At 46.9% G+C, this 131,143-nt stretch overlaps 7 protein-coding genes and 1 pseudogene across 17 annotated transcripts; 3 read left to right on the forward strand and 5 right to left on the reverse strand.

The window, feature by feature from the left end:
* The first annotated feature begins 5,567 nt into the window (after positions 1 to 5,567).
* On the forward strand, positions 5,568 to 12,407 carry BTBD18 (BTB domain containing 18). The gene is made up of 2 exons (XM_033204456.1): positions 5,568 to 5,691; positions 9,789 to 12,407. The coding sequence occupies exons 1-2, from the start codon at positions 5,568 to 5,570 to the stop codon at positions 11,792 to 11,794; spliced, it is 2,130 nt and encodes a 709-aa protein (XP_033060347.1). The 3' UTR covers positions 11,795 to 12,407.
* Positions 12,408 to 12,884: 477 nt separating this feature from the next.
* SELENOH (selenoprotein H) lies at positions 12,885 to 14,882 on the reverse strand. The gene is made up of 4 exons (XM_033204455.1): positions 14,521 to 14,882; positions 14,286 to 14,431; positions 13,991 to 14,121; positions 12,885 to 13,062 (listed from the first exon to the last, which is right to left on the reverse strand). Exons 1-3 carry the CDS (start codon positions 14,640 to 14,642, stop codon positions 14,021 to 14,023), a joined length of 369 nt encoding a protein of 122 aa, XP_033060346.1. The 5' UTR covers positions 14,643 to 14,882; the 3' UTR covers positions 12,885 to 13,062; positions 13,991 to 14,020.
* Positions 14,883 to 15,225: 343 nt separating this feature from the next.
* On the reverse strand, positions 15,226 to 41,014 carry TMX2 (thioredoxin related transmembrane protein 2). Of its 4 annotated transcripts, XM_033204452.1 has the most exons (9): positions 40,726 to 40,862; positions 29,666 to 29,718; positions 18,564 to 18,624; positions 18,208 to 18,321; positions 17,799 to 17,875; positions 17,459 to 17,565; positions 17,190 to 17,255; positions 16,970 to 17,099; positions 15,232 to 16,093 (listed from the first exon to the last, which is right to left on the reverse strand). In XM_033204452.1, exons 3-9 carry the CDS (start codon positions 18,604 to 18,606, stop codon positions 15,947 to 15,949), a joined length of 684 nt encoding a protein of 227 aa, XP_033060343.1. In that variant the 5' UTR covers positions 18,607 to 18,624; positions 29,666 to 29,718; positions 40,726 to 40,862; the 3' UTR covers positions 15,232 to 15,946. The 4 variants fall into 4 exon arrangements, with proteins under 4 accessions (XP_033060341.1, XP_033060342.1, XP_033060343.1 ...); XM_033204450.1 differs by lacking the exon at positions 29,666 to 29,718 and having other exon boundaries at positions 15,226 to 16,093; positions 40,726 to 40,963; XM_033204451.1 differs by lacking the exons at positions 17,190 to 17,255; positions 29,666 to 29,718 and having other exon boundaries at positions 15,226 to 16,093; positions 40,726 to 41,010.
* A 199-nt stretch (positions 41,015 to 41,213) lies between these two features.
* MED19 (mediator complex subunit 19) lies at positions 41,214 to 49,889 on the forward strand. Its single transcript, XM_033204454.1, has 5 exons — positions 41,214 to 41,566; positions 48,391 to 48,647; positions 48,805 to 48,901; positions 49,210 to 49,304; positions 49,502 to 49,889. Exons 1-5 carry the CDS (start codon positions 41,299 to 41,301, stop codon positions 49,568 to 49,570), a joined length of 786 nt encoding a protein of 261 aa, XP_033060345.1. The 5' UTR covers positions 41,214 to 41,298; the 3' UTR covers positions 49,571 to 49,889.
* Positions 49,890 to 52,366: 2,477 nt separating this feature from the next.
* ZDHHC5 (zinc finger DHHC-type palmitoyltransferase 5) lies at positions 52,367 to 87,375 on the reverse strand. Of its 3 annotated transcripts, none has more exons than XM_033204457.1 (12): positions 87,084 to 87,375; positions 82,089 to 83,253; positions 72,786 to 72,907; positions 64,830 to 64,987; positions 63,598 to 63,770; positions 63,364 to 63,466; positions 61,297 to 61,388; positions 60,135 to 60,267; positions 57,369 to 57,492; positions 56,554 to 56,666; positions 54,128 to 54,987; positions 52,367 to 53,683 (listed from the first exon to the last, which is right to left on the reverse strand). In XM_033204457.1, exons 2-12 carry the CDS (start codon positions 82,190 to 82,192, stop codon positions 53,518 to 53,520), a joined length of 2,148 nt encoding a protein of 715 aa, XP_033060348.1. In that variant the 5' UTR covers positions 82,193 to 83,253; positions 87,084 to 87,375; the 3' UTR covers positions 52,367 to 53,517. The 3 variants fall into 3 exon arrangements, with proteins under 3 accessions (XP_033060348.1, XP_033060349.1, XP_033060350.1); XM_033204458.1 differs by lacking the exon at positions 87,084 to 87,375 and adding an exon at positions 87,031 to 87,049 and having other exon boundaries at positions 53,107 to 53,683; XM_033204459.1 differs by lacking the exon at positions 87,084 to 87,375 and adding an exon at positions 86,678 to 86,938 and having other exon boundaries at positions 53,107 to 53,683.
* A 3,318-nt stretch (positions 87,376 to 90,693) lies between these two features.
* Positions 90,694 to 92,020, reverse strand: LOC117080042 (annotated as a pseudogene).
* Positions 92,021 to 94,925: 2,905 nt separating this feature from the next.
* On the reverse strand, positions 94,926 to 99,672 carry CLP1 (cleavage factor polyribonucleotide kinase subunit 1). 2 transcript variants are annotated; one of them, XM_033204562.1, is made up of 3 exons: positions 98,877 to 99,672; positions 96,713 to 97,340; positions 94,926 to 96,023 (listed from the first exon to the last, which is right to left on the reverse strand). In XM_033204562.1, the coding sequence occupies exons 2-3, from the start codon at positions 97,316 to 97,318 to the stop codon at positions 95,352 to 95,354; spliced, it is 1,278 nt and encodes a 425-aa protein (XP_033060453.1). In that variant the 5' UTR covers positions 97,319 to 97,340; positions 98,877 to 99,672; the 3' UTR covers positions 94,926 to 95,351. The 2 variants fall into 2 exon arrangements, with proteins under 2 accessions (XP_033060453.1, XP_033060454.1); XM_033204563.1 differs by lacking the exon at positions 98,877 to 99,672 and adding an exon at positions 98,022 to 98,078 and having other exon boundaries at positions 95,352 to 96,023.
* Positions 99,673 to 105,742: 6,070 nt separating this feature from the next.
* YPEL4 (yippee like 4) lies at positions 105,743 to 111,647 on the forward strand. 5 transcript variants are annotated; one of them, XM_033204568.1, is made up of 6 exons: positions 105,743 to 107,049; positions 109,084 to 109,259; positions 109,442 to 109,766; positions 109,939 to 109,982; positions 110,328 to 110,436; positions 110,659 to 111,647. In XM_033204568.1, exons 3-6 carry the CDS (start codon positions 109,626 to 109,628, stop codon positions 110,746 to 110,748), a joined length of 384 nt encoding a protein of 127 aa, XP_033060459.1. In that variant the 5' UTR covers positions 105,743 to 107,049; positions 109,084 to 109,259; positions 109,442 to 109,625; the 3' UTR covers positions 110,749 to 111,647. The 5 variants fall into 5 exon arrangements, with proteins under 5 accessions (XP_033060459.1, XP_033060458.1, XP_033060456.1 ...); XM_033204567.1 differs by lacking the exon at positions 109,084 to 109,259; XM_033204565.1 differs by lacking the exons at positions 109,084 to 109,259; positions 109,442 to 109,766; positions 109,939 to 109,982.
* The last annotated feature ends 19,496 nt before the right edge of the window (positions 111,648 to 131,143 follow it).

Genomic DNA, 131,143 nt, shown 5'->3' on the forward strand with positions numbered 1-131,143 from the left:
AAAAAAAAAAAAAAAAAAAAAAATAAGAAGTCCTCTCCACTTCTTGAAAATTAATTTAATCCTCATGGCAATATATTAATGAGAAGATATACATTTATAATTTCCTTACACTTCCACACAATCATCTATACTGGTACTCTACCTGCCCAATCAAGTTCTGATTCTACATAACAGATGCCATAAACAAGGGTTGTTCTGCCTTCTCTTTTGTTTTCCTTGCTTGTTTACGTGTGTGTGTTATGCGATTGTTGCTGCTACTGACATCTAAAATCTGTCCTCCTTCTGCTAAGTTTTATGTCCTCTCACTAATTGCCTCTTCTTCAAAGTAAGACAATGGCAATCAAAAATGTTTTGTTCCTTGTTTTTTTTCCATCTCAACATCAGAGGCCTCAGCCTAGGGGAAATAGTACCTGACTTGGAAATGCACTCCCCACACCACCATTTCAACCAACCTCAAATCATTTTTGAAAAGGTGTTAGATATCAATTAAGACATTTGGGCACACTGTACCCTCACCCCTCTACGTTTTGTCCCTTTGCACGTTCCCCTTGTCTTAGGCATCTTTCTTCCTTTCTACCTCCAGTTGACCTCAGTAGGAGCTGGTTCGTTTCAGTGCACCCCACTTTGTCACCAGCAGCTTTGGACTCAGCCATTCTCACCCAGAGCTGGACATCACAGAGTATCTACTGACGGGCAATAACTGAAGCCAGGGCCCAGGTCCTAACCCACACAGGGGAAAGAACTGCTGTCCAGAATTATACCATGGGTTGGCATTCTCTGTATATATTTAATCTTGAGATAATTAGGCCAGGCACGGTGACTCACGCCTGTAATCCCAGCACTTTGGGAAGCCGAGGAACACGGATCACCTGAGGTCAGGAGTTTGAGACCAGCCTGGCCAACACGATGAGACCCTACCTCTACTAAAAATACAAAAATTAGCCAGGCGTGGTGGTGAGTGCCTATAATCCCAGCTACTTGGGAGGCTGAGGCTGGAGAATCACTTGAACCCAGGAGGCGGAGGTTGCAGTGAGCCAAGATCATGCCACTGCACTCCAGCCTGGGCAAGAGAGGGAGACTCAGTCTCAAAAAAAAAAAAAAAAAATCTTTAGATAATTTAATTTTAGTATCATCCCTGAAAACAGCTGATTCCAGTCAGGAACTGAGCTAAATAAATTGTCTCTGGGTCGGGCTCGGTGGCTAATGCCTGTAATGCCAGCACTTTGGGAGGCCAAGGTGGGAGGACTGATTGAGCCCAGGAGTTTGAGACCAGCCCGGGCAATGTAGGGAGACCCTGTCTTTATTTTATTTTATTTTATTTTATTTATTTATTCATTTATTTTGAGATGGAGTCTTGCTCTGTCACGCAGGCTGGAGTGCAGTGGCATGATCTTGGCTGACTCCAACCTCTTCCTCCTGGGTTCAAGCCATTCTCCTGGCTCAGCCGCCCTAGCAGCTGGGATTACAGGTGTGTGCCACCATGCCCAGCTAATTTTTGTATTTTTAGTAGAGACAGGGTTTCATCATGTTGCCCAGGCTTGTCTCAAACCCCTGACCTCGTGATCCACCCGCCTCAGCCTCCCAAAGTGTTGGGATTACAGGCGTGAGCCACCACGCCCGGCCGACCCTGTCTCTATTTTTAAAAAGAAAAGAACGAACGAAAAGAGTAAAAGAATGAAAGAATGAACGAAAGAAATAACATACTGAAGAAAGAAGAAAAAAAGAAAGGAGGAAAGAAGGAAGGAAGGAAGGGAGAGAGGGAAGGAAGGAAGGGAGGGAGGGAAAAGAAAAGAAAGAGAACAAGAGAAGGAAAGGAGGAAGGAAGGGAGAGAGGGAAGGGGAAAAAGAAAGAAAGAGAAAAGAAGAAAAAGAAAATCAGTCCAAGTGCGGTAGCTCACGCCTGTAATTCCAGCACTTTGGGAGGCCAAGGGAGGTGGATCACCTGAGGCCACGAGTTCGAAACCAGTCTGGCCAATATGGTGTAACCCTGTCTCTACTAAAAATACAAAACTTAGCTGGGCATGGTGGTGCATGCCTGTAATCCCAGCTACTCAGGAGGCTGAGGCAGGAGAATTGCTTGAACCGGAGGTGAAGGTTGCAGTGAGCCAAGATCATGCCTTGCATATCATCAGCCTGAACAAAAAGAGCGAAACTCTGTTTCCAAAAAAAAAGAAAGAAAGAAAAGAAAAACAATTAAATCAGCCAGGCGTGGTGGCACTCGCCAACAGCCTCAGCTACTTGGGAGGCTGAGGTGGAAGGATTGCTGGAGCTCCAGAGGTCGAGGCTGCAGTGAGCTGGGATCGCGTCACAGCCTGGGAAACATTAACTACTTTTTTTTTTTTTTTTTTTTTCCCGAGACTGAGTCTTACTCTGTCACCCAGGCTGGAGTGCAGTGGCGCAATCTCGGCTCACTGCAGCCTCTGCCTCCCGGGTTCAAACAATTTTCCTGCCTCAACCTCCCGAGTAGCTGAGATTACAGGCATGCGCCACCAGGCCCGGCTAATTTCTTGTATTTTTAGTAGAGACGGGGTTTCGCCATGTTGGCCAGGCTGGTCTCGAACTCCTGACCTCGTGATCCGCCCCACTCAGCCTCCCAAAGTCCTGGAATTACAGGCGTGAACAACAACAACCGGCCTAATTAACTTTTTTTTTTTTTTTTTTTTTTTTTTTTTTTTGAGACGGAGTCTTGCTCTGCCGCCCAGGCTGGAGTGCAGTGGCCGGCTCTCAGCTCACTGCAAGCTCCGCCTCCCGGGTTCACGCCATTCTCCTGTCTCAGCCTCCCGAGTAGCTGGGACTACAGGCGCCCGCCTCATCGCCCGGCTAGTTTTTTGTATTTTTTTAGTAGAGACGGGGTTTCACCGTATTAGCCAGGATGGTCTCGATCTCCTGACCTCGTGATCCGCCCGTCTCAGCCTCCCAAAGTGCTAGGATTACAGGCTTGAGCCACCGCGCCCGGCAACTTTTTTTTTTAATCGTCTCTCTAAGGATAATGGAGACCGTTCCGGGGGGCGTGATTTCTGCAAAATCCCTGGGTCATTAATTCTCCAAGATTTGGGGTTGGAGTGGAATCAGTAAAGAAACTGAATTCAGAAGCTGCCCAATGACCTCATTCCAGAACATCTCCGATCTTAAGGGATTTCTAAATTAGCGATATGGGGGACCCGGTGTTAGCAGAGCCATCCAGAGACCTCTTTCTTCCTCCACGAAGCCTAGAGCGCTCCTAGCAGAGCCAAGGGCATCTGCTGCCTCTTCAAGGGGAAGATGGACATGACTCTTAACCGCCTTGGCGCCCTCTCTACTACAGCATCCCTACCCTCTTTTTCGGTGTGTTTTCATCGAGTGCTGAGGAAGACGACGGCTTTCACAAGAATTCCTCCCCGGTGGGCCCATCCCCCTGCCTCTTGCAGCCCAGCCATCTTCCCTCAGCCCTCAAGTCCCTCGAGACTTAGCCTCCCGCCCAAAGCGCTCCTCCTGCTCTGATTGGTTCTCCCGGGAGCCTTCGGCCAATGGGGATGACGTATTCCACGGGACGTAGGCCCGAGGGCTCGGAAGGAGGAGGGGCGTAGGGTTCTGCGACGCGCAGCAGGCTAGGGCGGTGGCATGAGGTGTGTGGCGCTGGCCGCGTGGCCTCACAACCCTCGCTATCACCACCACCCAGTGCATGTGGGTGCCAAGGCCCGCAGAGATACAAGGGCCTTTGCAGCCAGGGGCTGCCTGCAATATCTGTGCTGGTGGGGGTGGCCGTGACGGGAAGTCCTTAATTTGGGCCTCCCGGATCCCCACGCTCCATTCCCAGAAACCCTCGCGCCTAGAAATCTTTCTTCAAAGGAGTTGGGCCAGGGCGCCCAAGCGTGCGGGGCACCCTGCTTTGCAGGGCTCTCCCTGAAGCCCCGCTTTTTCCGCCAACACCGATTCCCTTGCTTCTGGGCGGGGAGGTGAAGCACTCAGCCGTTGGCCCACCTGCGCTTCTTTGCTCAGCCTCCCGACTCAACGCTGGACAGTGAGAGGAAGCAAGGCAGGCTGGACAGAGGACAAGCACAGAGAGGCAACAGGAGCAAAGTCTACCGCAAAGCTATTCCAGGTTGGGTCTGGGGGCAAGGCCGGGCGCTCGTGGATTGGGAAGCTTCCCCAGGACCCTTGCAACAGCTGCCATCCTCCATCCACATCTCTCTTACTGGGATGGGAATTTTTTATTTATTTATTTTTTTTAAATTAATTAATTTATTTATTTTTTGAGACGGAGTCTCGCTTTGTCGCCCAGGCTGGAGTGCAGTGGCTCTATCTGCAACCTCCGCCTCCCAGGTTCAAGCGATTCTCCCACCTCAGCCTCCCGAGTAGCTGGGATTACAGGCGCCTGCCACCATGCCCGGCTAATTTTCTTATTTTTAGTAGAGATGGGAGTCACCATGTTGGCCAGACTGGCCTCGAACTCCTAACCTCAGGTGATCCACCTGCCTCGGCCTCCCAAAGTGCTGGGATAACAGGCGTGAGCCACCCCGCCCGGCCAAGCCTGCCTTCTCTTAATTTACCTTTTCACTCTTCTTTCCTGATAGTTTTGACGTGAACTGTTCGGACCCTCAGTGCTACCTGATAGAAAACTGCATTCCAGGAAAGGAACACAGCTGTGCAGTGAGTGGGGGGGTTTCAATGCTAAAAAGCTGGACATAAACCTTAAGTCAGAATACTCAGTTTGTTTGGGGAGGGGTAAAATGCTTAACTATCCTTGCTCCATTGTTAGCCTGGTAATTAACTATACAAACCTAAAGGCCAAATTCTTTGCCTACTGCCAGGGTCAGTCAGGCTCACTTTGGTCAAGTACACCCAGCCAAGGGTGGCTATGTCCTCGGTCCTGTGAGAGACCTTCCCGCAGTCAGAGGCTTCTCTTCTTTATTGTGCACCCTCTGCTGGTTAGTGTGATACAGTGAGCTCAGAGAAAAGGTGCATAGGACTTACTAGAGATAATTTTATACCCAGTAGTGTTTCCTTAAAAGTGTTAAATTGAAGATTATACCTATGGAGCTAGGATGTGGTGCTCAGGAAGAGTATGAGTAGTCAGCATTGTAGCAGTTGAGTCTCAGTGGTAATGGAAATGAGGAAGGTTGAAGGATAATAATAGCTACCATTTGGGGCATGGTAGTTATTTTGTGCCAGGCATTCACTGTGCTAAGCAACTTTACCTTCACTGACTCATTTAATCTTTAAAACAACCCTACAAGGTAAATACTATTATTCCATTTCATGAATAGGAAAGTGAGACTCAGAAGTTAGGTCACCTGTGTGAGATTATACAGCCAGGCTAATAAATAGAGCCGAGACCCAAACCTACGCTTATCTCTGAGCTCCCACATGTAACCACTATGATAATTTTCTTTCATGAGATATCCTTGGCACAATTTCTGGGCTGATGTTTCCTCAACTCATATACTATTATCTCTCACGTTCAAAATTTCCCTGCCATTTCAAAGACAAAAAACAAATTAGATATAACCATGCCTCTGAAATGTATTATCTCACCTACAGAAGTCTGATCTGTGAAAACCTAGAAGGTTTGTTAAGACTCTGCCAACATGTGCTCTCCTGCCAGTCCCAAAATCCTATACAAGAACCCCCGGTTCCTCAGGTTAGCTTTTCTGCAGCTTCATCACCAGCAGCAGAGTGATGTGTTCTGTGATGTCCTTCTGCAGGCAGAAGGTAAGAGACTGGTGGGAATTCAACTGAAAACTCACCATAGAATAAGATAAAACGAGTTCAGGGCCAGAGGGTAAAGGACAAAATCAGCAAAATGTTACTGCCTATGACCACTGTAAACTAGTTGGTAAAGGGCTGTTTGTGTCTAGGACAATTACTACTGTTTTCAAGAGTGAAATTGTTACTTTGCTTCTTTCTCTTAAATAATGAATCTAATTGTAAAGTTTTATAAGCAGATAAATTCTATATAACATAGATAATATTCCAATGGGATGGTTGTGAAGATTAAGAGTTAACGTGGGTAAGCACCTAGAATAGTGCTTTTAATGTACCAACCACAGTATGTGTTAGATGATACTATTATGTTTTCCTTTTTTTGAGTCTCACTCTCTTGCCCAGGCAGGAGTGTGATGGCACAGTCACAGCTCCCTGCAACCTCCACCTCCTGGGTTCAAGTGATTCTCATGCCTTAGCCTTCTCAAGTAGCTGGGATTACAGGCATGCACCACTAGGCCCAGCTAATTTTTGTATTTTTAGTAGAGATGAGGTTCTGCCATGATGGCCAGGCTGGTCTCAAACTCCTGGCCTCAAGTGATCCACCCGCCTCGGCCTCCCAAAGTGCTGGGATTACAGACGTGAGCCACCACGTCCAACCCCATTTTCCCTTCTTTTTTTTTTTTTTTTGAGACAGAGTCTCACTCTGTCACCCAGGCTGGAGTGCAATGGCTTGGTCTCGGCTCACTGCAACTTCCACCTCCCAGGTTCAAGCAGTTCTCCCGCCTCAGCCTCCCGAGTAGCTGGGACAACAGGTGCGTGCCACCACACCCGGCTAATTTTTTGTATTTTTAGTAGAGATGGGGTTTCACTGTGTTGGCCAGGCTGGTCTCAAACTCCTGACCTCATGATTTGCCCGCCTCAGCCTCCCAAAGTGCTGGGATTACAGGCGTGAGCCTCTGCGCCTGGCCTGCTTAATTTTTTAATCTTCAAATTGATGACTTTTGCTGTTTGTTGCTAAAACTAAAAATGTATAGCTTATTTCCACCCCTTCACTTCACACTGGAAATATTAATTCAGCATAAAGTAGACCCTGATATATAATGTACAAGGCCCAAGATTAGAAGACAGTTACTTAGTAACTGTCAAATGGGCAGGTAACTTCATCTCTCTGGGGCTCAATTTCTTCATTTATAAAAAGAATTATGATAACCAATATTGTATACCAGTCTACAGTTTGTGGAGTACATACAGTATAGTGTCTCATTTGATTCTAAGTCTTGTAAGAGAAGTCTTAGCTATGTAGTTCCAATTCTACATAGGAATGAGTTGAGGACTACAGTTAAGTGACTTGCTTGCTGCTTCTCTTAGTAAGTGCAGAGCTGAGATTGACTATTTAATTCCAAATAAAGAAAAAAACTATCAGTTGCCTGTTGTATGCTAAACACTGTTAGCGTGGTCATACAAAAGTTCCTCTTCTTAAGGAAATCTTGTAAGGGGAAGACATTCAAATATCCAGTGCATTCAAGTAACTGTACAATATATTAAAAATATAATTGGGTAAGTATAGGCAGACTTAGGATAAAAAAGGAACATCCTTCACAGACTTGAGGAGACTGGGAGACAAGGTTAGGGAACTTTTCTTGGAATAACCCCTTAGGTGAGATCTGAAGGACAAACAAGTGGGAGGAAGCAGGGAACAATTTTTCCTGGCAGAAAGCAGCATGTATACATTCAGAGATGTGACCAAGGGATTTGTTCATTATTACTAGAGCAGACTATAAAAGGTGTATTGACTAGAGAGGAAAAGAGAAATTAGTAAACATGTGAGGTCTGAAGTGTCATGCAAAGGAAGTAGGTATTTCAGGACACTGGGAAATGTACTGAACAGTTTTATGCAGGAGGTTATAATCTGATACCTGCTTTAGAAACAACATTCAGCCATTACTGGTTACTGAGCCTAGATAGGCAGCTGTTTCATAATCCAGGAGAGAAGGGACGGTGGTCTGAATTAAGGCATTGAGAAGATAAAAATATGAGCTATTAGAGTTTACAAAAATTGCTGAAGTGGTTAAGGGCATAGACTCTGTAGCCAGACTCTCTGGGCTCAGAATTTTTTTTTGCTTTTTAGAGACAGGGTCTCACTGTTTTGCCTAGGTTAGTCTCCAACTCCTGTGCTCAAGTGATCCTCCCACCTCAGCCTCCCAAAGTGCTGGGATTACAGGTGTAAGCCACCACACCCAGCCAGAGTTGTTTTGTTTTGTTTTTTGAGACAGGGTCTCGCTCTGCCAACCAGGCTGGAGCAGTGACACAATCATAGCTCACTGCAAACTCAACCTCCCAGGCTCTGGTGGTTATCCTACCTCAGCCTCCTGAGTAGCTGGGACTACAGGCATATACCACCCAGTCAGCTAATTGTTTGTATTTTTAATAGAAACAGGGTTTTGCCATATTGCCTAGGCTGGTCTCAAACTCCTGGGCTAAAGCAATCTGTCTGCCTTGGAGGCCGAGGCGGGTGGATCACCTTAGGTCAGGAGTTAAAGACCAGCCTGGCCAACATGGTGAAACCCCCTCTCTACTAAAAATACAAAAATTAGCCAGGCACGGTGGCAGACGGCTGTAATCCCAGCTACTCGGGAGGCTGAGGCAGGAGAATTGCTTGAACCCAGGAGGCAGAGGTTGCAGTGAGCTGAGATCGCTCCACTGCACTCCAGCCTGTGCCACAGAGTGAGACTCTGTCTCAAAACAAAACAAAACAAAACAAAACCCAACAACCCTGATACTTAAATTAGATGTGATGTGAAAGGGAGGGGAAATTAAAAATGACTTCTGGTTTTCAAGATCAGGCAGCTGGGTGAATATGATGCCTCACTTTGAAGTAGAAAATGAGAGGTTTTTGGGGTGGGGAATAAATTCATTTTCTGGAAAAGTTGCATTCAAGGTGCTGCTGAGGCATATATGTAGACATGCCAGCTGTGGTATGTTCACTCCCTCAGGAAAGGGATCTAGGCAGAGGTATGGATCTGGGAATCATCAGCAAGCCTTTTGTAACTAAAGCCATGGAAGAAACGAATTGAGATTACCTGGGAAGTGCCCATTAAATGAGAAGGGGGCTTAAAACAGACAGCTAGAGCACAGCAGATAGTCCACCTCCATAGCTCTTTCTGTTAGACCACAAGTTGCTTCTATAAAAGTTTTTGAAGTCTTGTGAGTCAATAAAATTAAATTTAGCAAGAACGATGATCCTCTATTTTGTGTCAGGCACTGAATATATCTCAGTGAGAAAGACAGATATGGTCCCTGTCCTCACAGAGTTACAGCCTAGTGAAGGAGATGGATAATTACAATACAGATAGCTAAGTGCCATGATAACTACAGAGTACCTCTGCCCAGGAACACCTAACTCAGACTTGTGGTGGGGTGAAGGAAGGCTTTTTTTTTTTTTTTTTTTTTGAGTCAAGGTATCACTGTGTTGCCCAGGCTAATCTCAAAGTCCTGGACTCAAGCAATCTTCCTGCCTCAGCCTCCCTAGTAATTGGGATTACAAGCATGTGGCACAGCCCCAGGAGGCTTTCTGAAGGAAGTGATGACAAAGGTAGATTTTGAGAATAAAGAAACAAGTTAGTGGGCTGGACACGGTGGTTCACAAGGCCTGTAATTCCAGCACTCTGGGAGGTCGAGGCTGGTGGATCACCTGAGGTCAGGAGTTCGAGACCAGCCTGACCAACAAGGTGAAACCCCGTCTCTACTAAAAATACAAAAATTAGCCGGGTGTGGCGGCGTGTGCCTGTAATCCCAGCTACTCGGGAGGCTGAGGCAGGAGAATTGCTTGAACCCGGGAGGCGGAGGTTGCAGTGAGCTGATATTGCACCACTGCACTCCAGCCTGGGTGACCGAGTGAGAGTATCCTAAAAAAAAAAAAAAGTTAGCTAGGCAAAAGGTAATGGCAGAAGCTTCCAGGCAGGCAGAAGAATCATTTTTTTACTTGAAGTCCCATGGAAGGAAGAGAAGAGAAGGGGCAGTACATTTGGGTAGTTATGTCTGTGCTTACCCCATGAACATGCCAGTCTACCTGAGATAACAAAAGTATTTGGGTTTCCCTTCAGGTGAGGCAGTTCCAGCTCACTGCTGCATCCTGTCAGCTTACAGCCCCTTCTTCACAGAGCGCCTGGAGCGAGAGAGGCCAGCTCAGGGTCGGAAGGTGGTGCTGGAGCTGGGCGGCCTGAAGATCAGCACACTTAGGAAGCTGGTGGACTTCCTGTATACCTCAGAAATGGAAGCATCTCAAGAAGAAGCCCAGGATGTGCTATCTGCTGCCCGTCAGCTCCGTGTGTCTGAGCTGGAATCCCTTCAGCTTGAGGGTGGAAAGTTGGTGAAGGCCCCACAGGGCCGAAGACTGAACCGGGAGTGCTTACAACCAATAAGTGCTGCACCAATCTCTGCCAGAGTGGTGACACCCAGCCACCACCCTCACACCCCAATGCCTGCTACTCGGACTCCTTGTCCTCTTGGGGCAATAAGTTTGGGGAAGAAAGAGGGGCCTCAGGAGAACAACCGACAGAATGCAGACAATTTGTCTGGCACTCTTCTGCTGAAGAGGAAGGCCAGAGCCTGCCCAACTCCACAAGAAAAAAGCTCTTCACCATCAAGCCATAGTCAAGGGCCTAGAGAGAACAAGAATGACACTGCCCTTCATCCTACAGTGCTCTCCCCACCCAGCTTGTACCCCTCTGTGGACAAACACCTGTTGCCCAGAAAGATCAGGCTCAGTCGCTCAAAGCCACCTCCTGATATCCGTACATCAAAGCCTTCCAGCATTTTAAGGGGATCTAGCTCAGTACCTGCAACCCCTGGCCGGCGTCTTTGGCGGCAGAGGAGTGTAAATAAAGAAGCACCAGAGGACAAGATAAAACCAGGGAGAGCTAGTCCTCTACAGACCACCGCAAGCCCATCTGGTCTGGGAAAGACAGGTGGGAGCAAGAAGCGGAGCCCTGAAGTCAGGGCACCTAACTCAAACTCTGCAGAGGAGGGGCAGGTTGGGAGAGTTAAACTTAGGAAGATTGTCAATGGAACTTGCTGGGAAGTGGTGCAAGAACCTCCCCTCAAAAACTCTCAAGATAGCCCCCAGATCCCAGATCCTGGAGACTTCCAAGAGCCTTCAGGAACTCAGCCATTCTCCAGTAATGAGCAGGAAATATCATCTAGTAGAATACAATTGTGTCAGGACTCCCCAGTGTGCACTAGGCTACAAGACATTCTGGTCTCTGCTAGCCACTCCCCAGACCACCCAGTGGTGAAGTCAGAGTTTGGGTCCAGTCCAGAACTGGTAGAGAAGGAACCTATGTTGGCTATTGACTGCAGAGAGCCCTATGCATTTGACACAGCCTTGCTGGAGCAACCCTGTGAGGCTGAGGAGTACCGAATCACAAGTGCTGCTGCCACCAGTGAGCTGGAGGAGATCCTGGACTTCATGCTCTGTGGCTCAGACGTTGAACCACCTATAGGGTCTCTGGAGAGTCCTGGGGCTGAGGGCTGCAGAACCCCTACCTACCATCTGACAGCAACAGGAAAGAACTGGATGGAAGGGGAAGAATGGTGTCTACCAGACATGGAACTCTGGCCCAGGGAGCTCACAGAATTGGAAAAGGAACCTGCTGGTGAGAACCAAGAGCCAGCTGAGCTCCTCAGCCCCCTTGTCATGCCCTCTGAGGTGAGTGGAGAAGTGCTTTCAGTAGAAGGCTCTTGGACACCAGACCTTGAAATTACCAGCTCCCAGCCCCTGGATGGTCAGGAAGACAAACTTCTCCATGTCAGCTCCCTTGATATTCCCCAGAGGTCTTATGGGGACCTCTCACCTCCCTGCTCAAACTGGGTGGAGACTGGGCTGGAAGTCTCCCTGACTACAGATGAGTTATTATACCCTTCTCCCAAGGCAGGCAAGGAGGTATTTGGTCACTCTGAACTACTAGGCTCACTTCCTGCGAGCTCTGAAGAGGAAGAGATTGATGTGGTGGACTGGACAGCAGAGGGGAGGCTGGTACCCACTAGTGTTCCCTCCGTATGGCCTGACCCTTCCTCAGAGTCAGAAACAGAGGTAGATATACTAACATAGTGGAGGGGGGAGGGCAGGTGAGGGGCCCTGGGAGGGTGGGAAGTGTTAGCTAGCAAAAAGCTTACTGACAGAGAAGCTGGCACATGCCCTCTCCTCTTGGCACAAGAGGCAGGTGTACCCCTGGCTCTTTGTAGGTCCCTTCCTCCCCTCCCTGCCTCGGAAGCCAGGCAGAAGCCAAGAGTAGCACACATAGAAAATTATGAATTTGAACCATCTTATTTCTTTGTAATCTATTTTCCAGTTAGTGACAACTTAACAAACTGTGTGCTCCCCAGTTCTAGTGGGTCATAGGTAATAGCCAAGGTCAGGTCTCTCAGGTCATAAAGCATCCAGTCACTAGTTATTTAGGAAAAGCTGGGAAAGAACACCGGTGTACTGTTTAAGAAAATGTTCCAGAGGAAGGTGTGAAACGGTGTTGGGTGGAATACTAAGTGGGTGGGAGTGATGGATGCTGTCCAGCACCTAACATGGGGCTTATTCACTGCCAGTATTAGGAAGTCTAGCTAAAACCTTTGCAGGGGACAAGAAGATGTACTTCCATCATTACTTCCAAAAAGTAAGTTGAAAAAGATAGTTGCTTTTTTTAAAAAAATAAATTATTTACTTTGCTGCCCTAATTTTTACAAGTATTTTTCATGTTTTACCAGAGACCCTAAAAGTTCCAGGTCAGGCCAGGTGTGGTGGCTCATCATGCCTGTTAACCCCAGCACTTTGGGAGGTCAAGGCAGGTGTATCACTTGAGGTCAGGAGTTTTGAGACCAGCCTGGCCAACATGGTGAACCCCGCCTTTCCTAAAAATAAAATAAAATAGATATTAGCCAGGCGTGGTGCTGTGCAACTGTGATCCCAGCTACTCAGGAGACTGAGGCAGGAGAATTGCTTGAACCTGGGAGACAGAGGTTGCAGAGAGCACCACTATACTCCAGCGTGGGTGACGAAGTAAGACTCTGGCTCTTAAAAAAAAAAATTTTTTTTTTTTTTAAAGTTCCAGGTCATATGGCTGTCTTGGGCTATGAAAAACACAAGGACTACCAACTCCACAAGGCTGGCTTTGTCCATCCCTTAAGATTAAGTTTTACTCTATTACTCAAATACTTTATTTCAACTTTTATTAAACCAAATCCAGTAACTTTCGCAATGCCTTACTAGAGGGTTGCCCCACAACTGAACCTTCATTTCTGGCGGGGAAGAAACCATGGCTTCAGGCACATGACTGAAGTTTGGCCATGTTCCATCATTAATGTTCCAACATCACCAGGGACACAAAGCTGCAAAAATGAGAAAGGAAATAAGGTTAGAGAAAGGATCCAGGCAATGATAAGGACTGAGGAAGTCACGTTCCCCAACCCTTAAACTCACAAACCCTGGAGCTCAAGGATTGCATCCTTCCTGCAAATCTCACTCAACGTAAGTGCAGAACATGCCAAAACGCTGTATGAAGCACTAGGGACAAAGACAAGGTCAAAATCCTTGTAACCAAATGTGATGGTATTGTAGTGCAGTGTTAACACAGGGGACAGTAACAGAACACCCTAGAACCAAACAGAAGAGTGTAGGGATAAACATAAATGAAGTAACATGAAATAAACTTCCAAATGGAAAACTTGTCCATACCCCCAGGGCAACAGTCAACTACAGTCTTCCAAAGGACATAAATTGCACTTAGGGCACACTAGATAGAAAACAATATTGTGGCCGGGCGCGGTGGCTCAAGCCTGTAATCCCAGTACTTTGGGAGGCCGAGACGGGCGGATCACGAGGTCAGGAGATCGAGACCATCCTGGCTAACACGGTGAAACCCCGTCTCTACTAAAAATACAAAAACTAGCCGGGCGAGGTGGCGGGCGCCTGTAGTCCCAGCTACTCGGGAGGCTGGGGCAGGAGAATGGCGTAAACCCGGGAGGCGGAGCTTGCAGTGAGCTGAGATCCGGCCACTGCACTCCAGTCCGGGCGACAGAGCGAGACTCCGCCTCAAAAAAAAAAAAAAAAAAAAAAAGAAAACAATATTGTGTCTTTTTTTTTTTCTCAAATAGACGGAGTCTCCCTATGTTGGCCATTCACTCCTGCCTCGACCTCCCAGAATGCTGGGACTGCAGGTGTGAGCTACCCACGCCAGGTGGGTACTTGTAGCCACACCAAGATTAATCCCTTCTCTTCCTCACCAGCGCCCGCGCCCCCCCACTTCCCATTTCAAACCTCAGCATGAGGACTTCTACCCAAATCTCCCTACGACAGGTACTTCTTCAACTCTTCCACCACCTCTTGAGGCTCAGGGAATTTCAGTTTACGTGGGGGCCCCTTCTTAATCCCAGTCCAGAGCTCCGCACCTGCGAAAGGACAAAATGAAGCGAAGTTACAATACTTCGGAACCCACCGGCATGTCTCTGAAGTCATGAGACTGCCGCGGTTTCTGAGAATAGCGCTTCCTCTCTTCGGAACCCAGGTCCCTCTCCCCTCCGCCTCCCTCCCCCACACCCACGTCCCCACTTACTGCTGCCGTCCGGGCGCAGCAGCGTCACCTCGAAGCTGCCCCTTCGGGGCTTGGTCGGGTTCACCTTTACTGGAAGCTCTGGGGCCTCCAGGCGCAGCGCCTGACTCAGGGCCGCAGCGTTGCGCCCATAGACGCGTCAGCTCGTGCTAGGGAGAGAAGGGGAGGTTAGAGACCGGGGCCCCTGGCCCCGCCGCGCCACTGTTCCCTCTCCCCCGTTACTCTCCGGGCCCCTCACCAATGCTCGATAACAACGGTTGCCTCCTCCATTCCCTCCCCGCTGTCTGCCAGCTTCTCTCGCTTCTCGGCTGCGGCGACCATCGCGGCCTCAGCCTTCCGCTTCCTACTGCGGGGAGCCATGGCGCCTAGAGCCCGGCCGAGAATGCAGTGGGCCTGGTGGGTGGGGTGCAAAGACCGCAGCCCGGAAGCTACCCTCCTACAGCGGAAACCTCTCCCCAAGGAACGGAAAGCGTGGTCCGCAGCGCCCACGTGGCCTGGAGGCGGACCTTGGGGCACAACCACTTTGCAAGCAGGGAGAGGGGAGGTGGGGGAAGCGCCAGACGGAACCACCCATCGCTTCGCGTCGACGAGACGGGACGCTGGGATGGTGAACACAGCAGGAAGGGGCGGAGACAAGATAGGTCCTATTGCAAGCCTCGCTTCACGCCGTCTTTTCTGTACTTTTGCGTCGCGCTACATGTTGTGTGCAACGATGCGCCGCCAAACTCTCCTCCCTGGCAACCAATCCCAAACTAAACCCACCACCTAACAACAGTGGCCCCTATTCTAGGCTTATGGAAACTAGCCTTCTGCAACTCTTGCCAATCCTGGGGATCAATGCCCGGCCTTTGGTAAAACCGAATAGGATGACCTTTGACGTCAAGATGGGCAATTCCTCTGCAGTTGCCAGGCTTTTCTAATACAGGAACACACAAAGGCGCAATCAAAAGGAAATCCCAATCTTTTTATTGTGGAAAACCATCAACTGGGTGTGGGGAGTAGGTCAGAGGGTTAGTGAAAGTCCAGGGGATTTCTCCTCCAAGTCCTATCACACAAAGGAAAGTCTCAAGCCTCTATTCACCCCTTTTCAATCCCCACAAAATAAGGGGTATTCAATATCGTCTTCAATGATAAAAACTTTGTGGTTAAAGGTTTCTCCTTAGGACTAGTGACAAAGTTAGGCTTATGCTTTTAGTAAAGACCATAAACCAAGCCAGAAGGGCTTAAGGAACCAAGAGTCCTTGAGGGAAAATTCTTAGCTTTCTATACCCCAGCATCTTAGCTTAGGGTTAAATCTAGGTCTAACCAGGCTGTGCAGGTCGAGTAAGAAGGAATAATGAAACCATAGATTCATAGAGAAACCATGGAGATGTCTGAAGAGTTGATAACACACTGACCCAAGCTTGGAGGAAAACCATTTCCCCCTCCATCATAGCAGATCTCTTTCTTTCTTGCTCCAGTGAAACAGTTGGCCACCGCATGGCAGGCCTTCTTGTAGGGTGCCTGACAATTCCCTAGATGCCTCTTTAAAATCAGAAGCAGCACCCTGCCCCACCCAGTCACAGCCAAATGGAAAACATAAATAAAAGGCTGTAGCCTCAGGCTTGTGGTTATGGAAGGAGCCTGGAATTGACAGGAGAGGAAGCACTGCCAAAGTGAGGATCTTATTTGTCCTTCTTGCTTTCCCCATCAGACACTCTGGTGGGGGTTGGAGCCACAGGCTGCTCCTCGGGAATATTGTCTCCAGCCTTTGATAGCTTCTTGGCCCGCTGGTATAGCTCATTTAAGTTAAATTCTCGGATCACATTCTCCTGCACAAAAGAGATGCACAAATCAGGATCTGGGTTGGAAGGGAGAGTAAAGAGCCTGGGAAGTAAGGTATTTTACACAGTCTGGGAAAGGAAGGAGTAAGCAAAGGACAAAAATCTTCCCTAACCTTCCTCTTTTTTAGGTACCCAGAAAAGTCAACTAATAGTTAAATACCCATTATGTGCCAATGGGTATTTAATTATTCAATGGGTATTTATTCACTATGCCAAGAATTATATATACCTAAATTATTTAATGTAATCTGCAAAGCAATCCTGTAAGCCAGGGGTTATTACCTCCAATTAACTGACAAGGAACCTAACACCTACAGACAATATGTTCAGGGGCCTTCGAGACCAAATCTTTGTTTTTTTTTTCCCTGATGGAGTTTCGCTCTTGTTGCCCAGGCTAGAGCACAATGGCACAATCTCAGCTCACTGCAACCTCCGCCTCCCAGGTTCAAGCGATTCTCCTGCCTCAGCTTCCTAAGTAGCTGGGATTACAGGCATAAGCCAGCACATTCGGCTAATTTTGTATTTTTAGTAGAGATGGGGTTTCTCCATGTTGGTCAGGCTGGTCTCGAACTCCTGACCTCAAGTGATCTGCCAGCCTCGGCCTCCCAAAGTGCTGGGATTACAGGCATGAGCCACCATACCTGGCCTGAGACCAAATCTTAAACTAATAATTGTTCCCCAGTACTAGCAGGTCTGGCACATAATATATATTTGCTAAGTGAATTAATACACGAGGTCTAGTAACTAGTCCACACCCTCAAAGCTAATGGGCAAGTGGCAGAACTGTGAATCAAAGCTGGGTAGGGCTCAAAAGCCCACCTACTGTTATACACCCTTCATGCACCTGCCCTTCCTTTCAGGTACCTCAGAGAAGGTCCATGAGACAGCCCGTCCTTTCTTGTCAATCTGTGGCCGCCGCATTACCTCCTTGCCACCTTGGAACAGGATCAGGGTAGGGAGCTGCTTGGTGAGGGGTGATGTGCTCACTTTGTACCTGCAGGGCCCAGAAAGTTCTCTAAATGCCCCTGTGTATAACACTCAAAGTGATTCCCTGCTCAGACCCTCTGCCCAGGTCTTTACATACCGCGTACTAACATCAGTATAGCATCCAACATCCACCTTCCCAAAATTTAACCCTGTACAGTTGTACCTGAAAAGAATATATTATTTAATATACTGAAAAAAAAAAACAATGGATCAAGGAAAGTGGAAGTATCGATATTTAAGAGGGGAGAGGGAGATGCCTTTGGTTGCCAAGTGTAAAAATCAAGGACAAAAGAAAAAAAAAAAACAACAGTGAGAGGGAAGGCACAGCATCTTCATTTCCACCATCTCTCCTTTTGCACTACTCACTTGAGGGAGAGGTCAGCATAGATAGGAGCAAATGATTGGCAGTCATTAGACCAGTTGGCAAAGAACTCCACAATCCAAGTGACCCTCTTGTCCCGTTCTAGTTCCTCCTGCCAAATACAGGGAAGAAAAGTGTGCTGGATCCACATAGCCTCCTGGGAAGTTTCACACCTTAGCATCTAATTCCTCATCCTGGCGTTCCCTCTCCCCCGGCTCTCATAATGAACCACAGTGCCCTTGATATCCATTTTGAAGCACTGTTGTTCCTCCTAGTGAATGCAGAGCACAACTACAAAATCACCCACAAGGGACCCAAGAAACAGAAAAGGGGAAGAGCACTCACATCAATGGTTTTATCATTGAAGTACTTGATATACTCAGGGCCCATATATAGGGGGGGTTTGCACGTCATCAGGAACACTAAACACAGAAAGAAGATGTCAGAGGAAACATAAAAAGCCTTACACAGGGAATTTACTTCCAAACCAACCCAAGGATTTCAGCCCCCAAAGAATACATACACACTTGTGGATGTATGTAGATGACCAACACATTCCCTACCTCGACAAATACAGTCTCTGTAAACTGTTATCATCTGAGCTACATATATAATTAATTAGGTACGAGATATGGAAGAAGGGTATGGAGAAACATGTTTGGGATTGCAACTGTTGGGACTGTGGTTTCCACAATCAAGTCTATCAACATAGTCTTACAAAAAAAAAAAAAAAAAACCAAGGTAGTCTCCTTACCTATGCAGAGTGTGATGTAAAGCAGGCCCATGCGAATATCCAAGCGGAAGAAAAGAATTGCGTTGGCCACTTTACTAAACATGAAAATGTTGCCTATATGTTGCTCCACAGTGACTGAAACACAGAGATGTCACAGGTCAGGCTGGGCTGTGCACTCCTATATCCCATTCTTTGTCCCTCTTCATGGGGCACTTTGATATAGGAGACGGGGAGGGAATAGGTCCAAGTTCAAATTCAGCCTTGGAATTAAATGTAGGGCAAATTTACCAAATGACTGCCACTCTCTTAACACGAAGGAAAGGACCTCCAAAGGGCATTAGATCTACCCTTATGACTGAGAAGTGGGCTAAACTTACTGGATCTGCGGTTCTTCATCATCACAATGGCACTGAGAAACATCAGGATCTCCACTTCTCTCTGGAACAGAATCAAAGTATTATAACAGGAATGCAGAGACTAGAGCTAATTTAGGTGGGAAAGGGAACTAAATATGTAATAAAAACCAATAGTGATCCAAACTGGGAATGGTAACAAGAACGAACGAACTGCAATTAGGTAAGGTGTACTGGGATAAACATCAGTCAGAAGACCTGGATTCAGGTTCTACTCCTGCCACAAACTTGCTGGTGCTTTTCTTTTTTCTTTTTGAGATGGAGTTTCACTCTTGTTGCCCAGGCTGGAGTACAATGGTGTAATCTTGGCTCACTGCAACCTCTGCCTCCCAGGTTAAAGTGTTTCTCCTGTCTCAGCCTCACAAGTAGTCGGGATTACAGGTGCCTGCCACCACACTCGGCTAATTTTTTGTATTTTTAGTAGAGACTGGGTTTCACCATATTGGCCAGGCTGGTCTCAAACTCCTGACCTCAGGTGATCCACCTGCCTTGGCCTCCCAAAGTGCTGGGATTACAGGCGTAAGCCACCGCACCCAGCCTGCTGGTGCTTTTCAACAAAGCACTTAATCCCTTAGCTTTGGCTTCCTCAACTGAACAGTATCGATTTCAAAATGCTACTGGGGAATTAAATAATAGATTAAAAAGAGTTGTATAAAGCATGATATGGTATAAAATCGTAAGATTAGGCCGGGCGCGGTGGCTCATTCCTGTAATCCCAGCACTTTGGGAGGCCGAGACGGGCAGATCACAAGGTCAGGAGATCGAGACCATCCTGACTAACATGGTGAAACCCCATCTCTACTAAAAAATACAAAAAAACTAGCCGGGCGAGGTGGCGGCCGCCTGTAGTCCCAGCTACTCGGGAGGCTGAGGCAGGAGAATGGCATAAAAAACCCGGGAGGCGGAGCTTGCAGTGAGCTGAGATCCGGCCACTGCAGTTCAGCCTGGGCGACAGAGCAAGACTCCGTCTCAAAAAAAAAAAAAAAAAAAAGTAAGATTATTAAGATCAACTCAGTGTGACTCCTGTAGAATAAAACTTTTCCAGGTAAGTTTTCTTGATAATAGCCCATTAATATAATATCTAGCTATTCCATGTGTTTAATTTTTTATTTTTGAGACAGTCTTGCTCCGTCGCCCAGGCTGGAGTGCAATGGTGCAATCTTGGCTCACTGAAATCTCCGCCACCTGGGCTCATGTTTCTCCTCAGTCGGCCTCCCAAGTAGCTGGGACTACAGGTGCACACTACTGCACCTGGCTATTTTTTGTAGAGAGCAGGTTTCCTCATGTTGTCCAGGCTGGTATGGAACTCCTGAGCTCAGATGATCCGCCTGCTTCGGTCTCCTAAAGTGCTGCGATTACAGTGTGTGCCATCGAACCCAGCGCCCATGTGTTTAATTTTACTTAATCATTCCTCCCCACCCAATATTCATGGTGATAATCCATGTACTTCTGATATAATTTGAGAGCTGAAAGGGGCTTTCAGAGCTCTCAAAAGCCCTTTTCAATACTCTTGTCTTACAGTTTTCTCACCTTCTAGAACAACCTTATGGTCCAACCTGTGGCTCACATGCAGCCCAGAATGGCTTCGAATGGGGTCCAACACAAATTCATGAACTTCCTTAAAACATTATGAGATGTTTTATATATATATATATATATATTTTTTTTTTTTTTTTTTAGCTCATCAGCTATCATTAGGTGTTAATTGTATTTTATGTGTGGCCCAAGACAATTCTTCCAGTGTGGCCTAGGGAAGCCAAAAGATTGGATAACCCTGTTCTAGAATGTAACCACCAAGTGAGCAAGTGAGACATAATAAACATGACAAAGACACTGAGAAGTAATAAAATTCTAAGCCTTGAAGTGACTAAACAGACTCCCTCTTGGCTAAGGGGACCCCAGAAAAACCTTGAAAACTGAGTTCTTGGCCGTGACAGGGTGTGAGGTCAGACACCTCTTTATACCCCCTCCTTACCACCACTAGGCTTTCTTAAACAGAAAGTTAAACAGAAACCAGCCCTTTGAAAAGACTTGCTCCACCTGACATCAACCAACTGCCTGACACTGCCCCTCCCTTTTGCAGTCAGGACAAAACAACTAACCAGCATTGCTTCCTGGTAAAAGACCAGTGACCATGCAGTGGATCTGGCCAGGCTAAGGAGAATGCAGTTTCTGTGTCCTCTGCTTCACCTTTTGACTTGAGAGGGCTGAAAACTCCACCTCAGATCACACTAACATTACCACTTTTGAACATGGGTCTTATGGACAGACATGAAGCTCAACTGAACATGCACGTTTCTCCTTTCATAAATATTCATGACTCTGCCAATAGATTATTAAATATGTGTATTTGACCACCCTGCTTAGCATAAATTCCTGTTTCCTTTTACCCCGCACTCCCAAGTGTCTGTTTTTGGCTTCTGAGCGGAGGCTCTGCTTCTCTGCCTGACAGGATAGCCTGCAAGCTGCAAACGTTTATGAGAAATAAAGCTCTTCTGGCCAGGCGCTTTGGCTCAAGCCTGTAATCTCAGCACTTTGGGAGGCCAAGGTGGGTGGATCACCTGAGATTAGTCAACATGGCAAAACTCCATCTCTACTAAAAATACAAAAAAAGTAGCCAGGCACGGTGGCATGTGCCTGTAATCCCAGCTACTTGGGAGGCTGAGGCAGGAGAATCGCCGAGGTTGCAGTGAGCCGATATCGTGCCACTACACTCCAGCCTGGGCAACAAAGAGTGAAACTTCGTCTCAAAAAAAAGGAAAATAGGGGTGAGGGAGTATGACAGACTTTAGTAAATATTATACCCAAGACAGAAATTAGGAAAGATTTTTTTTTTTGAGATGAGTCTTGCTCTGTCGCCCGGGCTGGAGTGCAGTGGCTAGTACTCAGCTCACTGCAAGCTCCGCCTCCCAGGTTTACGCCATTCTCCTGCCTCAGCCTCCGAGTAGCTGGGACTACAGGCGCCCGCCACCTCACCCGGCTAGTTTTTTGTATTTTTTGAGACGGGGTTTCACCGTGTTAGCCAAGATGGTCTCGATCTCCTGACCTCGTGATCCGCCCGTCTCGGCCTCCCAAAGTGCTGGGATTACAGGCTTGAGCCACCGCGCCCGGCCAAAAAGACTAATCTCTAGAAAGATATGTTTTCCTTTAATCATAGCCAACTGAATTATACAACCCCTTTAAAAATTCCTTCTTACTAACCTTTTTATGACTTACATAGACCATTCACAGTGGTTAGGCTGTTTTACCCTAAATCTCTTTCTCTAGCAACCCAGTTATTTTATTTGAGGGTAAAAATTCACTCTACAAGATTCTTGGTTTCTGTTTGTTTGGAGACGGAGTTTCATTCTGGTTTTTTTGTTTGTTTGTTTGCTTGTTTTTGAGATGGAGTCTCCCTCTGTCACCTAGGCTGAAGTGCAGTGGCTCAGTCTTTGGCTCACTGCCAGCTCTGCCTCCCGGGTTCAATTCTCCTGCCTCAGCCTCCTGAGTAGCTGGAACTACAGGCACCTGCCACCACACACGGCTAATGTTTTATATTTTTTAGTAGAGACAGGGTTTCACCATGTTAGCCAGGATGGTCTCGATCTCCTGACCTAGTGGTCCGCCCGCCTCGGCCTCCCAAAGTGCTGGGATTACAGTTGTGAGCTGTTACTGTGCCCAGCCTGAGACGCAGTTTCACTCTTGTTGCCCAGGCTGGAGTGCAATGGTGCGATCTCGGCTCACTGCAACCTCCGCCTTATGGGTTCAAGCGATTCTCCTGCGTCAGCCTCCCAAGTAGTTGGGATTACAGGCGCCCACCACCAATGCCTAGCTAATTTTTATATTTTTAGTAGAGACGGGGTTTCACCATGTTGGCCAGGCTGATCTCGAACTCCTGACCTCAGATGATCTGCCTGCCTTGGCCTCCCAAAGTGCTGGGATTACAGGCATGAGCCACCATGCCTGGGCTTTGTTGTTGTTGTTTTTGAGACGCAGTTTCACTCTTGTTGCCCAGCCTGGAGTGCAATGGGGTGATCTCAGCTCACTGCAACCTCCACCTCCCGGGTTCAAGCGATTCTCCTGCCTCAGCCTCCCAAGTACCTGGGATTATAGGCGCCCACCACCATGCCCGACTAATTTTTGTACTTTTAGTAGAGATGGGGTTTCACCATGTTGGCCAGGCTGGTCTGGAACTCCTGACAGGTGATCCACTGGCCTCGGCCTCCCAAAGTACTGGGATTATGTGAGGCACCATACCCGCTGCATGCATATATATATATATATGTGGCTTACCACAACCTCCATCTCCTGGGTTCAAACGACTCTCCTGCCTCAGTCTTAGTAGCTGGGACTACAGGTGCACGCCAACATGCCCAGCTAATTTTTGTATTTTTAGTAGAGACGGGGTTTCACCATGTTGGTGAGGCTGTTCTCGAACTCTTGACCTTGTGATCCAACCTGTCTCGGCTTCCCAAAAGTGCTGGGATTACAGGCATCAGCCACTGCGCCCTACCTGCTTTTATGTATTTTTAAGCCAATTAATTAGAGCTCTTTATATATTTTCAGTAGTGAAAATATTGTATAGACACACATAAATATACAGACTTATTAGGTATGCCGATAGAAGCACACGGCATAGACTCATAACGACCTCCTTTTTTTTCCATTTTTAAAAATCTTACACTAGGCAGCTGTCAGCTAAATGGCCTTAAATTTGCATATTAAAGGCAACTCAGGTGAACATCAGATAGCAAAATTTACATCATAAGGTAAGAAGAGAAAGTCTAGTGTGCTAGAGGGAGATTAAAAGGGTTTCAATTGCCAATTGAATGTAAAATTATATGTCTATTTTAAAGGCCTTTAAATATACACACACACACTTACACACTTCCCATAGCTATTAATTCAGTACTTTCGCCATGAGACAAATACAACTTCACCGACTTGCAAAAAAACAGAGAACAGTGGTTTTTAAGTTGAAAAGTAACAGCCGATTTAAAGCGGGCAGAAAAAAAAAACAGAACTTAGGACTCTAGTTTTCAGTTCGACCTTACGACTCTTTTTCTTTAATGCAAATGTGCACAAAGACCATATTACTTCCATTTTATATCAACTCTGGCAAGTAGAGATGCCATGAAACCTACGGAGGGCCCAAAAAGGGGACATCTCCTCATTTTCTCCTTATTCTTAGATTTGTTCCCTGCCCTTTTTTTTTTTCCTTAGAAAGAGGAGCTGAGCTGTAGCCTCGAGTTCTTGTGTGGTGGACTGATGCATGCTGCTTGTGGGCAGGACTCCACAGTGTCACCACTGAGTCGTTTCTGCCCTCTTATCTGTCTCTCTCCAGAGGTCTGTGACTGCCGAGAGGGCTCAAAATGCTGGGTGATCAGCCCTTACATGCATTTCCTGGATGAGCCATTTTTAAAATTGTTTTTGGGGGATTTCCCAAGTGCAGGGCCACTGTATGTCTTGGGGGCCAACCCCCTGGACACTCCCACGAGGCCCCCAGTCATCCAAGGGCACCTTTCGGCTGGGAAGAGCAAATGCCCTTTCTCTTCAGAGCTGGAAAACTCAGTCTCTATGAAAACAACAGTTCAGTTCCGCACACAAATGCACACAGAAGAACCGAATCAAGATAAATTTTAGGAGAAAAAGCAATAGAGAATTCCCTTCAGAATGCATATCCAAACTACAATTAGGATCCTTAAACAACAAGTTCCTAGGAGAAAACCAGCTCAGAATAAATCAAGGACCATCAGCCCTTGAAGGGGAAGGTCCAGGGCTCAGGACAACTTAACAGTTCCACCCGAGGAGAAGCTCGAACTCAGTGGGGCTTCAACGGGCTCCTGCTGGTACCTTACCTCCGGTTTCGGGCAACTCCTTCGGGGTTCTGAGTCTTCTCTGAGACCCACGTCGGGCACCATATTATTGTTGCCAAAAAGAGTCAAACTCACAGTGAAACCCCGTCTCTACTAAAAATACAAAAAATTAGCCGGGCGTGGTGGCGGGCGCCTGTCCTCCCAGCTACTCGGGAGGCTGAAGTAGAAGAATGACTGAACCCGGGAGACAGAGGTTGCAGTGAGGTTGCAGGGAGGCAGAGGTTGCAGTGAGATCATGCCACTGCACTCCAGCCTGGGCAACAGAGCCAGACACCGTCTCAAAAACAAAAAAAACAAACAAAAAAAACTCTGTAAAATATTTTAAGAGATTTATTCTGAGCCAAATATGAGTGACCATGCCCCATGACACAACCCTCAGGAGGTCCTGAGAACATGTGCCCAAGGTGGTCAGGGTACAGCTTGGTTTAATATTTTAGGGAGGCATGAGACATCAATCAAATACATTTAAGAAATACACTGGTTTCGGCCGGGCGCGGTGGCTCAAGCCTGTAATCCCAGCACTTTGGGAGGCCGAGACGGGCGGATCACGAGGTCAGGAGATCGAGACCATCCTGGCTAACACGGTGAAACCCCGTCTCTACTAAAAAATACAAAAAAACTAGCCGGGCGAGGTGGCGGGCGCCTGTAGTCCCAGCTACTCGGGAGGCTGAGGCAGGAGAATGGCGTGAACCCGGGAGGCGGAGCTTGCAGTGAGCTGAGATCCGGCCACTGCACTCCAGCCTGGGTGACAGAGCGAGACCCCGTCTAAAAAAAAAAAAAAAAAAAAAAAGAAATACACTGGTTTCGTTCAGAAGGGCAGGACAACTCAAAGCAGGGGCTTCCAGGCTACTGGTAAATTTAAACATTTTCTGGCAGACAATTGGTTGAGTCGTCTAAAGACGGGATTCACAGAAAGGAATGTTCAGGTTATGATAAAGGACTGTGGAGGCCAAGTTTTATTGTGCAGAGGAAGCTCTCAGCAGACTTCTTAGATAGCAGGTTGTAAATTGTCTCTTACTGGGCTTAAAAGGGTGCCCAGCTCTTAGTTGATTATCTCCTGGATCTGGAAAGGAAAGAAGGAAGGAAAACAAAGGGGAGAAGGGATTCTCTATACAATGTGGATTTTTCCCAGAAGAGACTTTGCAGGGCAATTTCAAGGTATGGGAAGGAAAGAGATTTTGGGGTAAAACATTTTTAGTCTTCCTTGTTATGCCAGAGTCAGATTGGAAAGTAAGTCACAATAGATATCCAGGGTTAAATAAAACCTGTCTGATGAGAATTTATGGTTTGTAGGGCATGACTCCCCAGACCCTTTAGAAAGGAATTTGGGCAAGATAAAAAAAAAAAAAAAAATTACAGCTTAGTCCTCAGTCCCCCCTCTTGGCCAAAAAGCATTCCATAGAATATATGTGTAGGCCAACAAACACCAGCAGGTCCCAACGCACTAGGAAACCTCATTCCTAGAGTTGTTTGATTTGGCCATCTGGCAGGGTCCCACAGGACTAGGAAGGCTTGTTTCTAGAGTCCTTTTGATTTGATGGTCATAGTTTTAAATATTAGCGATTTGGATAATGGAGGGAGGACATGGTATGACCTGATGTAATAACCAGTTGTTTAAGGGATGAAATGGGGTCAGGCTTAGTCTAAAAAAATCCCAGATCAGATCTATTTGCTGAGATATTACAATCTGGGTCTTTAACTGTGCATTTCCCTTTTGCTGTATCTGGCATAATATTTACAAGAAATATCTAATGCTAATAACAAATATCATAAAGACAGTGAAGATTTGGGCGTTCAGGGTTATAGGTAGAATCTGAGGGCAGTCAACAACCCAATCAGCCAGGAAAAATCCTGCATGCCTCATCATATTCTTTGAATAGACTTAAAATTTGTTTATACTCCTTATTAAGGGTTATTTGCACCCTGTGATAAATCTTACTTCAAAATTGTGATACCAACATTAAATTAGAATGTAATACATTTATTCTCGCTTCCGGCCAATTTATCTCCACAGGTATAGCATTCTGAGGGAGAATATAAATTAAATGGGAGAAATGCCTGGTCCTTGGTTTTTAAATTGTTATAGACTTATTAAAAGTAGACAAACCTATTTTTCCCACAACTTTTGTACTGCACCATATAAAGGTTTTGTCACAGAAGTCATATAATTCTACAGTGTTTTTTCCTCGGCAGGACTCCCTATGGCTGAGGCCCTTGAGAGTCAAAAGACTTATAGTCAATTAATTGTCTTAGGCCATATAGGAATGGATGTGGACAGGCATTCATTACTTCTTATTATTTTTAAGTTAAAAAAAAAAAGCCGACAATAAACCCAAAAAACAAAGTTACAAGACTTTTTATTTTTTTAAGTTAAAAAATTTTTTAATTTTGTATTATTTTAAAATTATTATTTAAAATTTTTTATTTTCTTAAAATTATTTTAAGTTTTAAAAAAAAAAGCCGACAATAAACCCAAAAAACAAAGTTACAAGACTGACTTCTTTTTATTTATTTTTTTTATTTTTTTTTTTTTTTGAGACGGAGTCTCGCTCCGCCGCCCAGGCTGGAGTGCAGCGGCCGGATCTCAGCTCACTGCAAGCTCCGCCTCCCGGGTTCACGCCATTCTCCTGCCTCAGCCTCCGGAGTAGCTGGGACTACAGGCGCCCGCCACATCGCCCGGCTAGTTTTTTGTATTTTTTAGTAGAGACGGGGTTTCACCGTGTTAGCCAGGATGGACTCGATCTCCTGACCTCGTGATCTGCCCGTCTCGGCCTCCCAAAGTGCTGGGATTACGGGCTTGAGCCACCGCGTCCGGCCCTTTTTATTTTTTTATTTTATTTTTTATGGAAACGGAGTCTGGCTCTGTCGCCCAGGCTGAAGTGCAGTGGCGTGATCTCAGCTCACTGCAACCTCCACCTCCTGGCTTCAAGCAATTCTCCTACCTCAGCCTCCCGAGTAGCTGGGACTACAGGCTCACACCACCACGCCTGGCTAATTTTTTGTTTTTTTGTAGAGATGGGGTTTCACCATGTTGCCCAGGCTGGTCTCGAACTCCTGAGCTCAGGCAATCCACCCACCTTGGCCTACCAAAGTGCTAGGATTACAGGAGTGAGCCACCACACCCAGCAGACTGACTTATGTTTAACTTTTATGTGTTGAGCTACTGTAAGCTTGGTTTCTGTTACAGACTTATAGCAATTAGCTATACAAAACATAAGCATCATTCTGAAAAATAATTTAAAATATGTATATATACATATCTATATCTGTAGATATATTTATCTTCACAACTTATAATTCAGAGTATTATACCCAGGAGGCTTTGTCCACGGTATTTTATCATGTTAGTAAATATTTTTCCTTAATTTTATAGTAAGCAGAAAATTTTTATGGTTAGGTTGGATGCAAAAGTGACACATAATAGTTTAGAAGGCAACCAATTTTGTTTTACCAGCTGTTTGGGCATTTTTAGTACCCCCTTCTTGATTTGGAGGGTTTAATCTTGACCTTTTTTTTTTTTCTTTGAGACAGAGCCTCGCTCTGTCAACCAGCTTGGAGTGCAATGGCACAATCTCCGTTCACTGCAACCTCCACCTCCTGGGTTCAAGTGATTCTCCTGCCTCAGCCTCCCAAGTAGCTGGGATTACAGGCATGCGCCACCACACCCGGCTAATTTTTGTAATTTTAGTAGACACAAGGTTTCGTTCTGTCAGCCAGGCTGGTCTCAAACTCCTGACTGCAAGTGATCCACCCCCCTCGGTCTCCCAAAGTGCTGGGATTACAGGCATGAGCCACCTCAACCAGCCAATCTTGACCTAATTTTATCCCTCAAAACCATCCCTTATAACCTTATGCGCGCACCTCTTCCAAGATAGTCCTTGGGCCTAGAGGGAGGCAGCTCGTATAGTTTTAGCAGCAGAGCATTAGCAGTGAAACAGATCCAGGGTCAGTGGGATACCAAATAAGGGAGATTCATGTTTCTACTTTTCAGAATACCATGATTTTGGTTTCCTTCAAAGTAAAACAAGGAGAGATAAATAATGGCTTAATCTGCACTTAAAAAGTTAGGGCTGAGGCTGGACACGGTGGCTCACGCCTGTAATCCCGGCACTTTGGGAGGCAGAAGTGGGCGGATCACCTGAGGTCAGGAGTTCGAGACCAGCCTGGCCAACATGGTGAAACCAGTCTCTACTAAAAATCCAAAAATCAGCCAGGCATGGTAGAGGGCGCCTGTAATCCCAGCTATTTGGTAGGCAGAGGCAGGAGAATTGCTTGAACCTGGGAGGCAGAGGTTGCAGTGAGCTGAGACTTGCCATTGCACTCCAGCCTGGGCAAAAAGAGTGTCTGAGAATCCATCCCAAAAAACAACAAAACAAAACAAAACAGGGCTGAAATCTAGTATTAAGTATCACACTTTTCCCTTAAAACAATTATTTTTTAACTATTATTGAACTTATGCAGACAACTATACTGTTATAAAATTACAGTTCTAAGTTTGGAGACCTTGGGCAAGGTAAATTTGCTTACAAGTACATACTTTACCCAAATAACTTAAAAGAAAAAGATTCTTCCGGACCCTCCTTTTTTTTTTTTTTTTTGAGACAGCGTTAAAAAAAAAAAAATTGAAAAGTACTTAGTTTTTGCTATCAGCCTCAATAAATGCTCCACACAAAAGACTATGCAATGGAGGATTTACATGATCTGATTTACGTCTTCAGTTTTATAGTACTAGAAAGGGGAAAACATCCCCCAATTAGATATAGTACACTTTTTTTTTTTGAGACAGAGTCTCACTCTATTGCCCAGGTTGGAGTGCAGTGGTGCGATCTCAGCTCACTGCAACCTCTGCCACCCAGGTTTAAGTGATTCTTCTGCCTCAGCCTCCCAAGTAACTGGGATTACAGGCGTCTGCCACCACGCCTGGCTAATTTTTTTATTTTTAGTAGAGACAGGGTTTCACCATCTTGGCCAGGCTCCTGACCTTGTGATCCACCCGCCTTGGCCTCCCAAAGTGCTGGGATTACAGGTGTGAGCCACCGTGCCCGACCTTATAGTACCCATTTTCATAAGACATTGAGGTAAAAGGAATTACAACTACCTTACATAAAGCTTGTTTAAACATCTTACATTTTACAGTTCTATTAACCTGAATGTTTTTATGTTTTGGTCCCAGGAAGCTTTTTTTTTTTTTTAATCCCCAAACCATTTTACCTTTTCTGGTGCAAAGGGCTTGGGTTCTCAGCAGGGGGTTGCATCTATAAGACCTATGAAGGATAAAATATTTGATAAGGCTTCTTAAACAGACCTATGATTCTGTGGGACGGGCACCCATGTAAAACAGGCCCTCTTAACCTACAAATTTACCATGACCTGGGTAACAGACATAGTTGGTGGGAGGATATCCCAGTTATCATAAAGCTAGTCCAACATGGCTTGTATATGAAACATACTAACTGCTTCATCTCGGGTACTTCACTTGGTATTTCAAAGGGAGAGTTGGGCAATTCCCTTCTCAGGGCAAACAGACCTTATAATGGCATTATCTGGCCCACTAGCTGATTGCTTTTTTCAGGAATAAACCTCCTGTGCGTTTGGATCATGTATACTCAGTGACTGTTCAGTAATGAGCTGTGGGTCCTGCATTAATCCAAACAAGCTCTTAAATTCTGTAGCATTTAAAATTAAGAATTTTGTCCTTAAAGTGGTTATTTTTACAATTCACTATAATAAAGTTTTTTTAAAAAAAAAAAGAAGCTGAATGATACTAATCTACAAGATGGAACAATTCCTTTACATTACACCCTTTGGTTTTAAATAGTTACTTGGTTTTGCCCTTCCCCTATATCGACTATTTTCTTGGTAATCTGTTACCCTGGCTTGTTTTGTTTCGCTTTTTTTTTTTTTTTAATCCATTTAGTTTTATCTGTATATTTTTCTTCATTATAAAGCAACTCTTAGCTTATTTTATTTTATTTTTATTTTTTTTGAGGCAGAGTCTTGCTCTGTCGCCCAGGCTGGGGTGCAGTGGCATGATCACAGCTCACTGCAACCTCCACCTCCCGGGTTCAAGCAATTCTCCTGTCTCAGCCTCCCGAGTAGCTGGAATTACAGGCACACGGCACCATGCCCGGCTAATTTTTGTATTTTTTTAGTAGAGATGGGGTTTCACCAGGTTGGCCGGGCTGGTCTTGAACTCCTGACCTAGTGATCCTCCTGCCTCAGCCTCCCAAAGTGCTGGGATTACAGGCATGAGCCACTTAGTTTCTTTCTTTTTTTTTTTTTTTTTTTTTGTGATGGAGTTTCGCCCTTGTTGCCCAGGCTGGAGTGCAATGGCACAATCCCAGCTCACTGCAACCTCTGCCTCCCGGGTTCAAGTGATTCTCCTGTCTCAGCCTCCCGAGTAGCTGGGATTACAGGCGCCCGCCACCATACCCAGCTAATTTTTTTTTGTATTTTTAGTAGAGATGGGGTTTTATCATATTGGTCAGGCTGGTCTCCAACTCCTGACCTCAGGTGATCCACCTGCCCCAGCCTCCCAAAGTGCTGGGATTACAGGCGTGAGCCACTGCACCCAGCCCAAGCCACTTAGTTTCTTAACAAAAAAGAAACTTACATTTTTTTGAGAACTGACATCTTGCGTTTATTTATTTATTTGTTTGTTTGTTTTTGAGTCGCCCGGGCTGGAGTGCAGTGGCCGGATCTCAGCTTACTGCAAGCTCCGCCTCCCGGGGTTACGCCATTCTCCTGCCTCAGCCTCCCGAGTAGCTGGGACTACAGGCGCCCGCCACCTCGCCCGGCTAGTTTTTTGTATTTTTTAGTAGAGACGGGGTTTCACCATGTTAGCCAGGATGGTCTCGATCTCCTGACCTCGTGATCCACCCGTCTCGGCCTCCCAAAGTGCTGGGATTACAGGCTTGAGCCACCGCGCCCGGCCTGACATCTTGTGTTTATAATTTTTTTTTTTTTTTTTTTTGAGACAGAGTCTCGCTCTGTTCCCCAGGCTGGAGTGCAGTGGCCGGATCTCAGGTCACTGCAAGCTCCGCCTCCCGGGTTTACGCCATTCTCCTGCCTCAGCCTCCAGAGTAGCTGGAACTACAGGCCCCTGCCACCACGCCCCGCTATTTTTTTTTTTTTTTTTTGTATTTTTTAATAGAGACGGAGTTTCACCCGGTTAGCCAGGATGGTCTCGATCTCCTGACCTCGTGACCTCCTGATCTCGTGATCCGCCCGTCTCGGCCTCTCAAAGTGCTGGGATTACAGGTTTGAGCCACCGCGCCCGGCCTTTTTACTTTTTTTTTTTTTTTTTTTTGAGACGGAGTCTTGCTCTATCCTCCAGGGTGGAGTGCATTGGCGCAATCATGGCTCACTGCAACCTCCGCCTTCCGGGTTCAAGGGATTCTCCTGCCTCAGCCTCCCAAGTAGCTGGGATTACAGGTGCACACCACCACACCTGGCTAATTTTGTATTTTTGTACAGACGGGGTTTTGCCATGTTGACCAGGCTGGTCCCAAACTCCTGATCTCAGGTGATCTGCCCACCTCAGCCTCCCAAAGTGCTGGGATTACAGGCTTGAGCCACTGCGCCCAGCTGATAAAATTTTAATAAAAGCGTATTTTATGTTTCTACTGTCTTAACTTCTAGTAACCCAGATTTCCAGTGGGGAAAAAAAACTTGAGGGTTTAAACATGACTTTAAGATTTTTAAATTACTGGAGAGTTTTACCAAGGTTATGTAAATTAAAAGGCATCTGAGCTAGCTTTTACCAATCTGATAAGCACTTACATTTTTTAAATTACTTGATTAGAGCTCTTTCATGTAGTTTGGTAGTGAAATATCACTTCTATATGACATATATAAAGATACAGATGTTAACAGGCATGCAGAATAAAAGCCATGTTCAAAAAATACTTTATTTGCCTGTTTTCAAAAACAATTTTTCTCCCTTACTTTAGATAATTAGTAAAAGTTACAGGACACAACAAAAGATGAAGGAGAGAGCCATCTTGAGGCCTTTTCAAAAAGAAAGAGGGCCGGGTGTTCATGCCTGATTTTATTGTCTCAACTTTTTTATCTTTTTCTTTTCCTTTTTTTTTGAGACAGAATCTCGCTCTGTCACCCAGGCTGGAGTGCAGTAGCCGGATCTCAGTTCAATGCAAGCTCCGTCTCCTGGGTTTACACCATTCTTCTGCCTCAGCCTCACGAGTAGCTGGGACTACAGGTGCCCACCACCTCGCCCAGCTAGTTTTTTTTTTTTTTTTTGGTATTTTTTAGTAGAGACGGGGTTTCACCGTGTTAGCCAGGATGGTCTCGATCTCCTGAACTCGTGATCCGCCCGTCTCGGCCTCCCAAAGTGCCGGGATTACAGGCTTGAGCCACCGCGCCCGGCCTTTCTTTTCCTTTTTAAAAAATTCCTTCACTGAAGCTGGGCGCAGTAGCTCACACCCGTAATCCTAGCACTTTGGGAGGATCACTTCAGCTCAGGAGTTCCAGACCAGTCTAGGCAACAAAGTGAGAACTCCTCTCCACAAATTATTTTTAAAAATTAGCTGGCATGTATGTTGGCACGTGCCTGTAGTCCCATCTGCTTGACAGGCTGAGGCGCGAAGATGGCTTAAGCGCAGCAGGTTGAGGCTGTAGTGAGCTGTGATCATGCCACTGCACTGTAGCGTGGGTAAGACAGGGAGACCCTGTCTGCCCCCTCAATTTTTTAAATTTAATTTAAAAAATAAATGAAATTACTTCACTGAGAAGGAAGAAGTCTCAACTCTTATTGCCTGGTTAGTCCTGGGCGAGTCCAATCCAAGGAGGGCCTCCCTGGTGTCTATTGATGGGTCTATGATTGGCAGCCCCCACATATTGGTGGGATACTACAGGAACCACACACATAAACACCATCCTTAACTGTCTATGACAACAAGAGTCTTTCGCTATCTTAGCCTATTTTTGAAAGTGAATGTTTTGGGGGAATGTGAGGGTTATATCATCTGGTATTCTGAACCTAGAAAGTTACCTCTGAGACTTACCATGAAAAAAGCTTATTGGCTTAAGTCGCTAATTGGCTTTATTTAAAAAACATTTGAGGCCAGGCATGGTGGCTCACACCTGTAATCCCAGCACTTTGGGAGGCCAAGGCTGGTGGATCACCTGAGGTTGGGAGTTCGAGAATAGCCTGATCAACATGGAAAACTCCATGTCTACTAAAAATACAAAATTAGCCAGGCATGGTGGCGCATGCCTGTAATCCTAGCTACTCAGGAGGCTGAGACAGGAGAATCGCTTGAACCTGGCAGGTGGAGGTTGCAGTGAGCCGAGACTGAGCCACTGCACTCCAGCCTGGGCAACAAGAGCAAAACTCCATCTCAAAAAAAAAAAAAAATCTTTATTTATTTATTTATTTATTTATTTAAATAAAACGATTGATTGATTGATTGATTGATTGACTGACTGATTGGAGATGGAGTCTCACTCTGTCACCCAGGCTGGATCTCGGCTCACTGCAACCTCCGCCTCCCAGTTCAAGTAATTCTCCTGCCTCAACCTCCCAGGTAGCTGAGATTGCAGGCACACACCACCACACCCAGCTAATATTTTGTATTTTAGTAGAGACAGGGTTTCATCATGTTGCCCAGGCTGGTCTCGAACTCCTGAGCTCAGGCAATCCACTAGCCTCGGCCTCCCAAAGTGTTAGGATTACAGGCATAAGCCACTGTAATAGGCCTGAAAAAAAAAATTTAGATAGCTCTTATCTTAAACAGCTATCTTTCTGGAACCTATAAAAAGATACAGAAAGAACACAGCCTTGGAAACTCCCTTGGCAAGATTTTTAAAAGACAGAAATCAGATTCAAAACACAAGTTAAAATTCTTTGTACACTCAAACTGCTTGTTTTGGATCCCTTGAAGGGCCTGCAAAAAGGCACTGTGATCTGTGCTCTAGTGGCTGGCAATAAAATGGTTCACTGCTGCAGTCTGGGTTCAATTCCTCATAAGGTAACAGTCCACTGCAGATACAAGTCTTTTAACTCAGGGGAAAAAAAAGAAACACTTACAAAAATTAGTTTGAGGCCAGGCATGATGGCTCACGCCTGTAATCCCAGCACTGTGGGAGGCCAAAGCGGGCGGATGGCTTGAAGCCAGGAGTTCGAGACCAGCCTGACCAACGTGGCGAAACTGTCTCCGCTAAAATACAAAAATTAGCCATGTGTGATGGTGTACACCTGTGATCCCAGCTACTCAGGAGGCTGAGGTATAAGAATTGCTTGAATCTGGAGGCAGAGGTTGCATGCTAAAGGACTCCAGCCTGGGTGATAGAGCAAGACTCTATTTAAAAAAAAAAAAAAAAAAATTGTTTTAAATTTCCATTGTGACTCCTGACTTTTGGGGGTACTCATTCGTTATTGGTACCATATAGACAATATATAATAAACACATGTATAGACACGTACATATGTATATAGGCACATGTATCTATACAAAAGCCAAAGACTAGAGAGTTTAATTCAAAAGAGAAGAGTTTTAAACTTGACATGAACCCATTAGTGACTTTTGGAGCTCTATGAGGAAAACAAGAGGCCCCAAAAGAGAGAGTCAGTGGCACCTTTTTCCTTTTTTTTTTTTTTTTTTTTTTTTTTTGTATTTTAGTAGAGATGGGGTTCACCTCGTTGGCCAGGCTAGTTTTGAACTTCTGACCTCAGGTAATCCACCCACCTCAGCCGCCCAAAGTGCTGGGATTATAGGCATGAGCCACCACACCCTGCCAGTGGCACCTTTTTTTGTCTTCCTCAAGGGGTCTCAGGGTTGTCAGAAGTCCCATCTAGACCCCTTCAAGGGTTATCAAAAGTGGCAAAAGGAAGAAGTAAAAGTATATGGAAGAACAAGTTTTGGAGAAGTCAATTTGAGGAGATTTTAAGCTTCCCAAAAAGGCTAATGACATTTTACATTTTCAAGGCAGGGTGCAGTAGTTCATGCCTGTAGTCCCAGCACTTTGGGAAGCTGAGGGAAATGTACCACTTGAGCCCAGGAGTTCAAGATCAGCCTGGGCAACATAGTGAAACCCCATCTCTACAAAAAATACAAAAACTAGCCAGGCGCGGTGGTATGTGCCTGTAATCCCAGCTACTCAGAAGGCTGAGGTGGAACCCGGGAGGTGTCAAGGTTGCTGTAAGGTGAGATCTCACCACTGTACTCCAGCCTGGGCAACAGAATGAGACCCTGTCTCAAAAAACAAACAAACAAAAAAGAAATTTTACATTTTTCTCGGCAAAGATCATGCCAACAAGAAAGGAAGTGAACACAAGGACTAAACATAATTTTTTTCTTTTTTAAAGGGGGTTTCAGTCAACTGAAAAAATTTCCAGGGCATGAGATCCAAAAGATCCAAAAGAGAAAAAGCAGAAAACCTTCAAAAAATAAAAAAACTGGCCAGGCGCAATGGCTCACGCCTGTTATCCCAGCACTTTGGGAGGCTGAGGCAGCAGGATCACGAGGTCAGGAGAGGGAGACCATCCTGGCCAACATGGTGAAAACCTGTCTCTATTAAAAATATAAAAAATTAGCCGGGCATGGTGGCGTGTGCCTGTAGCTCCAGCTACTCAGGAGGCTGAGGCAGGAGAATCGCTTGAACCTGGGAGGCGGAGGTTGCAGTGAGCCGAGATTGCACCACTGCACTCCAGCCTGGGAGACAGAGCGAGACTCTGTATCAAAAAAAAAAAAAAAAATTATAGCCTGAATAACAGCTTTTAGTTAAGCCAACTTCTGACCAGAAAGCTCTTTTTAAAAATCCTTTATGGCTGGGCGCAGTGGCTCACACCTGTAATCCCACCACTTTGGGAGGCCAAGGCAGGCAGATCATGAGGTCAGGAGTTAAGAGACCAGCCTGGCCAACATGGTGAAACCCCGTCTCTACTAAAAATACAAAATTTAGCCAGACGTGGTGGTGGGCACCTGTAGTCCCACCTTCTCAGGAGGCTGAGGCAGGAAAATCGCTTGAACCCAGGAGGTGGAGGTGGTTGCAGTGAGCCAAGATCATGCCACTGCACTCCAGCCTGGGCGACAGAGTGAGACTCCATCTTATGACAAAAAAAAAAAAAAAATCCTTTTTTTTTTTTTTTCTTTGTTTGTTTGAGATAGGGTCCTACTCTTCACCCAGGTTGCAGTGAAGTAGAGGGATCTCAGCGCACTGTAACCTAGGCCTCCTGGGCTCAAGGGATCCTTCCTCCTCAGCCTCCTGAGTTGCTGGGACTACAGTCGTGCACTACAATGCCTGCCTAGTTTTTAATTTTTTGTAGAGATGGGGTCTCGCCACGTTGCTCAGGCTGTTTTAAATCTTTTATTATCAGGCCAGGCATGGTGGCTCAAGCCTGTAATCTCATCACTTTGGGAGGCCAAGGTGGGTGGATCACTTGAGGTCACGAGTTTGAGACCAACTTGGCCAACATGGCAAAACACTGTCTTTATTAAAAACACAAAAATTAGCTGAGCATGGTAGCGGGTACCTGAAATTCCAGCTATTTGGGAGACTGAGGCAGGAGAATCACTTGAACCTAGAAGGTGGACGTTGCAGTGAGCCAAGATCATGCCACTGAACTCCAGCCTGGGCAACAGAGCGAGACTCCATCTCAAAAAGGGGGGGTTGTTTCAGAATAAATGAATGGAGGAAAACAATGATATAGATAAAACTAAATCGATATAAAAAGTTGAGCAAAGAGGCTTTGCCGCCACCACTGGGAGCCCTGTACTATCAGCCTTGGTCAACCCCACCATGTTCTTCGACATCACCGTAGATGGTGAGCCCCTGGGCCGTGTCTCCTTCGAGCTGTTTGCAGACAAGGTTCCAAGGACAACAGAAAACTTTTGTGCTCTGAGCACTGGACAAAAAGGATTTGATTATAAGAGTTCCTACTTTCAAAGAATTATTCCAGGGTTTATGTGTCAGGGTGGTGACTTCACACGCCATAATGGCACTGGTGGCAAGTCCATCTACAGAGAGAAATTTGAAGATGAGAACTTCATCCCATAGCATACAGGTCCTGGCATCTTGTCCATGGAAAATGATGGATCCAACACAAACGGTCCAGTTTTTCATCTACACTGCCAAGACTGAGTGGTTGGATGGCAAGCATGTGGTCTTTGGCAAGATGAAAGAAGGCATGAATATTGTAGAGGCCATGGAGCGCTTTGGGTCCAGGAATGGCAAGACCAGCAAGAAGATCACCATTGCTGACTGTGGATAACTCTAGTAAGTTTGACTTGTGTTTTAGCTTAACCACCAGACCATTCCTTCTGTGCTCTCCTCTCAGGAGAGCACCCCTCCACCCCATTTGCTAGCAGTATCCTAGAATCTTTGTGCTCTCGCTGCAGTTCCCTTTGGATTCCACGTTTTCCTTGTTCCCTTCCATGCCTAGCTGGATTGCAGAGTTAAGTTTATGATTATGAAATAAAAACTAAATAACAACAACAAAAAGCTGGGGAAAGAAAAGAAAGAATGAAAACAAATTCTAAGAGGTTACAAAAGGTTGATGGAAATTTTATCTTGTGTAGTCAAAGCTGATCAAGATTAGACAGATTTGTTTGTAAAGTTTATTAAAATTAGCATTAGTATTAAAAGCACATTAATATATAGCATATATTATATATATGTATTTTTTATTTTATTGATTGATTGATTTTGAGACAGAATTTTGCTCTTGTTGCCCAGGCTTGAGTGCAATGGCACGATCCTGGCTCACTGCAACCTCTGCCTCTCAGGTTCAAGTGATTCTCCTGCCTCAGCCTCCGAAGTAGCTGGGATTACAGGCACCCGCCACCACACCCAGCTAATTTTTTGTATTTTTAGTAGAGACGGGGTTACACCATGTTGGCCAGGCTGGTCTCCAACTCTTGAGCTCAGGAAATCCACCTGCCTCAGCCTCCCAAAGTGCTGGGATTACAGATGTCAGCCACCACGCCTGGCCGAGTGTCTTATTTTCAAGGAGGCTCTTGGAAAGCATGGGAAGAATTCTGACAAATACAGGTTTCTGATAACTTCGAAACTGCATCATTGGACTGGGTAAAAATTTCCAAAGTCTAAGGAAAATAAAAGAAAACTGGACTCATAAAATTGCTAACCTCCAGACTAATGTTTCCCATTTTTCACCCACTCTTCTGACTTAGAATCACTAAAAATTAAAACAGCCTTTTTTTTGACTTGGTGCAGTGGCTCATGCCTGTAAATCCCAGCTCCTTAGGAAGCCAAGTCAGGAGGATCCCTCGAGCTCAGGAGTTCAAGACCAGCCTGGGCAACATAAAGAGACCCTACCTCGAAAAAAATTTTTAAAAATTAGCCAGGTGTGTAGTGCATGCCTTTGGTTCCAGCTACCTGGGAGGCTGAGGTGGCAGGATGGCTTTGCCCAGGAGGTTAAGAATACAGTGAGCCATGATCACACCACTGCACTCCAGCTTGCATAACAGAGCAAGATCTTGTCTCAAAAAAACCCGAAAAAACTAAAAACCCTGCCTTTTTCCTAAGGCCTTACCAGCTAAAGCTAGTCATCTTGTCTTTGGAAAAAAAAAAAAAAACTCACCATAACAGCTTATATTTGGACAAACTTTACACACAACCTACAATCTAGGAAAATAGATTGCTATTAATCTTCCCAACTGACTGCCCTCCAGACTCTAAAGAAACTAGTTTATACACTATACCAGATATTAAGCTTTGCCTTGTTCCATAGAAATGTCTCTCTTATTAAATCTGTTTGCCTACATCACGTATAGAGGCCTAGCTTTGAGAACTCATCTACAATGCCATCTCCTGAAAGGAGACACAGCAATTTAACTGAACTGGCCTATCCCCCAAAATGAGAGACTGGTTTAATGGGATCCTTTGCCGCTCAATTACTAGCCCGATTTCTCTCTCCACAGACACCAACTCAGCTTTTATAGGGAAACTTCTAGGGAAGTTTCAGACAAAGGAAATAAAGGAGACCAGGGACTCACAGCCCAAAATATGGCATCCTGTATGCTAATTATTTTAAATTAAAGGTCCCTGGATGCCAGCAGATACTGGAAGCAGCTTTACTCTGATAACTACCTTATCTGCCTAAAGTCCAGACCTGTCAAAGAAGAAAACAATTACTTCTGGTCTCTTCCCTGAGTTTTCATTAACTTAACTCATAGTACAGGAAGAAAGACTGAAGCCTGTCAACACACCCGGACAGATTTTTGTCAGAAACCACTGTCTGCTTTGCAGGCCCAACAGTCATTGTCCCACGCCACTGTATGTTCTCCAGGCCACTGAATCACCCTAAAAATCATTTACGATCCACCTTAAAATCACCCACATTTCCCTATCTCCCATATTCCTATGAAGAAGGGTATATAAGCCTCTGTACCCCACTGGGTCATTCTCCTTCAATTCCCTCATGCTGTGCACGTTAAAATAAAATTTCTGTGCCTTTCTCCTATTAACGTGCCCTTTGTCGGCTGATTTTTCAACAAACCCTCAGAGAGCAAAGGGGAAGCTTTTCCTTGGCCCTTACATGCTGTATGGCAGAGGGCAAAGTGCTTTAAGTTCATGTTCTGAGCAGTCCTTCCACCCATTCCAAGGAAGCACAGCAAGGAGCTTGGGACACTTCTCAAAGAAATCCCAAAGATTTCTTTACAACTTATTTTTTACAACTGCTTTACAGTAGCCCCAAAATTTTATCCACTTTCGCATTCTCAGGATCAAGCAGAGTGCCTAGAGTGTACACTCTAGAAATGTTGATTGAATTAAGAAACGGCTAACAGTATGTGCAGGTAGTGTGGCCAGAAGAATAGTTTCAAGTCCCAGGCACTCATTAGTTGTATGACCTGGGGCAAGTCGCCTAAATATACCAAGATCCATTTCTTCACCAATGAAACAGGAATACTACTACTTGCCTTCCCTACCTTACTGGCTCCTCAGGAGGCTTTACATAATGAGCCGCACTGTAAAATGCTATACACGTGTATGTAAGTTTTGACAGGGCTGTTTCTTAGTCTAAATGGTGAAATGGAAAGAAACCTGGACTCAACAGTCAGAAGCTGTTGGGCCGTTGTACAGGCCTACGACTAACAGGTTCCGTTTTCCCATATTAAACACAAAGTTTAGTCTCGACGATGGTTCGGACTCTGCACTTTATAGTCTGTATAAGTCCGCTACAGGCTCAGAACCTCAGGTGTCCTCAGAAAGGTAAACCCCAGGGTTCCCAGATGCACCTGCAAGGGCAGGGACAGTCAAGGTCGCGGGGTACTAAGACGCGGGACGCTCACCCAGTCAAAGTCACACGGGTTACCGTCTTCGCGTTGGGTGGGCAGACCGTGGCAGAGTGGCGGCAGTTTCCTCACGAGTAGGAAGGCAGCAGAGAGCAGGACCGACAGAAGGTAGTAAGGTTGGGCAAGCCATCGTGAAAGTCGCGGCACCGAATACACCAGAGCAATTAGAGGAGCCAAGACCGCCATCTTTCCGGCCGCAACGCCTACTGCTCACTGGCGTCGTAGGTCCGGCCCCGCCTCCCCCACCATAGAGACTGCTATTGGGCTACATCTCAAACGTACGGCCTCTAAACCCGGATGTAGTTCTCTCAACGCTGTGGTATGTCAGAACCCAAAAAAGAACTTAATATTTTATTGGTTGGTCTAGCTGTCGCTTTATCAGCCTAAGTCATTTTATTGACTGTAGCTAGCGTAGCTAGCAGAAAACTCTAATAAGGTTAAATAGCACTTCCTGAACGTTCACAGAGGGCGACGGAAGTAGTTGCTGAAACAAGGTAGGCGGTGCCTGAGGTATCCAATGACAAGCGGTTCCTTGAGAAGGAGGGGGCTACTCCTTAAAAGCGTTGTCCAATGAAAATTACCAACGCCAGACACCGAGACAGCGCCGGGGCGGAGGGGACGATGGAGAATTTCACGGCACTGTTTGGGGCTCAGGCTGACCCACCACCGCCCCCAACCGCACTCGGCTTCGGACCAGGAAAGCCTCCACCACCGCCACCGCCTCCTCCGGGCGGGGGACCCGGCACGGCTCCGCCTCCCACCGCGGCCCCGGCCCCTCCCGGCGCAGACAAGTCAGGAGCTGGCTGTGGCCCTTTTTACCTCATGAGGGAACTGCCAGGTGAGTACTCGGCCTTGCCAAAGCCAGCCAATCAAATCTTAAAGAGGAGGTGTTGGGCGTGGCTCTCAGCCGGCTAACGGAGGCGCGAGGTAACCTAGGCAACGCATACCCGGACTGTGGAGCCCTAAGTCGAAAGGGCTGTTAGGATTCACAAGCAGAGAGATGACTTGAATTCAACCAGGATGAGTTGAATTCAACCAAAGGGATGAATGGCGGGGAGGGGGGTAGTGCATCTCCGTGACTGTCTTTTGCACCATGTCCAGGTTCTGTTCCTGACACTGGTTTATGTCGCCCTAAAAAATGATCTAGGGCTGGGCGCAGTGGCTCACGCCTGTAATCCCAACACTCTGGGAGGCGGAGGCGGGTTAATCACCTAAGGTCAGGAGTTCGAGACCAGCCTGGCCAACATGATGCAACTCTGTCTCTACTAAAAATACAAAAATTACTTGGGCGTGGTGGCGTATACCTTTAATTCCAGCTGTCGGAACCCGGGAGGCTGAGGTTGCAGTGAGCCGGGATTGCTCCACTGCACTCCAGCCTGGGCTATAGAACGAGACTCCGTCTCAAAACAAAAACAAACAAAAAACCAACAGTTTGAGTTGGGAACTTGAGGCGCCTGATTTAATATCTTTGGGGACCCAAAGTTTTAGTTACAAGTCTTCCACAGACTTGCTGTGGGTTTGGGGCAAGTGCCACTCTTCCTTCTAAGGTTTCCGCGTTTCCTGGTCTCATCAAAGAAGGGGTAAGAATCGAACCAAACTCTTTTCATTCAAAAAATTATTTTGTTGAGTACCTATGTACCAAGCACTTTTCTAAATGCTGGAGATACAGTTGTGAACAAGACTGACAAGATGCTTGCCTTTTTTGGAATGTACATTTCAGTGTAGGAGGCATTGTAAACAAGATAATGTCAGAGAGTGGTTAATGCTAGGAAGAGAAAACATGATAAAGAATTGAAGGTGGCCAGGCGCGTTGCTCACGCCTGTAATCCCAGCGCTTTGGGAGGCCGAGGCAGGAGGATCCCTTGAGCCCAGGAGTTTGAGACCAGCCTGGGCAACATGGCGAGACCCAGTCTCTACAAAACATAGAAGATTAGCCGGCCGTGGTAGTGCTTGCCTGTAGTCCCAGCTACTCAGGAGACTAAGGGAGGAGAATTGCTTGAACACAGGAGGTCGAGGCTGCAGTGAACCAAGATTGTGCCACTGCACTCCAGCCTAGGCAACAGATGAGACCCTGTCTCTTAAAAGAAAAAAAAAAATTGAGGGGCAGAACTACTTTAGTTAGAGTGGCCAGAGATGCTCTCTCCACATAGCTAACATTTGAACTAAAATGTAAGCATAGACAAAGGGCCAGCCAGCTATGGACAGGAGGGAGAGATAATTCTAGATACAGGAAATGAGGTCAGAAACCCTGATGTGAGAAAAAGCTTAGAATATCTGAGGGACAGAAAATCAGTTGGACTCCAGTGAAGTGAACAAAAGGAAAGAATGTTAGGAGAGAGATGAAGCTGGGAGAGTTAGGCAGAGGCTTTTATAAAGCAATAAAGGCATTTAGATTGTAAATACAAAAGGAAGCCATTTAAAACGATTTTTTATAGAGACAAGGTCTCATTGTGTCACCCAGGCTGGACTGCAGTGGTACAGTCATAGCTCACTGTAACCTCCAATTCCTAGGCTCATGCTGTCCTCCCACCTCAGCCTCCCAAGTAGCTAGGACTACAGGCATGCGCCACCACAGTTGGCTAACTTAAAAATTTTTTGTAGAGACTGGGTCTTACTGTGTTGCCCAAGCTGGTCTTTTTTTTTTTTTTTTTTTTTTTTGTGAGACGGAGTCTTGCTGTGTCACCCAGGCTGGAGTGCAGTGGCCGGATCTCAGCTCACTGCAAGCTCCGCCTCCCGGGTTCACGCCATTCTCCTGCCTCAGCCTCCCGAGTAGCTGGGACTACAGGCGCCCGCCACCTCGCCCGGCTAGTTTTTCGTATTTTTTTTTCAGTAGAGACGGGGTTTCACCGTATTAGCCAGGATGGTCTCGATCTGACCTCGTGATCCGCCTGTCTCGACCTCCCAAAGTGCTGGGATTACAGACTTGAGCCACCGCGCCCGGCCCCCAAGCTGGTCTTGAACTCCTGGCCAATGACAGTCCTCCTGCCTTGGCCACCCAAAGTGCTAGGATTATAGGCCTGAGCCACTGTGCCTAGCCAAGGAAAGCCATTTTAACATAGGAACTTGGTCAAATGTACTTATTTAGAGAAGTAAATGGATACAGGGTGTTAGACGTAGAGCTGAAAAGCTAAATATAGGGCCAGGCACTGTGGCTAACGCCAGTAATCCCAGCACTTTGGGAGGCTGAGGTGGGAGGACTACTTGAGCCCAAAAGTTTGAGACCAGCCTGGGCAATATAATGAGACCCCATCTCTACAAAAAATAAAAGTAAATTAGCTAGGGATAGCAGCGTACACCTGTAGTCTCAGCTACTTAGGAAGCTGAGGTGGTAGAATCACTTGAGCCCAGGAAGTTGAGGCTGCAGTTGAGTGGAGTACAGTGCCACTGTGCTCCAGCTTAGATGATAGAGGAAGAAGCTGTCTCAGTTAAAAATATATATTGTATATAGAAGTGAAGGAGATAAAGGAATTGATGCCTTTTTAAGTTTTCAGCTTGAATAATTGGGTGTATGGGTACGGAGACTTGGAAGATGAGGAAGGAACAAGTTTGAAGAGGTGGAAATCAAGAGTTGTTTTGGACATGTTTGGTCTCCAAGATGCTGCCTTTCTCTCTCTCTTTTTTTTTTTTTTTCCTGAGACAGAGTTTTGCTCTTGTTGCGCAGGCTGGAGTGCAGTGGCGCAATCTCGGCTCACTGAAACCTCTGCCTCCCAGGTTCAGGCGATTCTCCTGCCTCAGCCTCCCGAGTAGCTGGGATTACAGGCATGCGCCCCCACACCCAGCTAATTTTTTATTTTTAGTAGAGACGGGGTTTCTCCCTGTTGGTCAGGCTGATCTCAAACTCCCAACCTCAGGTGATCCACCCACCTTGGCCTTCCAAAGTGCCAGGATTACAGGTGTGAGCCACCACTGCCTGGCCTCCCAGATGCCTTTCATTGTCTCAAGTCTTATTTCTGCATCATGACTTGAGGGAAGTAGCGACAAATATTGGTATGGTACTTCAAAGTTCACAACACACTTATATGAAGTAGTATTTAATACTTAGAATAGCTCTTTGAGGTAGCATTATTATCTACATTTTATAATTGAAAAAACTGAAACATGGAGAAGTTGACATCCCTTTGATTAGTTAGTGATTGATGTCCACCAGCAGTTTCTTTTAATCTTTCTTTTGCCTTCCCTATTCTGATTGTAGCTATTTGTATCAGTCAGTTGACAGATTGAATATCTGTTCTGGGCAAATGCTGGGTGTATGAGGAGGGTGAAATGGAGAGAGAGATTAGTAATGCTGGTCATTGCTTTTCAAGGAGTTTAGTTAGGAATGTAAAATTTGTGGTTTAAGGATAGTGACTATATTTCCTGTCAACTCCATCTCATTTTGTGCTCATACCTCACAACAGCAATTAACAATATCTTAGCCATCAATATTAAGAACTATCTAATGGTTTTCAAAGTGTGTTGCTATCCAAAATGACAGTAAGAATAAAATGTCACTTGAGCTAGACCTTGAATAATTCATGTTGGTGAAGAAAAATTAGGAAGAATTTTCCTAAAATGAAATAATGTGAGCGGTGTATTTTTGAGGTGATAGGGAGATTCATTTGGACAGATCAGAAATTTTGCATAGAGGAGTAGTGGTTAATGAGGCCCCAAAGCTAAGTTGGAGTAAGATGTAATTAGCCTTGAGTGCCAGTCAAAAGGAATTTGAGCATTCTCCTGAGGGCAAAAAGAAACCATTAAGATTTGTGAACCGAGGAGTACTGCTTTCCAAAAATATCTGGAACATGTGGGTGCCATGGATTGAAATAGAGAAGCCATGAGTGATGTTGGCAAGGTTTGGAATTTCAAAACAGAAAAAAAAATTTTTTTTTTTAATCTTGTTGGGCAGGGTGGTTCATGCCTGTAATCCTAGCACTTTGGGAGGCTGAGGCAGGCAGATTGTTTGAGTCTAGGAGTTCAAGACCAGTCTGGGCAACATAGGGAGACCCCTGTCTCTACAAAAAGTATAAAAATTAGCCCAGCATGGCAGTGTATACATGTAGTTCCAGCTACTTGGGAGGCTGAGGCAGGAAAACAGTTTGAGCCCAGGATGCAGAGATTACAGTGAGCCAAGATCATGCCATTGCACTCCAGCCTGGGTGACAGAGCGATACCATCTCAAAAAATAAATAAATAAAAATTAAAAATAATGCTTGTAGAATAGTTGAAACTGGAATTTAAACTCTCAAGTTTAGAAAAAACCCAGACTGCCTTCTTACCTGGGTCTTAAGGATAACCATCTGGACAGAGGAGAGCTGGCGGAGCAGGGGAAATTCAGAAGATTGTAATGGCAAGAGGCAGTCCCCAGAGTTATGAGGAGAGATACTGTGACATTGGGTCTCCTGCCATTACCCTCGCTCAGTCTGCTGAGTTGTTTGGTAGTAAAGGGAAGGAAAAGGGTGAAATAAGGCCTAGCGGTATAGAGGGAAAGTGTCTTGTTTATTTAATAAGTATTTATTAAGCACCTAATGTGTGTACTGTACTAAGCACTAGCGATACATGAATGAACACGACATTGTCTGTGCCTCCAAGGAGCTTACAGTTCAGTACCTGTTTTCCCGAGTGAATGATTATAAACAAGCCATTTTTGTCATTTGTACCCTCTATGTCTATCATAATTACAAATGAAGTTGTAGTTAGCCATTTCTTCCTTATTAAGTTACTAATAATGTATATATTTTTTAAAAAGTCAGCCATGCAATATTTACATAGATAGTGCCTTGCATATATATAATACTTTTTTTTTTTTTTTTTTTGAGATGGAATCTGACTCTCCCACCCAGGCTAGAGTGCAGTGGTGCAAACTCAGCTCACTACAACTTCCGCCTCCCGGGTTCAAGCAGTTCTCCTGCCTCAGCCTCCCAAGTAGCTGTGACTACAGGCACATGCCACCACACCCAGCTAATTTTTGTATTTTTAGTAGAGATGGGGTCTCACCATGTTGGCTAAGCTACTCTGGAACTCCTGACCTCAAATGATCCGGCTGCCTCGGCCTCCCAAAGTGCTGGGATTACAGGCATGAACCACTGTGCCAGGCCTGATACTTTATGCTTTTTAGTATATTTTCATTTGCACCTTGGGATAAAATGATGTGTATGTAAGATAGCTATTATTCCATTCCGCAGATAAGAGGAAACTGAGGCATGGAAGACAGCCAGAATAATTCTAGTTGCCTGACTTGTTTTTTTTGTTTTTTGAGACAGGGTCTCACTCTCACACCCAGACTGGAGTGCAGTAGCCTGATCTCAGCTCACTGCAACCTCCGTCTCGCAGGGATTACAGGTGTGCGCCACTATTGCCCAGGCTGGTCTTGAACTCCTGACCGCCTTGGTTTCCCAAAGTGCTGGGATTACAGGCGTGAGCCACCTCACCTGGTCATTAGTTGACTGACTTCTAATAAAACATTTCTTCCTGGATGTGCATGGTGGCTCACACCTGTAATCCCAGCACTTTGGGAAGTCGAGGCGGGTGGATCACTTGAGGTCAGGAGTTCAAGACCAGCCTAGCCAACATGATGAAACTCCATCTCTACTAAAAAATAAAAAATACAAAAATTAGCCAGGCATGGTGGTGCGTGCATGTAATCCCAGCTACTTGGGAGGCTGAGGTGGGAGAATCATTTGAACCCGGGAGGTGGAGGTTGCAGTGAGCCAAGATCGTACCCCGCTGCACTCCAGCCTAGGCAACAGAGCAAAACTCCCGTCTCAAAAACAAAAAACATTTATTCCTTTTAGGCAAGGCATCATACTCAGTATCATGAGGAAGAATAAAGATGTTGGTAACAATTTAGGCAGTGGTAGCTAGAAAAATCTCCCGGTTCTTTTCTTATGTAAAGGTGATTAGTGTTTCTTGCTAGTACAAAAATATGTCCTTGACAAGACCCTTAAGTCACTGGGGCATATTTAGCCCCTTAGCATGGTTGTAGCTAAGCTGTGAGGTAGTATTTTCCTGGCTGTGTCAGAGAATATTATTTTTCACTAGTACATTTTATGAGAAGCACTCAGAACAGCATTTACCATGAAGCAAGCATCATGTAAATCAACTCTAGTTAATCTAAGAGAGTCGAGTGTCTCCTTCATTGGGCTAGAGCAGTTCCTGTCTCTGCCCTGTTGGATTTTTGCCTGTTTTTCCCCTTCCCATTGGAAGCTACCATTGTGTTGTATTATATTTTTCATGTTATTTACTTTTGCTGTGTTTTTCTTTTTTTTTTCTGAGACAAGAGTCTCACTGTCGCCCAGGCTGGAGTGCAGTGGCGCAATCTCAGCTCACTGCAACCTCCACCTCCCAGGTTCAAGTGATTCTCCTGCCTCAGCCTACTAAATAGCTGGGTACAGGTACATGCTACCACACCCAGCTAATTTTTTATATGTTTAGTAGAGACAAGGTTTCACCGTGTTAGCCAGGATGGTCTCAATCTCCGGACCTCATGATCCGCCCACCTCGGCCTCCCAAAGTTCTGAGATTACAGGCAAGAGCCACCGTGACTGGCCTGCTCTGTTTCTTTAAAAATAAATTTTAAATTTTAAAATCTGCACTTAAAAATTCCTTATTTAGGTTAATATATAGTCCTCCACTCCCTGGGTCTACTTGAAGACTGATCTTTTATTTTTATTCTGCATTGTCTAGGTAGCACAGAGCTGACGGGCAGCACGAATCTGATCACACACTACAACTTGGAACAAGCCTATAATAAATTCTGTGGGAAGAAGGTGAAGGAGAAGCTAAGTAACTTCCTGCCTGACCTGCCAGGGATGATTGATTTGCCTGGTTCCCATGATAATAGCAGCCTCCGCTCTCTCATTGAGAAGCCCCCTATTCTCAGTAGCTCTTTTAATCCTATCACAGGGACCATGCTGGCCGGCTTCCGCCTCCACACTGGCCCGGTGAGTCCTGTTGGAGGAAGAAGGCAAATGGGGAGGCCTAAACATGGAGATGGTTTTTCTGTCCAAGTCTGTTCCTTCATAATGGAGCAGAACGGATGATAGGAGCAGGAGAGATTTCCTCCCTCTACTCACCTGGACCTTCCTTTGGTTCCTTCAGTTGCCAGAGCAGTGTCGTCTGATGCATATTCAGCCTCCCAAGAAGAAGAATAAGCACAAGCATAAACAGAGCCGTACCCAGGATCCTGTCCCCCCAGGTAAGAAGCAGTTCTATTCAAACCAAAAAAAAAAAACCTGACCTGAATCTGGTTTGAACTTCCATAGGTAAACCCAGTTCAGTTCAGTATGGAGCTCTGGACTCCTAAATTCCCCTGAAGAAGAAACCAATGTACTGTGGTCTCTTGGGACTTGGGACAGGGACTGTAGCAGCACCTCTGTATCCCTTCTGGCCATTTGGACAAAAGCAGTTGCCCCTGACTTGGGATTTTCCTGTAGTTTTTCAGTGGTTCATAACAGCAGAGGATTTTGAGCTTTATAGGTGATAGGTACCTAATGTCTCCTACAGAAACACCATCTGATTCAGATCACAAGAAGAAGAAAAAGAAAAAAGAAGAGGATCCTGAACGGAAAAGGAAGAAGAAAGAGAAGAAGAAAAAGAAGGTAGAGTAGAGGCCTATTGCCACAACCCAGTGAGTTTCCCTAGATCTCACCCCTGTCCTAAATACCTAAAGAGTTCTTTGCCTCAGGTTGGACCCAAGATTGAAAACCCAAGGCAGGTTGCAGGTTTCTCCTGTACAGCCTGATCAAAGCCAAGGCTAGTTCCTAATTGTTCTTACCCCTCCTCCTTTCTGTCCCAGAACCGGCATAGTCCAGACCACCCAGGTATGGGCAGCTCCCAAGCCAGCAGCAGCAGCAGCCTACGCTAACAGGACCACTGGACTCTTTGCCAGGATGGCTTTTCCTGCTGTACTGAACCTGCTGACAAAAGCTGCCTTCCAGGCTCCTGGACACTGCCTGGGAGCATCCTGCAGCTGGGACAGAGACCAGCTCCTGTTGGGCTCAGTTGAGACTAAGTACATTAGGAGAGAGAGGGACATGCTTTTGTAGGCTTATCCCAGTTGGTTTTCTCATGGACCTCTCCCAGGAAGCTTACAATTTTCTTCTCTCTCTCTTGTGCAAGTTGTCTGATTTAGGACTTGTTCTGTTTTTTCTTAAAAAAAAAAAAAAATTACATTTATCAAACTGGCTGAAGTGTGACTGCTGTTAAGAGGTATGTGCCTTTCTGTGAGTCAGGATTTAAGACAAGGCATTGCTAAGACTTGAGGGGATTTGGGTTTTGTCGTTACATTATGCAGGGAACCAACCAACATGAAAAATGACCCAAGCTTACTAATACTCCACAGCAGACACAGAACACTCTGCCCGTTATGTTGAGAACCAGGCGCCTGGGTGATCTCAGGCTCCATCTGAAGAGCTGATCCAGGTAGGGCTCAATGGTATATTCTAGGTTAATTATGTGTTGAAACAGAATAGCCAACTGAAAACACATGGAGTCACCCATGTATTTCAACAAGATTGGTTCTTAGGTCAGAAGCCTGTGATCTTTTGAAATGAACTTCTGGCAAGCAAAGGTAAATGCTTCTCTTCTCTTTACAATAACTTTTGACCTGCTTCACTCCTTAGTTAAAACAATAAAGTTACTTAGCTGATGTGAAAACATTTCTAAAACAGCAACAAAATGTAACCTAACCTATCAAAATGTTAGAAAAAAAGAAAAACCTTTAGTTTTTCCAGCTGGTTAGGTAACTGAAAACATTCATGAGAAAACTTGAATTAATGTAACCTGACTTTAAATTTAACACACAGTTAAAATCTGTTGCTGTGAAAGCCAAGGTTGTTCCTGAATCAGTGGGTGGAAAACCACTCATTCAACTGGTGTAAACCCAGATTTCAGAATAAGAGTTTGCTGGGGTTTTTTTGTTTGTTTGTTTGTTTTTTGACAGAGTCTCACTCTGTTACGCAGGAATGCAGTGGCGTGATCTCGGCTCACTGCAACCTCTACCTCCTGGGTTCAAGTGATTCTTGTACCTCAGCCTCCCAAGTGGCTGGGACTACAAGTGCGTGCCATCATGCCTGGCTAATTTTTGTTTATATATATATATATATATTTTTTTTTTTTTTTTTTTAATTAATTTTGGAGACAGAGTCTTGCTCTGTCACCCACGCTGGAGTGCAGTAGTGCAATCTCAGCTCACTGCAACCTGTGCCTCCTGGGTTCAAGTGATTCTCTCACCTCAGCCTCCCAAATAACCAGGATTATAGGTACCCATGACCAATACCCAGCTCATTTTTGCATTTTTAGTACAGATGGGGTTTCACCATGTTGTCCAGGCTGGTCTTGAACTCCTGACCTCAAGTGATCTACCCACCTCAGCCTCCCAAAGTGCTGGGATTACAGGCGTGAGCCACCACACCCAAATAAGAGTTTATATTCTTACATTTTGAGTAATCAAAGGGTTCTGGCCAACTGCTTGAGATTTAGTGTCTAAGGATACCTACTGAAAATTAAGAGCACAGCTTTTGTCCAATAGAAGACAAGTCTATCTAATTGAACTGACACCAGTATCTAGTTAACCTGCTTTCAACAGGCTTTCATATCTATCTCACCTTTGGCTGTTTCCAAAATTAGCTTTACTTTCCAGAGACTAAATCCTGTATTAAAAAAACAACTGTAGGCTGGGCGCGGTGGCTCACACCTGTAATCCCAGCACTTTGGGAGGCCGAGGCGGGTGGATCACGAGATCAGGAGAGCGAGACCATCCTGGCTAACACGGTGAAACCCCGTCTCTACCAAAAATGCAAAAAATTAGGCAGGCATAGCGGCGGGCGCCTGTAGTCCCAGCTGCTTGGTAGGCTGAGGCAGAATGGCGTGAACCGGGAGGTGGAGCTTGCAGTGAGCCAAGATCACGCCACTGTACTCCAGCCTGGGCGATGAGCGAGACTCCGTCTCAAAAAAAAAAAAAAAAACAGCTGTAGCTGGGCATGGTGGCTCATGCCTGTAATCCCAACGCTTTGGGAGGCCAAGGCAGGATGATTGCTCAAGGCCAGAAGTTCGAGACCAGCCTGGGCAAAATTGGTCGAGAGCCCATCTCTACTGAAAAAAAAAATAGCTAAGCATGGTGGCATGCCGCTGTAAGTCCTAGCTTCTCAGAAGGTTGAGGTGGGAAGAACCTTGAGGCCAGGAGTTTGAGGGTATAGTGATCTGATTGTGCCACTGCCCTCCAGCATAGGCAACCAGAATGAGGCCCTGTCTCTTAAAAGAAACAACTTTTAAGAGTTCTCTAAGCTTTCAAATAACAGCTTTCGTGGTTTCAAGAGACTTTTTTTCCAGGTATTTTTTAATTACATTACCCAAATAAAAACAGGACCTGTTGTTTTTAGAAATTGAGTCTCTATGTTGCCAAGGTTGGCCTGGAACTCCTGGGTTCATGTGATCCTCCTGCCTCAGCCTCCCTCAGTGCTGGGATTACAGGCGTGAGCCACCGCACTCGGTCTCTATTTTTTTAGTAGTAGTTGTTTTAAGTGGCTAATTTCATTATAGTCTTGCCTAAAGAAGGGCTGGGACCAGAGAAGCTTATGAGGTTGTCACTGTGGTAACTTCCCACCAGAAATTGTTCACCTTGTCTCAACCAGACAAAATAACACAAGTCAGGGGGCGCTGGTTAGATCAGGATTTCTTTTTATTCCTCGCTGGTTTAAAATGGCTAATCAGAATAAAAAATAAAAGGGCCTCTTTGTGGAGGCTGGGATCTCCCCTATTTAGAGGTTAGAACCCAGGTATCCCCTCTACCCAGCACCATAGTGAGGTGGGCTGAGGGGTAACCCCCAAGGGACAATTGGAGGGGCCTAGGCCTACCACTCCTTCTCTCTATCCCCTGTTTTTGGCATGTGATGAAAAATATTGCTTTTTGGATTCTTCTCTCCTGGCCTTGGATTTTAAAATCAAGTTAACTGTGTAAGCTAGGGGAGGCTCCAAGGGGCTAGTAGACGGAGCCCACTCGAATCCCTCTCCCACAAGGAGGGGATTATCCAATATTGTTTGAGCTAGGCCAAGTTATTTTCCTGATCTCCCCCCACCACCAGTGTCTTGAAGTTTTGACCCCTTTCCTAGGGAAACTAAATGCCAATGAACCTAGAAAACTAATTCTCCTCTCCAAGTCCCTCCCTCTTGTGACCAAAATCCCAGACTCGCCTCTCCCCAGGCTTCTTCCTAATCACACTTAGCACCAACAGAGGATGCTATTTCCTTAGTAACTGGAACAAATGAGAGGGAACCACAGGGAAAAGACTGACGTCTCCCCTCTTTTCCTGCTGGTCTGAGGAATGGGAAGAGTAAGATCCCCCTCTATATATGTATCCCTCCTCATTTTCCCATCCCAGGATAGATATATAATTTCTTTGATATTTATAATATATATATATATATATTATATGTACACACACACCTGGTAATGCAGAAGAGGAAAAAAATAGAATCCGTAACAATAATAAAAAAAATTATTTCTGGTTTAAAAATGATCTGGTTCCCTCCAGGGCGAAGCAATTGCACAAATGTCCACTGAGTCTGGTCCAGGGATCAAGGAAGGGAAGGTCTTAAAAGATAAGAGGAGGGGGTTGCTACCCCAGTCTCAGGGCCCCAACTCTCCGACTCCCCAAGCCCACTGCATTTTAGAAAACACTCCTCATCCTCTTGGAATTGGTGGTTTAAAAAATGCCCATGCAGGGGAGGGGAGCCCCTTGAGGGAAGGAAGGTGGCCACCTGGGGCCCTTTGGTGTAGGCGCAGAGGCGTTGGGGAGGGGAGGCGCCGAAGGCTCACACCGAAATTTCATAGGTGGTACCACCAACCCCTGACACCTTCTTGACTCCTCCCCTCGTGGGGCTACTGAGAGATGGCTGGCCTGGGCCAGGGGAGGCTGAGCCTAAGCTCTTGGGCTGCCCGTTGGATTTGCTGTAGGCGGTCTTCAGCTGTACTTCATCTCTGGAAAGAAGAGACGAGACAGGTGTTAGGAAATGGGACACAAACATCGCAAAGGGAGACAGTTTCAAAGGTTCAGAGAAAAAAATGATGTTCTTTTCTATATCCATACTTTCTTACCCAAACGTTCCCCTTTATTGCCCTGCTTAAAATAAGCCTGATTCTCAATCTCTCCTATTTACTACTACTCTCTAGTAACAGCTATAATATGTACTTACTCCCAGGCAAATACTTTTAGGAAGATAGGATTGTGGAAAAAGTATTAATCTTCAGTCTCTTAACAGCAATTGCCCATGAAGGCAGGTGGAGTCAAAGTGAAAATAAAGAGCTACCAGGATACCCATGGGTCCACCTACATTAGGATGTACAACAGAAGCCCTAATGGCTTTTGCAGAGCAGTATGCCAATTTGAAATTGGCTAAGGGTCAGGATAGTACTAATACTTACTTGGGTGTCAGTAATGGCTGCAAGGCCACTTCTTCTGTCTCAGAAACACCAGGTTGGGCTTTTTGGCTGCTGTAAGACATCGATCGGCCCAGGTATGAGGCTGTTGGGCCTGGTTCAGGGGACCCTACTCCCCGGCCCCTTAGCCCATCTGGCTTGCCAAAACGGGGGGCAGCTGGGCGTCCCAGTGGAGTCTTGCCCAAAGGTGATCTCTTTGAATCATCTGAGGAGGAACTAGTACGAGGGGCATGGCCTGAGCCTGGTGTTGACTGAATGCCTGAGTCCCCCAAGCCTGGTTCTTCCTCACGGCCTGGGAGTGGGGGTGACTGGCGCAGCAACTTCTCTCGTTCCTGGAGGGAGGCCACAATGTGGCGCGACAGATTGTCGTAACGGACTGGTGAGGGCTCTCGGTGTGTTGGGCCAGTTGGCACCAAACGTGGGTGTCTCTCAGCTTCCCGTTGCTGGGCCAGCCTGGCTGACAGGAAGGGAGAGGTATAGCCTAAAGGTGGGTCTGGCTCAGGCCCTGCCTGCACTGACTCAAAATCAGGGCTGTCTGAAGGTGTGAGCAAGCTGTCATAAGATAGGCTTCCATTGCGTGTCTGGTTGGCCAGGCTCTTATAGGAGGTGGAGGTGGTGCCCTCTGAACGAATGGATTGCAACTGGCCCAGCTCAAAGCCTGTGCCCTGGGCTGACTTGAGGCTGGAGGAGCGTGAGCCACTGGATAGTGGATCGAAGTGAAAACTTTTGCCAAAGGTAGGAGAACGGAAGCTCTCTGGTTCCAAGCTGGGCTCTGAGCGGTAGCTGGGATGACGGCTGCTCTCTGCAATTGAGGTTGGCTCCTTCAAGCTGTCCCCACGACTCAACTAAGGAAGAAAGTAAAGCAGGCTCTTAGTGCTCCTCTTGTGACAGAAGCTAGATCCCAGAGCCCAAGGAGTTGGTCAAAAAGAGTATTATGTGCTATATGCTTAGAACTCTTACATGCATTATGTGGGCTAATCCCTCAAGAAAAACTGAATTCAAACAAATATCATCTCATTTTCAGATACAGAAACCAAGGCGTACAAAGGTTAAGTATCTCGCCCGTGGGCAGAACTGGGTTATAAACTCAGATCAAGCACTAATCTATTATGCTATATTGCCCAGTCTGATGAAGGACACAGTATCAAGGAGATTCAGTTCCACGAATGCCAACAATTAGTGAAATGTCCTTTGTTTTCTTCTCTTCCCTTCCCCTAATCTTTTTTTCCCAGAACAGTTGGCATGTATTTTGTGTGTATGTGTGTGTGTTTTTGAGGCACAGTCTCACCCTGTCGCCCAGTCTGGAGTGTGATGGCACAATCTTGGCTCACTTCAACCTCAGCCTCCCAGGTTCAAACGATTCTCCTGCCTCAGCTTCCAGAGTAGCTGGGATTACAGGCGCCTGCCACCACACCCAGCTAATTTTTGTATTTTTAGTAGAGATAGGGTTTCACCATGTTGGCCAGGCTGGTCTCAAACTCCTGACCTCAGGTGGTCTGCCCACCTCGGCCTCCCAAGGTGCTGGGATTACAGGCTTGAGCCACCATGCTCAACCTTTTTTAAATTTTTTTTTTTTGAGGTGGAGTCTCACTCTGTCACCAGACTGGAATCCAGCGGTGGGATCTCGGCTCACTGCAGCCTCCCGAGTAGCTGGGACTACAGGTGCATACCACCACGTCCAGCTAACTTTTTATTTTTGTTTGAGACAGAGTCTCACTCTGTCGCCCAGACTGGAGTGCAGTGGCGCAATCTTGGCTCACTGCAACCTCTACCTCCCAGATTCAAGCGATTCTCCTGCCTCAGCCTCCTGAGTAGCTGGGATTACAGGTGCTCCACCACCACCACGCCCAGCTAATTTCTGTATTTATTTTTTTTTTTGAGACAAGGTCTCAGGCTGGAGTGCAGTGGCGCAATCTCAGCTAACTGCAAGCTCTGCCTCCCGGGTTCACGCCATTCTCCTGGCTCAGCCTCCCGAGTAGCTGGGACTACAGGCACCAGCCACCACGCCCGACTAATTTTTTTGTATTTTTAGTAGAGACAGGGTTTCACTGTGTTAGCCAGGATCGTCTTGATCTCCTGACCTCGTGATTCGCCTGCCTTGGCCTCCCAAAGTGCTGGGATTACAGGCGTGAGCCACTGCATCCCGCAATTTTTGTATTTTTAGTAGAGATGGGGTTTCACCATATTGGCCAGGCTGGTCTCGAACTCCTGACCTTGTGGTCTACCATGCCTGGCCTAATTTTTGTATTTTCAGTAGAGACGGAGTTTCACCACATTGGCCAGGATGGTCTCAATCTCTTGACCTTGTGATCCGCCCACCTTGGCCTCCCAAAGTGCTGGGATTATAGGTATGAGCCACTGTGTCCAGTCAGTTGGCATGTTATTACCCCACCTCTTAGAGTACTCAGTACCTTGGCGCTGGAGGAATGCGGCATGGCAGCTGATGTACTGCTGCTACTGTAACCCGGCCGATACTTGTACATGGTAGGTGTCGGGGGGCTGTCCTTGCCCAGTAAGCTGCTATCTGCAAGAAAAAAGGCCAAGGGGGCACTACTTTACAAGCGGTGTTTTGGTTTAAGAGACAGGGTCATTCTGCTGTCCACGCTGGAGTGCAGTGGCACGATTATAGCTCACTGGAGCCTTGAACTCCTGGGCTCCCACCTCAGCCTCCTGAGTAGCTGGATTGCAGACATATGCCACTATGCCCAGCTAATTTTTTTTTTATTTTTTGTAGAGACAGTCTTGCTATGTTGTCCAGGGTGGTCTTGAACTCCTGGGCTCAAGCAATCCTCCTGCATTGGCCTCCCAAAGTGCTGGGATCACAGGTGTGAGCCACTGTGTCTAGCCTATGAGTGGTTCACTTTATCTGCCTAGGGTTCCTTAAGTACAGGGAGAGGACAAGGTAGGGATATACCCTTCGCTGAAATCAAGACTAAAGACTTAAACCAGCCCAGAACTCAGGGTGGATAAATGCACCAAAAAGGTCCTATGATGTTCTCTGGTCTGCCTAGAGGCTGACCATTTTCCCGGCAAAAGTCCCATTCACTGCCAATAGCTAAATGGCATCTCTTCTCTTCCAGTTGCAAAGTGGCACAAGTACCACCTGTTGGGTATTTAAAGTCACAACACAAGTAATATCTCCCAGCCCTTGCATGTCCTCTAAAGCTCATAACCTTCTCAATCCTGCCCCTAGTTCTAGTATCTTACAAATCAAGGCAGCCCTTACCCTCATTAGTAGCCAGGCCGAGGTGTGTTCGCAGCCCCGTATAACGGCTCAGGTCTGGCTTAGGAGGAGGTGGAGGTTCAGCATCTGCAGACTGGCTCTCTGTTATCTCCAGGCTTCCCTTAGACTGGATTGATGAGGTGAGGGAAAAGTCAGATTCGGAAATTGAGCATTACGGCAACTCAAAGTATTAAATTGGTATAAGAGAGAGGTATTTGGGAGTCAATTCTCATGCATTTCTTTTTTTTTTTTTTCTTTTGAGACAAGGTCTCACTCTTGCCCAGGCTGGAGTACAGTGGCACACACGATCATGGCTCACTGCAGCCTGCAACTCTTAGGCTCAAGTGCTCCCTTGAGCCTTGAGCCTTGAGCCTTCAACCTCAGCCTCCCAAGTAGCTGGGATTACAGGTACATGTCACCTCACCCAGTTAATTTATTTTACTTTATTTTGTAGAGACGGGGGTCTCGCCATGTTGCCCAAGCTGGTCTTGAACCCCTAACCTCAAGCAATACCACCCCACTTTGGCCACCCAAAGTGTTGAGATTATAGACATGAGCCACTGCCTATCATATATTTCTAAACCAGACTGGAAGACAAGGCACAAGAATCAGTTTGGGTATAGTATTAGATGAAGAAAATTTTTTTGTTTTTTTGTTTTTTTTTTTGAGACGGAGTCTCGCTCTGTCGCCCGGGCTGGAGTGCAGTGGCCGGATCTCAGCTCACTGCAAGCTCCGCCTCCCGGGTTCACGCCATTCTCCTGCCTCAGCCTCCGGAGTAGCTGGGACTCCAGGCGCCCGCCACCTCGCCCGGCTAGTTTTTTGTATTTTTAGTAGAGACGGGGTTTCACCGTGTTAGCCAGGATGGTCTCGATCTCCTGACCTCGTGATCCGCCCGTCTCGGCCTCCCAAAGTGCTGGGATTACAGGCTTGAGCCACCGCGCCCAGCCTTGTTTTTTTTTTTTAAATGGAGTCTTGCTCAGTCACCCAGGCTGGAGTGCAGTGGCGTGATCTTGGCTCACTGCAACCTCTGGCTTGCAGGTTCAAGCAGTTCTCATGCCTCAGCCTCCCAAGCAGATAGGATTACAGGCATGTGCCACCACGCCTGGCTAATTTTTTTTTTTTTTTTTGAGATGGAGTTTTGCTCTTGTTGCCCATGCTGGAGTGCAACAGGCATGATCTCGGCTCACTGCAACCTCCACCTCCCGGCTTCAAGCAATTCTCCTGCCTCAGCCTCCCAAGTATCTGGGATTACAGGCAAGGGCCACCACACCCGACTAATTTTATATTTTTAATAGAGATGGGGTTTCTCCATGTTGGTCAGGCTGGTCTTGAGCTCCTGACCTCAGGTGATCCACCCACCTCAGCCTCCCAAAGTGCTGGGATTACAGACGTGAGCCACTGTGCTCAGCCAGAAAAGTTTTCTATTTTTTATTTTAGTCTGTTTTAGAGATGGAGTCTCGCTATGTTGTCCAGGCTGAGCTGAACTCAAGCGATCTTCCCACCTCAGCCTCGCAAAGTGCTGGGATTATAGGCATGAGTTACTGTACCCGGCAGAAGAAAGGTTTAAAAAAGGTTTTAGGCCGGGTGCGGTGGCTCAAGCCTGTAATCCCAGCACTTTGGGAGGCCGAGACGGGCGGATCACGAGGTCAGGAGATAGAGACCATCCTGGCTAACACGGTGAAACCCCGTCTCTACTAAAAATACAAAAAACTAGCCGGGCGAGGTGGCGGTGCCTGTAGTCCCAGCTACTCGGGAGGCTGAGGCAGGAGAATGGTGTGAACCCGGGAGGCGGAGCTTGCAGTGAGCTGAGATCTGGCCACTGCACTCCAGCCTGGGTGACAGAGCGAGACTCCGTCTCAAAAAAAAAAGGTTTTAACTCTGTCACTTATTTGCCCATTTAAACCAACCACTACTTGTTTAGCTCCTACCATCTAGCTGTAAGCTGCTAAGTCCTATGAAGACATGGAAATTAATGAATTCATTTTTTATTGTTAATGAACTTAAAGTCTAATATAGGGCCAGGTGCAGTGGCTCACGCCTGTAATTCCAGCACTTTGGGAGGCTGAGGGAGGTGGATCAATTCAGGTCAGGAGTTCGAGACCAGCCTGGCCAACATAGGAAAACCCTGCCTCTACCAAAAATACAAAAATTAGCAGGGCGTGGTGGCATGCGCCTGTAGTACCAGCTACTTGGGTGGCTGAGGCATGAGAATCGCTTGAACCTGGGAGGAAGAGGCTGCAGTGAGCTGAGATCATACCACAGGAGTCCAGCCTGAGTAACAGACCAAGACTTCCTCTCAAAAAAAGAAAAAATCCAATGTAGAAAACAAGATTTATATTGAAGTAATTTTAACACAAATCAGTAAGTGATAAACACTGTAAGAAATATGGGCCAGGCACAGTGGCTCATGACTGTAATCCCAGTACTTTGGGAGGCCAAGGTGGGCGGATCACCTGAGGTCAGGGGGTTGAGACCAGCCTGGCCAACATGGCAAAACCCCATCTCTACTAAAAATACAAAAATTAGCCAGGTAAGGTGGCAGGCACCTGTAATCCCAGCTACTCTGGAGGCTGAGGCAGGAGAATTGCTTGAACACAGGAGGCAGAGTTTGCAGTGAGCCGAGATCGCACCACTGTACTCCAGCCTGGGCAACAGAGCAAGACTCTGTCTCAAAAGGAAAAACAAAAAAGCAAATTAAAGCAAGCTTCCATCCCTTTGCCTTGAGTTAGATTTCCACGTTATCTAGCTTGACTTCCCTAAATTCCTCACCTTTGTTCTCCTCAGCTCTCCCTGGATGCCATTATCCATGATCTTCACAGTTATCTGCCCATCTGAAACTTCTGGTCGAAGGAAGGGAGGTCTGATTACAATTGTCTTCTCTTTCTTTGGTCTCCCCAAATACCTAAGTGTCAAGAGAGAGAGCTTTCATTCATTTATTTTCAAGTATCTACAGTTTGCATAAAGCATTTTTATTAGGTTGGTGCAAAAGTAATTGCAGTTTTGGTCATCACTTACTTAGCAATAAACAGATTTCTTTGATTCTGTGAAGGACTGAAGCAAGACTAGGCCTTTCTGAGCAGATACCTAGCTCAAGGAAAGCACTTTGGAGTGTATCTTATTCACTCTCAATTTTCAAAGGAGATTTACCTTAATACCTGAAGAATATCAATGGAATTCACAGTGTCCACTAAAGCAGGGGTCCCCAACCCCTGGGCCGCAGACCAGTACCGGTTCGTGGCCTGTTAGGAACTGGGCCACACAGCAGGAGGTGAGCAGTGGGCCAGCGAGCATTACCACCTAAGCTCCACCTCCTGTCAGATCAGTGAAGGCATGAGATTCTCCTAGGAGCGCAAACCCTAGAACCCTGTTGTAAACTACACATGCAAGGGATCTAGGTTGTATGTGTGTGATCTCAGCTCACTGCAACCTCTCCCTCCCAGGTTCAGGCTATTCTCCTGCCTCAGCCTCCCAAGTAGCTGGGATTACAGGTGCCTGCCACCTTGCCCGGCTAATTTTTGTATTTTTAGTAGAGATGGGGTTTCACTATATTGGCCAGGCTGCACTCAAACTTCTGACCTCAAGTGATTCTCTCACCTTGGCCTCCCAAAGTGCTGGGATTACAGGTGTAAGCCGCCACACCCAGCCATGAGAATCTAATGCCTCATGATCTGAGGTGGAACAGTTTCATCCTGAAACCACCCCGCCCTAGCCCCCATCTCTGGAAAAACCGTCTCCCATGAAACTGGTCCCTGCTGCCAAAAAGGTTAGGGACCACTGCACTAAAGGATGGTCATGTAGGTACTTACCATTCTAAGATAGAGAACCCTTCCTAAAGGCTGTCTCCCACAAGATCCCTCCTTTACCAGAACAAGCCCAAAGAAGATAAAAGTTCTGACCAATGGTAAACACTAGACCAAAGGGATAGGTATACCTGGGTGCTGGAGAACTGCAGAGAACACGGCTGACATTGTTACAGCAGCCATTGGTGAAGGGGTTCACACCTCCCCGGAATTTACCCGTAACCTAGAGGGAGGAAAAAAATACCAGGTTAGAAGATGAGACCTTGACTTCCAAAGGCCAAAATACAAATCTATTACAAATTATTGTGCACTCACTATCTGAGGGATACGCAAATGAGTAAAACACAAGAAATTTATATATGTTATGGTTAAGAGCAGGGAATCTACAGTCAGAGTCCTTAGTTCAAATCCTACGTCTACCTCATGGTTGCTGACCCAAAACCTCAGTTTCCTCATATAAAATGGGATAGCTTTCTAAATATTGAAAACTAAGATAAAGAATAAGCAATTAAGGGCTGGCATGGTGGCTCACACCTGTAATCCCAGCACTTTGGGAGGCTGAGGCAAGTGGATCACCTGAGGTCAGGAATTCGAGACCAACCTGGCCACCATGGCAAAGCCCGTCTCTACTATAAAAAGATATAAAAATTAGCCGGGCGTGCTGTCAGGCACCTGCAATCCCAGCTACTTGGGTAGCGGAGGCAGGAGAATTGCTTGAAGCCAGGAGGCAGAGGTTGCAGTGAGCCGAGATCCTGCCACTGCGCCCCAGCCACTGGGCTCCCGCCTGGGTGACAGAGCGATACTCCGTCTCAAAAAAGAAAAAAAAAGCAATTAAGGTTAGCTACTATTACATGCACAAAAATCATTGCTTTCCTGTAAGCAGCACTATAAGTTTCTTGAGGGCTAGCCCAACTCTTTTGTTGTTTCTCTAAACTGAGAGCCTAAATTCTCCAGTATCCAGTGGGCATACAGTAAATGTCTGTTAACTACGAAATGGCTCTTTTTTTTTTTTTTTTTTGCAGGAAGATCTTAAATACATGCATATGATGAGCATATATATATATATATACATATATGTCTTGCCACACTTTAAACTATTAATATAATTTTTGACAAACTAAAGAATACTATTATTTGGATACCAAGTTCTATGGTGAGTATTGTTTAAAAAACTATCATCTTATTCTTTATGCTATATTGTCTAATTTCAGTTTGGTTTGGATCTCTCAATTGATATTTCAGGTGATGATGCCAAACCATCCAAGAGTTTCTTTGGAGATAGACATTATTTTGTTACAAAAGATATTTTAGCACTTTCGGAGGCCGAGGTGGGTGGATCATCTGAGGTCAGGAATTCGAGACCAGCCTGGCCAACATGGTGAAACCCTGTCTCTACTAAAAATACAAAAATTAGCTGGGCGTGGTGATGCACACCTGTAATCTCAGCTACTGGGGAGCCTGAGGCAGAAGAATCACTTGAACCCAGGAGGCGGAGATTGCAGTGAGCCAAGATCACGCCACTGGACACCAGCCTGGGCGACAGAGTGAGACTCTGTCTCAAAAAAAAAGATATTTTAGGGCAAAATTCAGCCTTTATCTCTATTGTCTTAGCATCTCTTTGAGAATTTATTTTCTTTTTTTTTATTATTATACTTTAAGTTCTAGGGTACATGTGCACAACATGCAGGTTTGTTACATATGTATACCTGTGCCATGTTGGTGTGCTGTACCCATTAACTCGTCATTTACATTAGGTATATCTCCTAATGCTATCCCTCCCCCACCCCACAACAGGCCCCAGTGTGTGATGTTCCCCACCATGTGTCCAAGTGTTTTCATTGTTCAATTCCCACCTATAAGTGAGAACATGCGGTGTTTGGTTTTCTGTCCTTGAAACAGTTTGCCCAGAATGATGGTTTCCAGCTTCATCCATGTCCCTACAAAGGACATGAACTCATCCTTTTTTATGGCTTCATAGTATTCCATGGTGTATATGTGAGAAATGGCCTCTATTCTTACATGGCCTCTATGCTTACATGAGGAATTAGGACTACCTCACTCCCTACCATTAATCTCTACATAATCATGAAAAGTATTCACTAAGCATCTCTTTGTGGAAGCACTACACTGCACACTAATCAGAGGGCTAAAGACACATGCCCTGCTCTTCAGGGGTCTCTCGTCACTTCTCTCCATACCTGTTCATTGGTTGTGCGTCCCCTGGCCACCAGCACCACGTGAAATCCCGTGAGGCCAGCTACAGGGATGAAGAATAAGCCAGCCACACACATTACTGCCATTCTGATGCCAAACAATCAAGGAGAACAGAGCAACATGATCTCACTTTCCCCAGCCCCTACTGCAGCCATTTTCCCTTTAGCCCTCATTCCTCCCCCTTCCAATCCCACAACCTAAAAGGCCTTGAAGGATACGTGACAGCCGTGCGGACCCCTGAGAGTTCCTCTATGTGGTAGAGGACATAAAGGAGGCCAAAGCCAAACACACCCATAATATGGGCTGTCAGGGAAAGGAGGAAGAGGAAGAAATAACGGTAGTTCCGGCGACCAATACAGTTGTTCACCCAGGGGCAGTGATGATCAAATTCCTAGGGACAAAAAGAGACAGATGAGAGGCATCCCTGGACCATAGCATTAAATTACTTCTGTCAAGAAAAGAAACAAATGGCAGCTAAGTTTTGGTTTTAGTAATTTATGATCATGGTCACCAATTAGTTCAAAATTAAATCCAGTTTATTTTGCTCTATAAATCTGCAAGGAAGACCTTCCAGAGGTTGGTCAAAGGCCAAGGCCAAACCAGGCGTCGTGGTGCACACTTGTAGTCCCAGCTACTTGGGAGGCTGGGGCTTGAGCCCAGGAGTTCAAGGCTGTAGTGAACTATGATGACTGCCTGTGAATAGCCACTATACTGGGCAACATAGAAGACCCCACCTCTAAAAAAAAAAAAAAAAAAAATGAAAAGGCCAAGGCCAGTTCTCAAAGTTTATCCTATGTGACCAAAGAACTCTAAAAGTGATGAATATCAGCGGCTTTGCAAAAACATCAAGATTCATGAGAAAAGAGGATTGGATGGAGAATTTGGCAGGTAACTGCTTACAGCCAAATGAAAATGGAATGGAAAAAGGACAAGGGATACAGAAGGACAGGCAGGAAAAGAACTACAACAAATCGAAACACAATGGCATGATTTTCTGGAAGAGAAAACTCAAAGCCAGGATAAATAACCAAAGATGAGCCAACAGCTAGAAGGCTAGAACTATAAATCTTGGTGTCAAGAAAGCCTACACCCTGCTGGTGCAATGGCTCATGCCTGTAATCCCAGCACTCTGGGAGGCCAGGGCATGAGAATCACTTGAAGCCAGGAATTTGAGACAGTCCAAGCAACACAGGGAGACCTCATCACTACAAAAAGTATAAGTAAATAAAAAAGAAAGTCTATGCCCATACTGAGTTAAAGCTTCCCTCCTACAATAATATTTATGCTCTGCCTCTCATGTTATGTCATTACTAACACCATGTGACAGAGCTGGACCATGTGGCCAACGTAGACAGGACTATACCACATCCAAAGCTAAGAATCTATTATATGGTTAGGATGAAGACAATGAAGGTTAAGCATGAAGTCTTACCCCACCTAGGGTGCTTACCTCCACACAGTTGTCACAGACACTGCAGTGGGAACATCGAGGGGGACGGTAGAAGCGGCAGGTGGCACACCATTTCATGCGCACCTGGATGCCCTTGATCTCCACTGTTTTGTAAAGGGGAGCTCGGAAATCATCTTCCTTGTCCTCATCCTCCTCAGCTGTAGAGAGGAAAAGTCAATTAAAAACAACTATGCCAGAACTGTAGTAAGTGCTAGGGATCCAATGATGTTTAAAATATAGCTTCTGCCTTTGAGGAATTCACATTCTAATGAGTGAGACTAGGAACTAGGAACTATGAGACTGTGAGGTCAGGTTTTTATACAACACTATGGGAACACGGATGAGGAAGCAATTTATTCTGCATTGGGAAGTGAGGTTCAAGATAAAATGATTCAAGAGGTAGCTCTTGTATGCATCTGCTGGTGTTATTTGGCTTAAGTATATGAATATATTTTAAACAAATAGTTTACATATCCAAAGCACATACATAATGAGTTTACATAAGAGTTCAGTATCTATATTTATATGAGTGAACTATAGCAATTCAAGAGAGGAACTAACATCAACCTTTTTTTCCAGGCACAAATCCTTTGCCCAGCCAACCGTGGTGGCTCATGCCTGTAACCCCAGCACTTTGGGAGGCCGAGAAGGGCAGACTGCCTGAACTCAGGAGTTCAAAACCAGCATGGCCAACATGGTGAAACCCCGTCTCTACTAAAAATACAAAAGTTAGCCGGGTGTGGTGGCATGCGCCTGTAGTCCCAGCTACTCAGGAGGCTGAGGCAGGAGAATCGCTTGAACCCAGGAGCCGGAGGTTGCAGTGAGCTGAGATCACGCCACTGCACTCCAGCCTGGGCAACAGAGCAAGGCTTCATCTTAAAAAAAAAAAAGAAAAAAACCAAATCCCTTCCCAAAATGTCTTCCCCTACTCTATGAATTTTCTATATATACACATATTTCAGTATTATTTGTTGCACAAGCATAAATGCCCTTTCTCTCCATTTTCAGCTATCAGAAACCCACCATCCCATTTCAAAACTTAAAAGACATTATTTGCCTTCTCATATACAATTAGCAATTTTTTTTGTTGTTGTTGTTGTTTTGTTTTTTGAGATGGAGTCTTGCTCTGTTGCCCAGGCTGGAGTGCAAGGACGTGATCTTGGCTCACTGCAACCTCCCCCTCCCGGGTTCAAGTGATACTTCTGTCTCAGCCTCCCAATAGCTGGGATTACAGACACATGCCACCTCGGCGGCTAATTTTTTGTATTTTTAGTAGAGACAGGGTTTTACCGTGTTCCCAGGCTGGTCTCAAACTCCTGAGCTCAGGCAATCCACCCGCCTCAGCCTCCCAAAGTGCTAGGATTACAGGCATGGGCCACCGCACCCAGAGCAATTTTTATTTTTTATTAACCTAGGAAAAAAAATGTGGGAAGGAAAAATTAAATAAATGATAGTGTAGGATTAAAAATTAAGTTTTCAAATTTTACTGATTTCTTTTCATAGCATTTTTTCATATTTACATGGCAACAAATGCTAGCTAAAGAACTGTACAGCTGAGTGTGGTGGCTCATGCCTATAATCCCAGCACTTTGGGAGGCCAAGGAGGGCAGATCACATGAGGCCAGGAGTTCAAGACCAGCCTGGCCAAAATGGTGAAACCCAATCTCTACAAAAACACATAAAAATTAACCAGGGGTGGTGGCACACGCCTGTAATCCCAGCTACTTGGGAGGCTGAGGCAGGAGAATGGCTTGAATCTGGGAGGCAAAGGTTGCAGTAAGCCAAGATCATGCCACTGCACTCCAGCCTGGGTGACAGAGTAAGACACTGTCTAAAAAAAAAAACCACACACATAAATATATACTGCAGATACAGATATATGGTATACATAAATATACACACATATTTTTTAAGTCTTCAAAATATTGCGAGGATATATACCACAAGAGTAGTTAGCTCTGGTCTGTGAAATTATAGGTAATGTTTTGTCTTTTTTATACTTTGTACGTAATGAATGTGCACTACTTATTAAAATCTTTAAATAAAAGATTTTTTCTTTTGGTCAGGCACAGTGGCTCATGCCTGTAATTCCAGCACTTTGGGAGGCCGAGGCAGCTGGGTCATTTGAGGTCAGGAGTTCCAGAGTAGCTTAGCCAACATGGTGAGACCCCATCTCTACTAAAAATACAAAAATTAGCTGGGCCTAGTGGCACGCTCCTGTAATTCCAGCAACTCGGGAGGCTGAGGTAGAGTAATTGCTTGAACCCGAAAGGCAGAGGTTGCAGTGAGCCAAGATAGCGCCACTGCACTTTAGCCTGGGCAACAGAGAGAGACTGCGTCTCAAAAAAATATTTTTTTCTTTTAAAGGGAAAAAATTCAAATGCTATTTTTCTTTTAAGAGAATCTTGCTCTATCACCCATGTTGGAGTGCTGTGCTGCAACCACAGCTCACTGCAGCCCTGAACTCCTGGGCTCAACTGATCCTCCAACCTCAGCCTCCCAAGTAGCTAGAACTGCAGATGGGTGCCAGCATGCCCAGTTGACATGCTCCTTACTTTGAAATGTCTGATCGTTCTACATTATCATCTACCAGAAGTGATCTCTTTGATTACTCTTACAACTTATCACAATGTATTTTTTGTTTGTTTTGAAACATAGTCTCGCACTATTGCTGGAGTGCAGTGGCGCAATCTCGGCTCACGGTAACCTCTGCCTCCTGGCTTCAAGCGATTCTCCTGCCTCAGCCTCCCAAGCCTCAGCCTCCCAAGTAGCTGGGATTACAGGCATGCGCCACCACGCCTAGCTAATTTTGTATTTTTAGTAGAGACAGGGTTTCTCCATGTTGGTCAGGCTTGTCTCAAACTCCCAACCTCAGGTGATCCACTCACCTGGGCCTCCCAAAGAGCTGGGATTACAAGCGTGAGACACCGCACCTGGCCCACAGTGTATTTGTTTATAGAGGTGTCTTCCTATCTTCCTTTCTAGTCTGAGCTATTTGAAAGGAATGACCTTTTTATTTTTTATTTATTTTTCTTGAGATGGAGTTTTGCTCGTCGCCCAGGCTGGAGTGCAATGGGGCGATCTCAGCTTACCACAACTTCCACCTCCCAGATTCAAGCAATTCTCCTGCCTCAGCCTCCCAAGGAGCTAGGGTTATAGGCATGTGCACCACCATACCTGGCTAATTTCTGTATTTTTAGTAGAGGTGGGGTTTCGCCATGTTGGCCAGACTGGTCTCGAACTCCTGACCTCAAGTGATCCGCCCCGGCCTCCCAAAGTGCTGAGATTACAAGTGTAAGCCATTGCACCTGGCCAGCAATGACCTTCTTAAAAACATCACCCCAAATGACCATCATAGTGCCTTCCATATTACATCAATAAATATTTGATGAATGAATATTAAAGGCTCATTAAAATAGCCTTCCTTGGCTTTAGGGACACAAAGTTCCTTTCCCTCACCCTCACTTCAATCTTTGAAGGGAAGTCACAAATGAAGCACAATGATGTAGGCTTTGGGAGCACAATGAGTTTCTTTTTTTCTTTCTTTTTGAGACAGAGTCTTGCTCTGTTGCCCAGGCTGGAGTGCAATGGTGCAATCTCGGCTCACTGCAACCTCCTCCTCCCCCGTTCAAGCGATTCTCCTGCCTCAGCCTCCCGAGTAGCTGGGAACACAGAAACCGGCCACCACGCCGGGCTAATTTTTGTGTTTTTCAGTGGAAACGGGGTTTTACCATGTTGGCCAGGCTGGTCTTGAACTCCTGACCTCAGGTGATCTGCCCACCTTGGCCTCCCAAAGTGCTGGGATTAAGATATAAGCCACCACGCCCAGCCCACAGTGAATTTCAGAAACACTTCATCTCACCAGAGTTGCTAGCCTGAAACTACTTATCTCACTCTTGCAAAATAACCTCACCTTTGAGAGGAAAACTACATGTCATCAGTGACAACCTTTGTCAACTTATCTTCTTTCCACCTTTTAGTCCACTGATGATAGTTCTCTCCCCTCCTATTCCAGAGACAGCCTACTTCTTCTGCAAGCATAACCTTCAGATATGTACTGGAAAGCATCTCCTTCCTCTAAAAGTCCAATTTCAATTATCACCTTTCTTCAATCTCAGCTTCTCTCTCCTCTGGTTCCATCTCTTCACGCCACAAACAAGTTAAATTCTGTATCCTAAAAAACCCTCTCCTTCTCCCATACGGTATTACTCCAACTTCTGCCTTCATGGCTTTTGTTTTGTTTTGTTTTGTTTTTGAGACAGAGTTTTGCTCTTGTTGCCTAGGCTCGAGTGCAATGGCGAGATCTCAGCTCCCTGCAACCTCTGCCTCCTGGGTTCAAGCAATTCTCCTGCCTCAGCCTCCCGAGTAACTGGGATTACAGGCATATGCCACCATGCCCGGCTAATTTTTTGTATTTTTAGTAGAGATGGATTTTCTCCATGTTTGTCAGGCTGGTCTCAAACTCCCGACCTCGGGTTATCTGCCCACCTCAGCCTCCCAAAGTGCTAGGATTATAGGCATGAGCCACTGTGCCTAGCCAGCTTACTTTTTTTTTTTTTTTTTTGAGACGGAGTCTCGCTCTGTCGCCCAGGCTGGAGTGCAGTGGCCGGACCTCAGCTCACTGCAAGCTCCGCCTCCCAGGTTTACGCCATTCTCCTGCCTCAGCCTCCCGAGTAGCTGGGACTATAGGCGCCTGCCACCTTGCCCGGCTAGTTTTTTGTATTTTTTAGTAGAGACGGGGTTTCACCGTGTTAGCCAGGATGGTCTCGATCTCCTGACCTCGTGATCCGCCCATCTCGGCCTCCCAAAGTGCTGGGATTACAGGCTTGAGCCACCGCGCCCGGCCAGCTTACTTCTTAAGACAGTAATTTTGGGCCAGGCGCAGTGGCTCATGCCTATAATCGCAGCACATTGGGAGGTTGAGGCAGGCGGATCACAAGGTCAGGAGTTCGATACCAGCCTGGCCAATATGGAAACCCCATCTCTACTAAAAATACAAAAATTAGCTGGGCGTGCTGGTGGGACTCTATAGTCCCAGCTATTCGGGAGGCTGAGGCAGGAGAATTGCTTGAATCCAGGAAGCAGAGGTTATAGTGAGCCGAGATTGCGCCATGGCACTCCAGCCTAGGCAACAGAGCGAGACCCTGTCTCAAAAAAAAAAGAAAAAGAGAGTAATTTTGATAGTCATTGCCTGTTTTCTCATTTCTCACTCACTGCCTTCCAAACCTATACAACTTAGATATTTAGCAGTATCTCTTCCTCATACACACATATATCTATTTTTGTTATAATTAATTATTTCAGGCCAGGTGTGGTGGCTCATGCCCATAATCCTAGCACTTTGGGAGGCTGAGGCGAGTGGACTGTTTGTGCCTGGGAGTTTGACACCAGCCTGGGCCACATGGCGAAACCCCATCTCTACCAAAAATAGGTATAGAAAAATTAGCTGGGTGTGGTGGCCGGTGCCTGTAGTCCCAGCAATTCCAGAGGCTGAAGTGGGAGGATCACCTGAGCCCAGGGGGTCAAGGCTGCAGTGAGCCGTGAGGACGCCACTGCACTCCACTCCACTCACTGGGCAACCGAGTGAGACCCTGTCTCAAAAAAAAAAAAAAAAAAAACAGGCCGGGCACAGTGGCTCACGCCTGCAATCCTAGCACTTTGGGAGGCCGAGGCAGGTGGATCACAAGGTCAGGAGATCGACACTATCCTGGCGAACACGGTGAAACCCCGTTTCTACTAAAAATACAAAAACTTAGCCAGGCGTGGTGGCGGGCGCCTATAGTCCCAGCTACTCGAGAGGCTGAGGCAGGAGAACGGTGTGAACCCGGGAGGCGGAGGTTGCAGTGAGCCGAGATCGCGTCACTGCACTCCAGCCTGGGCGACAGTCAGACTTTGTCCCAAAAAAAAAAAAAATTATTTCTTAGTTACCAAAAGAAATGGGAAATTTGAGTTTCCATACTACTGGAGCTCTCTAATTTCAATACTGCCAACCATCAGCTACCTGATGAATTTTCCTTAGTTCCCACTTTGTTCTATTTCTCCTCCTACTAACTCTTCTCACTCAAACCTTCCTCTTCCTCCTCCTCTGATCGTTACAGAAATGTCAGTGCTGATCAGGTCTAACCTCAGTTCTTTCATAATCTCACAGTATTTTCTCTGGACAATCTTACTCCTGTTGCTTGAAATATCACATGGATGAAGATTATTAAATCAAGGTCTTCAACACTGACTATTCAATTGCCCACTGGGTAACTCTACCTGGCTGATTCAAGTATATCAAATTCAACACGTCTAAGAGTATTTATTCTCTGTCTTCCCTCCAAACCCGTTTGACATTCTTGTATCTCATATTCTGGCTTATAAAAATCAGTATTCAACTTATCTCCCAGTTATGAACCTTGAAACTACTCTAGATAATTCCTCCACTTTCTCTCTCTTGCCAAATAAAATCATGAAAAGTCATGAAAAACTGTTGAGTCTACTACTAAAAAATCTGTAAATCCAGCCTTGAATTCAAGTGCTCATCTGGTTTATTTCCACAGCCTCCCAAAAGGCAGCTCTTTTTTTTTTTTTTGAGACGGAGTCTTGCTCTGTCCCCCACACTGGAATGCAATGGCGCGATTATGGCTCACTGCCACCTCTGCCTCCTGGGTTCAAGCGATTCTCCTGCCTCAGCCTCCTGAGTAGCTGAGATTATAGGCATCCACCACCATGCCCAGCTAATTTTTGTAATTTTAGTAGAGACAGGGTTTCACCATGTTGGTCAGACTGGTCTCAAACTCCTGACCTCAGGTGATCCGCCCGCCTCGGCCTCCCAAAGTGCTGGGATTACAGGCGTAAGCCACTGCGCCTGGCCTGTAATTCTTATAAGAATTATTTTTGTGTGGCCGGGCGCGGTGGCTCAAGCCTGTAATCCCAGCACTTTGGGAGGCCGAGACAGGCGGATCACGAGGTCAGGAGATCGAGACCATCCTGGCTAACATGGTGAAACCCTGTCTCTACTAAAAAAAATACAAAAAACTAGCCAGGTGAGGTGGCGGCGCCTGTAGTCACAGCTACTCGGGAGGCTGAGGCAGGAGAATGGCATAAACCCGGGAGGCAGAGTTTGCAGTGAGCTGAGCTCTGGCCACTGCACTCCAGCCTGGGCGACAGAGCAAGACTCCGTCTCAAAAAAAAAAAAAAAAAAAAAAAATTATTTTTCTAAAAGGAATACTGATGTTAAATCCTCCAATTAAAGACCTCTTCCTATCCAAAGGAAAAAGTATGATCTATTTAACTTAGTATATAAAGTCCTTGACAATTTGGCTCTGGGTTTACTTCCCATCCCTCTGGTCGCACCATGCATAACATCTTCTAGCCCCACTAAGTTTGCCATTTCATGGCTATAAGCTTCTGCATGTGCTGTTTCCTCTGCCTAAAAATGCCCTTCCCTCCTATATTCTACTTGTTAAAGTCCTTCCCACCTATTTTCAGCAGCATTTCCCCAATTTATTTGGACAAAATATGTTCTCATATTTCTTTGTTCTCAATGCTTTATATTCTCACAGAACCTTGCTCATGCCTCCACTATAGTCTGCATCACACTGTTATAAGTGTCTTAATTCACTGTGGGTATTACTGTACCTAAAAATAGCATCCAACTCATATGCTTTAAATAAATTTCTGCTGAACAAATAACTAAAACTCAAAGATTTGACCCAAAGTGAATCATAGGACTAGAAGTTATGACATATATTCCTGAAGGCCCTGACCTGATTTTCATCATCAGAGAAGGATAAAAGTATCCCAAAATCCCCGGACTTTAAGGCCCAAGATCAACAGCGTATGCCCAAATCATTATTTTTCATATCCCAAAATCTCAGGACTCTTAAGGCCCAAGATCAACTGCGTAGGGCCAAATCATTGTTTTTCAAAGGTGCTTTTCAAAGGTGCTTCTAAGACAGAAGCAGATCTTACCTCGAGGGAAAATCCCTGGGTCCATGAAGGTGGCCATGCTGAAGTTGGCCAACACAAAGAGAAACATAATTGCATTGTAGATGGGCACTGCAGGTGACACATACAGGCTTAGTCCTGGACACCTGCACAGACAATAAAGAAAATGAGGGGTTGCCTCTAATATTTTGGACACGAACCATCCATACAAAAATCAGTAAAGACTTAGCCCCCTACCTATAGATAAATCTTGTATGGTTTACCCTTGCCACCCCAAATTATTATCTTTATCTTTCCCACCAAGTGAGTCTAGTTTTCTATGAGAACTGCTCACTTTAGATAAAAGCACAAGACTCAGAATCTCTCCCATCTTAACCCCTTGCACTAAGGTCTTTGTGCTTCCAATTCATTCTTACCCTGTGGATCTTCCCACGTTTTGAGATCTGTCCTTATCGCCTTTCTAACCAGACATGAGAACTAGGTACTAACTATGTAACTGATACCAGCTACACTCCCTTCTCTGGAGCAGCCTGAGGTTTCACGATCCCAGCCACGTCCCACTGACCTGCACATTGGCCCAAAGCATGGGATACCACCTACCTCTCTAGCCCCCGCTCCCCCTTGCCAGGTGACTCTGAACCACTCAAGTGCCTAAAGTTTCTTCATTGCATTGGATATGCCTGAGAGTTTATTCAACCAGAGGCCAGTTCCTAAGGTCGGGAAATTCTTTTAAAACACACAGATGGGAATGGATATCAAGACACAGAAGTCAACTCTTTGATGTCTAAAAATGAAGCAGGAATGGGGGAGGATAGAGACTAACAGACCAAAGAAGTCCTCAATTTTGTAGGAAAAAGAAACTACCCAAACATACCCAGTATTCCACAGCAATCAACTCAAGAGACATGCTTCAAGGTAACTTTTCTTGACCAATAAACAATTCTCTAGTCCAGAATTAAACTCAGTTTCTTTCAGGATATGAATCTACATAGGAATGCTTCCAGAGCTCTTCCTTTCTCTGCTGATTTCCTGGGAGCTAGAAGTTTTGGAAGAACATGATGTGCTGCTTGTTTTGTCAGTAGTATCAAACACTCTTGTCACAGCTCAAGGAGAACTTCCCACTACCAAGACAGTGGCTAAATACTCTAATCTACTTTGTGGCTGAGAACTTAATCTCCAGAATGAGGACAGCATCTGTCCTTGTCCCCTTTATCTGGACCAGTCAAAGGAAGGAAGAACTCACTGAAGGAAAGGAAGAAGAGGACAGGAGGACAAGACAGCATATGATTCTAGAGAATTAATCCACAGCAGTCCTGGATTCTGTGAAGAAAAGATATCTGCACCCACCAAAACAAAAAGCACAGCCCTGACACTGACTCAGAGCAGTTTGGAGGAACTCAGTTCCTTAACGAGATATAAGTAAACCAAAGATAAGAGACAAAACTGTCACAAAGCATCTCACAAATCTTTACCACCACCATCTATTTATTCAAATTCCATTCAGCTATTCATTTAAAAAAGTTTTTAATATTTATTATATGCCAGGCTTTTTAGATAGTAAATATCAATTAGCTGTTTGGTTCTCTTGATATGTCAGTACACAGTTAGAAGACAAAATAATGAAGCTGGAGCGAGGGCCTCAATTATAGGGACTAAAGAGACCTTCAGTCACAGTTCTATACTATCCTCAAAGAAAGCCCCCCATAGAAGCTTCTTCCTCTATGAGTTCTTTGGTTCAGAAAAGATGTCTCCATACATTGGCAGGGTTTGGAGTGGAATATAAGCAAAAAGAAGAGTTCCTGTACTGCCTCACCCCAAAGCCTGATCTCCTAGGTTCCTTAAGAGGGAGGGAGAGAAACTGAAAACCAGTCATCCAGGTCAGAGCCCCTCCCTAGTACTAAGTTGTCACTTCAATTTCCACCTGGGGAAGAAGAGAAAGGGTGACTCACTTGACTCCTACTGCCTGGGAAGATAATTAGAAGGGAAAAAGAAATTAAATCCTTAGAACACTGAGGTGCCCATGATTTAAAAGTCTCATTCCTACAACTGGCCACTGTGGCCTCTTGAGCTTCTGAAAGAAATATTCACTTTAGTCTCCATCCCTGAGGGAAACTAACGAGAATAAGAACAAGATATGAAACCTCTTGCAGGCTCATGTCAATCTTTCCGACTCTTTCTTCAGTTTTGTTTTTTGAGACAGGGTCTCGCTCTCTTGCCCAGGCTGCAGTGCAGTGGCAAGATCACAGCCCACTGCAGCCTCAAACTCCTGAGCTCAAGTGATCCTCGACACCAGCCTCCTGAGGAGCTGGGACTACAGATGCACATCACCACGCCCGGCTAATTTTTTGTAGAAACAGGGTTTCACCATGTTGCCCAGGCTGGACTCAACCACTGAGCTCAAAGCGATTTGCCTGCCTCGGCCTCCCAAAGTGCTGGGATTACAGACATGAGCCACCATGCCCAGCCAGTTTTATTTTTAAGCAAAGCAACTCAATTTCTTGAGGATCCTGCTAACCTAACCCTGGATGATGAACTTGACCCCTACAACCTTCTGGATATCAACTTGTTCCAGATAAAGTGTGTAATCCTGGAATGGAATTCCAGTATCTGTTGCCAAAATGAAGTCTGCCCCTACAGTGCCAGAATCTAGAAATGATGCAAATAACAACTTCATGGGCAATATTTGCTCCTAGATTCACAGAACCATTGCTTCCAATCAGCACTGTAAGGAACACCCCACCAAGGAGAGGCATGTGTGAGCAGAGCCTGTTCTTGCCATATCCCAAATTCTGCTTGATTTAAGGAGAGGTTTTCCGTTGCTATGGTACTTTGCCAGATTCCTAGGTGACCACCCCAAGTGGCCTGTCTGAATCTGTTGCCTTTGATGGAAGATGAGGCCAGAGCTCAGGAGTTGTTGGGGCTTGTCCTTAGACTATGGCAATAATCATAAAGCTCTAAAGCCTAGGGAGTGGCCACAGCCCAGAAGGCTGGCTGACTCATTGACAGGACTACCAGACCTATACCATCTCAGGTAGAACAGGTTCTTCTGCCCATCCATTCAGCACTCCTGTTTTCAAGGCCAAACAAAATTGGGAGAATGGGGCCAGGCACAGTGGCTCACGCCTGTAACCCTGGCACTTTGGGATGCCAAGGCAGGTGGATCACCTGAGGTCAGGAGTTCGAGACCAGCCTGGCCAACATGGTAAAACCCCGTCTCTACTAAAAATACAAAAATTATCTGGGCATGGTGGTGAGCACCAGTAATCCCAGCTACTCAGGAGGCTGAGGCAAGAGGATCGCTTGAACCCGGGGGGCAGAAGTTGCAGTGAGCCAAGATTGCACCACTTCACTCCAGCCTGGGCGTACGAGTGAAACTCCATCTCAAAATAAATATATAAAACAAAATAAAAATAAAATTGGGAGAATGGATTCCAATATCCACACTCCTGAAACCCTGTTTCCTAGCACTCCCTAACGCATCCTATCACAAAAAAATGGTTAAGTTCTTAGAAAGAAACACAAAGTAGGAGTCAAGAATCTTTAGATTTTAATCCTGCCTCAATTAATACTTTGCTATGCAAGGCCTTAGGTAATCCACATGAAACTCTCCACCTTGTTACTTCAGCAACATAGTACAAATATGAGAACGAAGGCGAAAGATCTTCATTCAAAATACATTAGAATTCATTTTTTTGGAGACAGGGTCTTGCTGTCACCCACGCTGGAGTGCAGTGGTGTGATCTTGGCTCACTGAAATCACCCCCCAGACTCAAGCAACCCTCCTGCCTCACCCTCCCAAGTAGCTGGGACTACAGGTGCATGCCACATGCCACCATGACCAGCTGACTTTGCTTGTTTTTTGTAGAGACAGGTCTCACTATGTTGGCCAGGCTGGTCTCAAACTCCTGGGCTCAGCAATCCTCCCACCCCTGCCTCCCAAAGTACTGGGATTACAGGTGTAAGCCACTTGTAAGCCACTGCTCCCAGCCTCTAGCATTCTTTTTTTTTTTTTTTTTTTTTTGAGAAGGAGTCTCACTCTGTCACCCAGACTGGAGTGCAGCAGCACAGTCTTGGCTCACTGCAAGTTCCGCCTCCTGGGTTCACGCCATTCTCCAGTCTCAGCCTCCCGATTAGCTGGAACTACAGGTGCCCACCACCACGTCCGGCTAATTTTTTTGTATTTTTAGTAGAGATGGGGTTTCACTGTGTTAGCCAGAATGGTCTTGATCTCCTGACCTCGTGATTCACCCGTCTCGGCCTCCCAAAGTGCTAGAATTCTTTTTAAACTAGCTGGCTTGATACTGAGCATTCAGTGGACAGAAGACAAAAGAAAACATTATTAACTATCACCATCATTATCATCATCATCAATTATCCCAGCTCTACCTTCCCCTATCTGAAATACTAGGGATTCAAGGACACTTAAAACAGAGACACTAAGCTCCTAAAGAATAGGTCTATGCATTCCACTCATGCCCAGCATATTGCTTGAGCATATGACTAGTGTTCCCTGTTGATGAGAGAAGGCTGAAATGAATGTTCCACTTCCTGCCCAGGGGGATCCTCATTTAGAAATGCTTTCCTCAAAATTCTATGAGAAAACAATTTCTCCCTTTACAGGTAGGCAACCCAGTTTCTCTGAAAACACCTGATTTGTGGTACCTCTGTAACCCAGACTTTCAACCAGCTGAATGTGAGACGTAGGACCTGGGCACTTATTCCTGAATAAGAAAACAATGTGAGAAGGAAAAGGAACAACCACTGCTCCATTAATGTGCTAAATCACAAGGCTGCTCCCACTCAAATCAAGTGCTAATACCTCTGCAGGTTGGGGGGCGGGCAGAGAGAAATCCATGGAGGTTGGCCAACTTCCTGTGGGTAAAAGGGTTGGAAGAGGACTGAGGCAGAAACTGAAAAGCCACAAGCTATATCATAGATGGGAGCCTGAGAAGACCATCATGGATTTCCAGACAACTCTGACTTTATCCTTCCCTTAGAAGATCACATGAAGTGGCCAGGCGCAGTGGATCACGACTGTAATCCCAGCACTCTGAGAGGCCGAGGTTGGTGGATAACCTGAAGTCAGGAGTTTGAGGCCAGCCTGGTCATTATGGTGAAACCCCATCTCTACTAAAAATACAAAAATTAGCTGGGCGTAGTGGCAGGCGCCTGTAATTCCAGCTACTCAGGAGGTTGAGGTAGGAGAATCGCTTGAACCCAGGAGGCAGAGGTTGCAGTGAGCCAAGATCACACTACCATACTCCAGCCTGGGTGACAAAGTAAGACTCAATCTCAAAAAAAAAAAAATCACATGAAGCAAAGATCTTATCCCTGCCCCCTCCCCACCAGCTTTAGAAATGGATAAAATAAGACCTTAAATGGACTAGTTCACAGTTTGATGAGACTTTAAACAAGATACAATTCAAAGTGATTCCAAATGGTGTTACCAGGAGCACTAGAAGGTCTCAGGGGATCCTACAGGGTAAAGAGGCAATACCAACGGGCTGGGCCTCTACATGCCAGCCTCACTTGAACCAGAGCAGCCCTACTTTTTATGTTTTTCTTTTTGTATATAAGATTTAATTTGAAAAAGGGTCATGTTGCTTATGCAAACTGCTGTAGGTCAACGTTCTCCTTATGGACAGGAAGAACTTAGGTCCACAAAGGTTAACAGACTTTACCAGAATCAATCTCCTAAACTCCCCCAAAGAGTGCTTATCCCACTTACATAGCACTGCCCCTCTGCCAGTCAAAAAAGGAGATTAAACTAAGATAGATAAGCATCGAAGTAGTTATCCTAAACGAAGTCTAGCAACTAACTGGGAGGTAGAAGGTTACTTCAGCAGACACTCTGCCTCTCAAATAGTGAAAACGGAAAAGAATTAAGACAGGATCCGCGCCATTCCTTAGTTTTAGTGCTGGACAAATTCAGGGAATGAGAGGGATTAGGGTTCCGGGAGGAAGGTTTCAATTGTTCTGTTCAAGATTCTCTAGGGCAAAAGATCACTATTTCTTTGATGCAAACTCAACTGGTAATTTCTGCTCATAGCTTTCCCTAACTTAAAGAAACATGGAAGGTAAATTGTTCCTAATTAGTTAAAGCCTACATGCCTCCACTAATTATGTCTGTTACCTGAAAGGGACTCTCCCTCCTACTCACAGTCCTCTAGATCCCAAAGTAATTCTCACCTGGGGCTTCTAATAATGTAGCTAGTTGTAGCCTAGTGAAAAGAATAAGAGGATGATAGAGTAGTTACAGATTTACAGCCCCACATAGGAGCTAGTTCAGAGAGCTTTCCTCTTGCCTCTCCATTTGAAACCCTGAACTCTTTTTTAGGTTGTGTATGGTTTTAAACAGGGGATTCTCCAAGGGACTGAACCTCAAAAGAGGTAGAATACATGATAGGATAGCTTTTAAGAACAGTGGTGCCTCGGCCCGTTTTAAGAACGCTTATAGAGGAAATACTCTAGTCAGATGGAGAAGAGATGAGAATTTCAGAATTACCAGAGCTAGGTGCTCGAGTAAGATAAACACGGTGTTTATGCCCCCAACAAGGTGAACAGGGGAGATGCATAGGAAAAGAGGGAGCCCAGAAATTGGTTCTGTGAAAACTAACGCCAGGGGGAAGGAACTCCAGCTATGACTTGGGGTTCTTCTAACTTTGGATGAGAGGCAATAATTCCAAATAAGGTCAATATTGTCCTCCAAAATCTTCTTTCCTAGAGTTAAGAGACCATGGAATAAGGAGAGTTCCTACTTTACTGGCACCAGGGAATGGGAAAGTAGGTTAAACAGCTTCAACTATCAGCTGAGAAAATGCCTATGTCAGGACAACTCTTTGTAGGCAAACTGGTATAACCAGTCAAACACTTCAATGGTTCCAGATTAGCAAATTAAAAACAAGGATTCTGCTTGCCCTATCTCAAAAAGAGGGAGTTTGAAAGACAGAATCACTTAGTCCCCTCAATTTCCTTCTCCGAAGGCTTTGTCTCTTAAAGGAAAATAGACCCTCCCCAGTTGAGCAGCGCTAAGGGTGTCAAACTGGTCTTGTACATCCCCTTCTTGACCCAGAATCAAAATTGCTACAAGGATACTAAGATATAATATAAATGTCCCTGTGTTAAAATTTTGCTTCTACTTACTGGCCATATTAGCAAAAACCAAAACAAGTTCTAACACCAAAGACTCACCCCTGTTTCTGGTAGTAAATACATGAAGGAGGACAGAACACTGAACATGTTGAGTTTAAGCAAGAGAAAAAGATTATGAAGAAAATATTAAGTCAGAGAAGAGCAGCACTGTCTCTAGATCCTTGAGAGCCTCCAGCAGGTATGCTCAGGCTCAGAGCTGGGGGTCAAAAAATCTACAATTTCTCCGCTTCAGAGGAGGTGAGAAGCAGGATGGTGTTCATGCCTTAGATAGTGATTCTTTCCCTCCTTGTTTAAAAACTAGAAAAATATATCAGTATTACTTTGCTGACTCTTTAGACAATGTGACCCAAATTTTTCAGAATATCTTTTGGCTTCTAAAGCTCAATATGGGGGGTTTTCCTTCCCTCCTACCTCAGATTTAACTTCTGTGTATAACTGCCTCCACCCCAACAATCTCTACTTCAATGAGCCCAAGTGTTTTTATTCCCTACCACTTCAATTCACTTTCTTCCTCTTTCCAGCAACCTCATGTTGCCCTAAATGGCACTTCTCAACTATGTTTGAGCCTGAACCATGACAAAGTAACTTCCCAGAAGATCCAGCATGCTCTGACGATTCCAAGAGCTGCAACTAGAGCGCTAAATCAATGACTCAACAGTATAAAGCCCAGAAGCCTGGTACATGTTAATTTATAAACAGGTAACAGCAAGGATGCTTTCCAGATGGTCAAGAGCTTAAAAAAAAAAAAAACTGAGGAAAAAGGGAAGGGTAAATCACTCAGTCTCTTCCAATAACAAGTAAATGAACAAAGTCTGAAGATCAAAGTGAGAATGATGCAGATCCTAGATCCTAAATGGGAAATTTTTTCATACCAACTGCTTTTCCCAACAGAACCAAGTAATGGGAGAATTACTGTCATTCCCTCAGCAGAAACTAACATAAAGGAACTCTTTTAGGACTCTCTTCCCAAATACAACTTACCCTTTCCTTTCTCAGTGCCCTTCACTTCTCCAGGCTTCTGCTCTTAAGAGTACAAAAGTCGGCCGGGCGCGGTGGCTCAAGCCTGTAATCCCAGCACTTTGGGAGGCTGAGGCGGGCGGATCACGAGGTCAGGAGATCGAGACCATCCTGGCTAACACGGTGAAACCCCGTCTCTACTAAAACATAAAAAAAACTAGCCGGGCGAGGTGGCGGGTGCCTGTAGTCCCAGCTACTTGGGAGGCTGAGGCAGGAGAATGGCGTGAACCCAGGAGACGGAGCTTGCAGTGAGCCAGGATCCAGCTACTACACTCCAGCCTGGGCGACAGAGCGAGACTCCGTCTCAAAAAAAAAAAAAAAAAAAGAGTACAAAGAAAATCATCTGGGTAACACTAAAAGCCAAAACTGTCTCATTGGTATATCTTATAAATCAATTCTGAAATTTTCTAGTACTCTCAGTTTCCACAATCTCAAACCTAAGCTTCAGACATCCTGGAAAAAAGCCATTAGCATTTAAAAAGCCTTTAGTCAACCCAGCAAGGTGGTTCACACCGAGGGGTGACAGATCACTTGAGGTCAGGAGTTTGAAACCAGCCTGGCTAATATAGTGAAACCCCATCTCTACTGAAAATACAAAAATTAGCCCAGCGTGGTGGTGGGCACTTTTAATCCCAGGTATTCAGGAGGCTGAGGCAGGAGAATCGCTCGAACTTGGGAGGCGGAGGTTGCAGTGAGCTGAGACCACGCCACTGCACTCCAGCCTGAGTGACAAAGTGATGCTGTCTCAAAAAAAAAAAAAAAAAAAAAAAGCCTTTAGTCTAGTCTAGTTCTCTTTCTCATAGAATTGACTGCTTAAACTGCTTTAAGCCTCTCTGGTGGTTTCCTCCCACTTCCTTCCTAGTTTAGGATCATCTAATGATGGAGCTGGGTAGAAAAATATGAAGACATCTATGATTCCAAAATAAAGGAGGAAAGGGTAGGTAGAAGATTCAGCAGAATTTCAGTAAAATGTATAACAAGGCTGAAAGGACAGGCTTTTTCTCACTTTTCTTACATATCTCTGGGATTTGGATTTACCTGTACCAGACACTGAGCCCTCTCAGTCACTTGGCTTTGCAAAACTCAAGAGAAAGCATACCTCCTCACTTCCCATGGAGTATCCACCCACCCAAACATCCCTGCTGGGAGAAAACTCACGTAAAGGCAAAGAAGAGTGTCGTAGCTCCCACTAGGAAGATGGCGGCTGCAGAGACCGGGACATACTTGCTGGGTTTGAATCTCTTTCCAGACTCTGCGGGCATGTTGGAGCTCTGATGGGAAATCTGCCCTGCCGCATAGCCCAGGCCCACACAGCGGCAGAACAGACAAGAAAATGGGAGGAGGGAAGCAACAGAAAGGAGTACAAAAGGAAACCAGGGAAACAGAAAACTTTATCACCCTTCCCCCTCCCAAATAAAGCCAAAGGTCAAAAGATCTCAAATGAAGGAAAGCACATGGGAGGGGGAAAGGTGATTCCAAATGATGAATAACCACCTCTCCAGAACAAGGCAGAAGGGAAGATTAAGAAACACAACTTGTACAGTTTAAAAATTGGAGACAAACAGTAGGCTGTACAAATGCAAATGGTTGCAGGCGGAAAACATGGACAGTCAGACAGATCAAGATACAGCTCATGGATGGAGGCAGGTCTTCAAAAGAAGGGGAGAATATCAGGGTATGGCAAAAAAAACTTTGGGCAAAGAAAAATTCTTCTGAGGAGATACTATAGTACCTCCACAACTACAGTTCCATAAAATGTGAGCTGCACCTAAAAGAGGTGTGCCCTGTGTTTCTATTTCAATCCAAGAAGGAACCTGAGGCCCCTTCCAACTTTTAAAGAAGAGTTGTGTTTACTGCAGTCTTTGTCTCTTTTAGGTAGTCTTCTCAATGCCACCACTCCCACACCCTGACTTCACCAGGGCTTGTAGTCTGGCAACGGTGGTTTATTTCTCTCTTAATGGCTAAAGCTGGACAACAACTGTCGTAAGTTTGAGTTGTAAATCCTTTTCTTTGAAGGGGCAAGGAAAACAGGGCAAGCTTGTCTGTCTTCAATCTCTTGTTATTCCCAAGCCCTTTAAGGGCTCTGTTTCCTACAGAGTTCATGTAAAACTAAAGGGAAACTTAAAATCCTTGAAGCCATGTTCTTCCCAATAGGCAGAATAAGATGAAGAAATCAATTCCACTTGATGACACTTAAAAAGTTTACTGTGGATGAAAACGAAGTTCCAAAGACGTCCCTGTTTCCAGACTAGTCAATGTCTCTTATCTTTCTTCAGTCTTCAGCTTTCCAGATGCAGAGTTCAACCGGGTTATTGTGCCTCACCTGGAGAAAAACAAGTATCTTTATCAGAGAATTCTTTCGGGGTATTTCTTAGACATCAAGGCTAAAATTCCACAGGCTGCTGTTAAAAAGTACTTTCTGAAAGAAAGACTGTTTTCCATTTCACTTACAAGTATGTAGGTAAGAAAGGACTCTGAATTGGGAGGAAAACTGATTCAGAATCCTTTGCTCTGTTCAGACTGGAAGGAGAACATGGCTTAATCTGGTCAAAAGTCATCAAAGGACTAGTTCTTGTAATGGGCCCATCTCACCTGACAGAGATGGTAGTAACAAATACCAAGAATATCAAAACCACAAACAAGGGCACGGCAGTGAAGGGCAGTCCTAGAACAAAGATTTCTCTTTGGACAAGAAAAATGTTTATTGTTTTGGTGAAAAAAGAAAAAATTAACCTCAAAATTAGGAAAGCAAGTCTCATTTTCTTTCTCTGTGTGTTTCTCTTGCTCCTCTATGCTTTTTAGTTACAATCCTGAAGAGGCAGAGGCTGAATTTTTGGTCTTCTGGAATCACCCATTAGAACACTGGGTAAGAAATGTTCTTGCATAGAAAGGCATGATGCCCTCTATGAGAAACTGAATAAAGCATAGGGTTGGTCCTTTTTTCCCAATTCAACAGTTTATTATTCCTATATTGGCCTAAGGTAATTGAGCCCCACCTGCCCAATATGATTAAGAATAACAATGACTTCTGTTGATGACAGTAACAAACTAACACCAGCATCTTGGGATTTTATAAGATGCTTTTCATCTGGTGATCTCAAAGCACTTTACTCACATTATCTGGTGACGCAGTCCCTTATCCACTCTTTAAAATTGAAGGCTACAGAATGCCTGAGGACATTCCACTGAATCACTTGAGGTTCAGAACCCAAGAGGTCACATGCCCCTTTGGTGACACAAACCCTTTCTACCTTTTCATCCACTACCTGCCCAGAGATGATAACTTGGAATCTGCAAGCCAAAAATTTTAAGTTAGAACTTTAAAAGTAGTTTTATTCCCTTCTCTACTAAAAATACAAAAATTAGCCAGGCGGGCGCCTGTAGTCCCAGCTTACTCAGGAGGCTGAGGCAGGAGAATCACCTGAACCCAGGAGGCAGAGGTTCCAGTGAGCCACTGCACTCCAGCCTGGGCGACACAGCAAGACTCTGTCTCAAAAAAAAAAAAAAAAATTCAGAAGATTAAGATAACAAAATATAAATATGCCCTATAATTTACCGCTTCCTCTCTCACCTGTGGCATGGAAAGCAAAGGTGCCTTCCCTTATGATTCATTTCTTTCTTTAAAATGTGAGTTTCAGAGGGCCAAACAGCAGTATTAGAATACAGTGAGCGCCCAGAAATTCTAAGACATTGTTATAGTCCTAGAAAACATAAATCCTCTCTAGTCTCTGATTTAATGATTATTTAACTCTCAGTTTCCTACAGGAATCAAAGCCTAACATTCGGAATGTAGCCCTCAGTAACTTTGTTAACAAAAGCAAATTCTTGGTTTGTAGACAATCTGTACTTTTTGTTTTTTTTAAACACAGTTTCCCTCTGTCACCCAGGCTGAAGTGCATGGTGTGATCTCAGCTCACTGCAAACTCCACTTCCCCGATTCAAGCAATTCTCCTGCCTTAGCCTCCTGAGCGGTTGGGATTACAGGAGGGCACCACCACACCCAGCTAATTTTGTATCTTTAGTAGAGATGGGGTTTCACCATGTTGCCCAGGCTGGTCTCAAACTCCTGACCTCCAGGTGATCTGCCCACTCACCCAAAGTGCTGGGATTACAGGTGTGAGCCACCCTGCCTGGCCAACATGTACTATTAAAGCAAACTTTTCCCTCAAAATCCCAAAGACTAGAAAAGATGGAAAATTACACTACTTAAATTTTATCTAGAGTAGAATATCATTTAGATACTATATATTATTTCATATATTTTCCACAGGAAAAAAGTCACATGGACTAATACTGACATAGCAATACAGAGTCATGAAAGGCCATGCAATTTTGGGAGTATAATACTGGGAATACAAAAGAGATCCACACCTGAGATGCTTGGGGGGGCTACACAATAGAAGAGAAACCATAAAACCTAAGAATTTACTGGGTATAAATAAAGATGAACCAATTCTTAGCAGAAGGATATGCTGCAGATAGTAGGATGAAACCACAAGGGTGAGCGTGGTTCATCAGAGTCAAGAGTCCGAATCCATACTAGTATCAAAAAAGTAAACAAGAATATGTATGCCGGCCAGGCGCGGTGGCTCATGCCTGTAATCCCAGCACTTTGGGAGGCTGAGGCGGGCGGATCATTTGAGGTCAGGAGTTCGAGACCAGCCTGGCCAACATGCCAAAACCCTGTCTCTACTAAAAATACAAACAAATGAGAAGGGCGTGATGGCCCACGCCTGAAATCCCAGCTACTAGGGAGGCTGAGGCGCAAGAATCGCTTGAACCCGGGAGGTGGAGGTTGCAGTGAGCCAAGAACGCAGCCACTGCACTCCAGCCTGGGTGACAGAGCCAGACTCCGTCTCAAAAAATAATAATAATAATAATAATAATATGTATGCCATATTGAGGCACAGAGTAAACTATGAAATGGAAATATGTATATGTAAAACAATACAGGATATGTGGTTTGAAGGCTTTAATAAGGTTTAATATAGGTATTTCCTTAAACAGGTGGATACCAGCAGTACCAAGGACAACACAACTATTTTTTGTTGAAATAAGTGGTGTAACAGTACAATAGAGTAAATCTAAATACACAGTAATAAAGGTACCATGGAATAATTCACATGTCAAGGTATGGGAGAAAGAACCAAGAAGTTTAATGTGGGTGTTATCATTGTATACCGAGATCGTAAAATACATGGCAATATAATTTTGTAAACATTAAGTTTATAGAAAGGGTGATAATGAGCATTCTGAAGATATTTGATCCAGGACAGAGGGATACTGAGATAAAAGGATGATACGAAAATGTTAGATCAACTTGCTCAAGATGGCATTAACCAGGAAGTGAAGAATCCAAGGCAGAAAAATAGTCTAGAGTATAACATATATGTGACCCTACAACTGTCTTCATAACTTTCAGCAACTTTCTTACTTATTTCAGTGTTTCATTTGGCCAAGTGGGTAAAACACTTTCCAGCTCCCTGCCTCAAAAAGAAATGTACATAGGTAAAATATTGACAAACGCATTCGAGTTCCACTTTAAAAAGTACAAAGTACTAAAAGCATGGAGCACTCGGCTGTTGGCGGTAGGAGGTGGAAGCGGACGGGTGAGAGAGAACAGGTAACAGAATGAAGCTTGAGCCAAAATAAGTATCAGCAGAGTGGAGCAAGGGAATCGAACCGCAGAGCGGTAAAAGGGAAACAGCACGCGGTCCCCACCACCGGACGGGGGCAAAGAGAATCACCCGTTAGGGCAGGACTGACGACCGCTGAAACCGAGAAGGAATCCACGGCGGCCAGGCCCACCGAGGTTAAGAGAGCGGGCAGCGGGGACCGCAGAGCCCGAGGGCGCAGGGCCGGGGGCGGAAGGGGCGGCGGCTGGGCGCCAGGCACCGGGGACTGTGGTCTCGAGCTGAGTGGCCGGCTCTAACCCGTTCCGAACCGTGGTGGCCGTGGATCCCCGGCCTCTACTCGTCGTCCGTTTCCAGGGCCCACGGGTCCCGCCGCGGTTGGAAGACCCGGCCCGAAGGAGAAATGGGGCCTTAACCCCCTCCCCGTCGTCGGTCCCCCTTCCCTAGAGGTCACCCTCCCCTCCCACCTCACTGGTCCGGCACTTCCGGTTCCGCAGGGACCGGTGTCCTCGGCACTCACCCCCGAGCCCGGTGCCCGTCACCACCACCGTCGTTGTCACCGCCGCCTCCCGGCAGTGCCGTCCTGCCTCAGAGAAGCAGTGCGCGGCCCCCGCACGCTCCACGCCCGCCCCGCTGCCGCGCGCTCCCGCCAGGCGACGCTCGACTCGGGGCCGGCGCGCGGCCGTTGCCCTCAGTGCCGGGTCTCGAACCCTTCCAGCGTTCCCATTGGTTCCCTGGTCCGGGCTCGCGCGACGTCTCGCGCGGCGCACGTTTGTCTCATTCATGCGGCTCGCGCTGCCGCGCCCACCCCCGCTCACTCTCCCATTCACCCATAGCCCCCACCCCGACTCCGATCTGGGGCGTGCGCGCGAACCCTGGCGACCGGGGCGACCTCGCGGTCTGATTGGCTGCAGCAACACAGCGTCGTACGCACTCGAGGAGACGAGAGCGCGCACGTAAGGCCGTGGGGTTGCGGAGACGACTAAGAGACAAGGATTGGCCTAATGCACAGGAGTCAGGAATGAGGAAATGGCCAGGCGAGTCTTCCCTTCTCCTGCGTCCTGTTGTATTCCCACTGAATCCAAGCAAAAACCCTCGGAAAGAAGAAAAGAATTATGTGTGTGTACTGGAAGTACTCAAAAGCAAGCAGCTACCTTCTCGAATTCAGCAACCCCTCTCCCAGTGAGGTGGTACAGTCCAGACAGGCTTCCAGTGCAGCCAATTACTGACGGAGTTTTGCCGCTTCCTGCTTCAGCCCCTTCGCGGCGGATTGGCCAACCATTTAGTGATTAGGCCTCCCTTTTCTCCTTCCCACCTCCTTTTTTTTTTTTTTTTTTTTTTTCAGACGGCGAAAACTTTATTTAAAACAATCTTGCTGGAGAAATCTTCAGTCCGGCGAGGTCGCTGGTCCAGGCAGAATCCAGGGTGATGGAATGCTCTGGGCTGTGGCTCCCACATGAAGGGGACGCCTGGACTTGAAGAGCCATTGTAGGGCGAGTCTCCTGCCAAGGGCCGGGGAGGGAGATGAAGAAGAGCAGGCGCCAGCCTTGGAGCCGTAGCGCTAACCGTGAGAGGGAAGCCTAAAGAGCGCGCGACCTGAGGCGGTGGCAGCACGCTCCCGCACCCGGCGTGCGAGCCGGGAGGTGAACTCCCTGAATTCCATTAGTTTCCCACTGCCACAGGTGGAGTGGGCGCCCGCATCCCTCACCTCACCCAATCCGAGAATAGAAAGCTGGAAGCAAAAGGTTCTCTAGGTCCCTGGCGAGCTCATTCTGCATAGGTCACGGTGCTACGCTTTGCCCTGATTAGCCCAAGACAGCTGTGAACCCAATAGCAATGCCACGTGTTCTCTCCCCGTTCAGTTCGAGGCTGTTTCTTTTTTGGAAAGCAACTCTGGCTATTACATAATGGCCCCTCAAAAAGGTGTTTCACGAGCCACTTCCCTGAAGCCGAGGCCCCTTACCTGTCTGTAAAATCCTAAGGCCTGTCCTCGGGTTTGGTCTCAAATGTTGCTGGCTTTACTGTGGTTCTGACACTTTAGTATCAGGCAGCAAAGTAAAGGAGAACTACCTTCTCCTGTTTTCTGGAGTCTAGTTCCTTCTCTGACATGGAGTTCTAGTTTATTCTTGTTAACAGCGTCAATCCAGCATTTATTGCAACACACTTGAGAGTTCTTTATAACGACTTTGTATTTTTAAAACTCTTTAGACCTGGCCTGGCGTGGTGGTTCACGCCTGTAATCCCAGCACTTTGGGAGGCCAAGGCGGGCGGATCACGAGGTCAGGAGTTCGAGACCACCCTGGCCAACATAGTGAAACTCCGTCTCTACTAAAAATACAAAAATTAGTCAGGCATGGTGGGGGGCGCCTGTAATCCCAGCTACTCGGTAGGCTGAGGCAAGAGAATTGCTTGAACCCAGGAGGCAGAGGTTGCAGTGAACCGACATCACACAACTTCACTCCAGCCTGGGACACAGCAAGACTCCGTCTTAAAACAAAACAAAAACCTCTTTAGATCATATGAAAGGTAAATTTAAGGCATTATTGAAGATACAATACTGGTATTTCATTTTTGATTTTGTGAGAGGGAGTCTCACGCCGTCACCCAGGTTAGAGTGCAGTGGCACGATCTCAGCTCATGGCAACCTCCTCCTCCTCCCTGGTTCAAGCAATTCTCATGCCTCAGCCTCCCGAGTAGCTGGGATCACAGGCATGTGCCACCACACCCGGCTAATTTTTGTATTTTTAGTAGAAATGGGGTTTCACCATGTTGGCCAGACTGGTCCAGAACTCCTGACCTCAAATAATCCTCCCACCTCGGCCTCCCAAGGCGTTGGGATTACAGGTGTGAGCCACGGTGCCTAACCTGATACTGGTATTTTCTACCTGTAAGCCATGTTTCTTTAAGATTAAGTCAGCTTTCATTTTTCTGTTGCATATTTTTCTTGGATTTTTAGACTTCCTGATTTCCTCCACTTCACAAATTAGGCATTTTTACTTTCCTTTCAGCTCTCTAAGAACTTGTAAATAGTGGTGTCTCTTGGCTAGACAGTGCTAAACGGAAAAAAAAAAAAATCAGTCTTCCACCATCCAACCAAACTCAACTCCCCTGGGATACTAGCTTGGCTTGGCAAGCTTTCTTAGGTGGATGAGCACTAACAGAGGAATAATCACTGTCTCAAAGTTGAAAGACAAGAGATTCCACTTGTCCAGTTTTCCTTGGGATCACTCAAGGTATTTCTTGGAAAGAACGTTTAATAGAAGAACATAAAGTTGAAAGTGCCAGCTACTTCTGAAAAGTATCCAGAGTAAAATCTAGGCTAAAACAGTGGGATATCCAGACCACTCAAACTTCAAATTACTTTAATATGTTTATCGATTAATACCTTATAGGTTTTTGTTTTCTTTTTTGAGACAGGGTCTGGCTCTGTCACCCAGCTGGAGTATAGTGGAGCTATCTCAGCGGACAACAACCTCCCCCTTCCATTCTCAAGCAATCCTCCCACCTCAGCTTCCTGAGTAGCTGTGCCACCATGCTTGGCTAATTTTTTAAGATTTTTGTATAGATGAGGTCTCACTAAATATTACCCAGGCTGGTCTCGAACTCCTAGACTCAAGATCCTCCTACCTCAGCCCCCCAAAGTGCTGAGATTACAGGCATAAGCCACTGCACCCGGCCCTTTAGTTTTTCTAGCGTAGCTTATCTACACTTTTCCAAATTGTCTTCAGTTGCATTTTCTCATTCCTATAGATGGCAAACCACTGGGTCATTTTTAGTTCAACTCACTAGTAAATAAATATGCAAATAAGGACAAAATGCTGCCCTGGGGTTTAGAAGCAATCAGACAGGAATGCCCTGCCTTTCAGCACCAAACAAACCAACAACCTCTTTATGTATGTTTGTTTGTTTGTTTTTGTTGAGACAGGGTTTCACTCCTGTCACCCAGGCTGGAGTACAGTGGTGTGATCTAGAATCACTGCAACCTCCATCTCGCAGGCTCAAGTGATTCTCATGCCTCAGCCTCCAGAGTAGCTGGGACTACAGGCACATGCCACCCCACCCAGCTAATTTTTATGTTTTTTTTTAATTCATGAACTATTTATTAAAATAACACATTTAGGGGAAAAAATCAATACAATGTGTACCTCATCAGTGAAAACTATACCATCATACAAAAAAAGATTTTATTTGGAGAAACTGTTTTCTAATTTATGGCAAGTTTTACTTTCAGAAATAAAACCACAGAACAACACAATCTAATTCAATCTTAAAGGCTGGCATGCTGAGCAAGGAATGTTCTTATTCTTTCTAGGAGCTCCTTTACACTGTCAGGTACCAGGGTTCTGCCTTTTGGAGTGATTTCAACCACCAAGTCATCAACAGTATCGTGTTCTAGTCCTTTTTCTTTAATTACCTCTTTACAGTGTGCCTTCAACTGATCCTTCCAGCCTCATTCAATTAATTTAGCTCTCAGCAACTCTTTGAAGCGTTCTTTCTCCAGTTTCTATCAACTTTTGGTTAATCGCTCCTCTCATCTGCGCATCTTTGTTCATCTTGCTAACCACACTCTGGCTGCCCAGACTTAGACCCTCAGTAGCTTGGGCACCTAAGCACACAGAAAGCTAGAACACGCATTTCCCAGTTTTTGTGTTTTTAGTAAAGATGGGGTTTCACCATGTTGGCCAGGGTAGTCTCCAGCTGAGGGTAGTCTCCAGCTGCTGAGCTCAAGTGATCTATCTGCCTGCCTCAGCCTCCCAAAGTGCTGGGATTACAGGTGTGAGTCAGTGCTCCTGGTCAACCTCTTTGTGTTTAAATACTGCTATCTTTCTTCCTGTCCTTGTGAAATGTCTATGTGTTAAAAAGTAGTTCTTACCTTTGTGCTGTGGATCCTACCTCCTTCGCTCCTGCATTTTTTTTGGCGGGGGAGAAGGGGATGGAGTCTCGCTCTGTCACCCAGGCTGGAGTGCAGTGGCACGATCTCGGCTCACTGCAACCTCCGCCTCCCATGGACAATTAATAGCTCAAATTTAACACTGCCAAAAAACTTGACATTTCCTTCCCCCCTCCCTAAGTTTCCCTTGTCCCTCAGGGGACAACTCCCTGAGTTTCCCCAATCTCATGTCTAACCTAGTGTCTCTTGTTAAAAAAAATCTAGGATGCATCCTTGATTCCATCGTTTTCCTCACCACTCCATTAGGAAGTCCAACCTTCAGAATATCCTCTCACCAGCTCTACCTGTACTGCTCTAGTATTTCATCCCCCACCAGTTCTCACATTCACACTCTTACAAAACTCTCCTACTTACTGTCCTTGCTTCTACACTTGCCCTATAACCCACTCTCTCCCAAACAGTGATCTTTTCAAAATTTAAAGTAATCAGCCAGGCTAATCCCAGCAGTTTGGGAGGCCAAGGTGGATGGATCACTTGAGGTCAGGAGGTTGAGACCAGCCTGGCCAACATGGCGAAACCCTATCTCTACTAAAAATACAAAAATTCGCCAAGCATGGTGGCACATGCTACTCAGCTACTCAGGAGGCTGAGGCAGGAGGATAACTTGAACCCGGCAGGCAGAGGTTGCAGTGCACCAAGATCATGCCACTGCACTCCAGCCTGGGTGACATAGCAAAACTCAGAAGGAGGGAAGGAAGGTGGGGGAGGGAAAGGGAGGAGAGAGGAGGGGAGGTGAGGGAAGGAAAGGAAGGAATAGGAAGGAAGGGGAAGGAATGAAAAGAAAGAAAAAAGAAGGAAAGAAGAAAAAGAGAAAGAAAGAAAAAGCAGGAAGGAGGGAGAAAGGAAAGGAAAGAAAAAGAGAGAAGGAAGGAAGGAAAGAAAGAGGGAAGGGAAGGAGGAGATCAGCCAGGCGCGCTGACTCACGCCTGTAATCCCAGCACTTTGGGAGGCCAAGGCAGGCGGGTCACCCAAGGTCAGGAGTTCGAGACAAGCCTGACCAACACGGAGAAACCCCATCTCTACTAAAAATACAAAATTAGCCGGGCATGGTAGCGTATGCCTCTAATCCCAGTTACTTGGGAGGCTGAGGCAGGAGATTCGCTTGAACCTGGGAGGCGGAGGTTGCGGTGAGCCCGATTGCACCGTTGCACTCCAGCCTGGGCAACAAGAGTGAAACTCCATCTCCCCCACCCCACCCCCAAAAAAAAGAGAAGATCAAATAATTACTCTACTTAACTACCCCTCCCCACTGGTTCCCATTGCTCTTAAGAGTAAAATCCATTCTTAAACCATGGGCTGTGGCATGAGCCTGTAGTGCCAGCTACTCAGGAGATTAAGATGGGCGGATCACTTAAGCCCAGAAGTTCAAAGCCAGCTTGGGCAACATAGTGAGACGCCCCCCCATCTCTCTCTTTTTTTTTTTTTTTGGAGATGGAGTTTCGCTCTTGCTGCCTAGGCTGGAGTGCCGTGGCGTGATCTTGGCTCACAGCAACCTCCGCCTTCCAGGTTCAAGCGATTCTCCTGCCTCAGCCTCCCAAGTAGCTGGGATTACAGGCATGCACCACCACGCTAGGCTAATTTTTTGCTTTTTTTTTTTTTTTTTTTTTTGTATTTTTAGTAGAGACGGGGTTCCACCATGTTGGTTAGGCTGGTCTCAAACTCCTGACCTCAAGTGATCCACCCACCTCAGCCTCCCAAAGTGCTGGGATTACAGACATGAACCCCCACGCCTGGCTGAGATCCCTATCTCCTAAAAAGAAAAAAAAAAAAAAATCCCTATTCTTTTTGAGACAGTGTCATTCTGTCACCCAGGCTGGAATGCAGTGATGCAATCTCAGCTTACTGCAACCTCCACCTCTCCGGTTCAAGGAATTCTCAGCCTCCTGAGTGGCTGGGGTTAAAGGCGTGGCCACCACCCAGAGCACCTGGGCCAAAAAATCCATTCTTCACCCCATTTTACAAAAGTCCTACATTATCTGGTCTTTCCTGCCCCCTCCAGCCTCATCCTGTACAGTCTCTCTTGGTTCCACGCTTCAACCACACTGGTTTTTCTCTTCACCAAGCTCACCAAGCTTGTTCCTTTATTCGGGTTTTGCAGGTTTTTTTCACCAGGAAGGTTTTGCCCCAGACTTCACACAGCCATTTGAGTCTTAGTCCAAAATGTATGCTCAGGAAGGGCCTTACCTGACCACCCAGTCAAAAGTAGCCTCTAGTCACTCTGTCTCATATCCCCCAAATTTAAGTCTCTGCATAGCACTTGCCTTTTTAAATGTGTTTATTCTATAATGTAAGCTCCATAAAACTTTTGTCTATCTTGTTCCCCATCTAGAGTGGCTCCTGACAAACAGTAAGTCCTCAGCAAACATTTATGGAAAGAAGGAATGGATGAATGGCATCAGATAAGTAATCCAAGTCCAAACCAGGGACACCAAACAATCATTTGCAAGAGATCGAAAAGAATGGGCTTTCCCAGCTTCTTACCACCTGAAAGCTCAAGTTATACTTTGACTTAGGGTCTAGTTCCAATCAAATAGACAAGAAGGATAGCTGTATTGGAAGGAAAATGAGCTATCTCTGGAAAATGATTAGATATGATGAAATCTCATTCCAAGATTATCACCAGCCTCTAACTCCCCACAGTAAATCCAGCACTGACAGCAGATTTACCATCTATTTACCTAAGCACAGAGGAAAGGGGAACTATCATAAGAACTCACGGCCAGGGCCAGGCGTGGTGGCTCACGCCTGTAATCCCAGCACTTTGGGGGGTCGAGGTGGGTGGATCACGAGGTCAGGAGATCGAGACCATCCTGGCTAACATGGTGAAACCCCCTCTCTACTAAAAATACAAAACAAAACAAAAAAATTAGCCGGGCGCGGTGGCGGGCACTTGTGGTCCCAGCTACTCAGGAGGCTGAGGCAGAATTGCGTGAACCCGGGAGGCGAAGCTTGCAGTGAGCCGACATTGCGCCACTGCACTCCAGCCTGGGCAACAGAGGGAGCACAGAGTCTCACACCTGTAATCCCAGCACTTTGGGAGGCCAAGGTGGGCAGATCATGAGGTCAGGAGCTTAAGACCAGCCTGGCCAACATAGTGAAACCCTGTCTCTACTAAAAAAAATACAAAAAATTAGCTGGGCGTGGTAGCAGGCACCTGTAACCCCAGCTACTTGGGAGGCTGAGACAGGAGAATTGCTAGAACCCGGGAGGCAGAGGTTGTGAGCTGAGATCACGCCACTGCACTCCAGCCTGGGTGACAGTGCGAGACTCTGTCACAAAAAAAAAAAAAAAACTCACTTGGCTCACAGGTAGGTTTCTTGGTTTTCCCCTCCTCTAAGCATTTTAGCAATAAATCATTCCAATGATATTTCTATAACACTTAGAGGAAAAAAAATAAATTATACCAACTTCTATGACATGGCAAAAATATTTATTAAAATGATTTTTAAGTTTGAACTTTATTGGAAAGAGTCCCTCTAATTCACACTTTCATCCTAGATAAATGGGTAAGAACCCTATATGGAATATAAAGCATTGATTTTTAAAAACCACAAAGTAGCACAGTGAAAGAAATGCAATTCTCCAGGGTCTTAGAGAATTCAAAGTGGCATCTTAGGTAGTCTAAGCAACCAATTAGAGTCTCATGGTTTTCCTTTTGGTTCAAGATTAGAAGAGTCAGGTTACCACTACCTGTTTTTAGAGGTAGAATATGAACTTCTACTAGTCCACAGTTTACTGGTCAAGTGGCCCCAACAGAGTCTCTTATCTCAGCCCATCTGCCTCTAGGGGTGGCCAGAAGATCTCTATGTCCCAGGCAGCGAGGCTTCCTGCTGATCTCTACTTCAGATCCATGAACCGGATGTCCATGATGAGAAGGAAGTTCTTAGGCAGTGGGCGGGGGGCTGGAGACAGAACAGTAAACACCTGATGCTCCAGGTCCACACTGGTCACCACAATGAAGCCAGCTACACTCGTCTCGGACAGGTTCTCCTCTGTGCCCTCGGCAGTGCTGACACTCAGTAGGTGGTGCACCATATCTCGCCCAGGAGTGACGGGTACTAGCTTGAGCTGATTATCCTCTTGAGACATGCCCAAAGGTAAACAGGAGTCTGGGATGGTGGGTGCCCCAACTTTGTAGATTTTCACATCTGAAAATTTGACATTGAAGGCATGGGGATAGAAACAGCCTCGGAATCCATAAAAATACTCACGGATACGCTCATCCCTACATTCCCGCCGGAAGTCCTTGGAGCGCTCCACCACACCCCCAGATTTAGGGAGCAGCACGGTGCGTACAAAGTGGGGGAGGTCCCGTTTCAGTTCATTGTACAGTCGTTCTTGATCCAGAACCACAACGACATCCACCTCAAAAGCTGAGGCTGCATGCACCAGAGCCTGGTAACCAGAGCCCTTGACCCAGCCACAGGTGTTAATGACACAGCCACTCACAGATGCTCTTCGATTCACCTCACACCTTTGGTTGAACACATCTGCTAAACGAGATGTAATCTGCAAAAGAGAGGATCCAGGTAAGAACAAAAATACCCAGACAAACCCATGGCTACTTTGTTCCCCTTTAGAATAAGTGCTTTTAGATATAAGAAAAATGACTTTTTTTTTTTTGAAATGGAGTCTCACTCTCTTGCCCAGGCTGGAGTGCAGTGGTGCGATCTCAGCTCACTGCAACCTCCACCTCCAGGGTTCAAGTGATTCTCCTGCCTCAGCCTCCCGAACAGCTGGGATTACAGGCATCGGCCACCACGCCCGGCTAATTTTTGTATTTTCAGTAGAGACGAGGTTTCACCATGTTGGCCAGGCTGCTCTCCAACTCCTGACCTCAGGTGATCCACCTGCCTCAGCTTCCCAGGTTGTGGGATTACAGGCATGAACCACTGCACCCAGCCTGAAAAAATGACACTTTTAATGGCTGTAGTTTTGACAACATAACATGGATTTCATTTTTATGTTGCTGCTTCTACCTCCTGTTTTATGCCATAAGTAAAAATCTAACAAATTACTAAGAATAGATCCACAGAAATGTTTAACAATCTGAGACTGACTTATATTTGGAACTGCCTTTTCTTAAGTAATGCAGCAGAAATACCAGCTGAGAAAATGCAGTGTTAACTAGTAAACTTCCCCAGTTTCCTACCCTGATAGCAACCCTTCCCTCCACTTCACCTTTCTCTGGCTCTGACCTTATTATAAAGCTTGATGTTGGTGCCAGGAGTGGTGGAACCAAAATGATACACCAGAGGGGCCTGGATAGAGAAACCCTCTTCCACGTCTGCAGGCCGCTCAATGTAGAGGGCCCCCATGGTACCAGGGATGGACACAGAACCCTGGCCCACATCCAGCTCCACATAAGTGGGACGGCGGCCCAAACGCACTGCATAGTTGAGCAGAAGGCGACACACTGTAGACTTGCCCACATCAGTGGGGCCCACTACCATCACACGGGGACCTCGCTCTTCTTCCTTTTCCGCTTGCCTCCGCATCTGTTCCAAGGCTGTGTGAGTGTTGAGGTAAAGCAACATAGGAGTGTCCTTGGAGACATAAGCCACCTCAGTGCGGCCGCTCAGTTGCACAGAACAGCCATGCCAAGTGAAAACAGCCACCTTGGCACCAGCATCAAAGGTGAATTTCTTGTTTCGGGTCAGCTCTGTGCCAAAGATCTCTGCCATGCCAGTCAACAACTCCAACTGAACTGACTGAGATGCCTCCACCTCAAAGCGAAGTTCTGTTTCTCGCTCTAGTTCAAATTTAGTGGTTGGCTTCTTGTCATCATTAGCCTCTTCTCCCATCTCTTCTGTGTAGCTGCTGCACCTAGAACATAAATTAAATATCAGACCTAATTGTAAGTCAGTCCTCTGTTACAAAAACATCCAATGGGGCCAGGCGTGGTGACTCATGCCTGTAATCCCAGCACTTTGGGAAGCTGAGGTGGCTGGACCACTTGAAGTCGGGAGTTCAAGACTAGCCTGGCCAACATGGTGAACCCCGTCTCTACTAAACATAAAAAAAAAAAAAAATTAGCCAGGCATGGTGGTGGGTGCCTGTAATCCTAGCTCTTTGGGATGCCAAGGCAGGAGAATCACTTGAACCCAGGTGGCAGAGGTTGCAGTGAGCCGAGATTGCACCACTGCATGCCAGCCTGGGCAACAGAGCAAGACTCCATCTCAAAAAAAAAGAAAAGAAAAGAAATCATCCAATGGGCCAGGCACAGTAGCTTAGGCCTGTAATCCCAGCACTTTGGGGCACTGAGTTGGGCAGATCCCCTGAGCTCAAGAGTACAAGACCAGCCTGGGCAACATGGTGAAACCCCATCTCCACAAAAAATGCAAAAATTGGCCAGGCCTGGTGGCTCACGCCCGTAATCCCAGCACTTTGGGAGGCCAAGGCGGGCAGATCACCTGAAGTCACGAGTTCAAGACCCGCTTGGCCAACATGGTGAAATCTCACCTTTACTAAAAAATACAAAAATTAGCCAGGCATGGTGGTGAGTGCCTGTTGTCCAAGCTACTCAGGAGACTGAGTCAGGAGAATCACTTGAACCTGGGAGGTAGAGGTTGCAGGGTTGCAGTGAGGCGAGATCGCACCACTGTACTCCCGCCTGGGCGACAGAGCAAGGCTCTGTCTCAAAGCAAAACAAAACAAAAACATACAATCAATGTTTCCCCTTACCTTGCTTTAATTCTCTCCATATTTCTTATCACCATCTGTCTCACTATATATTATGTCTTCCCCGCCTTCCCCACCCCAAAATGTAAGACTTGGGCATTTTTGTTTGCTACTGTATACTACTTAGAATAGAGCTTGACAGACTGTAGACACCTCAATACATTGCGTGAATTAATGTCTAAGACATCAGAGAAAAACCATACCTACAGATGGACAGAAGATTTAATTATATCACCCTCCATCACTCTATTGGTAAACTCCAGACTTGAGAAGGTAACAGATGCCCAGACCCCAATCATCTTAGTCAACAGGAAAGGGCGTCTGCAATACGGATGCAAAGCAAAGAATACCTGGTTTGAACTCAGAAAACAGCATAAGCCTCGGTTCTGTAACTACTAGTAGTGTCTTTAGACAATCACTTAACTTCTCTGAACCTTTGAAGCTGTCGACTGGAAAGGACTTACACTTCCTCAAATACAGTGCTGTTCTTGGTGTTTATAGGAATTGTGAGAGGAAAAAAAAGCACTTCGTAAACTAGAAAACGACAAGGAAACGATATGAACTATTTCTGATCCTGGACTGCAGCTCTAGGTTCAGCATTTGTCCCAACATCCCCAGACACCAAAATCTCCCCGGACCCCAAGGAGGCGACAGTTGCGTTCCTGCTCTTTTTTAACTCACCTGCGCAGCCAGGAGCCCAACAGTTAAACCCAGAAGGTCCTCCAGTGCAGAACTTAAACCAAACTACAAGTTGTTCTTGCCCAGACCCACGCCGGAAACAAACGCAGTTCCGCACTTGCGCTATGAAAGGACATGCGGTCGCGCGCTGCCCTTTGGGACGTGTAGTTTGCCGGAACAGTCGAGAGCGGGTGCACTCGCTAAGCCGCTCGGCCTTCTGGGAGTTGTAGTCAAAGGATTGTTTTGAACTTGACGCCAAGGGTGGGAGGGGCGGCGGCCGTCGTTATTCGTGAGGCCGGAGGGAGGAGTGAGGAGGCGAGGCGGTTGCGCCCCCGTGCTGGGCAGCGACAGGTCGAGGGACCTGGCTTCGGCAGTGCGCGTCCGCGGCGGGAATCTCGCCCCAGATTTCCTGCTCCCCTGCAGCCCAGGAAAGAGAAGGGATGCCCGGAAGAGAGGGGGACTTACTGTCTAGGTCTAGGTCCCGCGACGGCCTGCTTTCCTGGACAAGCCACGAAGCACAAAATCCTGTTTGGGCAGGGGGAAACCTAGGGGTAGGGAAAGGGAGGAAAACAGCCCGACAGAGGTTGCACCGAGTTGTTGTCTCCCATCTGACACAGTCCTTGGCACATGGAAGGCATTTCAAAATTTTTTTCTTTAATAAAAGAATAAAAATCCGATGATTTCTTCCAGCTACAAGTCAGTCATTACCCAACAACCTCTCTCCCACTAAACGAGGATTTTTGTTGGCCACTCATTTCCCTCCATAAATCCCTGACAGTTACAGGTCAGTCATTTGCCCCGCAGCCAACAGGTTCCACCACGTCTGTAATCCTCTTTTAACTAACTTGGGCCTTGGAATCTTATATTATTTGCTATACTGCTTACATCACTGTGTGACTTTGAGCAAATCACAGGCTTCATTTCTCTGAGATCTTTTTTTGTTTGTTTGTTTTTGTTTTTTTAATTTTTGAGACAGGGTCTCGCTCTCTCGCCCAGGCTGGAGTACAGTGCCACGAACATGGCTCACTGCAGCCTCGACCTCCTGGGCTCAAGCATGACATCGTTTTTTGTCTGCAAAGTGGGGATAATAACAGTGCCCAACCTAAAGTTGTTTTGACGATTGCAGGAATGTGCCTGTAAAGTACTAAGTACAATGTCTGTAATACAGAAAAATCTGATGTCAACTTTTACGTTTTTATTATAGGCTGGGGGGAAGGGACTATAATACCATTCATTCGTGCAATACTTAACATTTTTCAGATCCCTTTCAGGCATCTTCTTTCACAGCCGCCCTGTAAAGTCAGCTTTATTATATCCAATTTCAGATGGGGGAGGAGACTAAGATAGGTGCAGGGATTTGTCCAAACATTAACATAACCGAGTCCAGTTATGATAATAGTAAACATTTAAGCCGGGCGCGGTGGCTCACGCTTGCAATCCCAGCACTTTGGGAGGCCGAGACGGGCGGATCACCTGAGGTCAGGAGCTCGAGACCAGTCTGACCAACATGGTGAAACCCCATCTCTACTAAAAATAGAAAAATTAGCTAGGTGTGGTGGCGGGCGCCTGTAATCCCAGCTACTGGGGAGGCTGAGGCAGGAGAATCGCTTGAACCCGGGAGGCAGAGGTTTCAGTGAACCGAGATCAAGTCACTGCACACCAGCCTAGGCAACAGAGCAAGACTCTGTCTCAAAAAAACAAACATATTTATATATTTTTATATGCCAGATACTGGTCTATGGACTTTCCGGGTGTAAATTCATTTAATCATCGCCAGAATCCTATGCAGTAGGTACTGTAATTGTCATCTTCACTTTACATGTGAGTACTTTTTTCAGTCCTGCTCACGTAGTTAATTCATATTGAGGAGACTGGGAAGATTTTCTGGTTGGTTCGCCAGAAAGATTTTCTCCTGCTGGTCCTACTTAGCAGCACTCCCCAAGCAGTGCCATCCTCACTTGTCACTTCTGAGTTTTCTTTGATGGTTTGCTTTAATTATTTCATTCATTCAACATGTATGCCTTAGCTTTTTTTTTTTTTTTTTTTTTTGAGATGGAGTTTTGCTCTGTTGCCCAGGCTAGAGTGAAGTTGTACGATTTCAGTTCATTGCAACCTCTGCCTCCTGGGTTCAGGTGATTCTCCTGCCTCAGCCTCCCAAGTAGCTTGGATTACAGGCACGCGTCACCATGCCCAGCTAATTTTTGTATTTTTACTAGAGATGGGGTTTTCACCATCAAGTGATCCGCCCGCCTTGGCCTCCCAAAGTACTGGGAATACAGGCGTGAGCCACCGTGCCCAGCCTATGCATTAGTTTTTCAATTAACTATTGGGTGTCCCCGATCTTCTCTTCTTTAAAAATTCAGTTCCAGTCTTCCATGTGCAAATTTTCTCCCTGAGTGGGCTTATCCTCTCCTTTTTCCATGCAATCTATCTCCCAGATCTGTTTCTTCACCTCTACTGTCTCCCTTGAGGCAGTTTCTCCCAGTTACCTGAAAGTCATTTTTATTTGGAGATTGTATAACCATCTCAAGCTGAACTTAGGGGAAAAAACCCCTCCCTTCCTTTAGACTGCTCTCCATTTTGCTTCTAAAATACAGAAAGAGTCAGGACACAACATTTAAAGCATCTGTGCTTGACTACACTCTCTTCTCTCACTTTTTTTTTAGTTGTTATTTTGAGATGGAGTCTTACTCTATCTCCTAGACTGGATTGCAGTGGTGCGATCTCAGCTGACTGTAACCTCCATCTCCCGGATTCAAGCTGTTCTCCCCCCTCAGCCTCCCAAGTAGCTGGGATTACAGGCTTCCACCACCGCACCTGGCTAATTTTTCTATTTTTAGTAGAGACAGGGTTTCACCATGTTGGTCAGGCTGGTCTCGAACTCCTGACCTCAGGTGATCCACCTACGTCAGTCTCCCAAAGTGTTGGGATTACAGGCATGAGCCACAGCACCCAGCTCTTTTCTCAGTTTTAATCTTTCACCAAGCACTCCTGCCATCTCCACCCCACCCCCAAACAATACTGTCATCATATGTTCTTATTCTCCTCTCCGGCTAGATCCTTGATCATTTTCTTTTTGCTTCCAAACTTTCTTTCTCTCTCCCTTCCTCCCTTTCCCTCTCTCTCTCTCTCTCCCTCCCTCCTTCCCTTTCTCTCTCTCTCTCTCTCTCTCTCTTTCTTTCCTTCTTTTTGAGACATAATTTTGCTCTTGTTGCCCAGGCTGGAGTGAAGTGGCATGATCTCGGCTCACTGCAGCCTGCACCTCATGGGTTCAAGCAATTCTCCTGCCTCATCCTCCCAAGTAGCTGAGATTACAGGCATCCACCACCATGCCCAGCTAATTTTTGTACTTTTAGTAGAGAAGGGGTTTTGTCATGTTAGCCACGATGGTATTGAACTCCTGACCTAAGGTGATCTGCCCACCTCAGCCTCCCAAAGTGCTGGGATTACAGGCATGAACCACTGTGCCGGGCCTGCTTCCAAACTTTTAATCCGAGCTGGGCCCAGTGGCTCACGCCTGTAATCCCAGCACCTTGGGAGGTGGGTGGATCACTTGAGGTCAGGAGTTTGAGACCGGCATAACCAATATGGCAAAATCCCGTCTCTACTAAAAACACAAAAATTAGCCAGGCATGGTGGCGCATGCCTGTAATCCCAGCTACTCAGGAAGGTGAGGTGGGAGAATCACTTGAACCCAGGAGGTGGAGGTTGCAGTGATTCGCAATCACGCCATTGCACTCCAGCCTGGGAAACAGAGCGAGCTTCCTGTTCAGAAAACAAAACAAAATAACTTTCCATCCATGCCCTGAAAACTAACCATCTGCCTTTTCCCACTTCTCATTGTTCTCCTCAACAATTGCTTTTCAAATTCTTTTTCTACTTTTATTTCCCCTCTCTTCTGCTGCCCAAACAAGAGCACTTCTCTCTTCTTTCTTTACCTAGCTTTTTCTCTCAATTCCAAATCTCGGGTACTATCCCTCAAGACACCCACGTTGTCTTTTCAGAATTTACTTTAAACCCCAGAATCTTCCCTGATTAAATATTTAGAATTTCTTTTTATTTTCATGCTCAACTAGCAATGTCTCCCATTACCCATATTTCCCTGCCTTAACTTTTTCCCCCCTCTTTACGTGTGAGAAGAAAAACAAACCACCCACAAGCACTGCTTTCTAGACATCCCTATCTTTGTCGTACTTCATTTGCTAAATGCTAGCCTCTGTTAGAAATCAGGGTTTTTGTCTTAGGGGATATGTTCTGTGTTCACACACTTTAGTAACATGCACAGGACAGCATCCCATGAGAAATGAATTCTGAGTCAAATGAAATTTAACTGGAAGCTGCTAGAAAAATAGCAACAAAACATGTAATTTCTTCGTAAGACAAAAATTTGGCATGTCTCTTGAATTTAGTAATAAATCCTCCCTGGGTTTTGGGGGTCATACACTGAGGATGCTGTTTTGGTTTCATTTTTGTTTTTTTTGAGACGGAGTCTCCCTTTGTTGCCCAGGCTGGAGTGCAGTGGCCCCATCTTGGCTCACTGCAACCTCCACTTCCTGGGTTCAAGTGATTCTTCTGCCTCAGCCTCGCAAGTAGCTGGGATTACAGGTGCACGCCACAACGTCTGGCTAATTTTTTGTATTTTTAGTAGAGACAGGGATTTCACCGTGTTAGCCAGGATGGTCTCGAACTCCTGACTTCAGGTGATTCGCCTGCCTCGGCCTTCCAAAGTGCTGGGATTACAAGGTGTGAGCCACCGCACCCAGCCAAGAATGCTGGGGTTTTTTGTTTGTTCGTTTTTGTTTTTGTTTTGTTTTGTTTTTGAAACAGAGTCTCGCTCTGTCACCAGGCTGGCGGGAGCACAGTGGCGCGATCTCAACTCACTGCAACCTCCGACTTCCTGTTCAAGCGGTTCTCCTGCCTCAGGCTCTCGAGTAGCTGGGATTACAGGCACGTGCCGCCATGTCCAGCTAATTTTTGTATTTTTATTAGGGAAGGGGTTTCACCATGTTGGCCAGGATGGTCTCGATCTCCTAACCTAGTGATCCGCCTGCCTCAGTCTCCCAAAGTGCCGGGATTACAGGCGTGAACTACCGTACCTGGCGAGAATGCTGTTGTTTTTTGTTTTTGTTTTTGTTTTTGTTTGAGACGGAGTCTTGCTTTGTCGCCCAGGCTGGAGGGAAGTGGTGCCATCTCAGCTCACTGCAAGCTCTGCCTCCCAGGTTCATGCCATTCTCCTGCCTCAGCCTCTGAGTAGCTGGGACTACAGGCGCGCACCACCACGCCCGGCTAATTTTTTGTATTTTTAGTAGAGACGGGGTTTCACCGTGTTAGCCAGGATGGTCTCGATCTCCTGACCTCGTGATCCGCCCGCCTCGGCCTCCCAAAGTGCTGGGATTACAGGCTTGAGCCACCGCGCCCGGCACTTTTCAGGCATTTAAATGTTATATCACTTTAGTTTACATCTCCATGAGGTAAATATTATTAACTTCATTTAGCAGAAGAGTAAGACTAAGGCACAAAGAGTATCAGTAATTTGCCTAGTGGCTCCTGCCGAGTAATTGGCACAGCTAAGATTCTAATTCAGTCTCTTTGAAGCCAAAGCCAGACACTTGGTTTATGTCTGAAGATGCAACTCAACCACTCTATTAATCAGGGTTCTCTAGAGGGACAGAACTAATGGGATAGATGTATAAATAAGTCGGAGTTATTACGGAATATTGACTCACATGATCACAAGGTACGGTCCCACAGTAGGCTGTCTGCAAGCTGAAGAGCAGGGAAGCCAGTCCGAATCCCAAAGTTGAAGACCTTGGAGTTCCATGTTCGAGGGCAAGAAGTGTCCAGCATGGGAGAAAGATGTAGGCTCAGAGGCTAAACCAGTCTGGTCTTTCCACGTTCTTCTGTCTGCTTTTATTCTGGCTCAGTTGATTAGATGGTGCCCACCCAGATTGAGGATGTGTCTGCCTTTCCCAGGCCATTGACTCAAATGTTAATCACCTTTGGCAACACCCTCACAGACACACCCAGGAACAATTCTTTGCATCTTTCTTTCTTTTTTTTTTTTTTTGAGACGGAGTCTGGCTCTGTCGCCCAGGCTGGAGTGCAGTGGCCGGATCTCAGCTCACTGCAAGCTCCGCCTCCTGGGTTTATGCCATTCTCCTGCCTCAGCCTCCCGAGTAGCTGGGACTACAGGCGCCCGCCACCTCGCCTGGCTAGTTTTTTTTGTATTTTTTAGTAGAGACGGGGTTTCACCATGTTAGCCAGGATGGTCTCGATCTCCTGACCTCATGATCCACCCGTCTCGGCCTCCCAAAGTGCTGGGATTACAGGCTTGAGCCACCGCGCCCGGTCTCTTTGCATCTTTCAATCCAATCAAGTTGACAATATTAACCATCACAAGTCCACCCGTTGTCAACTTGAACCCATACACGTCTCCTAAAATCATACATCATCTTCAAATAAAGACAATAATAAGGCCATAATTACGCTTAACATAATACAGCTATCCTTCGTACAACCGGAAACACACCAATCCCCAACCCAAGTGCTATTACATAGAGGTAACAACACTTAAATGCTGATATCAAGTCAGTAAGTCTTATGTCACGTGATAAAGGCAAAAGAAAGGAAATAAAATGAAGATATTTTCTTAGTACAAGTGTATATATGCACAAACATGTTCCTAACAAAAGGAGGAGGCAATACTCATGACAATTACAGTCCTCATTTCTGCAACTGGTCACGTGGTCATAGCTCGTATTGATGACTACTTTCTTTGACTACCCATTCTGTATTCCGTTTGCCTTCAGCTAGCACCTCAGCAGATTATGTTTTCCTAACCTGGTGGAGTGACCTAAACCTTGATTCCTGAAGGGTCTGGGCCATTTGTAATCCTGCCTGGATTGTGCTGTTGTAGTTTTCCATTGACCTTAATCACAGGGCATGGTAATATTAAGAGACACCCTATGGGATCTCCTGTATTCCATGCATACTTCCTTACCTCCATTGTGGAGCAGTAGACTGATTTCATCTTGATAGTCTGGGTCAGTCACCCCAGCCAACACTGTAACTCCCTTCTTAGCTAGTTGACTTAAAGGTAAGAATAACCCAAAGTGGACAGGTGGCAATCTTAACTTCCAGTTTAATGGAATCATTGTTGTGTCTCTTGGTGGCAGCGTTCCTCCCTCTGGAACTAAGACTTCTAGGCCAGCAGAACATAATGCCGCGGAAACAACTGCTATTTTGGAAACATCTAAATGCACGGGTCTGTACTAGGCATTGCGGTCCTGGGATGTAGAGAGAAATTTCCCAGAAGGCCTGTCTCAGGAAGTTTACAGCCCAATAGAGAATTTCATATAATGTAGGTGTCTCCATTCATGAAGCACACATAATTTGGAGGTAGCTGTTAAGAGGTTTCTGCATGCAAAATGTCATATTGGGTCTACAACTCCTTCAGGAGTATTAAACTGAGGCTTTAAGGCTTGGTACAAGTTTGGGGGCACAGTTTGCCATCCACAACATTAGTACATCTGTCTTTTCCCTGCTTCAGGGCTGGTGTCCAAGGTGAAATGGGAAAGTGTATCATCTTAAATGTGTGTGTGCTGCCTCACTCTGCATCCATATCTTCCTTCACCAGCCTTGCCACCTCCTTTCCTCCAGCCCTGCCACCCTCACTGCATCCTTGCCCAGCCCTGTCCTTCCCCCAGGTTCTTCCTATCTCCTTGGCCACACTGCCTTCCTCCTTAACAACTTGCCTCTCCCCTTGCCCACCATCGCCGCCCCGTCCCTCGGCCCCCACTCCTCTAGCCCCATCCTTTGATGCCTGCCCCCTCCCTTCCTTCCGACCCGCCTCCTGTGTCTCCCAGCCCTGCTCTGACGTGGGAGGTGAGGGGGGGTGGGGGGGATGGATGACTCACAGTGTTATGATGCAGTTCCACAACACACAGCCACATTCACCCACAGACCGAGGTACAGAACGAGAGACAACCTCTGCCCCCCCAGCAGCTGGCCAGCTTTGCAGCCCCAGTCTTGAGTCCCCAACTACCCTCCCCCCACCCACCCCCATCCCCTTCCCAATTGAAGGAGCGGAAAGAGAAGAGAGAAGAGTGAGCAGAGAGATTGAGAGATTGAGAGAGAGAGAGAGAGATAGACGGAGATCTCTGGAGCAGACCTCAAGGTGAGGGGGCAGCCCTTCTCCAAATGAATTTTTTTTCTCTTTGCAAATTTCCCCCTCCTGCTGCGTGTTGCTTTCTCCCCTTTGCAAAAGCATTATTCATCCACCCTTTGTCCTCCCTTCCCCCTCCCTGCTGCCTCCTCTCCTCTCTCTCGGTTCTTCCATCCCTCTCCAAGCTCTGACGATTCCCGCACTTATTTCCCGGCAACTTTGGCTGTAGCATCAGGCATTACTGTTTATTGTTTTGCTGCTGGTGCAGACCCCCAAAGCCTGCCCTGGGAGCTGGCAGTGCTGCTAATTATTTGGACCATACCATACTGAGAATACCAGCCTGGGGGGTGCCAAAACCCCAGAGCAGATGAGAAAATCCATTGTGAGCAGGTGTCCCCCTCCCTTTCTTTCCCCCCTAAGAAGCACGAGATTCGCACCTGGTTCCTCCAGCCTCTGCCTCGGTGCCTCTGTTGTCAGCTGTCAGTTGCCGCCCCCCCCCCAGCCCTCCCTCTCCCCTTCCTCCCACGGTCCAGCCCCATCTCACTTCAGGGGAACATCTCTCCCCAGCACTCGGCTTGCCTTTGTTTTTTCTCCAGTCATTTGCCCAACTTGCTTCTCCCTGTGATCCGAGATGGGTGAAAAAATGATCCCTACTCCCCTTTCTGTGATTCTCTGGCCTTCCTTGCAGCCTCTCCTTGGCTTGACTGGGAATTAGGGGAGAGGGAGGGAGGTGTGACGGCTGGAGGCTGGAGAAGGAGCCCAAGATTGGGGACCCAAGCTGCCCCGTTCCCCATGCCCCTTGAAGGTGTTTCAAGGTAGTGCATGTCAGAGGGGAACTCGCAGGCAAAGTTGAAGGCAGCCCTGTGAAGCAGAGACTGAAAGGTGGTCTCTTGGCAAGGAGGGCCCGTTTCCTGCAGCCGGAGCCCAATGTCACCCTGAACTCAGCCCAAGGTGTTTTCCTGGGGCCCAGCCAGGAGGAGAGGACCTGAAACTGAAGATAGTCTCTATGGAGGTTTTGTGGAGAGACTGCCTGGCGGCCTTCAGAGTGTGGAACAGCTGGGTGCTTGTGGCCACTGCGGAGGACAGGACGAGGAGAGTCTGTATGCCCTGGCTAACCGCAGCCAACACTGTCTCACCTCTGCTTAGTGCTCTAGCATTGCCAGAGTGCCCAGCTGTCATCTCTGAACCAGACTTAGGCTAACCACCCACAGCGGGCTGGGAAGCTCTATGAAGCAGAAAGCAGCAGCTCACCTGCTTATCGGAGCCCACAGGGGCCACCTCCCTTCTTATCCTCTCCTCCAGCACCTTCAGCCACTCGGAAGCTGGCGCGTGGGCAGAAGGCAATCTACCTCTATTCCTAATCAGAACCCAGCAATTACTTCATCTTCAGTCACCCACAGTCACTGCTGTTTGTCCCTGCCCCTGGGAGAAGGTAGAAACATTTTTTGCCTTGTGCCCCAAAGCACAGCTGTTAAAAATAAGAGTCCCTCTTCTGCTGTTCGTTGTGGCCGTTGCTCTCACCCTACCACACAGCCCTGCCCAGCCCAGGAATCAGGCTCGTCTGACACGCTACCCATTTCCCATTGGCTCCAGCTGTCAGATTGCCTGGAGAAAATGTATTTTCTGCCTAAGTCTTTAACCAAGGGATAAAGCAACAGTTAGTAAAGAATAGGAAAGAGAAAGACCAAGGGGCCCAGAGGCTGGGAAGACAGGCAGGTGCTTATTCTGGGCCAGAATGAGTGAACCAAGGTGCGGGAATGGGCGGCCACATGTGAGGGCTTTGGTACTGCTGGAAACAACTATAAAGTTCTAGTGAAGAGTCCCAGAGCGCAGGGCCCTGACCTCAGGAGAGAACTGAATCAGGGTTTGTATACCTGCCTGCATGCTCCCCCTCCCCTCACCTTACACCTCCCCTGCCAAAATGTATAAAGGATCAATTGTATTGCAAACAAAGGCCATGTAAAAGAAAGACCTTCAGGCATCCCCAACTCTTAAAAGACTCTGATCCCCTGAGACACGGTGCCTACCAATGCCTGTGCGCTGCAGAGCCTCACGAAGAACTGAAAACCAAGGAGAGGGCACTTGCAGATGACGTTGCTCCCATGGCAGCGTCTGTGCCCGTGGGCTTCTCTCTGTGGAAAATGGTGGAGGCTGCTTCTGTCCCAGGAGGGAGAAACACCGACTCCCTGGCTTTGGCGCCAGAAGCCTGGATCGGCTGCCAGGTTTGCCAGAGCAGGATGGGGATCCAGGGGACAGGGCGACAGTGCAACTGGATGCCGGGGGGGGGGTCAATGGTGATGGGAGAAGTAGAGGTGTGGGTGAGCTGAGCCCCTTTTCCTCCATTCCCTCAGGACGGGCCCTCCTGAGATCACAGCTCCTCTGATGTCCTTTCCCCTCTTCCCAGGTGACTTCTGTTTCTATCTGATTCTCGTCTGGGGGGGCCCTCACCGGGCAGCCCCCCAACACTCCTCCTGCCCTGAAACACGGCTCTAGCCAACCTGCTCCGCTGCTTCACCTGCGACCGTCTCTGCGGGGGCTGCACGGCGCCAGCCCCTCCAGCCCGCCAGGGCATTGTCCTCCAGCCCGTCATGCCCAGCTGTGACCCCGGTCCAGGCCCTGCCTGCCTCCCCACCAAGACTTTCCGCAGCTACCTGCCCCGCTGCCACCGCACTTACAGCTGTGTCCACTGCCGTGCACACCTGGCCAAACACGATGAGCTTATTTCCAAGGTACACGAAGCGGGGACCTATCCTTCCCCTCTTCTCGAGCACCAGGTTAGCCTGAACATCACCCAGGGGTGAGGCAGCGAAGCTCTTCCTCTCTCCCACACACCCCTGCGGGGATTCAGGCAGTGGGGCTGAGGGCTGCTTGGTAGTCACTGTCTGTCCTATGTCTCCACAGTCCTTCCAAGGGAGCCATGGCCGAGCCTACCTGTTTAACTCCGTGTGAGTCTACCTCTTTCCTTGTGCGTGTGCTTGTGCTTATGTGTGAGTGAATAATTTTCCTCTGTGGAGAAAGGGGGGAATCCATCAGGTGATCTTGTGCCTTCAGTCTTTGCCTCCCCTTTTGCAAAGGGGTTCTCAGTCTGAAGTTCTCACATGGGGAGCCCGGGGAGAATTGAAATCATAACACTGGAAAAAGAAGGCCCAGGCTCTAGACTTAGAGGGGTGGATTATCAAAGGCAGGGGCTGTCCAGTTCTCTCCAGTTGTAAGTTCCCTTGGGCTGTCTGGGGACTGGACTGACAGTGCAATCCCACTGGGTGCTGGGTCCTTCCTGTTTCCTGAGACAGGGTCAACGTGGGTTGCGGGCCAGCTGAACAGCGCCTCTTGCTCACGGGGCTCCACTCGGTAGCTGACATTTTCTGTGAGAGCTGCAAAACCACACTGGGCTGGAAATATGTAAGTACCTGAGGAAGAGGGTCACCCTCTAAAGTGGAAGTCCCCACGGCCCTTCAAGCCCCAGTGACCACATCAGGTCCTTGCATGGTCCAAAGAGGAAAGAAAGAACTAGTTGCTGGGTTGGGCTAGGTGGATGAGCCTTGGGGTGGGGGCCATACAGGTGGTAGTGGGGCCTGGAAGGAAACTGCTTTGTCCTACAATCACTGCTTTCTCCTTCACCAGGAACAAGCTTTTGAGACGAGCCAGAAGTACAAGGAAGGGAAATACATCATTGAAATGTCACACATGGTGAAAGACAACGGCTGGGACTGAGGGGCTCAGGCAGGCTGTGCCCTTCCTCCGCATGCCCCTCCCTCCCCATGGCCCTGCCAAGCAGTCTATACCAGCATGAGTACTGCCCCACCCCTGGGGGAAACCTGGCTCCAACCAACCCTCCCCTACCTCCACCATATCCACTACCAGGCACCCTTTGGAACAGGGGTCTGGGGGTACCCCAGGGGTGTTAAGGCTCAGGAGTGGGCAGCAGTCAGGGAGAGACAGAACTGGGGGAAAGGGATGGTTGTGGGTCCTTCTGTTCTCAAGTTCCTGAAAGTTGAGGCGATGGCAGGGCGTAGACTCAGGCAGAGAGGATTGTGGGAGGAATCCGTTTTTGCTCCACCTCTTTTTGAGTGAACAGAGGACAAATCTTGGGTCACGGGGCTCGTAGATGGTGGACCACAGAATAGCAAATGAGAAAAGGCTTGGGTTGGAGTGAAATTCTGGTCTCAGGCAGCAGAACAGACCAGAGTCTCTGAGGATGAAGTTTCCCACCCCTATTTGTAGGGAAAAGGACTCACGTGCAGGGAAAACTCAAATCCCAGGCCCTGGGAAATAGTAAAAGAATCAAAGGGGTTTCCATTTCACTCCATTTGTTAGTTTATCTTGGCACTGAAGAGGCACTTTCGAATATCTAACTTTTGCCGTTGGGTGGGGTAGGGACAGCTGCACGCGGAACAGCCCCCACCCCCAGTCGGCTGCTTCCAGAACAAGCAGTCTTTATGGGCTTTCTCTGAGGCCCAGTCACTGCTCCTGGGACCCAGTCCCCTGGAGGGGAGGTGGAAAATCAGTGCTACGGGTCGTCTTTCCCGTGGCTGCCACCAGCGAATGAAACTTTTGTATGATACATAAAGTGCTTGGGTCTATTTTTAATAAAAAGGGAAAAAGCAACTTGAGGCAACCTGTCCTCTGACTTTCTTTCCCCGTGCATGTACCCATAACTGTCCCCGTCACACACAACCCCCTACTCACCCACCAGGGCCTGTCCCTTTGGACCACTAGGGGGCAGCAGTTGCCGTATCCATGGCAAGACTACTGCTTGAGCTTTTACCAGAGGATAAACTTCAGGTGAGGTTTTGCCTAATAAGAGGGGTGGGTTTTGTGAGCTATTCCATCGAGAGCATCCAAAACCGCTTCTGTCTGCTGGCACCCCTGACAGTAAGTCCATTTTTGCCTAGATCAGGATTGGGCAACTGAAAGAGGCTCATCTCAGAATAAGGATTTACTTGAGTCCCATGGCTTTTCAGCCCGGTTCTGTAATGTTCTGGTCAGTTCATGGGCACACTTAAGGCTAAAAGGAAAATCAATCAGCCAAAGTGCTGCCCTGGCAGTTGATGGGAAGTGAAACAAAACAGCTCAAAAATTAGGCCGGGCGCGATGGCTCACGCCTGCAATTCCAGCACTTTGAGAAGCCAGGGCTGGTGGATCACCTGATGTCAGGAGTTTGAGATCAGCCTGACCAACATGGTGAAACCCTGTTTCTACTAAAAATTCCAAAATTAGTCAGGCCTGATGGCACATGCCTGTAATCCCAGCTACTCGGGAGGCTGAGGCAGGAGAATCGCTTGAACCCAGGAGGTAGAGGTTGCAGTGAGCCAAGATCATGCTGTTGCACTCCAGCCTGGCAACAGGGTGAGACTCCGTCTCAAAAAGAAAAGCTCAAAATCGCAACGTCAATGCCACCATGTAGCCCAAGGGGCATTTTACTGGCAGTGATATGAAATCCCTACTGTTGTTGGGTGCCCACCAGTTACAGGGGAGACCATATACATCATAAAGATCACTTTTTGGTAAGCTATAATATTCTTTCCAGATTCATTCATTAATACTCCAAATATTTATAAAGCACCTATTGCTTGCCAGGCATTGTGTTAAGCCCTGGATGTTAAGCACATGGTGAAGATAAGGCAGCTGTGGCCTGACTTCCTGGAGCTTTCTGTCCAGTAGGAGATGCAATAACCAGGCAATCCCTGTAGAAGAGGATAATAAGGGCTCTAAGCAGGGACGCAGAGGAAGCTTGGGCGCTCATACGAAAGGAACTCAGCCTAGATTTAAGGAGTCAAGGAAGGCTTCACAAAAGTGATGACTACGATGGCATTTGAAAGATAAGAAGTTAGGTGGCAAAGGCAAAAGTGATGGAAGTATTTCAGACAGAGGGAACTATATGTGTCGGGTAACTTATGTTTAGTTAGTTGAAGGAAATAAAAGTCTCTTGTGGGCTGAAAGCAGTGGCTCATGGGTTAATTCCAGCACTTTAGGAAGCCAAGGCTGGAGGCTTGCTTGAGGTCGAAGTTTGAGTTTAGACTGGGCAATGTAGCAAGATCTTGTCTCAATAAAAAGAGCCATACTCGCCACCTGTAGTCTCGACTACTCAGGAGGCTGAGCAGGAGGATCACTTGAGCCCAGGAGGCCGAGGCTGCAGTGAGCCATGATCACGCCACTGCACTCCAGCCTGGGGTACAGAGCAAAACTTTGTCTCCTTAAAAAACATTTCCTGTGGCTGGAGTATAGGCAGCAAGTGGGTGAAAGATGAGATGAAAGACAAGCAGGAACCATAAACTACTTAGGGAATCTAGATTTTATCCCAATGGTATTAGGGAAATATGGAAAAACTATTGTTTTTTTAAAGTGGAGTGGCAGTATCAAATGGCTATTTGTGCCCAGACAAGAGGCTCAAATAGAAGTTTTAATAGACTGGAGAAAGTAAGGAACATATGGAAGGGCACAGTGGCTCACACCCATAATCCCAGCACTTTGGGAGGCTGAGGTGGGCAATCACTTGAGGCCAAGAGTTTGAGACCAGCTTGGGCAACAAAAATTAGCCAGGCGTGGTGGCGCATACCTGTAATCCCAGCTACTCAGGAGGCTGAGGCAGGAGAATCACTTGAACCCATGAGGCAGAGGGTGCAGTGGGCCGAGATCACGCCACTGCACTCCAGCCTGGGCGACACAGCGAGATTCTGGCTTAAAAAAAAACAAAAGAACAGAAAATGGAGAGGCTGTCTGGGCAGGAGAAAGGAGGACTAGAACTGGAAGGCGCGTAAGTAAAAGGGGAAGTGAAAAAGGCAAGCCGTGGAGAAATGTCCAACATCCCCCAACTAAGGCCTTCGGGTAGCCTGACCCATCTTTCGGTTTCTGCGTGCCTAGTGATGCCAAGACCCCTCTTGGGATTCAGCAGAGGTCCTCAAAACCCTATCCCTCTTGGACCCACTTCTTGCACCAAAGTTTAGAAAGATTTCTCAAGTCCCAACCTCTGCTCTTGAAAACCAGGCACAAACTAGCTGCCTTCTTCAAGACGCTCCCCAAATATTCCTCTCATTCAATTTATTTTAGCATGTTCTAATTAAGCCTACTAGGCGCTGTGGGAGACAGAGAAGTAAATGGCAGAGTCGTTGCTCTCAAATTTCTTTCTGTCTTTTTTTTTTTTTGAGATGGAGTCTTGCTCTGTTGCCCAGGCTGGAGTGCAGTGGCGCAATCTCAGCTCACTGCAACCTCCGCCTCCCAGATTCATTCTCCTGCCTCAGCCATCCGAGTAGCTGAGAGTACAGGCGTGCATCACCAAGCCTGGCTAATTTTTGTGTTTTTAGTAGATACAGGGTTTCACCATGTTGGCCAGGCTGGTCTTGAACACCTGACCTCAGGTGATTGGCCTGCCTCGGCCTCCCAAAGTGCTGGGATTACAGGCATCAGCCACCGCACCCGGCCTCAATTTCCTTGTAATTGGTCCTGGAAGAATTGTTCTGTTGATTCAAGGGATTTTATTAATCTCTAAAATTAAGTCACAGGCAATGCTGTCCAAATCTTGGGTACCCAGACAGGTGTGCCCTCAAGCAGCATTATCATCAAACACCTGGTGACCAAAAGAGAGTGGTGTAGAGAAAGGCAAGTGGATTTAGGAAGCAGCTGCAGGTATGGGATGCCAGGAGCACACAGGTCCTTTTCCTTGGGGAGCAATCCTTTTGAGTTAACCCCTTTTCCTTTCTGGTGCATTCCTTTTTTCTCAAATAGGCCTACTCTGTACCTAATAGTGATTCTCCTAATCTTTTCCCACTCACTCTCCATTCCAGGCTGAGTCTGGGAACGCTTATCCTTCTTTTTTTTTTTTTTTTTTTGAGACGGAGTCTCGCTCTGTTGCCCAGGCTGGAGTGCAATGGCCGAATCTCAGCTCACTGCAAGCTCCGCCTCCCGGTTCACGCCATTCTCCTGCCTCAGCCTCCTGGGTAGCTGGGACTACAGGCGCCCGCCACCTCGCCCGGCTAGTTTTTTGTATTTTTTAGTAGAGACGGGGTTTCTTTTTTTTTTTTTTTTTTGAGACGGAGTCTTGCTCTGCCGCCCAGGCTGGAGTGCAGTGGCCGGCTCTCAGCTCACTGCAAGCTCCGCCTCCCGGGTTCACGCCATTCTCCTGTCTCAGCCTCCCGAGTAGCTGGGACTACAGGCGCCCGCCTCGTCGCCCGGCTAGTTTTTTGTATTTTTTAGTAGAGACGGGGTTTCACCGTATTAGCCAGGATGGTCTCGATCTCCTGACCTCGTGATCCGCCCGTCTCGGCCTCCCAAAGTGCTGGGATTACAGGCTTGAGCCACCGCGCCCGGCCGAGACGGGGTTTCACTGTGTTAGCCAGGATGGTCTCGATCTCCTGACCTTGTGATCCACCCGTCTCGGCCTCCCAAAGTGCTGGGATTACAGGCTTGAGCCACCGCGCCCGGCCCGGGAACGCTTATCCTTCTTAGCCTAGGAGGTGCCACCACTTGTGGTCCTTTAAGGCTTGAGGCTTTGGATGATACCCTCATACAACCAGCAGATGGCATCAAAACCTTCCATCCCTCAGCTCAGGACATCTCCCAATTTAAAGAACCTACTCAGATCTCTCCAGATGGGTCTACAAAAAGATGAGTGAGCTGTCAAGACTTAAAACAGGGTTGTATCTAGGCTTTGCAACCTAAGAGCTACACAGTCTTAGCCAAACTGTTTAAACCTTTCCGACCCTCAGTTTTTTCGTCCATAAAATGGGGCTGTTACCTCCCAAGAAGTTATTAGGGTTTACAGTAACAGAGGCAGTGTCTATCACAAGCAATGCACACAGAAGTAGCTCCATAAATGTGAGCTATTAGTATAACTACCAAGTGAGGTTTCCCAGATTCCCACCAGGGTAGCTGACTGGTGCCCAGATGGGAGAGGAAATTGCAATGCTGAGGAGGCAGCCAGCGCTGGGTAGCACTACACGGCCAATGCCCTTTTAACATTGCACTGCTAGTGACAGGTGCAGACAGTAGCACAATGTGAAAAGAGCTCTGGCCAGCAGCAGAGGCATGCCGGCCCTGCCTCCTCACTCCTTCTCCCAGTCCCCGGCCCACTCAGCTCACAGGCTCCCTCTGCCCCTGCTTTGCTTCAATACAGCTTTTTCCCCTTTTATTCCATTCTTAGTGTTAATTCTATTTTTTCACCACTCTTCCTTTCACCTTCTTCCTCACCGCGCCCCTCCTGCCCCCAGCACAGAGACCACCTTTTTCTTGGAGGTTTTGGGATGGGAGGTTAGGACCCACTCAAGCAGCTGCAGGGATACTTTGGGCCTGATGCTCAGTCCTCAAAGAAAATGGTTATTAGCAATCCCCAAAGTCTGGAGGTCACTCGCATGAGGCTGTGTTCATCTGGATTTGCATTTCTGCCAGCTTCCCTCCTAGAGAGGAGCTTGCTGCTCAAGACTACAGAACCTTCTACTCTTATCTAAGTTTCCATCTCCTTTTCGTTTTTTTGTTTTTTTTTTTGAGACGGAGTCTCGCTCTGTCACCCAGGCTGGAGTACAGTGGCTGGATCTCAGCTCACTGCAAGCTCCGCCTCCCGGGTTCACGCCATTCTCCTGCCTCAGCCTCCCGAGTAGCTGGGACTACAGGCGCCCGCCACCTCGCCCGGCTAGTTTTTTGTATTTTTTAGTAGAGACGGGGTTTCACCGTGTTAGCCAGGATGGTCTCGATCTCCTGACCTCGTGATCCGCCCGTCTCGGCCTCCCAAAGTGCTGGGATTACAGGCTTGAGCCACCGCGCCCGGCCTCCATCTCCTTTTCAATTTAGATAAACGGGAGCTCTAGGCCTCAAGGCAACACTCTCAGATGACCTTCCAGGACCAGAGAGGTGGGAGCCTGTAGTCACAGCTCCCCACATAGTTGAGAGAAGCTTCCAGGCAGGAGGTAAAAGCTGCCGGTGAAGCCCCACCCCTGCATCTCCTTTTGGAGGTCCTGACAGCACCTTGCAGCTTCAGCATTAAAATGGTGAGGGTGATTCCCTCATAGTTACTGAGAGTTAGGGATAGGGTTTCACTAGCAGTGGGATTCAAATCTGAGTTATTTCCTGTTTTATCCAGGGACCCTTGGTTGGGGAGTCTTCAAGCTCATCCTAGCACTTCCCCATCCTATCCGCCCCTAAGCGGGCTTCAATCCAGGACAAACAGTCCCGGGAGGATTAACACCCAAAGCCAGAAGGACACCTGGATATCTGGAAGCTCAGACCCAGGCAGGCTCTATTGTGGCACATTCCAGCTAGGGCCACAGCCCCGGAGCCCAGCTCCAGTTCTGACCTGGTGAACTTTGTGCAGCCCAAAGAAACAGAGGCTGGAGGGTGATTCCTCCAGTGCCCTGATCAACAAAAGGCCTCCCAGGCAACGGTGTGGCCTCTGGGAGATGCCTTCTACACTACTCCACAGCCCCCATAAGGAACAGAGGACAGAATTCCAGTTGGAAGCTCTTCCTCTGGGCTTCCCCTCTAGCTTCGTCCCACCCCCTCAGGAAGCAGGAGAAGTTCCCTCCCGCCCTCCCAGGCAGAGTTTGTTCCCGTAATCTGCAAACATGGGGCCCTGCCCCACAGTTTGCACAGTTTTAATGGGCGGAATCCAAGACCCCTCGAGGGTCAGTCACCAGGCCTCTCTGCTCCGGGGTTGGGCAAACCAGTCCCAGCTGGGAACTGGATCACACCAACAGGCGGCAGAGGGACAAAGATAAGGCTGCAGAGCAAGCTTCAGGGAGGCCGGGGGAAGAGTCTTCCCCAAGAATTTTCCAGGTCGCTCCTTAGGGAGTGCAGGGAGAAAGGGCCAAGAGCCCCTCAGCTCTCATACACCCAACTCATTCCTGAGGAGCAGGCCCAGCGACTCACCAGCCAGCAGGACCCCTCCCCCACCTTGGGCCCAGGAGCCAGCCCCCAGCTCCTTCCAGAAGCGAGTGTAGAGACCGAGGAGGAAATGGGGGAGGGGAAGCCCCGGCTCAAGTTCTCTCCTCTCCCCCTCCTCATTGGCCACCATCTTCCGGCCCCTGCCCCCAGAGCAGCAGGGGATGGGGCCCAGCCTGCGGAAAGGAGAGAAAGGGCAGGTGGGGGGTTAGCTGGAGCAGCAGGGGCAGGGGGCTGGCCCCAACTGTCTCCTCCCACCCCCTCCTCGCAGCCATGGCGACGGGAGGAGGAGACCAGGAGGGTCCTGAAAGCCATGTTCTGTGAATGGGATGAGAGAGGCAGCTGGGAAGTGGGGGGTGAGGGGCGCTCTCCTTCAACACCCAGCTGTGCCCCCCCCAACACACACACCTCGAGGCTGGACCACACAGGCGCGCGTACACACCACACACACACACACACACACAAACTCTGAGCCATACTTGCACAACTCAGCCCTCACTACACACCCAAACAACAAGAACTGGAGTGTGAGCACACGCCCCCCACACACACATCCATGCACCCCTCAACACTGCACAACTATCAGCTCGAAAGCCAGTCTCACACCCCCACACCGCCCCTGGCTCACCCTACAACTTCTGGAGGTGCAGAACTCCCTGCCCAGCTCCAGCCCTTCGGCCCCCGGCTCCCTCGGAACACTCCACGCCCTCGCACACAGCCCAGGTGGAGACAGATGGCCCAGCTTGGCCGTGCCCAGCGGAGCCCCCCATGCCTTCCCCACCACGCCCCCCACTGGAAAATGACAGTGAGGCCACATCAGAAAGACACGCCTGGTACTTCCCAGTTACAGTGTTTCGAAAGGAAAAAATAGAAAAGATGCCCACGAGTGGAGAATGAGGAGGGAAAAAGGAAGACGAGAGAAAGAGCCCAGACCGCCCCCCTCCCTTCCCTAAGAGAGAATAAAACCGAGAATCGGTGTCGTTACCCTTCGGGAAGCTCTCGATACCTACACATTGCTCTTCGTTAGGATCCTCTGCCTGCCACCTCCTTCTTCCCGGGCTCTTTCTCTGCCCTTCCCTCCCTCTTGGCTCCCCTCCCTGGCCTCGCTCCCCCTCGCTCACGCCCTCTCGCACCCCGCCAGCCCCTCTCCCGGGCCGGGCTCGGATCCCCAGCGGCCGCCCCGCCATCCGCCGGCCAGGACCGAGGTTGCGAGGCCGGTGGGCCGCGGAGCCCCTTTACTCTGCCGATCTCGCTCTTCCCCCCTCACCCCCTTTCTCCTTCCACACTCCCTGCCGTCCATCTTGAATACTTGGGATTCTTGAATGGAGTGAGCAGGATCCGCTCCCCCAAGCTCCCATTGGCTGTGGGTTAACCCTTTTGAAACGAGATCCTCCCTCCGATTGGCTGCCAGGCTCCCCTCTTCTCCCCCAACCCCCATACCCTCCGCCTTCCAACAGCCCGCGAGGTCAGGGCGCTCCCGGAGCCCCCTCCCCTGGCCTCTCACCCCCACAACCCCCGCACCAGGATGCCCCTCTCCCGGCTCCTTCCGTCACGCTCCCCACAGGGCTGCAGGTGAAGGCAGATCCAGTTCCCGCCAAATGCGGCCCCAAGGTGGGGCCGGCAGAAACCGTGTTCCCAGATGCCCCTCGTGCTGGATTTGGAGACCTTGGAAGATAGCAGGGGTGCAATTTGCTGCCCGTCTCCAACCCCTCCTTGACCAGAAGTACTTCTCCAACAGGGGATCCACTCAGCCTTTCAGCCTCACCCAAGGCGATGGGAGAGCTCTCCTGAACGCCCACTCCCCTTGGGCTGGCCAGGAAGAGGGCAGCTCTAGAAAGAAGATCTAGGGCTCTTCACAGGAGCTAATTCCCCGAGTGCCGCAGGGTAGGCCTGACCCGATCAGGAATGTGCAGCATCTGGAGCTCCGTTCCGTCAAAAACATCCCCTCAGACCAGCCCTGCCCCGCCTGGGCCAACGTGCTGTGCGCCCACAAGGGGCTCAGAGGTGGGGGAGCCAGAGAGGAAGGCGGCAGCAAGGACGAGGGCGATATGTCAGGCCTTGGAGTAAGGTCCAGGGTTTTAGGCCTAGATCTGTCATTAAGATGCTTGGGGAGGCTGGGCGCGGTGGCTGACGCCTATAATCCAAGCACTTTGAGAGGCTGAGGTGGGAGGATTGCTTGAGCCCAGGAGTTCCAGACCTGCCTGGGCAACACACTGAGACCCCATCTCTACAAAAAATAAAATAATTAGCTGGGCGTGGTGGTGTGGCCTATGGTCCCAGCTACTAGGGAGGTTGAGATGGGAGGATCACTTAAGCCTAGGAGTTTCAGGTTGCAGTGAGCTATGATCAGGCTCGGTGGCTCATGCCTGTAATCCCAGCACTTTGGGAGGCCTAAGCGGGTGGATCGCCTGAGTTCAGGAGTTCAAGACCAGCCTGGCCAACATGATGAAACCCCGTCTCTACTAAAAATACAAAGATTATCCGGGCCTGGTGGTGATTGCCTGTAATCCCAGCTACTTGGGAGGCTGAGGCAGGAGAATCGCTTGAACCCAGGAGGCGGAAGTTGCAGTGAGCTGAGACCACACCATTGCACTCCAGTCTGGGTGACAAGAGCGAAACTCCATTTCAAAAAAAAAAAGCTTGGCCAGGTCATGTTTCCTCTTTAGCTTCAGTTTCCTCGTTTGCAAAACGTTGGTCTGGAACAGCGCAGTCCTGATAGAAGTTTCTGTGAGAAGATGGAAATGTTCTATATCTGCATCATTGTCCAAAATTACATATATCCTGGTCCATTTTTAAAATAAATTGCCTCAAATAGGCTTGGGTACACAAACCACAGGAGAACAAGATCCACTAAGCCCCTACCTTAATAGCTGGCATCTGCTGATTGGGGCCCCTTAGCTGCCCTCACCCGAACCAAAGAGTTTAGTTTAGCTTGAAAGATAGCTAACTTTATCAGCTTGCCTGATCGTACCTGGATCATTAGTCAAATAGTTAAAGAACCCCCAAGATGGCTGCAATGCATTATGGGCTGCAACAAAATGCAGCGGGGCAATCCTAAAGAAAACACCTAAAGCCCCAGCCCAACAACCAGTGGGTGATGCTGGGGAAGATTGTGACCCAATAGTACTCAGCCTATGAGGATTGCGGGGAGGGACTTGCGTACTAGAGGATAAATTGCTTGTTGTAACTGTCCTGGTTGTGCCTGCCTATCAGACACCCAATCTTGCAAGACTGTCGTTAAAAGTCTCACTTTTGCTGTTCCTAGTGCCTCTAGTTCCATTCTTTGGGTTTAGATGGGTGAGCATGTTTCTCTCAGTCATCAAACAATATGGTAGCCACTAGCTACATGTGACTGTTGAGCACTTAAATGTGCTACAGTGACTGAGGAAGTGGCTTTTAAATTTTATTTCATTTTATTTACTTTTATACAGCCACATGAGGCTAGTGGCTACTATACTGAACGGTCTAGAAAATCTTTGTGGTATTGCTAACGAGAATAAGATTCTATGACCCCCTTTCTTTTTTCTTTTTTTGGAGACAGGGTCTTGATGTGTTGTCCAGGCTGGAGTCCATCACAGCTCACTGCAGTCTAGACCTCTCAGGCGCAAGTGATTTTCCTGCCTCAGTCTCCCAAGTAGCTGAGGCTACAGATATGTGCCACCACACCCAACTAATTTTTTTTTTTTTTTTTTAAGAAAGACTTGCTATGTTGCTGAGGCTGGTGTTGAACTCCTGGGTTCAAGCAGTCTTCCCACTTTGACTTCCCAAAGTGCTGGGATTACAGGCATGAGTCACTGCACCTACTGGCCCATTCTATGATTCTTTTTTTATTTTTTTGAGACAGAGTCTGGCTTTGTTGCCCAGGCTGGAGAGCAGTGGCATGATCTGCAACCTCCGCCTCCTGGGTTCAGGCAATTCTCCTGCCTCAGCCTCCTGAATAGCCTGGATTACAGGTGTGCACCACCACGCCCGGCCCCTAGTAGAGATGGGGTTTCCCCATGTTGGTCAGGCTGGTTGCAAATTCCTGACCTTGTGATCCACCCACCTTGGCCTCCCAAAATGCTGGGATTACAGGCATGAGCCACCACGCCTGGCCATGAGACACTGCACCTGGCTCATTCTGTGATTCTTGTCTGGGAAAAAAAAAATCCATTCTTTTCATCCTCAGGCATGAACTCCTCCATGTCCAAATCACAAATCATAAGGGCGTCAATTCCCAGGAAATGAGGTTCAAATTCCTGTCACTTTTGTCAGGAATCCTTTCCTTTTTTTTTTTTTTTTTTTTTGAGATGGAGTCTCGCTCAGTCGCCCAGGCTGGAGTGCAGTGGTGCGATCTCGGCTCACTGCAAGCTCCGCCTCCCGGTTCACGCCATTCTCCTGCCTCAGCCTCCCGAATAGCTGGGACTACAGGCGCCCACCGTCAAGCCTGGCTAATTTTTTGCATTTTTAGTAGAGACGGGGTTTCACCGTGTTAGCCAGGATGGTCTCGATCTCCTGACCTCATGATCCACCCGCCTCGGCCTCCCAAAGTACTGGGATTACAGGCGAGAGCCACCGCGCCCAGCATGGAATCCTTTCCTTATGAATGTCAACCACTTTTCTGAGAAGTGAGCTGAGATACACTCACCCCACTACACAGTGAAAGATTGTGGCTAAAAGGGAATTTGCAGGTTTGTCCAACCTTCTTGTTTTTTCTTTTTTTTTTTTTTTTTTTTTTTTGAGACAGAGTCTCGCTCTGTCGCCCAGGCTGGAGTGCAGTGGCCGAATCTCAGCTCACTGCAAGCTCCGCCTCCCGGGTTTAAGCCATTCTCCTGCCTCAGCCTCCCGAGTAGCTGGGACTACAGGCGCCCGCCACCTCACCCGGCTAGTTTTTTGTATTTTTTAGTAGAGACGAGGTTTCACCGTGTTAGCCAGGATGGTCTCGATCTCCTGACCTCGTGATCCGCCCGTCTCGGCCTCCCAAAGTGCTGGGATTACAGGCTTGAGCCACCGCGCCCAGCCCCTTCTTGTTTTTTCAAAAATAGAAACCAAGAAGTTGACAGGGGTGGGGATAGGGGCTGTCACTTGCCCAAGGACGGTCAGGACAGCAGGTTGATGTGTTCACTCACGAGTTAACATGCACCTGTAAAGTTAGTCCATCTCTTTGGGGCTCTTGTGGAAGCACACACATACACGTACATCATTAAGTTCATTCAAGAAACGTACTTCTCTGACCTTGGCCAAATGAGAGCCAAGATTTAAATCAGCCAGTGTGGCTGATACTAAGAGATGGTCAGCTCCATGAGAGGGCCACATGGGTCCTCCAACTGGCATGTGGAAATCCAGAGCTCCTGGGTGTGCCAGGATTACAAGAAGATGGACAGCCCAGAGCCCACTCCCTGAATATGGTTGAGGGACCCCCTTGTGGCATTGGCACCATGAGAAAAAGGAAGCTGAGGGGTGGAAGAAGAATGACTCTGAGTTTATCCTTGCACTGACCAAGACACAGAATTAGCTGGGATTTCTGGAGGATGAGGAGGGCAGGGTGCCCAGGATTTTGGTAGCTACAGGCTATGACTTGTGCATGCAGGGCCCTAACCTAACAGAGAGAGAAAACCATTGCAGGGAGTTAACAAAGGAGATGGCTGCACTGGCCTGAGCTTATACAGTGTTTGTCCAGTCTTGCTCCTGGAGAGCCTTTGCCTGGGTAATGTGCATGAGGGGAAACACAGAACTTCCTGGGAAATGGCTGCTGTCTTCAATATTTCCTTACTACTAGGAGACATTACTAAATGACTGCTCTGGTGAGAGATATAAGGAGTTCAGAGAAAGGAAGGATTGCTCCCAGTGGGGAATGGAATCCAAGAAGGCTTCCTGGAGGAAGCAGCATCTGAGACTTGAAAGTATTTAGACACAAGAAGATGAGAAAATGAAGACAAGGAAATGCCAAGGAGAGAGAACAACCCAAAGGCTGAGAGGTGGGGAAATGGTGGGATTGGTTGGAGATTCAGTGGGAACCTAGGGTGTCTGAAGGGGAATAGAAAGGAAGAAAAGGCAGCTGGGACAGATCATGGAGGGCTTGGACACATCTCTCTAGCCTCTACTCTGCTCCAAAGACATCATTTTCCTTGAACAAACTTTCACCTTTTTCCTCACCAAGACACACCCCTCAGCTATTCATTCAGCTGCCCCAGCGCCTCCACACTCAGCTCTCTGCCTCTTTTGCCTTAGACTACAGGCCCGTCTGTGTTCCACAGACATCTTTCCCTGGACAAAATGGGTTCCAGTTGCCCAGTAGAGAATGGACTCTCATTGGTGCCTCTCAGTTCAGTCTCCTGTCTCTGGATTCCCAATATGTAGGTATGAGCTGCATGAGGGACCCTCCTTTTTCACTCATCACCTTCCAAACCCCCACATGGCCCCACCCCTTCTCAGGAGAGTCAAAAATGGAGGCCAGGAACAGCTAGACATGGTCCAACCTGTTACAGGAGTGTAAAAAATGCACCCAGGAGCTACTTGGCTCCTAGCCACCCTACCCCACCTCCACATTCTTCACTCTTCTTATGAGAATTTCAGAATGCACCTGGGCTTCGCAGGAACCTCCCTTTCCCACCACCCCCACAGCAATCCAAGACTGTTCTGGAGGTGCTTCCTTTGCCTTCCTCCCTAACCTCCATTGTCCTATACAGATATGGGTCCCTCCATGCCTATTTGGGTAAATCGCATAGAAAAGAAGGATTGCTCCCAGTGGGGAATGGAATCCAAGAAGGCTTCCTGGAGGAAGCAGCATCTGAGTCTTGAAGAATAGAAAGTATCACATAGAATACTATAAATGTGAGACAGGGAGACCATCTGCCCTAAACCTCTGCCTCTTGGAAGAACTGAATCTGAAACGCTGGAGAGAGTTGCCTCCTTGCTTAAACACCAGTGGAGGTAACTCAATTGCTAATAACACACGACTTTTTTTTTTTTTTTTTTTTTGAGACAGAGTCCTGCTTTGTCACCCAGGCTGAAGTGCAGGGGTGCCATCATGGCTCACTGCAGCCTTGACCTCCTGAGATCAAGCAACACTCCTGCCTCAGCCAACTAGATGGGACTACAGGAACATGCAACTGCACCTAGCTAATTTTTTTTTTTTTTTTTTTTTGTAGAGACAGGGTCTCCTTATGTTGCCCAGGCTGGTCTCAAACCCCTAGGCTCAAGCCATCCTCCTGCCTCAGGCTCCCAAAGTGCCGGGATTATGGATGTGAGCCACCATGTCTGGCTAACACAGCTCCTAGTTCACTGGAGATGATGATACAGGCTTTTCCATGTGAGCCTCTTTCATTTCCCCTTCTTCCACAGTAAGGTGCCTCTTCACTTTTACCATCCTGCTTCTCTCAAACGCTGCTATGTCTGAGCACTGCCTGTATGGAAGGCTCTGGAACCATTGCTGGGAAACACTGCCGGCCCAGAAGATGCTCACATTTGAGAAGAGTGCAAGGCAGACACATAAAGAGGAAGTCACGGCCGACTGCGGTGGCTCACGCCTGTAATCCCAGCACTTTGGGAGGCCGAGGATCACCTGAGGTCAGGAGTTCAAGACCAGTCTGACCAACATGGTGAAATCCCATCTCTACTAAAAATACAAAAATTATCTAGGCGTGGTGGCACGTGCCTGTAATCCCAGCTACTCTGGAGAATTGCTTGAACCCGGAAGGTGGAGGTTGCGGTGAGCCAAGATCGCGCCATTGCACTCCAGCCCGGGCAACAAGAGCAAAACTCCATCTCAAAAAAAAAAAAAAAAGAAAGAAAAAGAGAAAGTCACACTGTGACAGGTGCCCAGATAGACCTAAGTACCTTCTTTCTGAGGTAAACCTCTTTCCTTGAGGTCTAGCTCTCATTCTTTACTCCATCAACTGCCCCATTTATTGCATCTCCAATCCCTTTCCATAAACCTAGGGCAAGGGTCAGCCAACTACAGCCCACAGGACTAAATCCTGCCTCTGCCTGTTTTTTGGTAAATAAAGTTTATTGGAACACAGCCATGCTCACTTGTTTACTCATTGTCTATGGCTGCTTTCTACAACCACGACAATGGCAGAGTTAAGTGGTTGCGACAGAGACCATACGACCAACAAAAGCCTGGCATATTTACTGTCCAGCTCTTTACAATAGAAGTTTGCCAACTCCTAAATTTATGGGCAGCTTTGGACCTTGCCATCTCAGAAAGATGTAATGGAACTCAAGAAAGACAACTGAAATCACTCCGAGATGGGAGTGGAAGGACGCAGCCCAGACTTCTCATCTCAGCATCTCTTTTCATATGCTCAAGTCTTCCCTCAACCTGTCGTGAAGCTTCTCGAAATGCTAGTTGGCTCTCTGTATTACCTCTCCTTCATGGCTCACTCATTTCTTTTTTTTTTTTTTGAGACAGAGTCTTACTCTGTCACCCAGACTGGAGTGCAATGGTACAATCTTGGCTCACTGCAACCTCTGCCTCCTGGATTCAAGTGATTCTCCTGCCTCAGCCTCCTGAGTAGCTGGGATTACAGGTGTCCACCATCACATCCAGCTAATTTTTTATTTTTAGTAAACATGGGGTTTCACCATGTTGGCCAGGCTGGTCTCGAACTCCTGACCTAAAGTGATCCTCCCACCTCTGCCTCCCAAAGTGCTGGGATTACAGGTGTAAGCCACCACACCCAGCCCATGTCTCTCTCACTCTTAAATCTGTGCAATCTGACTTCTACCCCCCAATTTCCACCGAAATGGTTCCCACTAGGATGCCAATGACTTCTTTATTACTGATCCACCATTTTCCTCTCAATTCTCATCACATGCAGCCTCTCTTTAGCACTTGCCACTATTGACTATATCAGTCTTGAAATGCCCATGGCTTCTGGCAGACTGGCCTCTCCTGGATTCCCTCCTACCTCTCCAACTGTTCCTTCTCAGCTCCTTTCCTATGAGCCTTCTTTACTCCCTTGTTGCCTAAATATACAGATTCTGTGTGGATTAGTCCTTGGTCTTCTTTTCCATCTATACTCTCTCGGTGGACAAAATCATCCACATGCCTGATTTCAACAGTCACTCACATAGACCCAGATTTCTAACAGAAGGTTGCAAGTCCTCAGATGTATGTCTTACCAGCCAACTAAGCTGAATTTGGGCAACATCAAACATATGTCTTCCTACACCTCTGCCTTCACCTAATCACCTTTGTCTCTTTTTCCATCTGCCCCTTAATTGTTGCCATTCCCGAGAGATCTGCCCTTGACTCTCCTCTCTTTGGGGGAAATTTCAGCCATTCTTACAGTTTTAACAATCACCTATACATGAATCACTGCCAAATCTATATCTCTAGTTGTATTGCCAGCTCCTTACATTCACAAATAGATGTGTGAGGTGAGCAGCTGGTGCTTTTGCCTGCTCAGATATTCCATCCCCCTTCTGGTAACTACATCTTAGTTTTCCTTTGGGAAGACGGCTATTCTCTGACCTCAGTCCACATGGTTCACATGAGACTGACTTCATCTGCCCCTTCAGGGACAGTCACACAATCCAGATATATTAGTTGTCTATTGCTGCATAACAAATTAATCCAAAACGTGGTAACTTAAAACAACACACACTTATTTGCTTGGTTTCTGTGGATCAGGAAACTGGGCAGAGGTTAGCTGGGTCCCCTGATCATGGTCTCTCATGCGGCTGCAATCAAAGTGTCATCCAGGGGTTGGGGTCTAGTCTGAAGGTTCAGTGGGGATCAGATCTGCTTCCAAGCTCACTTTCATAGTTTTTGGAAAGATCCAGTTCCTCAAGGGCTGTTGGACTGTGGATCTCAGTTCTTTGTTCACTGTTGGCTGGAGGCCATGCTAGGTTCCTTGCAATGTGGGCCTTTCCAACATGAAAGTTTGCATTGTCAAAGCCAGCAAGAGAGAGAGTCTGCTAGCAAGATGAAATCACAATATTTTGTAACCTAATCACAGAAGTGACAACCTCTCCACATTGCCATATTCTACTGTTAGAAGTCAGTTACTCAAGAGGAGAGGATTACACAAAGCCATGATTACTAGGGAGTAGGATCACGTCACTGGGGGCTGTCTTAGAGGCTATCACCCACACTAGACTTAGCCAATTAAGTCATAATAATTGGATCAAGGATGGGTGTCCAATCAGAGTCAATCACAATTAGGCCTAAGGTGTTTGCTGTAATCTTTGGGAAAGTGGTATTGCCAGCTCCGTTATGCGGGTAGACAAACCTTGAAACTGCTGATGGCCATAACTGCTGCCGAATGAGGGAAGATCTGCCTAAATGCCAACATAACAGGGCAAAGCAGAGGCAAGAGATGGAGAGAGACAGGTGCCTGGGAACCTGACAGAGCCATGTCTGCAGGCGAACCTCTTGAGTTTTTTTGTTTGTTTGTTTCTTTGTTTGTTTTTGTTTTGACACGGAGTTTTGTTCTTGTTGCCCAGGCTGGAGTGCAGTGGCGCGATCTTGGCTCACTGCAACCTCCGCTTCCCGGTTTCAAGCGATTATCCTGCCTCAGCCTCCAGAGTAGCTGGGATTACAGGCACATGCCACCACGCCCAGCTAATTTTTTGTATTTTTTAGCAGAGATGGGGTTTCACCATATTGGCCAGGGTGGTCTCCATCTCTTAACCTCATGATCTGCCTGCCTCAGCCTCCCAAAGTGCTGGGATTACAGGCATGAGCCACTGTGCCCGGCATTTTTTTTTTTTTTTGAGACGGAGTCTCGCTCTGTTGCCCAGCCTGGAGTGCAGTGGTGCGATCTCGGCTCACTGCAAGCTCCGCCTCCTGAGTTCATGCCATTCTCCTGCCTCAGCCTCCCAAGTAGCTGGGACTACAGGTGCCCACCACCACACCCAGCTAATTTTTTTGTATTTTTAGTAGAGACGGGGTTTCACCATGTTAGCCAGATGGTCTCGATCTTCTGACCTTGTGATCTGCCCACCTTGGCCTCCCAAAGTGCTGTAATTACGGGCGTAAGCCACCGTGCCCGGTCCTGTTGAGTTTTTTATTATGTAAGCCACAACATTTCCTCTTCTTCTTACGTTAGTCTCAGTTGGCTTCTGTCACTCATAACCAAAAAATATCCGACTGATAAAATGTCATAGAGATGTCTTGGAGGCAGTTTGTTCAAACCCAGTTTCACTGTCTTACCTTCACCTTCCCCACAAACCTGCTTTTCTTCTTAGATTCTATTTCACAATTAAAAGTATAACACAGTTGTTTAGGCTGAAAACCATCACAGGATCATCCTCATTGACTGTGCCAATAAGGAGGAGTAGCCCATGTAACATGGGTTGCAAATTGGAGTGTCCCATGAAACATGATCTTAAATACTGATAAGTTACTCTAGGCTGTTAGAATCTTACAGAATTTCTGGCTGTGAGTCACATGATTTAGAGGATAATAGTGTATCTGACTCTCCTATCTGAACACAGCATGGACTAAAATGAAATTCTGACAAACTGCCTGATGAGCTTGTGGATCAGAAGACACCTGGGGTTTGATTTGTGAAACAATTCTTTTTTTTTTTTTTGAGATGGAGTCTCGCTCTGTTGCCCAGGCTGGAGTGCGGTGGTGCAATCTTGGCTCACTGCCAGCTCTGCCTCCCGGGTTCACGCCATTCTCCTGCCTCAGCCTCCGAACAGCCGGGACTACAGGCGCCCACCAGCATGCCTCACTAATTTTTTGTATTTTTAGTAGAGACAAGGTTTCACTGTGCTAGCCAGGATGGTCTCGATCTTCTGACCTCGTGATCCCCCCCACCTCGGCCTCCCAAAGTGCTGGGATTACAGGCATGAGCCACCACGTCCGGCCATGAAACTATTCTTTCTGTCTCCAGGCAGATTAAAAGAATTTGTGTAGTTTCAAAGTCAATCATAATTTCTTTTACATCTTTTATCTTAGGGTTGCAACCATAATTCTAATCCTTACTTTTCTTAATCTCTGCCACCTTCACCCAAATTGCCCTAAGTCCTGTGCATTCTGCCTCTTAGATGAGTCCTTTTCTCTCCATTCCCCTGCCCCTTGGGACTTTGTGTCATCCTCTGAATAACTTTCCTCTCAACCCCCGTTCCATCAGAGTGTAAGTCTAAAACACAAACCTCGGATCATTCGTGTGTCCCAAATTATGATGGCTCCCTCGTATTTATTTATTTTAATTTATTTTATTTTTTGAGACAGGGTTTCACTCTCTTGCGCAGGCTGGAGTGTAGTGACGCAATCACGGCTCACTGCAACTTCTGCCTCCCGGGTTCAAGCGATTCTCCTGTCTCAGCCTCCAGAGAAGCTGGGACTATAGGCGCTTGCCACCATGCCCAGGTAATTTTTGTATTTTTAGTAGAGATGGGATTTCGCCATGTTGGCCAGGTTGGTCTCCAACTCCTGACCTCAGGTGATCCGCCCGCCTCAACCTCCCGAAGTGCTGGGATTACAGGCGTGAGCGACCACACCTGGCCTAATTTTTGTATTTTTTTAGTAGAGAATGGTGTTTCACCATGTTGGCCAGACTGGTCTCAAACTCCTGACCTCAGGTGATCTGCCCACCTTGGCCTCCCAGAGTGCTGGGATATCAGGTGTGAGCCACCGTGCCTGGCCCCTAGTATTCAGATAATGCTTCCTAAACATTATTGGATCACGGACACTTAAAAAAAAAAAAAAAGCCGGTGACACCTATGGGTGACTCTAGAAAAATCCGTTTTTTTGTATTACGGTATTGATATGGTTTGGCTCCGTGTCCCCACTGAAATCTCATGTTGAATTATAATTCCCAGTGTTGGGGGAGGGATCTGGTGGGAGGCGATTGGATCACGGGGGTGGATTTCCCCCTTGCTGTTCTAGTGATAGTGATTGAGTCCTCACAAGATCTGATGGCTTAAACCTGCATAGCATTTCTCCCTCTCTCTCCTGCCACCATGTGAAGAAGGAGCTTGCTTCCCCTTCGACTTCCGCCATCATCGTACATTAACTGAGGCCTCACAGTCATGCTTCCTGTTAAGCCTGTGGAACTGAGAGTCAATTAAACCTCTTTTCTTCATAAATTACCAAGTCTTACGTAGTTCTTTATGGCAGTGTGAGAACGGATTAATACAGGTATACATCTCAAAGGGATCACGAATCCTCTGGAGTTCATTCACATGCCACTCCCCTCAACACATGCTCTCATCTCCTCCAGGTCAGAACTTCTTCAAGAGGATACTTTCCAAACTTCTTAGCATGGAACTCAAGGCCTTCCAAGCTTATTCCGAGTTG

The sequence above is a fragment of the Trachypithecus francoisi genome, unplaced genomic scaffold (genome assembly GCF_009764315.1).
Source record: "Trachypithecus francoisi isolate TF-2019V2 unplaced genomic scaffold, Tfra_2.0 Lachesis_group8, whole genome shotgun sequence".
Classification (NCBI taxonomy): Eukaryota; Metazoa; Chordata; class Mammalia; order Primates; family Cercopithecidae; genus Trachypithecus; species Trachypithecus francoisi.

What these genes read in the sequence shown, in the direction of transcription:
- TMX2 (XM_033204450.1), bottom strand. Translation starts at nt 40,914, where the DNA reads ATGGCGGTCTTGGCTCCTCTAATTGCTCTGGTGTATTCGGTGCCGCGA. An exon ending in ACCCGTGTGACTTTGACTGG is followed by an intron (nt 18,625 to 40,725) that starts GTGAGCGTCCCG and finishes ATTCTGTTCCAG; the next exon opens with AGAGAAGTGGAGATCCTGAT. An exon ending in GATGAAGAACCGCAGATCCA is followed by an intron (nt 18,322 to 18,563) that starts GTAAGTTTAGCC and finishes TCTGTGTTTCAG; the next exon opens with TCACTGTGGAGCAACATATA.
- ZDHHC5 (XM_033204457.1), bottom strand. Translation starts at nt 82,192, where the DNA reads ATGCCCGCAGAGTCTGGAAAGAGATTCAAACCCAGCAAGTATGTCCCG. An exon ending in TCTGTGACAACTGTGTGGAG is followed by an intron (nt 63,771 to 64,829) that starts GTAAGCACCCTA and finishes TTTTGTCCCTAG; the next exon opens with GAATTTGATCATCACTGCCC. An exon ending in GAGAGCTGAGGAGAACAAAG is followed by an intron (nt 57,493 to 60,134) that starts GTGAGGAATTTA and finishes TCATCAATCCAG; the next exon opens with TCTAAGGGAAGCCTGGAGAT.
- CLP1 (XM_033204562.1), bottom strand. Translation starts at nt 97,318, where the DNA reads ATGGGAGAAGAGGCTAATGATGACAAGAAGCCAACCACTAAATTTGAA. An exon ending in ACATCAAGCTTTATAATAAG is followed by an intron (nt 96,024 to 96,712) that starts GTCAGAGCCAGA and finishes TCTCTTTTGCAG; the next exon opens with ATTACATCTCGTTTAGCAGA.
- YPEL4 (XM_033204564.1), top strand. Translation starts at nt 106,442, where the DNA reads ATGGGAAAGTGTATCATCTTAAATGTGTGTGTGCTGCCTCACTCTGCA. An exon ending in TCTCTGGAGCAGACCTCAAG is followed by an intron (nt 107,050 to 108,339) that starts GTGAGGGGGCAG and finishes CCTCTCCTCCAG; the next exon opens with CACCTTCAGCCACTCGGAAG.
- BTBD18 (XM_033204456.1), top strand. Translation starts at nt 5,568, where the DNA reads ATGTGCTCTCCTGCCAGTCCCAAAATCCTATACAAGAACCCCCGGTTC. An exon ending in TGTCCTTCTGCAGGCAGAAG is followed by an intron (nt 5,692 to 9,788) that starts GTAAGAGACTGG and finishes GTTTCCCTTCAG; the next exon opens with GTGAGGCAGTTCCAGCTCAC.
- MED19 (XM_033204454.1), top strand. Translation starts at nt 41,299, where the DNA reads ATGAAAATTACCAACGCCAGACACCGAGACAGCGCCGGGGCGGAGGGG. An exon ending in CCTCATGAGGGAACTGCCAG is followed by an intron (nt 41,567 to 48,390) that starts GTGAGTACTCGG and finishes TGCATTGTCTAG; the next exon opens with GTAGCACAGAGCTGACGGGC. An exon ending in TCCGCCTCCACACTGGCCCG is followed by an intron (nt 48,648 to 48,804) that starts GTGAGTCCTGTT and finishes TGGTTCCTTCAG; the next exon opens with TTGCCAGAGCAGTGTCGTCT.